Source organism: Ursus americanus, chromosome 27 (assembly GCF_024610735.1).
Source record: "Ursus americanus isolate L20-20 chromosome 27, mUrsAme1.1.p, whole genome shotgun sequence".
Taxonomy (NCBI): domain Eukaryota; kingdom Metazoa; phylum Chordata; class Mammalia; order Carnivora; family Ursidae; genus Ursus; species Ursus americanus.
Window position 1 is genome coordinate 27,424,858 of NC_142153.1, and position 144,179 is coordinate 27,569,036.

Sequence of the window (144,179 nt, forward strand, 5' to 3'; positions counted from 1 at the left end):
CCACTTGGTTGAGGATGAGAAATAGAGATTCCAAACTTCCTTCACATCTCCTCAGACAGCATGTTTCACACCTCGGACCGTGAGAGACACACCACTGTACTAAAAGGTGTGGGGTCACTTTCTCACGGTCACAACTAAAAATGGTGGCCGTCATTTTCGTTTTGTTCTTTGCTAGATACATCTGGAACAGGACTTCATTCTCCCATGAACCCTGAGAATCAAGGATTATCACACTGATGTTTACAGAGCTCACAAAAATCTTCTGAAAAATGGGAGTAATTGTCCTGCTTGGGGTAAACAGTGAGTGGGTGTAGTGGAAACTGACTTCAAATGCAGATCTGTCTTTAGTTGAACGTTTGTGCCTGTGACCCCTTAGACCGAATTTATTCACCCAGTGCACACTGGGAAAGCTGTCACAGTTACTAAGGTATTAAATTTCTTTCATATCAGATAGTAAACAGCTCCTGCCTGAGCATGGTGGTGAGCTCTGCTACCTTACCTTGCCAGTCCAGGGTCCTCCCCAGATCTAGCTACCCTTGGAGTAAGGGCTGGCTAGCAGGGGGCTCCAGATCCTTCCCACCCCGCCTTCCAGGGCCACTGCCATCAGAGTGATGGCTTAGTTTCATGATCCTTCTGTCATACTGACTTTTAAATAAGTTAAATACCTCCTCAGCTCTCAGTTCATGTGTTTATAAGAACATAGCTCTACTTTAAGTTCTATCCAAAGTGATACAGTTACTAACCTCCCTATGTTGTGTTTATGCAGAACCTAAAGCTTTCCAAGGACTGTGCCCAGTCAGGGTTACCAGTTATTACTAGTATTACTAGTGTTACGATTTGCAAGCAAAGAGAAAAAAGAAAAAGGATTTTGCAGTGAGTCAGTATTTCATCCTTGGTCCTTATCTCTTTGGTCAGGATCAAGTATTTTAACCCATGTATTCCAACTGCACGATTAATATAATTTTCTTGGTATTTTCATAGTCCTTATCACATATTGTCCTTTGCTTTTAGTTCCCAAATAACATCTTCCCTGGTGCATACTGACTTCGCATTTTAAGGTGGATTTTCTGAATGAATTTCTCCAATCTTTAGAAACCTTTTTTATAAAGTACAGATCATGTGCTTTTCAAAAGACAGGTGCCCTGCTGTGCTCGTTTTCGGCACTTGGCATAACGTCCTTCCATAAGGGTGCAATGAATACTTGGAACGTTTGTTTTCACCAATAACAGTATGGTAGGAGCTAATGAGGAGGATGCGTTGCATTGAGGGTAAGGAGATAAACAGTTCATTGTTAGTCTTCTAATACCTGACACCAACTGCATGTTGATGGTTTTCCTTCTCAAAGAGAAAATAAGATGATTTACAAGTGATCACAATTCACTTTGTCACTTCCTTGGCTGACGGTACAGTCTGTTGAGCCGGAGGTAATAATCTATAAAATGAGTCATACTTTGTGTTGCCAGTTCAGCTGGAGAGACAAATAGAGATTAGCTGCCTCTTTTCGTAGGTGTATTCTAAGGTGAGGGGGCTCCGTGCCCTGTGTTGTTTCTCCATTCTGTGCCCCCAACCGTGTACCCGAAAGTTAGCCATAAAATCTATTCAGAGTTGATGACCAGATTTTCCCAGCTTCTGAGAGTCTCAGTTTGTTGGCTTGTCAAATGGATTTGGGACCCTCTTTGTTGCTAATTGATGTAAAAATAAACTGTGGAGTAGTCCTTTTCCTAATTTCCCTTCTGGCAAAACAGCCAAAGAACATTTTAGGAGAGTCTTCTGAAATAGGACAGAATGAAGGTAGTTTGTTGTCGTGTTGATTGCACCTTTAATTCCAAAATACCATCTCCCTTTTGGCTAGTGTTCGAGTCCTCTTTGACATAGTTACCTTTTTGCTTTGTGTCAGGCCGTGAGAAGACATTCTTACGGGGCTTTGAACTTCCATCTTAGGATGGCTGCTGCTGGCTCCGCCGATGACAAGCTGGCCTGGCGCAGGGTGGTGGCTCTTCCCTGTAGGGGTGGCGGAGCTGTGTTGGGCAGCGGATCCCTTTAATGCTGTCTTCCAGGTCTACGTGGAAACAAAGTCTACATACTCTGTAAATCTGGAGAGAGATGGGTGAGTGGAAGTTATATTTCTATAGTCTTAGCATAAGCCCATTTAGATTCAGTTTCTTGAAGAATAAAGTACCAAAAACTTTTCTATTCTTCCAGGTTGAATCTTGACTTCTTAGTTGTGACTTAAGTGAATTTAGAATGGCCATGTACTTCACATTTTCTTTTTTTCTGAAAAAGTGTATTTTTTTAAAGATTTTATTTATTTATTTTAAAGAGAGATGGCAGTGGGGGGAGAAAGATAGCCTGTACACCGGGTGGTGGAGCAGAGGGAGAGAATCTCAAGCAGACTCCCTCCTGAACACAGAGCCCAATTTGGGACTCAGTCCCAGGACCCGTGAGATCATGACCTGAACTAAAATCAAGAGTCTGACACTTCACTGACTAAGCCACCCAGGTGCCCCTGAAAAAGTGTATTCTTGAACGATTAGCATGGATTTGAGATGGAATAGGTGCTAAGTAGGAAAACTGGCAAGATGGTAGGGCCTGGGAGGCTCTGTGCAGTCTTCTGACTCAGCCCTTTCCCCAGTGAGGCCCTACCATGTCCTCCTCCCCCAGCCAGCTCGAGTCCTAGCTGTAGTGTGTCTGTTCTGGGCGATGGTCCTCAGCATTGGACACCAGAGACAGATGGCACATTGTCCCTGCCTCCAAGGGACTTGCATTCTCCTAGGGGCATGTGGGGGCTGAGCTGGGGTAATGGGGGCCCAGCCACATGTTCACAGACGATCCCCAGAGGTCCGATCCAAGCTAGATTTGAAAAGCAAGAGGAATGTGTTCAATAAGTGAGAAGAAAAGGAAGACGAAGCCACATATCTGAAGATAAGGATGTGGAAGAGTTCTGATTTGACATCAGCTGAAGGCAGGAGGCCAGTTGGCAGGTCACAAGGAATGCTGAGGACTTCTGGAAAGCACAGCAATGGGGGTAGATAAGGAAATTTGGGCATTAGTGTAGAATCGCCTGGAAACTGGTGATATGCTGGATTGGGTAAGAGAATAAAAGAAATTGTGAAGGGAATGCAAACTGGGTAAAGGGTGATGTCATTCACAAGACTAGTTGGTCCTGTTTTGGACCAGATGAGTCCAAGAAGCCTGTGTGATAACCAGGTGGGGCTACGCAGTAGGCTCTTGGGTATGCAGGGGTGGAGTGCACGGAAGGGTTTTAGGCTGGACATACGCATTTGAGGGTTCTTTCAAGATTTTTTAAAATTTTTAATGGAGGTATAGTTGACATAATAAATTGGTTTCAGATGTACAACACAGTGATAGGACAATTATATACTTTATGAAAGGTTCACCGTAACAAGTGTATTACCATTTTACTGATGATATTCCCCGTGGTATACTTTTCACCTCCGTGACTTACTTATTTTGTAACTGGGACTTTGTGCTGCTTAATCCTTTTCACCCCTTTGGGTATTTAAAAAATGTGTTTCTCAGTATTGAGCAACCAGTTCATAGCCATTCAATACTTCAACCGATTTAAGGGACTAGTGTTGCCCCGCCTGTGCTCATGGGTATATTCACTCTGCCGAAATACAATGCTGGGAGGTCAAAAGGAAGGAGGACTTTTAATTTAGCTAGACTTCAAAAAAGGTGTTCTTTGCTTGCACACGTACACATGGGACCAACTGTCCCACTTTGCCTGGGACTGTGCTGACTTGAGCACTAAGTCCTGCCCCAGGGAAGCCCCTCAGTCCCTGGGACGCTGGGACTGCTGGTCACCAGCGGGGTGTGAAGTTGTGTTGCAAGTATATGTAGGTACAGCTGGGAGGTGCAGTGGAAGGACTGGGAGCACACTGTCGTCCTGTGTGACAAGCACTGGAGGAGCGGTGGTGACAAATGTGCCAGGGGAATTCAGGATCCCTCTGGCATCCCCCTCTTTCGTTTCGTCCTTTTGGTCCCCGTGCACTCTCTTGGCGAATCAGGAATCTGTCGTCAATTTATCTTTAACGTATTCTTCAGAGTTTTGTGAGAAACCACCAGTGAAGCCCCAGAAAGGAAATTTTAAACTGAAAATCATCACAATTTAACTAAAGTAAAAAGTATGTCCCACAACATCAGTGCTTCTCCATTTAATATGTGCCCCATCTGCTTGTTCTTGTCACCATTCTTACCAATTTGCCTTCGATTTTCAACAGGTCCTCAGGACTCAGGGACTTCCTGTTATTAATCCAATAGCATTTCTGGGACTTTGATTATCATGATATGCTGAAAGTTGAACAGCACACGTGGGTGTGTGTTTATGTATGCAATCAGATCATTGGCTATTTCACTAACTTCAACATCCGCGAGAATACCAAGATTTAGCTTGTCTTTCTGAAGAAAATGCACAATGTTCGTATCGTATTTAATCTAGCTCTCAAGAAGTTTTCATTTTTGTGGGCCTCCTTAAGAAGTTATCTCAAATATTTATTTTATTATCCACTTGCTGATATTTCATATTCTCTCACGGTGAGACCTGATGGAAAGAACTGAAGAATCAGATGTTGCAATTGTAAAGATGATGGTCTAACAGTGAAGCCGTAGTTAGGAGTGTAATGAGCAGACTTTGTAAGAACAGGGAGCCTGCTGCAATTTAATGACTGACATGTCCACACCTAAGATGTAACAGGCTGACCCCCTGAAATGTCCCCAGAGCCCTCCAGGCTACACACACACACACACACACACACACACACACACACACGGTCAACTCCTGCCTCTGAGTAGAATTCGTGTGTTACGATTGCTGTCAAAAGCTGCTGAAATAAGTCACTTAAATACAGTTGTTAAGATAAGTCATCCATAAGAAGCAATTTGTCCCAATCTGAAAATAAGATTACTTTAGATGGTATCAGTGATGTTCAGAGACCCTGAAATGAACCTCCTCGCTGATGCAGAGAGGGGCAGGAAGCCAGGTGTGAAGGAGGAGCCCAGCCATCTGCCCTGTCTCTCCTTTGCCTCAGGGACTGAACTGAATAAAACAGATTCACGGGATGTGCAAGAGGGGCCAGGCAGGGAACCCCCTGATGTTGGGAGCCCCGTGCTGTCTCAAGTCACTGAGGAAAGTGTATGAGATTGTAACCCAACTACAGTGAGTTCCCTCCCCGGGGAGTTATAGGTAGAAACTATGCCAGGGGGAGGGGTCACACAAGGAAATCTTTATTTGCAGCAAATAAGGAGTTCACAGGGAATCATTCCCAAAGCCATTACTCCCTGAAAAACAAAGTGGGCATGTTTTAAGCTAAGGGAGCATGCAGCATGAAAGATGTGGGGAACTTATGCCTGTTCATGGAAAAATGTGGAACATGCAAACTGAGTAAACATATATGTAACATGCATCCCATGTTCACTTTGGGGTGGAGACAACATCAGAAGAAAGCAACATTCAGCTCCTGATGTCAGGAGGTTCATTTAGGACAAGGGGAGCAGCTGTGGGCATGCTGCCAGAGCGGGTGTAAACTAGGTGGGGTCTGGGCTTGTGCTCTCGAGTAAGGAATGCTTGTTCCCAGGCAAGAACCATATCAGTTGACCTTGAGTCCAGGCTTCTGCAGAGAGAGTTAGTGGGTTTGTTAGTGGGGTCTGAAAAGTCACAGTGGCTGACTATGGAGAAGTAATTTTCTGAAAAACAAACTTTAAATTTTCTGCTAGTTCCAACCTCATTAATCGTTTGCGGCATGATTTTAAGGTCATCGTGGCCCCTTGTGCTCTATGTCCTGGCTCCCCCAGGAGAGGGCAGGTTTCTGACAGATTTTCATGAGAGAATATCAAACAATACATTCATTGATAGGTATCTACTTGGTGTGGAAAGAAAACTAAATCACATTAGATATGAAAGGGAAAGTATAAAAAACGGAATTATAGAATAAAAAAATAAAACTAATTATGATAAATTTGCCCCCTGTAAGATGCCTTTACAGGTCCTCTAATGTCCTGCTGATGAAGGCATTTCTATCATTTGAGGCCCTGTTCTCATAATTATATGTAACCCAAAAAGAGCTGGTCTGAAAGAACTCATATTTCATGTTTTCCAGTGGACTCAGTTCATTCAGAAATGTGTCCAGACAGCATCTCCACAAGAGGCCTCCTTTGTCCCGTTTGCTCTGAAATAAGTCTCCTTTTGTCTTGTTCTTTGTCTTTACTCTGTTGCTCAAATCTGTTATTTTCAGAATCTTGACAGCGAACTGGAGTTCCTGTCACATATACATGTGTGCGATATCTCTCTCCTCTACTATCGTATAAGCTCCATGAGGGTAGGGCTTCTGAATATTTGAATGACTGCTTTGTCTCCAGCATGCAAAAGAGTGATTTCTGGTGTTTAGTCCATGCTTGATAAGTATGTTCCATAATATTTGTGTTTGGTTAATCGAGCACTGAAGAACTCATTCTATTCCCCACCCCGCCTTTTTTTTTAAGATTTTATTTATTTATTTGTGTGTGTGAGAGAGAGAGAACACAAGCAGGGGGAGCAGCAGGCAGAGGGAGTAGCAAGCTCCCCGCTGAGTAAGGAGCCCGACGTGGGACTTGATCCCAGGACCCTGAGATCATGACCTGAGCCAAAAGCAGATGCTTAACCCACTGAGCCACTCAGGCATCCCTCAATTCCGCTTTTTACTTTTGTTACAAACAATTTAGCTCTTAATTTAGTGTCCCAATGAAACATATAATTTTACAATTTCTTTGTATACTTATATTGATTTTCCTCTGCATGGTTTTTTTAATCTTAACACAACCTGACTGGAAGATTGTTAAGTATATAGATATTTTAAGTCCAATACTAAGTTTCTACATATCTTTTATATTAACCAAAATCCAGAACATGGACATGAGCAGGTGCTGGTGAGGTCATGGAAGACCAGGAGCTCATTCATTCGGGTGGAAATGTAAAATGTATGGCCACTTTGGAGAATAGTTCGACAGTTTCTTACAAATCAAACACACTCTCATCATAGGATTCACCCGAAAGAGTTGAAAACGTGTGTCTGCAGAAGAACCTGCCCACCGAGGTTTGTAGCAGCTTCATTCCTCATCGCCCAAACTGGGATGTAACCACCAGGTTCTTTCATAGGTGAATGGATTAATAAACAGCGATATATCTAGACCATGGAATAATATTCGCGACTAAAAAGAAATGAGCAGAAAAGAAAACAAAGAAAAAAAAAAATGAGCTGCCCAGCCATTGAAAGACGTGGAGGAATCTTAAATGTATCCTACTCAACGGAAGAAGCCAGCCTGAAAAGAGTACATTCTGTGATTTCGACTCTAGGACATTCTGGAAAAGGGACACTCTAGAGACAGTGAGAGGATCATTAGTTGGCAGAGGTTGGGTAGGGGAAGGATGAATAAACTGAACACAGAGAATTTTTCAGGCGGCGATGATACGTTGTATTATTATAATGATGTACATGTCATTACACGTTTGTCAAAACCCGTGGGACGTACAACATCAAGAGAGAAACCTAAGGTGAAGTACGGCCATGCAAGTCCATCAGCTGTAACAGATGTACCGTCTGATGGGAGATGTTGATTTTGGGGGAGGCTGTGCAGGTGTGGGGGCCAGGGCAGGGGCGCTATGGAAAAGTTCTGTACCTTCCTCTCCATGTTGCCGTGAACCTAAAACTACTCTAAAAATAGTCTTTAAAAAAAGATGACTTACACACACAAATATTAATTTTCATGGGCTAGTGTTTTTTCCAGGCTCATACAGGAAAGAAGATCAATATTCTACCTGTATTCTTGCTGAGGCATTTGCCCGTGTGATTTTCCCCCAGCATCCTGCAATTTAACCATAACAGCCTTCTGTCCAAGCCTCTTAGGGCCAATTTAGTTCCCACTGCCCGTGTGAACTCTTTGCAAACAGAAGCAGTCTTTCCTCCCACAGTCCAGGCCCCTCACCACCTGTAGAATATGTTTCTGTTTCTCTTACAGGAAACAAAATGAAAATAGAACGCTTGCTTCAGTTGTGTGGGCAGGGGCCCTGCTTCCTGCTGGGTGTGTGCCCCTCATGGACAGACAGATGCTGTCTTTTTGCTTGAAGCTTGGAACTCACTTGGCATTCTCACATACAGAATTGTTTTGATTGCTGCCCATTTCTATTCCATGGTGTGTATGGAGACCATCAGGGGCTCAGGATTTGGAAGATCATTGAGTAAGAGGCACTGGTGTTGGCAGTTGAATTGTGGAGGAGAGGGAGCCTGGAGCCTCTGTCTGGACCTGGCGGAAACTAGATGTGAGGCCAAGGCTGCAGCAGGAGAGATGGGGAGGGGGGTCAGCCACAGAGGGATGTGGGGCGTGGGCAGAAGGTGAGGGAACTGACAGAGTTGAGCATCTTCTCTCCATTGGGCATGGTGCCTGGGTTTCTTACATATGTTGGGAAGTTGAGATTTCTAAGTAAAGAAACTGGGTAAAGGATGAAGTCATTGACTGAGACAGGGAATGTGGGAGGAAGAAGCTTGAAAGATGCTTTTATGTAACCGGGTGCAAACATAGTTGCGAACTTTAGAGCCGCTCTCGTTTCTTTCCCTCTGTGGGTCTGTGTATCTCCCTCCTTCCTCCCTCCCTCTCATCCTGTTCTCCTTATCCATCCCCACCTCAGGCCTCACAGTTGTGATTACCTCCATGCCTTATGCACCTTGCTTCAAGATGCCTTCTGGCTACAAGGATGACTCCCAACCACCCCTCTTAGGAGAATGGCCAAGTCATTAAATAAAGCACTCATTACCAGATTCCGCCAGACTCACAGACAGGCCAAAGAGAGAACAGGGCAAACAACTCAGGTCATGTTACACTCAGTGGTGATGGTTTCAACCACTGAATTGTAAGCAAAACTGGAACAATATTGGGAACTTGTATACACTTGTTTTAAATGTATCCGCTGAGTCCTTATTCTATAAAACATTACAGACATTCTGACAAGGTGTGTGTGTGAGGGGGTGCTGTTAAACACCCATGAGACACATGCCCATTTTAGTCTTTTTGCAACTCTTTCTAGTTGAATATTTCTGAATTTTCTTCTAGTAATTACAACTGCAGCCTGACAGTATATTTTCTCAGTAGACAGTTTAATAATGCCGAGAAAATGGAAATAAACTATTTGTGAAAAAACATACTTTTGTTTGTGTGATCTATCTTACAAACTATTTGCAGTGTCTGAATAGGCTTCATTAGTATGTGGCTTTCTTTTCTTGATTGTAAATCCCTTAGAAGCGTTTCAACCTCTTTAGAAAGAGGTTTGCAGTATCCTCACTGCAATTCTTAAGTCAAGAACCATAAATTAGGCGAAATGTACACAAATAATAAATACTATTGACTAAAATCCATTTATAGCTTGGAATCCAAAGAGAAAAAAGAAAACCAGTAATTTATCAGTGTGATTTAAATTACATAGATGGGATGTGTCTGCATTTGTATGTTTACTGGGCAAATAAGAAAATTGGACACCTATCAGAGAGAAGAAGGAGAAATTATCCTTTACGTTGTCCTAATGTCTGGTTTATATATCCTTCTGTCATTTGTCGATGACAACATTTAAAACTCTTAAACAGGGCTGTCAGTGTATCACTGATGAGAAAAATTCAAAGGGGAAATTAAGATGGAATGAGCTTTATGAATGTCGAAAATGATATATATTATCTTTCACATTCAGAGGACAAGTTAGATGTCAGTATAGGTGGGAAGTGGAATCCAAATATCAAAGATGCTGGATAAATTACTCTTCGCCAATCACTTCATTCTTCAGATGAATGATCCTTGGACTTTAAATTACAAAATACCTGACAGGGAAAATGTCAGCGATCTCAAGGAAATGTTTGCATGGTCAGAATGTGATAAGTGGAATTATATGCAAGCCTGGAAAACTTTTAAAAATTGGTGAGGTTCTTACGTGCTGTTGTCTGGAGCATTGATTAGTGGAAAATGATTCCAAAGTGAAAATATTTTCCGGTCCGGATTAGGGTACGTAGAGTCACTGAGGAAAGCAGGAAAGTGTCTCAGTGGCACATTTTACCATGTGTTCGTTCAGGCTGTGCAGAATGCTTTTGGTTGAAAATCCTCCTAGTTTGGTTAATAGAATGCACTCCCTTTTTGTAAGATATATTTGAAATGCTATATTAGATGGGCATTTTTGAGCCATTCACCTTAGTAAGGGTGAGCAAAATGTTTAAAACAGACATTATAGTTATGCACTCATTTTAGGATAATGCAAATTGTGAGACTGACAATAAAGAGGGGAGATCTGGAAGAGGTCGAGAAGAGACAGAAAAGGAGGAAGGTCCCCTTGGACAACTCAGTGCAGGGGTAATGCCTCAGGAAACCTCAAGCAGAAACACTTAACTAGGGGCGCCTGGGTGGCACAGCGGTTGGGCGTCTGCCTTTGGCTCAGGGCATGATCCTGGCGTTATGGGATCGGGTCCCACATTAGGCTTCTCCGCTATGAGCCTGCTTCTTCCTCTCCCAGCCCCCCTGCTTGTGTTCCCTGTCTCGCTGGCTGTCTCTATCTCTGTCAAATAAATAAATAAAATCTTTAAAAGAAAAAAAAAAAAGAAACACTTAACTATGCTTTTAAAAATTGTTATCACATGCCTCTGCCAAAGATTTCCACAGTACCTTTATGTCCAACATTATTTGTCTTTGAGACAATATTGTGAGTTTCATAATTGTCTTCATTTCTGTGAACCAAGTGCCTGAGACATGAAATGGTATATTAGCCAAGTGTTGTCTGTCATTTTTTTTTTTTACTTTTATCCCTCAGATCTTAGAAATGCTGTGATTTCTCAGTTGTATTTCCTTCTTCTCTTTTCTCAACTCTTAAAATGTATGCATAACTTCAAGAAAAATGCCTGAATCTTAATTTGGAGATTTAATTTTGATTCTGTTAATTTGTGGGTGCTCTTTCTCCTACAAGAGGTCACAGGAGAATTTGAAAACATCTCTTGCTTTTGAGTGAGCCTGTCTTCTTGAAATGAGCTTAGTATAAAGTCTTATGTAAAGGTATTTTTTTGTTGTTGTTGTTAACAGATCACTGGTATTGGAGGTATTATTCTGTTTTCTTATCTGCAATGTCAGGGATTTGGATTAGAACCTCTCCAAGGAATGTTCAGATCTTAGATTTACGGATTTTGTTTATCAGCTCTGAATAATATAATTCTACTCATCTCCTGAGGTCCAGATCAAATGTACCTATTTCATGATTCTCAATCATTCAAGAAGCTGAACCAAGTTCCTCTTTGCTCTGCACTTTTATGGCATGTGGAATACACGCTGTTCTAACAATCATCAACAGTGCCTCCGCCACTAGGTCGAAGTGACCCCATATAACCTGTTGCTGAGTGACTCTCGGGGCGGGGGGAAAGAACTTGACCTTGTATCTACATGGTTTCCCTTGTTCACAAAAATTGAAAACTAATATGGAATCCATAATTCATTAAAATTTTGTTTGTCATGCATCCTTCTAATTGTCCATTTAAAGTAAGAGTATCCTTTCCCAGAGAGACAGTGTTGTAACAAGTAGTGTTCTCTTCCCAGACAGGAAGCTGACAGAGGTTTCCTGGCTGCTTCTGAGCTCCCTATCTCTCCACTCCTTCTTTCCTCCTCTCCACTTAGGGCTGCTCTTTGGCCACCTCTTCTTCAATCCTAAAAACAGATGTTTGGGGGCGCCTAGGTGGCTCAGTCGTTAAGCGTCTACCTTGGGCTCAGGGTGTGATCCAGCATTCTGGGATCGAGCCCCACATCAGGCTCCTCTGCTGGGAGCCTGCTTCTTCCTCTCCCACTCCCCACTGCTTGTGTTCCCTCTCTCACTGGCTGTCTCTCTCTCTGTCAAATAAATAAATAAAATCTTTAAAAACAACAACAACAAAACACACACAAAAAAACAGATGTTTGTTGAAAACACAAAACTTCTTGTGTTTTATTATGTCTCTTTTGTGAAGTATGTACTCCAGTCCAAAGATCAAGGGTGCAAGAAATAGAACTTAAAACAAGCAAACAAACAAACACAAAACTTGTTTTCTTTAGTGAGCCCTGGACCCATCAGCCTGGTGGGACACTGTCACCTCCTGAGGTTCCTGAGAGTTTCCGTTATGTTAGGGCACTGCCAGGAAGAAGGTGGTGACATGTTTCCATAGCTGCCCGGACACTCAAGCACGTTTCTGTCTGTGGTCTTGCTGCCTACCCACTGGAAACAGTGTGGTGTCGTTGTTTCTGTGTTCCGTCCTCTGCCAGCCCTACCCTCGCTGGAGAGTATTTCTGTGCTGAAGATGTCAGTAAGTAAGAGTAGGCAATGAAATAAACTCCCCTAATATCAGTAAACTGTTTTCCATGTATTTGTATGGTTTATTGATGTGGATGGACACTATCGTAGGATACAAGATGCGACGTATCTCACCAAACAGAAATTCCCTAAAAGTGGTAGGGAAAAGGACTGAGGAACATTCTGTAGTAGTTTCAGGAACCTGAACTTCTGTGGATATTACTGCATCCAGCTCCACTGTGATCACGCAGTTCTTTAGTGAGGAACTTCAATACTGACATATTATTTTGAGTCATTGAAATCTACTTATATCATGCAGGCTATCCAAATGAAAACAAAGCCAATGAAGTATAAAATTGATTTTATGAAAGTGAAGACATTGGGTTTCCTAAGTGACTCACTGGAGAGTACAAATTTTGAAAGAGTAGCTAGTATGGGAAGAAACCGTATTAGGGAAATATTATCCAAACTATAGAATTGTTCAGCATTTTTTTTTGAAATGCAGCCTAATGGAAAAGACTTTATGTGGTTCTAAAGAGTACAGAAAATGTTTAATTTAATGAGTCAAATATGACTAAAAGAACGTCTTAGGTAATGACAGATGAAACCGTGACTAGCAAGCGAACAAGTGGAAAATCACATGTACACGATGAAGAAAAAGACCTAACGGGGATTGTGAATGTAAGAAAGAGGTGTCAGCTTCTTCGTTTTCTTCCAGCACCGTTGTCCAACCTCAAGGTACTATGATATCTATGATGTAGTCTTCGTGTTCTCTGTCCTAGTTCACAGAAGTGACACGTTAAACATGCATTCTCGCGTGAGTGTGTGAATAGGCAGTGGCTTTGATGTGGACACAGATTGTCCTTTTAACTCCTGAACACCAGATGCGGCAGAAGGGAAATCACATCTCTCTGTCACTGTGGAAATAAGATGGGTATTTTCAAGTTAACCAATTAATTAATGGTAAGTTAACTAATAGAATCCCTTATACTGTTTAAAGGTAAAACATCTTTACAGTCTTCAAAATATACACATAGTTTTGGATCATTTGGTTCTTCGAAACTACACACTAAAATGCCCTCTTTCAAAAGAACCTCTGCTTGGACCATCACTAACTGATGTTGAACTTGGTCTTTACCCTTGATGAGCAATACTTTTATTTATCATGTTGGCATTTTAGAATCAGATTGTATGTAGCTCAGTAGAATTCGGTCATTTCCAAAGGACTGGACCATCAGGATCAAAAGGATGGTTTCTCCAGATTCTCACAGTGCCAAATTGCATATTAATGCCTCTTTATCCTCGACGGAGCCAAGCAATGGACAGAAAGGAACAGACACACCTGACTTGGAGAACACGGAATTACCTCTGCAGGACCTGGGGCATTGAGGCTTGTCATGCGTTTACACCTGGAAGGATGAGGTGGTCATGAGCTCCTATCGATATCTGGAACAGGACTTTCTTAGCTGTATCTGGGGAAACTACACATTGCACATCCATCTTAACCCATTATTTCCTTTCATGCAACTGTGCTTTCAATAAGTCTGAGTCCTTGTTATTATCAACAGGGCAAAACAATAACAGTAATTCTATTGCTATTAACAATAACCGTATCTTACTGCTATTAATAATAACATTCATTGTACAGTATACTCAGCATTTCATGTCCATTATCTGACGTAATTCTTACAAAACCCCTGAGACAAGTGCATGCTGTTTCTCACTACTGAGTAAATTTATCTGCAATAACATGGCATGATCGTGCTTTACTGTGTGTGTTTTTTTTAAAGATTGATTCATTTTATTCATTTTTTTTAAAGATTGTATTTATTTGTCAGAGAGAGAGAGAGCATAAGCAGAGGGGCAGAGGGAGAGGGAGAAAGAGAATCTCAAGCAGACTCCACGCTGAGCATGGAGCCTTGATGTGGGGCTCAACTTCACAACCCTGAGATCATGACCTGAGCTGAAACCAAGGGTTGGATGCTTAACCGACTGAACCACCCAGGCACCTTGCACTTTACTGTTTTTATGCTTTGCTAGGGTCATTTTCTCCCATGTTATTTATCTAAACATTATCCATGTTTTAGAGCACTACCTAAAATCAGCATTACCTATGTTTTGAAGCTCTACCTGATTCTAAAATGTAGATCTGTCTCCTCCCAATCTCCCATCATGCTAATCTTTACTTATTCCATTTATAATTTCCACCTCATAATAGAGCTATTCAAGTCATATATATTGATGATTGATCTCATATATAATATGTATTATATATGGTAGGTATTTCATATATTTCATGTATTATAATACACGTAGACACACATACACACATGTGAAGTATAAAATACATATATATATAAACATTTCATGTAGAGAAGGCACATAAGTTAAATACTCTATGTCAGACATAGGAAGTTGGGTGAATTTTCATCTGTTAGCTCATTTATCCATCTGTATGTAGACACGATGACATCATCATTTAAAGTATTGGCTTGACATCACACGGTTCACACATGGGAGAGATCAGATTTGGTTATAGTTTGAGAAAACTATTCAGATTGGAATCACCTTTAGCTGACCACTGGAGATGCGAGGGTAGAATTGCATTAGCAAATGATATAATTGCTATTTCTTTGGACCGTGAGAACTGGATTGCTACTCCAATAAACCTTTGTACTGCCTAAGACTGTATGGCACGTCTTTGACTATGAAATCCTTCCTCCATTTGGCCACATATGATTGTGATTTTTGTGTGATATCTTATATTCTTGTCCTAATGTATGTAGCACATGAAGAAACATCTAGGTAAGATAAAAAGATAAACCATGATAACACTGTACACTGTGGTGAAATGATGAATAATTATTGTTGCAATTTATTGGAAGTGTGTTTTTATTGCCCTTCTTATAAAATAAATTTCACCATTTTAACAATCGAGGACAAAGGAGGCAAGAATATAAAATTGGGAAGACAGTCTCTTCCATAAATAGTGCTGGGGAAACTGAAGAGCCATATGCAGAAGAATGAAACTGGACCACTGTCTTACACCACACACAAAAATAAACTAAACACGGATTAAGGACCTACATGTGAAACCTGAAACCATAAAATTCCTAGAAGAAACAATGAATGGCTAGAATAAAAAAAAGATGAGAAATAACAAGTGTTGGCAAGGTTGCAGAGAAAAAAGGAGACCCTGCCCATTGTTGGTGGGATGTAAATCCATGCAGCCACTATGGAAAACAGTATGGAGATTCCTCAAGAAAATTAAAAATAGAAGTGTAGAATCCAGTAATTCCAATTCCACTCCTGGGTATATACCTGAAGAAAATGAAAACGCTAATTTGAAGAGATACATGCACCCCTATGTTTATTTTAGCATTTTTTCCACAAATTATGGGAGCAGCCCAGGTGTCCATCAGTGGATGAATGGATAAAGAAAATGTGCTCTCTATATACAATGGACTATTACTCAGCCATAAAAAATAATAAGATCTTGACATTTGTGACCACACGGATGGGCCTCGACAGTATTATGCCAAGTGAAGTAACACAGACATAGAAAGACAAATACCATGTGATGATTTCACTTGTATGTGGAATCAAAAAAATAAATGAAGAAACAAACAAAAAACCCCCCAGAAAAACAGAAACAGACTCATAAATACAGCATATAAACTAGTGGTTGTAGGTGAGGCTGGAAAAAAAGATGAAGGGGATTAAGAGTTATAAACTTCCACTCATAAAATAAATAAGTCATGGATATGAAAAGTATAGCACAGGGAATATAATAATTAGTCATTAATAGTTAATACTGTTTGGTGACAGATGGTGACTACACTTATCGAGTGAGCATGGAGTAATGTGTAGAGTTTTTGAGTCACTATGTTGTACATCTGAAATTTATAGACCATTGTATGTCAACTATACTCAAAAATAAAAAGTAAGACGATTCACTATTTTGATGAAAGCTGGTGTGCATGCATATCGATGGCAGACTTTATTAAAAATAAATAAACATTTTCTAGTAAATGCAAAACTTTTCAGTAAAATATCTATGCTGATGATCAGATACGAACCATTCCTAAGTTACACATCAATTACCAAACCAATATGGAACACCTATTATATACCAAGTAATGTGTTTGGCAAAGCTCATCTCCCTAATAATTCTAAAATGTAGATGGGACAGTAAATACTACCATTATATTGGCCATCCTTTCTTATTGTCCCTTTATATAACTGAGTAAAGGCAAATACCACTGCCAATTCTTTGTCCTAAATTAGAACCCAAACCTTAAAAATAGATGGTGATCTCCTAGGCTGGAGAGGTGCGAAGAGTGGGCATTACTTTGAAGATGTGTGTATAGCTTTAGATACGTTAGGTGGAGGGCCAACTCTCTACATTTATATGTTGATTGAATACTAATGTTAATTATTCCCTATGTATATCTCTGTGTGTGTGTGTGTGTGTGTACACACACACCACATTTTCTTTATCCATTGATCTATTGATGGACACTTCGATTGCTTCCATATTTTGGCTGTTGTAAATAATGTTGCTATAAACATAAGGGTTTATGTGTGTTTTTGAATTAGTGTATTCATATTCTCTGGGTAGAAACCTGGTAGTAGAATTACTGAATTGTAGGGTAGCTCTATTCGCAATTTTTTGAGGAAGCTCCATACTGTTTTCCAGAGTGACTGCACCAGTTTGCATTCCACCAACAGTGCAAGAGAGTTCCTTTGCCTCCACTTCCTCACCAACACTTGTTTCTTGTGTTTTTGATTTTAGCCGTTCTTACAGGTGTGAGGTGACATCTTTTTGTGGATTCGATTTGCATTTCCCTGATGATGAGTGATGTTGAGCATCTTTTCATGTGTCTGTTGGCCATCTGGATGTCTTCTTTGGATGCTCATGTCTTCTGCCCATTCTTTAATTGGATTAATTGGGATTTTTTTTGGTGTTGAATTGTGTAAGTTCTCTATATATTTTAGATACTAATCTCTTGCTGTGTGTTTCATTTGTAAATATTTTCTCTCTTTTGGTAGGTTATCTTTTTGCTTTGTTGGTTGTTTCCTTTACTATGCAGCAGCTTTTTATTTTGACGTAGTCCCAATAGTTTATTTTTGCTTTTGTTTTCCTTATTCACTCTTTTATTATTTATTTACTCTTCAGTATTTGCTTGGACACTGCTATTGGGCCAAACTGTGATATACCCCAAATTAGTGAAATAGATTGCAATGCAGTATCTGAATAAAATATTCCATTTCTTTCCTATACCTCAAACATTTTAATTCATATTCTTATCACCCTTGAAAATAGTTTATTTTAGTCAAAGAAAACTGTGAGTTCTCTGTGAGATAAATCAAATACCTAGGTAATGAAGAACTTTGGCGTTAACAAGAGCATTGTATATAAATTGTTTACATGAACTACATATTGATTGAAATTGTTTTTATGTCCCAGTCAACTTTTAGACATTGAAAGATTTTTATAATGCTATACTATATTCTACCTCTTGCAAAGACCTCATGTATTATTTATAACATCTGCTATCATTGATTTTATTCTAAGAAAATAATCTTAAATGTAGCATTTTTTTCTGAATAATCACATGATCAAGAGAAAATTATAAAAATAATGTATTTCTTAGAGCTTTAATTAGATATATTTATTTCAATTAATATTTTAAAATAATTTTGTTTTGAAAATATTACGGTCACATAATAAAGATTTCAAAAGGCAGAAACAAAAGAATACAATGAAATTCTCTTTCTTTATCCTGCCAAGCGACTATCTTTGTCTCTTCAAAGAAAATGACCACGGCTATTAAATTTTCTCCTGCATCTCCCCAAATTACGTATGCATGTGTGTCAGCAATGATATGGATGTGGGCATTTATATGTATGCACATTACATATACTATACACAAAATGTGTGGATATATGCTTATATAGAGAAAGGGGCAAACAGAGAATATTTGCCAAGATAGATTTTTTTGTGTGTAAACAGCAGGTTGAGGAAGTGTTTTACCTGTGGGGTGAGATGATAATTAGGTAGACGTGTGTTTGTGTGTGTGTATGTGTGCAGTCCTTTATGTCTTCATGTTATTTGTCTTATCAGTGTGAAAATACGTTATCATTTATTTAAGTTCCCCCCAGTTAACGGACTTTTAAGTTGGTTCCACATTTTGGTTATAGTAACAATGCTTTGATAGTATCGTGTATACATATATATGTGTGTATATATATTATATGTATGTATATGTGTGTATATATGTATGTGTACCTATATATACACATATAGATTGAGACATATATATATATAATATCAATATTATTTATAGTCAATTATATATGTATTTTGTCAATTTATATGTGTATATATAGGTCACATTTTTCAAATTATACTTTTGGTCAAAGGATTTTGGCATTTTAGATCTTGAATGATATATCTAAATTAGTTTTAAAAAAAAGTTATACAAAATTGCACTTCTGAAAGAATGAGTGTCTGCAATATTAACCCTGTGTTTTGAATGATCGACTATTGCTGTTTTACATATATTATGTTTACATTAAGATTTTTAATTCTTCTGAAAATAAAAATGCGCAGCAACGTTGAGGTTGATAATGTGTCTAGTACATCGTACTAATTCATTTACAGAAACTTGCAAGCATACACTGTTGACTGCTATTGTATTTGCTAAACCTTTTGGAGTTCTCCTGTGATTATACTGTCCTGTTATCTTTAAAAGATGGTATTTTTTCTGAGTTCCTTTGATTTCTGTACCTTGGATTCACTTCTCTTGTCCAAGTCAGCATTGGCGGGTCTAGGCTTCCTCATCAATAATATAAAACTGACTTGTATTCTCTTTTTGCTTTACTATTAAGAAGCGTTGAATTAAATTTGAGGCCTGCCTTTAGTAGATAGAAGCCTTCATGATATGCATTTCCACATAACCTTATTCTGGCTTGCCTCACGATACTGACCCCCCCCCTTTATTTTTACCTTGAAATAGGTGAATATATAAATATTCACAATGAAAGTATAGTTAAAATATATTCTTTTAAATACGTGTTTATATATACACACTTCATATATACACTTTCAAATATATATGTATGTAACTATCTTAGCTCAGTATTCAATGGTGAGAAGATAGAAAACTTAGAAAAAATGTTACAAAGAAGTCAAATGAAAAGAGTCACTGAACTATTAAAAGATTTTATTAAGTAATGAACTTATGCAAAACATTTTAACAAGACACAAGATTGTATAGTAATACACATTTTCCAATTTCCTTAATTTGATAAAAAACACATTGGACATGTTGATTGCTGTATTAATTTTGGCCTCAGTAAGAAGTTATTTCCAATTTTCCTCCACTTTTGGTTTAAGAAAAGTAATATACTTCAATTTAGTTTAAAAATGAAAATTTTATTAAGAAATTGGAGAAGAATTAGTAAAGCACTAAAGGGGATATAAGTGATTGATTTTGTGTTTAGTTGATTAATTGGTATGAACCATATAAAGGTAATGAAATTAGGGTGTCAACAGTGAGACCCATAGTAGCTAAGATCAATGAACAGAGCATCATATGTAGTTTAGTACTAAAATGTAATGGTACCCCAGATGCCCAAATGCTGATGAAGCATCCAGAACTGTATATTGATTTATTTATGGAAACTTTCAAGCATCTTATTGTCACTTATGCATATTTAAACTCCGTTAGAACAAGTATTTGCTATTTTAATGCTTTTAAGACAACACAATATAGTTTCAAATAATACATCCCTCTATTTCAAGAATTAGATCTTGAATAATAAAGCCTTTTTAATCCTTCAAGTGACTTGTGTATGAAGGCAGCTTACTTGAATGGTTTCATTTGTAGCCAAATATTTGCAGGTAATTTTAGGTAAGCTCAATCGAATATTACGGCCACGAGAGTTTGCATAAGTGGTTCAGTCTCCAGGAGTTCCAAGTAAATACTAAGTCCTCGATGGGATAATGTAGGTATAAAATGATATGAAGTTATTATGCACAAAGTCTCTCTGCAGGGCTCCCCAAACTCCTGTTGACTTAGAGATGGAAAAGTACAATACATGAATCAAGCTGGGGCTTTCTCATTGCCTCTTCCTGGAGCAGCTGCTGCAGAAGTGAGGCTTTGGTGTATCGCTGTCTTAGGTGGCGTGCATTCAGCATTATGTGAATGGGTTGAGTTTAAGTATCTACCAACGTCAGCTGTCTTTATTGTTAGGTAGCATCCCTCGGTAGGAAAGGGACAAGGAAGAAAAGTGTCCAGAGTCTGGAGAGTTGGTGCTGTCTGAGAAACTAAATCCATGAGCATTTACGCACACAACAGGTTCCCAAATTCTGAAGGAACTCCTCTCTAAAAAGTAAAGCTGGTTAGGCAAGACTATTTTAGGATGTTCTTGAAAATCTAACTATCGGAATATGTATGATTTTTTAAATTAGCAGTATCTAAATGAATAAGCACACTCATTTTTTTTTAATTGAGTGCAGCATGGTGTAATACAAAGAGATCCATTTAAAGGCCAGACGAGTTGGGTGTGATTACAAAGAGACTCTGGACTAATCCTTGCCCACAGTGAATGGGAGAGAAGTCATTTCAGTGTGTTTCTATGAGAATGGAAGAGAAAGTATATGGAAAATTCTTGGAAAATTAGCTTAAGGAGGTCCAATTTCCTGCCTAGCAGCTAGATTCTCACAGGAGGCTACTTGAGTTCTCTGCATAGTGGGTAGGCTGTGGGTGGACCTGCGCCATTTTGCGGGTGAGCCCACAGAATCTGCCATGGATGGTGATGGATTACCCTGCTCATTGGTGGCAGAGGCGAGAGCCAAATACATATCCTCCTCTCTCTGTCCCACAAACGCTGAACTCAGAAGCAGCCTTCGTGATCATATATAAAATAATACAGAATATCATAATAAGATATGCTAAGGCTCCTTCATACATTAGGTGAAAATAAAGAACTCCTTTGTGTAACCATGTGTCTCAGGCCGGGCAAACAAATACTGGTAAAATATAGAAAAAACATCCTTCAATTCTGTTTCAAGTATCTACGGACACCTGTAGTTCCTATGTAAACAAGATTGCAAATATACATACAGGGCTAGGTGAAAGAAATCTTGACAGGAGAAATTTCATCTTATTTCTTTCTTTGTGACCATGTTCCCAGTTTTCTGGATAATTTAGTCATTACCAGAAAATGTGGTTCAATTTCTGCACTGTTCACCTTCAGGGTTTCCAGAAATGCCTTAAAACTTAATTCCTTTTCAAAATCAACTTAGATTTTTCTCTCCAACCACACCCTCATTAGTCAGCTACTTGAAAGACAGATTAGTTTTCCCTATGATCTTATTTCAAAAATAGTTCTTCAGTTTGAGATCTTGAAACATCATTTTTTTTGTTGAGAGAGCAAAGTTATGCTTTGCTTTGTTTGATTGTGTTTGTCATTTCCAAAATAAAATGCCTACAAAATAAAATGCCTAACATTCTACAGGAAATCTCTGGACAGAAATGTACATTATTATTTTTTTTCATAACTAGCCATCCTATAGAATGCTGTGTGAGAGGACCTTGAGGAAAAGTCACTGGGCGCATGCTCTGGAGAACAGTGAACCGGGGCGGGGGGGGGGCACGGAAGGCTGGAGAGGGGTCCCGGGAGGCACGATCCCTGGGCATACTCAAGCCATTCTGTGCTGCTTATTTAATAAACCAGGCAGTTAACCTCTGTAATAAGGAGAGGTTGATGCTATCATTACACACGGACAAAACAAATCCTGATGCAAGGTGGATTCAAAAAATATTCCTATTCAAATAACTAATTTTCTACTACAGGAAGGGACTGCATAGGCAACCATAAACACCACCAACAGCCTGCTTCTGGAAAACAATGATGCCTTGAAATCGCCACCTCTCGGTTTCTGTGGCTTCTGTTCCTTATGCTGAAACGAACAATACATTCACCTCAGTGGGACATGTTAGTCTTAGTCTGCAAACTTGGAATTAGAAGTCTGCGAAGGGTTGCAATTTGACCTTCTATTTTAACGGAAACAAATTCATTATATTCTTTGTGGTAGAAAAACGTGGAATGGTGGGTGGGGATGTATGGGACTCAAGGCTAGGAACAGAGATTTGGGTTAAAATTCCAAACATTCTCCTCCAAATCTATATGTGTTTCATCCTTTACCTTGACCAAGGCTTCACAATTCCCAACACCTGTGAGATGCAGGGTGCCCACCGTCACACGCCGGCTCTGAGGGCTGGTCTGTCCGTGGGCACCGTTTCCTTGCTTCCTTTAGCTGATACAAGTGGGGTGCTTCCTTTAGCCCCCAGCCAAGACAGCCATTCACGCAGGCACATGCCCCACACAGACATACCGTGCCTGCCCACCCCAACATCTGGAGCCCCATCATCAGAAATCAGCCCCATGTGCTGTCTGCTGCCAAACCCGACTCTCCCCGCAGGAAAGCTAAGGCTAGATTTCACTAGCTACTTGGACGGGGCATGGAAGGGTCTTACAATTACTTTCCAGATATTGACATGTGAGGCTGAAGGCTCAGTGTTCCAAACAGAGGAGCACGAGAGGAGTGACCGAAATCCTCAAAAGTTGAAGGAGGTGGGTACTCAAGATTCCGTGATTTTCCCTGGAAGCCTGTGATGAGGCTCACAGAACATATAAACTCCAGACTACCTGGAAGGACTGTCACATTCTTGAAGCTGTATGTTTTGGTCTAATAATTGAAATAAGGCCTTGATGCTTCATCATCCTGCATCTTCTATGTCTCCTAGTAATACTCTCAAAATTAGGTGTGAGACAATTATATGTAAACGTGTAGGGAACACAAGGATGTTAGTGATAACAGATTTTTTTCCCAAGGTTTATTTTTCCAAAAATCAGAGTGGCCAGTGTATTTACGCATCAGTTTACCTTCTGTATTTGAGCCCTATTATCTCTTTTTAAACACTAATAATATTTCACTAACACTTTAAAAAACTCATTGGTCCTCCTTATTTGTAGCCTTTCCTATTAATCACATACTTTTGCCCAGAACTGGCATATATTATCTGGAAGGCTAATTAGAATCTATTCAACCGCACAGAGTTCTTCCATTTCTCCAGGAATAGATGAAAGTGTGGAAAAATAGAGGTGATTAGAATACATACATTTTTCTATGGGGAATAATTGGTTTTAACAAGTTGCCATGTTTTGGCTTGCAGAGGCACGCAAAGGAGGCTTGCAGTAATTTCTTGGAGGGATAGACCTGTTTCGTTCCCACCTTGGCGGTGGGGACAGCCTTGTGATGGTTGGGCCCCAGAGAGGTAGGGCTTGGTGGGGAGCGCAGGGGGCCGCAAGCAGGAGAGGGGCAAGGCTGTGTATGCGACATCCAGTCTGAGAAAGAAGAACCCAAGCGGCAGGCAGTGCGTGTTCACTCTGTACCTTTCCGACCGCAGCCGGCAAACCAGATGAGTCAGAATTCTTCCTTGTTCTTCTATTCATCAGCAGTGTTGGCTTTGCTTTGATGACTACATCGCGGATGGCTGCCTCCTTTCTCTGTGTTAATATATGGAGGGCCCGATTGCTTTTGTTCTGTGTGTGGGAGGTGTGGGGACACCAGCACCGCGGGCTCATGGGGATGATAGCTGAGTTGAGAAAGAGGGCTTCTGCTCTCAGATCTTCTCATCTGGGGTTCCTAGACCCAAACATTTAACTCCGTTGTCCTTGTTGGTTAAAACGGGAAGCCACTAACTCCGAGACATGGGGAGTGACATCCCTTCCTTGAGCCCATGGTCACAAACAGGCTCTGCAGGCATGTGAGTGTCCATCACATCTGCTTCCTGTCCTCCCAACTTCTGTGATATTGCCCAAGAAGTGTCACTTTGCTCTTGGGCTCTCAGCTTCTATCTACTGTGCCTTTTCCCAGGTCCGCTAAGTTTCTACCTCATGTGAGAGATAGGTGAGTGTAGGCAAAGTCCAAACTCCATCCGTACATTCATAAGGGTGCAGCGAATAGTCTTTTCCAATCAGAAGGTGGGAATTTTTCATGTTCACATATCAGGGGAATGACTAGGAAGTTTTAGTGCTGGGATAGATTTGGCTATAAGAAAAAGGAGACATATCCCTTTGCTTTTTATAAAGCCAAAGGAAGAGAATTGGCTTTATTAAATTTGCCTTCTGTGGTTTAAGCCTGTGTGCATGAGCAGGCCCTTCTGCAGCTGAGCTGTGGAAGGAGCTGGGTGCTGCACGGGGGTCCTGGAGTGCATCCTTCACCGGGAGGGACCATCCCCTCTAGTGGGACTTCCCAACCAGCGAGGTAACTTCACAGGGGAAGTATCAGTATCTTCCCTACTCTCTGTTTGCAGCTTGATTCTTTTACCATTGATGTTCCTAATGATATCATTTCAATAATATGATCATCTGTATGTATAGCATGCTGTTCTAATGAAGCTCAAATTACTGGTCGTCTCCCAGTCAGTAACCAGAGTTACTGCTTGGCTCAGTATTTCTTATGTCCCAATGACTCCAGTTTGAAATCCTTCATGTTCCCAGAGCTCAAAACACGGGCTCTAGAGTGACTCCCGATTTGAATCTTGGCTCTGGTCCTCACTCACTGTGTGGTCTTGGATAAATAATGGAATATGCCTGAGGTTTAATTTCCTCACCCACCCAACAGGACATTATTTTAAGTACCGCATGCAAGGGTGGCAAAGTCGGAACGGCGACAGTTAGTCAATGCTGGCCTCAGAGCTGGTGTGTGTGTTGTAACCCAATTCTAGAAAATCCACTCAGTGTGAGATCCTTCCTGACATATAATGATCACTTGTTTAGTGCCAGGGAAGGGAATTCTGCAACCAGTCCTTTGAGTACATGATTTTAGTCCTGCTGCTCTCTGAGCTCGGGCCGGAGCCACAGCTGCTGGCAAGAAATGGACAAGGGCCTTGTGACGTTACTCTTCTCTGATAAGCTACTTGATGAAATTTGGTGTGAAAGTTTCACTTTCCAAGGTTTTCAAAAATAATTACTAGTTCCTTGTTACTCATACAACAAGGGGTTTCTTTTCCGAGTAGCCAGTATTTCTCGATTCTAGTCCTGTGTCTGTTTTAGGTTGTGAGCTTTACCAAAACCCTGTAGGTATTTTTACAGAACACTGGGAGATATGTAAGAAGTGCAGATGTGTAGGTTATCTTTATGGTCTCTGAAAAAATACAGGGTTTATTTGAAATAATTCCCCTCTACACAATTGTTCCATAAGATTCAGATATTTAAACAGGATATATACACTTTATTATTTCCAGGACGGAAACAGCAAAGCTGATTTCCCTAGAACCTTCTCTTGTCTGTGTAGGTCATGAACTCAGGAAGCATGTGCTGTGTTTCTAGTATACACCAGACTCGTCAAAGACGATTCATTTCCAAATCATTAGAAGAAATTCTTCATGTCTGTGTCGGGAGGCACACACTCTTCCATTTCCCTCCTCTTTTCCTCCTTTCGGGTAGCTTCTGGCCGTCGTCCAGTCTCTCTACAGAGTGACAGCAGAAGGGTAGGAGAAAATGCTGGGACAGGGCCATTGTGTAGAGTCAGGAGTTCTAATGTCTCTCTCTCTCTCTCTCAATCTGTCTCTCAATTTTAAATGCAATGGATTCTGCCTAACAACTGGATTTGAATTTCAGTGTTACAGAGGTTAGGTTCACAATCAAGACTGAAATCTGAATTTCAAATTATTCTTTGTCAGATATCACAGTAAAATAAATAAACTTGCACATCCTTCTTCAGGTCCTTGAATGATTTTCTTAATATGATTGAGACTGGAGTAAACTCTAGGGGTGATTGCCTAATCCTTTCACTCGCCAACCAGGGACTCCTTTGGGGGCTCACCTCTTCTTTCACGACCACGAGCATTAAATATACTAACCCTCAGATGAGAAAACCAATCAGGAACTCCAGGAGGTATTCTAAAGTAGCACAGGGCTTATCTACAATCCTAACATGAAAAAGTGGCATATCTGGGGGAAAATAGATTGAAAAGATCTTGATAGAAAAATCCTACTAATGGGTGTTGCACTGGAAAGACAATTTATGGATCCTTATCACTCAGGTGGAAGTGACATTAACAGCTTAGAAGGGGCCAGAGCAGAGGAGGAGAGTGCTGGAGTAGAGTACTTACAGCCATATTTATGAGTGGGAAATGCTGTTACTATTTTCATGTTATTTATAAACGATGCTGTTTCTATTGTCATAATAGAGTCACATTGAGAGGATGTTCTTTCATGCTTGGGGGCAAAATCTGCTAAGATTTTTGTTTCCAGTAGTGTATTACAGACGCTGTAATTATGAAATAACTTTCTCAAAATAACTTGATGCATTGGTAGAAAAAGAGGATCAGTGGAATTAATTCTTGGCAAATTTGTTTAGAATGCAATCTGGGGAAAGTTTATTTTTTCCCAAGGCACTTTTATTAGAGTAGTGCTTGAGGAGAGAGTGAGCTCCCTCAGGAGCAAAGTTTTGTTTAGTGCGGTAAGGTAGAGCAAGCACCACGTCACCCTAACCGAATGAGAGCCCGCTCAGGATTCTGGAAAGAAGGAACCTACGGAGTAACCGTGATATGAGCAGGGGTGGGTGTGAAAATGAGAGGCTTTTTGATTTTTGATTTTTTTTTTTTTTTTTTTACAATTTTTTATGGCATAAACCTCTTCGGAAGGCAAGATGTAAGTTAAAGCAAATGCAGTGGTTTAACCGCTCTTTTTCTAAAATACTAGGCACCAAAACGAGAAATGTGATTTTAGACATTTTTTCCTCCAAAGCGTTTAACACTGCATGAGAAACCCCTGCCTCACTCCGGGGGGGGGGGGGGGGGAGGCGGAGCCTGCCTGACATAAATCATCTTGCCCTAGTGTTGGCAGACCAGGCGGGCGTGCAGGATGGAGTCGCACACCGGTTTGTTTTGTGGAACCAGAGCAATCAGTACCATCAACATCGTTTCCATGGTTTATTTATTTATTTTTAATTTCTTTATTCTTTGACTCTCTCTCTGATGGGAGAGAGTCATGGGCATACTTCCACAAGTGGGCTGCAGGCACCTCCTGGGAGCTCGGGGTAGCCGTGGGCCACAGTGAACATCCCCCCACCTTCCCGGAGCTCCTGTTGCTTTGGACTCATGGGGTCCAACCCGAGGGGGACCCAGTGCCGAGGCCACTCTTCTGCGTACTCGTCTGTTCCCACGTCCAGCCCATCTTCGTCTCCTTCATCAATGCCTACCTGGGCCTTCTGCAGTGAAATGAGTCCTACCCTTTTTCAACTCTCTGGTCCGACCTGGATTCTATAACTTAAGTTACAACAACCTCCTTATTTTTCCTCATTGCTTGAAGGAATTGGCAACAGGTCAAACTCAGCCACTGTTTATAAAACATTTTGAAGCGGGGAGATTGATGTTTCTTCATTCCCTAGAGCTGTATTTTGTATACGCGTGTATGTGTGTGGACACACACCCGTGTCTATATGTACACACACACAGGACTCTTGAAGAGCAACAAAACCAAAATTATCAGGATAAATTGGACAAAGTATTCTCATGATCAAGAAGACTACTAGAAATATCATGACGTTTTCAAAATAGAGTCAAATGTATTCATGTAAGAGAGATATCCTTTAAGAGAGCAATCTGTCTCTCGCACAGAACTTCTGAGAAAAAAGTTGAATATGCCTTATATCATGAGCTCTGTGTTAAAAGCCCTGTAAATTATATACACGTCACTTTTCATAGATGTGTGTGAAAAAAGCCCTGAAATTTCTGGAGTATGTATATTGTTTAAAGCAGCTTGACCATAGGCACGTTATTAAATAGATTATGGGGACAATTTCTAGCTTCTCGTAGAAAATACACTATTGCATATGTATATGCCCCTTCTTTCTTAGATATGTAGATATAAACACATATGTCCATTAAGCATATGAACTTTTTATGCCTGAAATTAGTAGGAAAAACTATTTCACAATAGCACCTGCAAGTCACTCAAGTATTCCTCCTGCGTTATCACTTCAAAGGCAGATAACAAGCTACCCAGAATGACTTAGTTCCTAGTAAGCACTAGACAATAGGAAAAGATGGCTTGACTGGTGGACAAGAGGCAGCTGTCTTACGACAGGGTGCCCTGATTTTCCTTTGTTAAAGTTGATTGCTCCTCTGGTTCTGTTGTGTGTATTACTCGTCTTTAAGTGAATGGACAGCAGGTGAACCCAGAGTCTCTTCTTAGGCTTTGTAAATGCAGGACTTTACAAAATGTTTTTGCCTCTGGACTCTTTTGGTCTACAAATAAGCACAATTTAGTATTCTTAGAAACTCAGTGTTGGGCTAAGATAGAGTAACAAAGCCAGAGGACCAGACAACTTTCTTCTTCCTGAGTCAACCAGACTCCGGGAGATGTGAGGAGAGCTTGTGAAGGGGAAGCGGGCGGTGCAGACATGCCATATCTGGGCTTGGAATCGTCGCATGTAAAAACAGGACTTGCCGCTCTAATTTCTTAATGACAGTAACAATACGTTGAACAATCAATTATAGAGCAGTAACAAGTAAGTAGCTTCTTCAACTATCTTTGCAGCTGGGCCAATCATACAACCTACCAAAGAGGCCAGAAAATTTTGAAAATCTTAAAGAAAGTAGAAGCTATTTAACTCAGTCTTTGACCAAGAAAGATGAAATAAACTGATGGTCCCTGAGTTTAAAATCCAACATTTTTTTTTTTAGCAATGGAATTACACAACAGCTTGAATGTGTATATTTATGGTCTGTATGTTATGACAAAATGTATAATTGAAATTGATACTGTGAGTGGATTTGTATATTTTATCCTAATTGTTAGAAATAAGTGGTATGTTGAATAGAACAGAAAAATAGGCATTATTTTGAAAGGCCAGAAGTTAAGATGTGACAATAATATGTAACTTCTTAAATTGGATTTTATAGTAATTTCTACATACAGTCCCTTTCCAAATGAGGACAGAAATTTTCATTTGGTAAAGTCTAGGTAGATTCCTCACTTCAGTGTGGACGTGTGTGCAGGTGCATGTGCCTGTGTGTGCCTGTGTGTGTGCGTGCGCGTGCACGTGTAGGAGTGGGTGGGTATGTTTGCAAATGGATGTGTGATAGGTGTGTGTGTGTGGGGGTGTGGTTGTGTGTGTATGTGTGTGAAGGGTGTAGGTGTAGGTGAGTGAGTGGCTGTGTCTGTGTGTGTGTATGCAGGTATGGTGCATGGATGTGTGTGGATGTGTGTGTAGAGTGGGAGGATGGCTGTGTTTGTGTGCATGTCTATGCAGGTGCAGGTCTGTGCGTGTGTGTGTGTGTGTGTGTGTGTAGGAGTGGGTGGGTATGTTTGCATATGGATGTGTGATGGTGTGTGTGTGTGTGTAGGAGTGGATGGGTATGTTTGCATATGGATGTGTGATGGTGTGTGTGTGTGTGTAGGAGTGGGTGGGTATGTTTGCATATGGATGTGTGATGGTGTGTGTGTGTGTGTGTGTAGGAGTGGGTGGGTATGTTTGCATATGGATGTGTGATGGTGTGTGTGTGTGTGTAGGAGTGGGTGGGTATGTTTGCATATGGATCTGTGATAGGTGTGTGTGGGTGGGTGTGTGGTTGTGTGTGGATGTGAATGGAGTGTGTAGGTGTAGGTGGGTGAGTGGGTGTGTCTTAGTATGTGTGTGCATGTAGGGTGGGTGTCTGTGCGTGGATGTGTGTGCAGGAGTGGGAGGATGGGTCTGTTTGTGTGCATGTGTGCAGGTGTGTGTGTGTGTGCATGTGTGTGTGTAATTCCATCTTTTCAAAATTTTACCTGCTTGCTTCTACCCTCTCTGGATGGTATCTCAATCCAAGGGTCTTGAATGACTCCACCGCCGCAAGAGTACCGGAGACCCCCAGTGCCTGCCTCCTGCTGACACCATCTGAGATGTAGCTTGTGTGGGTCTTTGTCAGGAGAACTAGACCTGCTCCCAGAGGCCGAGCTTCCACGTTAGCCACGTGCTCTCACACACTCAGGACCACGAAGGGCTCGCCTCTTACCTCTTGTAGATGGCAGTCTTCAGCTCACTCTTGCACTCTGATGTGTCATCAGAGAGGGACATAGCCTGCAGCTTTTGCACGCACGTCCCATGGCTCCCACTTGGTACCGACACGAGGGGCTCTTCACGATGGTGGCCGCCTCACAGGGCTCCCCCGGCAACAGAAATCAGTCTCTGTATGTTCTTCCGTCCACCTCAGTTCTCTCAGGGACATACTGATGTTCCAGATTGCTTCTTGCCACCCAAACTGTCCTCATCCCTAGACCAGGAATCCATTATCAAGTCTCTAAGGAAGGGGGAGTGGTGCCATATTTTTTCCGGTTAACTGTTTGCGGCATGAGCCTGAAGCCCTGACAATTTGAACAATAAATAGATGTTGATGCTCTGAGTTTCAAGAGTCTGTTCAGAGCCATGAACCTGATTCTTTGCTCCTTACGTTCAATGGTAACTACCTTCTGAAAAGAAGAGGGACCAATGGGGGAAAGTAGGAAAGTGGGGAGGAGAAAAGAAAGGAACATTTCAATGCTTTATCCCACTGGATAAGTCACCTTGAAATGACTAAGTGGCAAAACCACTGGCCTGGGAGGAGGATGAGCTCAGTCTTCAGCGTGGGCTCTGGCGCTGTGCGCATGGCTCTGGCCAAGTCGCTGAGTCTCTCTCGGCAACCTTTCTTTTCTCCATAAAATAAAAAGCTGAAATAACTGACACCTAATGTTATTTAACGCTACTTCCTACTTTAAAATTCTGCTCCAATAAAGAACACTTTCCTATATCTGCAACCAATCTTGGACAAATTCTAATGCATGACCTTGAATAACTTTCAGCAAATAATTAGTTAACTTCAAAGTCTATGCCTAGTAACTGGAGATACAAAACTATGGAATACACCGACAATGTGTTCTGTTTTCTTATTATTCAACATGAGGATACGTCACCTGGAAATTAATCCCAGTTTTTCTGCCACAGCTGTAGGTGACTGTGAGATTGTTATTTCTATTACAAAATTGTTCGTTTTATTTATAGGCAGTTTTATCACCTTATAATCACATGATCTTGTGATGATTTGGAAAACACGTTTTTCCCCCCAGTTTTAATGTATACATTCTTTTTTTTTTTTTAAGATTTTATTTATTTATTCGACAGAGATAGAGACAGCCGGCGAGAGAGGGAACACAAGCAGGGGGAGTGGGAGAGGAAGAAGCAGGCTCATAGCGGAGGAGCCTGATGTGGGGCTCGATCCCAGAACGCTGGGATCACGCCCTGAGCCGAAGGCAGACGCTTAACTGCTGTGCCACCCAGGCGCCCCTAATGTATACATTCTTAATTTGGGGCCTGTGTCTACCTGTCTGAGATCCTGCATTATTTTTTTTTAAACGCTAAAAATGAATTTATGGGGTTGTTGGAGAGCATCACGGATTTTGTATTTTGTTGAACATCGGTGGTTACGAAGAACTTCACGTATACCACCGTATCCCCACCATCAAATCTGGCTGCTGTGAGACTTCCATGTGGATTATTCTGATTTACTTCTAGAATATTCCATGTATTTTCTCATCTTTTACTCTAGACTAGAAGCTTCTTGAATGCCTAAAATGTGTTAATTCTGAGCACGACTTTTAGTAGATGTCCAGGAAAGATTTCAAATCAGTAAAGAATTCTCATTACCCATCATTATACTGCAAACTAAACATATAGTAATGTTCAGTCTCCAATAAAACACTTAGAGAGACACAAGTCTTAAAATAGTAATAATAACCACACAACAGATGGTTTTTTGAAAAACATGAAGCCTCATATTTTACTCCGTGACATGAAAACTATGCGAAGTACTAGTAATGGGACCAATGCTTGAGCATCATAGAGAGAGATTGATTCCTAAAATATCTAAGTTATTAGTTAATAGTGTAATTAACTGTTTTGTGGGGTCTTTACTTTTCTGCCTTGGATGCATTCAGGCCTTGGGCAGGGGCTGATCTGAGACTCTTTCTGAGGAAATTAATTTGATTGGTGAACCATTAGATACATTAATCTCTTAGATCATTACTAACTCCTAGGGTATGTTTCTAATCTCACTCCTCGTGTTAAGCCAAGCTTTTTTATAAGCTATATTATGAGGATATCCATACTGGCATATGGTATGAAATGTGATGTTATCAATTATAGAGTATTAATGTGATTTTGGCAACATTTGGCTTTGCAGCAATTTTCTTTAAAGCAATTACATTCACTGAGAAAAGATTTAAGTTAGGGATTTTTCCCCCTAATTTACTTAAAGCATTCACTTGACATTTTAACTAAACTGTAGTTTTAAAGATATTTGACATTTTAAAATCACAAACACTATAGATTATGCAGTATGTACAGTGTGTAATTTGGGAGTGAGCGTCTGTCTGATGGAGTCAGAACTTGCTCATTAATTTCTGGGAAATAAACTACACTCATACCAGTCATCTGTTTCTGTTTAGCTTTTCACTGAATCTGCTTCTTTTTCTTTTTTCTTTTTTTCTTCTTTAATACCATGTCCAGTATTCATGGAATCATGGGTATCAGTGATGTGAGTATCTTGAATGATAGCGGAGTGGAAATATTCTGAATCTATGTTGCATACAATTCATCCTAGTACTTTCTTGAGAGGTGGAAATGGAATGAACTTGTTCGATTTTGAGACTCATGTTTCTACCGAGTGAGCGTGCACCAAGCATGCAGTCCTGTGGCCACTTCCCTGTTCCTTGCTTTCCCCCACGTCCACTCACCTTCCCACGTATGCTCTGTTGTTTCCCCAGACTGCTGCATGTGAGATGTGATTCCTTTCTCCCGGTCCCAGAAAGTAGAGTAAATGAGATTCTGTAGGACACGAGGAATGGAACATCACTGGAAAAAGACACAGAGAGAAAGGCATATCTGGACCACTAGGGGCCACACTTTGTTTTTTACTGAGAATGAAATGGCTTTCTTGTTACTGTTCTCATTCTCCATTCCCTTTACTCTAATTATTCTCTTCTTCCTGCAAATGGTTGAATTAGGGTGTCAGAAACAAGCAAGCAAACAAAACCCTTAATGCTTTGAATAGGGATAATAGGGTTGTTTTCTCCAGGGGTGACCTTGGCATGAATGTTGGGGTAGACTCATGTTCTAGGTAAAACGGACCCTCTTCCAGCCCAGCCAGGGCCAGCTGCTGCCCAAGGTGGCCACAGTGCATAGTAAAGCACACTTACTCTCTTGAGGCAGAGTTAAGGCAGAAAAGATGCTGTATACAGTTGGACCCTATGTATTTCTGGCTTGATTTTCATTCCTTCTCAAAGTGGTTGAAACGTGTTATAGCTTCAATCTTCTGAAATGCCAGTATTCTGAGTCACAATGTATGAAGTAGAGGTAAGATGTTCATATGATGGCAGGTGACTGGGTGTGATGGAAACAGGGATGGGAAATCTGTTTTATTTTCTTTCTTGTTTGCTTTCATCAACTTACCATTTTATTAATCTCTGATTCCTTATAGCCAGAATTAAGGTAAAGATACCCGGTTGGCAACAAGACAAGAATTAGAAAGGATACAATTGTATGGAATCTGGAGTGAGGCTGGTCTACAAATTCACGTGTTGCTTGGTAAAGGCCAGAGATTTGGCTCTAAGTTTTGTTTTGTTTTGTTTTGTTTTGGGTTTTAGTCAACACTAAGGGAAATACTTGAACAGCTCCATGATTTCCGAGGTGTTAAAAAGAGACCAGTTGTTCCTAAAAACAGGTATTCCTCAGAGAAAGACAACAATGACATCAGTCGCCAATGACATTTCCATCATCTGGAAATGATGTAAGTGATGAAGTGAAGAGTGCTCTCAACAGCAAATGTGCAGAAAGATGGAAGACTGTGTGATTGGCCTAACATTCCTTGCTCACCAACATTCCTCAGCTGGTTTGCAGCGATTGAATCAGTGGGAGGAATGGCTATAAACATGGAAATCACATTTAGCTCTTGAATGTTCTTTCTGGTCAACTGGATCAACTCATCCTTTCCCCCTGCCTCAACCAATGTTGGATTCCATTCTTTTGTACTCAAATATGATTGTGTCTGTTCCATTTCAACTATTTGAAACAGATCCCAGGTATATATTTTATCTACAACTGTGCATGCTAAACTTTCCCAGACTCTCAAAAGGTAGTCATGTAACATTGTTTCTAGAACTCTTAGCATCGTGTTACTTTTTTTCTGAGCTAATACTGTTTAACTGCGTCCTTTCTAGGCTGGTGATGGGTAGTAAGGAGGGCACGTGTTGCATGGTGCACTGGGTGTTACATGCAACTAATGAATCATGGAATTTTACATCAAAAACCAGGGATGTACTGTATGGTGACTAACATAATATAATAAAAAATATTATTATAAAAAAATTATTACTTCAAAAAAATCACAATTCTTTATCAAACTCGTTAAAGAAAACACAAGTTTTTATTTAAAGTGCTACCACATTATGTGATATCTAAAGCTATGCTAATAACCATTTAAAATTTGTAAATGACCAAATGAAATGATCCTCAACGATTTTTGTTCTACTTAGTTTTAGAACGTGATGAGAGAACGTTTTGTTATTAAATACTGTTTTCTTGGTTTTTTACTAATTTGATTATCTTCATCTGTTAATATTTTCTTGACTGCTTCTCAGGCCCAAACCCTCCAATCTATTGTTTTATTAAACTGTGTAAGGTAATTATAGATTTCCATGCAGTTGGAAGAAATAACACAGGGAGGTTCTGGGTCCTCTTTACCCAGTTCCCACAAAGTCAACCCCTCGCAAAGCCGTCGTGCAATGACACCATAGAATATTGACGTGGAATCAGTGGAGATACAGGCCACTTTGCAGCCCCATGAGAATCCCTCATTTAATTCTTTTATAGCCACACGTGCTTCCCTTCTGCCCCTACCACCTCCTTAATGTCTGGCCACAAACACTCTGCTCCTGTTTTCGATAATATTGCCATTTCAAGAATGTTTTAAAAATGGGATCCTGTGGTCTGTAACCTTTAAGGGTTGACTTGTTTTCCACTAGGCATACGTTTCTGGTGATCCAGGAGGTGCGTGTCAATAGTTCATCCTCTTTATCACTGAATAGCAATATATGATATAGATGTGTCACAGTGTGAGAACCATTTACCTTCATTTCCAATTTTTTATTTCTTTTTTTAAAAATTGAAGTACAGTTGACATATACTGTTATATTAGTTTCAGGCATGCAACGCAGTGATTTGACAAGTCTATACATTAAGCTGTGCTCACCACGAGTGTAGCAACCGTCTGTCCCCAGACAGCGCTATTACAATACCATCAACTAGATTCTCTGTGCTGTGTCTTTCATCCCCATGACTGAGTCATTCCATCACTGAAAGCCTGTGCCTCCCACTCCCCTTCACCCCTTTTGCCCATCTTCCCTCTCCCCTCTCCTCTGACAACCACCTGTTTGTTGTCTGATTTCTGGGTCTGTTTCTATTTTTTGTGTGTTTCTTTGTTTTGTTCTTTAGATTTCACATATAAGTGAAATCATAATATATCTGTCTCTATCTGACTGAATTTTACTTAGCATTATACCCTCTAGGTCCATGAAGTTGTCAAAAATGGCAAAATTCATCCTTTTTACATAGTAATATGTCCTACTACTAATAGTCCATGGTATATGTGCATTGGGGTGTGTGTGTGTGTGTGTGTGTACCATTCCATTCCATGTATAAACAGACACCACACACACACACACACACACTCACACTCACACTCACACTCACATATATACACATCACATCTTCTTTATCCATCTATTGATGGACACTTGAGTTGCTTCCCTATCATGGCCCTTGTAAGTAATGCTGCAATAAACATAACATTATTAGTGTTTTGGTGTTCTTTGGGTAAATACCCAGTGGTAGAATTACTGCACCATATGGCATTTCTAGTTTAACTTTTTTGAGGAATCTCCACACTGTTTTCCACAGAGGCTGCACTAATTTACGTCCCCACCAACTGTGCATGAGGGTGCCTTTTCTCCGCATCCTCACCACCACTTGTTATTTCTTGTCTTTTTGAGTCTAGCTGTTCTGCCTGGTGTAAGGCAAAATCTCATTGTGGTTTTGGTTTGCGTTTCCCTGATGATTAGTGAATCTGAGCATCTTTTTGTGTCAGCCATCTGTATGTCATTTTTGGAAAAATGTCTCTTTAGTTCCTCTACTCATTTTTTAATTGGATTTTTTGGGTGTTAAGTTGTGTAAATCCTTTTTATATTTTGAATGTTAACTTCCCATGGAACATATGACTGACAAATATTTTCTCCCATTCAGTGGGTCACTTTTTCATTTTGCTGATGGTTTCTTTCACTGTGCAAAAGCTTTATATTTTGGTGCAGTCCCAATAGTTTATTTTTCCTTTTGTTTCTTTTGCCTCAGGAGACATATCTAGAAAAATGTTGCTATGGCCCGTGTCAGAGAGATTACTACCTATGTTTTTTTTCTAGGAGTTTTATGATTTCAAGTTTCACATTTAGATCTTTTATCCATTTTAAGCTTATGTTTGTGTGTGGTGTCGGAAAGTGGTCCAGTTTTATTCCTTTATATGTAGTTGTCCAATTTTCCCAGCACCATTGTTGAAGAAACTGTCTTTTCCCCAGGGTATATTCTTGCCTCCTTTGCTGAGGAGTAATTGGCCATATAATCATGGGTTTATTTCTGGGCTCTCTTCCCCATCCCATCTACCTATATGTGTATTTTTGTACCAGAACCACCCTGTTTTAATTATTATAGCTCTCAGTTTTTGACTATTGAGAATGAAACTGCTATAGACATTTGTGTGCAGGTTTTGTGTGACCATAAATCATTTCTCTGGGGTAAACGTCTAAGAGAGCAAGTGCTTGGTTGTTACATATTTAATTTTTTAAGAAACTGTCAAACTGTTTTCCAGAGTGGCTGTGCCCACTAACGACATATGAACAACCAGTTTTCCCCACATTCTCGCCATGTTTGGTATGGTCACTGTTTTTTTGTTTTAGCCGTTCTGCATGTGTATGTAGTGACATTTCTTTGTGGCTTTAATTTGCATTTCCCTAATGACTAATAATGTTGAGAATCTTTTCATGTACTTATTTGCCATCTCTATATCCTTTTACATGACATGACCCTTCATGTCTTTTGCCTGTTTTCTGACTGGATTGTTTTTTCTTTCACTGTTGAGTCTTTAATGTTCTTTGTATATTCTAGACTTATCCTTTGTCAGATATGTGGTTTGCAAATATTTCCTACCAGTGTGTAGCATGTCTTTTCATCCTCTCAGTGGGGTCTTCCATAAAAAAGTGTTTAATTTTTATGAAGTCTGATATGTCCATTTCCTTTTATAATTATGCTTTTGGTGTCCAGTTTAGGAATTCTTCAGCTAGTCCTCGATTTTCCTCTATGTTTTTTTCCTAAAATTTTTTTTATAGTTTTACATTTATGTCTATATTCCATATTGAGTTAATTATTCTATAGGGTTTAGATTTTGGTATAGGCTCATTTTTGTTGTTTTTCATGCTTGTGGACTTCCATTTGTTCCAGCATCAATGTCAAAGGTTATCTTTACTCCACTGAGTTGCCTTAGCACCTTGAAATCAGTTGGGCTTATTTATGTGGGTTTGTTTTTGGGTTCTCTGTTCTCATCCATTGATGTATGGATCTGTTAATTTGCCAGTACCACATGATCTTGATTACTGAATTTATAAAATAAGTCTTGCAAATGAGTAGCCTGATTTATTTTATTCTTTTTTGAAATTATTTAAACTATTCTATTGGGGCTTGAAGTCCTTTAATATTTATTTATTTGACAGGGAGAGGGAGAGAGAGTGAGCACATAAGCAGGGGGAGCAGCAGAGGGAGAGGGAGAAGCAGACTCCATGCTGAGCAGGGAGCCCCACGCAGGGCTCCATCCCAGGATCCTGAGATCGTGACCTGAGCCGAAAGCAGACACTTAACTGACTGAGCCATCCAGGTGCCCCAGGGCTTGAACGCTTTCTTCTAAAATATATTTTAGAAGAATCTTGCCCATATCTTCAAAAATTCTTGTTGGGATTTTGATAGAAACAATGTTAAACCTGTATATAAATTTGAGGAGAATTGATATCTTTATAGTATTGAGGTTTCCAAATTGTTAGCATGGTATATTTCTCCATTTATTTAGCTTCTTACTGGTTTCTTTCCTCAGCAGAGCACAGTTTCAAGGGTATAGTTTTCTACCTGTCTTGTTACAGCTAAGAATTTTTTTAAATGATTGTAAGTCGCATTGTAATTTTTAATTTTGGTGTCCATGTGTTCAATGCTAGTATGCAGAAATACAGTTGAATTTTGTATGTTCATTGTGTATCCTGTGTACTTGCTCATTTCAAGTATTAGTTCCAGGAGTTTTCTTATAGACTCCTTGGCATTATCTACGTAGATAATTGTTCATCTGCAAAGAGAGGCAATTTTCTTTCTTGCATCCTAATCCATATGCATTGGTTTTCTCTTCTTGGCTTACTGCTCTGGCTAGATCTTCCAGCACAATGTTGAATAAAAGTGGTGAGACCAGACATCCTTGCCTTGTTCTCAGTCTTAGGGGGAAGCATTCAGTCTTACACCATCAAATGTCATGTTAGCTGTAGGTTTTTTAAGATACCCGTTGTCAAGTTGGGGAAGTTTTCGTCTGTTCATATTTAGCTGGAAAGTTTTCTCATGATTGGATGTTTAAATATGTGCAGTGCTTTTTCCTACGTAGATTATCATGATCTAGCAATTTGTCATGATAGCAGATCATACTGATTGATTTTCAAATACTGAACCATATTTACATCCCTGGAATAAATACCACTTGGTCACGTTGAAGAATTCTTGTTATATATTACTGTTGTTTGCTCTTACTTTGTTAAAAATTTTCATATCCATATATATGAGAGCTATTATTGGTTCGTTGTTTTCTTTTCTTGCAAACTTTTTGTTGGGGTTTGGTATCAGGGTATCTGATCTTGGGCTGCCACAATGAAATACCACATACTGGGTGGCTTAAACTGCAGAGATCTATTTTCTCACAGTTCTGGAGGTTGGTTACCTGGTTATCAGGGGGCGGCATGATCAGGTTCGGTGAGGACTCTTCCTGGCTTGCAGACACCTGCCTTCTCACCATTGCTCATGTGGCCTCTGCTCAGTGAATGCATGTTGGGGGCCGGAGGGGAATCTCGTTCTCTTTCTGTTGCTCTTATGAAGCCACCAATCCTATCACATTAACACCTCACACTATGATCTTATTTCATCTTAATTATCTCCTAAAAGCCCTGTCTCCAAATACAGTTACATTAAGAGGTAGGGCTTCAATATATGAATTTTGGGGCAATAATTCAATCCATAGCACAGTTTAACTTTAGTGCCATCAAATACACAAGGAAGTTGCCGTTCCACTACTGTTTTCTGGAGGAGAGTCTGTAAAATTGAGGTTAATTTTTCAAATGTTTGGTAGATGTCTTAGTGCATTTGGGTAGATGGTTAAGTATATATAACAGAATAGCATAGATCAAGTGTCTTATAAACAACACAGATTTACCTCTCACAGTTCTTGAGGCAGAGAAGTCCAAGGTCATGGTGCCAGCTGATTTGGTGTCCGGTGTGAAGGCTTCCTGTTACATAGACAGCATCTTCTTACTGTCTTGCTCCTCATGTGCAGAAGGGGAAGAGGAATGTTCTGGAGTCTCTTTGATAAGGGTGCTAATCCCATTTATGGGGGCTGTGTCCTCATGATCAAATTTTCACCTGATGGCTCTACCTCCAAACATCATCACCTTGGGAGGTAGGTTTCAACATATGACCTTCGGGGACTCAAACATTCAGTTTATGCCAGTAGAATCCTGTAAAACCACCTGGACCTGGAGATTTCTTTCAGGGGAGTTTTAATAGTTTAATAGTTATTTAGTTACAGGGTTAATCAGATTTTCTATTTTGTATTCATTAAGTTGTGGTAGTGTGTGCTTTTTTAAAGAAGCAGCCTATTTCTTGTAAGTTATTAAATTTATATGTGCATTTTTTGTAGTTTTCCCGTATTATTTTATGTCTGTGGGGTCTGTAGTAATATTTGCTATTCTATTCCTGATACTAGGTATTTGTGTCTTCTACCTCCCCCCACTTTTTCTGTCAGTCTTGCTGGTTGTTTAATTTTGTTGATCTTTGCAAAGAATTAGCTTCTGTTTCATTGTTTTTTCTGTTGTTCTTTTGTTTTAAGCTTCTTTGATTTCTGCATTTATCTTATATTTCTTTTTTTTTTTTTTTAAAGATTTTATTTATTTATCCGACAGAGATAGAGACAGCCAGCGAGAGAGGGAACACAAGCAGGGGGAGTGGGAGAGGAAGAAGCAGGCTCCTAGCGGAGAAGCCTGATGTGGGGCTCGATCCCATAACGCCGGGATCACGCCCTGGGCCGAAGGCAGACGCTTAACCCCTTTGCCACCCAGGCGCCCCTATCTTATATTTCTTGTCTTCTCTTTGCTTTGGGTTTATTTTCCTCTTCCTTTTCTAAGTTCTTGAGATGGGAGTTTGGGTTGCTAATATGAGAATTCTCCTCTATTCTAATGTATATTTTCCCGATACTATTAACTTCTCTCTCAGCACTGCTTACCTGACTCCTCTAACTTGATATCTTGTCTTTTTCTTTACATTCATTTCAATGTATTTTTTTCTTCATTTTCCCTTGAGACTTCCCCTTTGATCCACAGATATTTAGAAGTGTGCCGTTTGGTGATTGGGGATTGTCCTCTCATTTTTCTCTTTTGAATTTCTAGTTTGATTCTGAAACCTACAGTAGCTAGAATTAGATATTCAATATATAGACTTCCTGGCAACCAGAATTTCTCTACAAGGAATGAATGTTCAAACTTATTCCTGTTGGAATCGGAGAGTTGTGTTCAGACTACACTAAATCACATATCTAGAGACAACCTACTTAATTAGCAAACTTTAGGTAACATATAAATTGATGAAGCATTTCTTTGACCTTTTGGAAAGCTGTTACTTTATAAAGCATTATGCATAAATTATATTATTATCCTAATTCACTCATTCAGACTGCTGACTTTATCATTAAAATTTCTAAATATATCTAAACCTAGTGATAGGAGAAAACATATGTAAGAATCCAAAAGACTTGTCTTGAAAACCAAACATTAAAATCAATTCATTTGACCTCTGCCCAAGGTAGTAATTGATTTTTGTTTATTATGATGTGACTAGTGTATGTTTTCAAGAAAGCTATGATTTATTTGGGGCAGATAATAAGAATAAGCACATTAACTGCAAGATGTGACAACCCACCGTCTAATAATTGAGGAGGACAATAATAAGTCACAGTACATGTAAAATCATATTTTTCCACGTAGCATGTATGAGGATGACTTTGCATTAAGTTTCATGTCCCCGGCTTCATGCAATGGTGTATTGCACAATTCCTTGAAGAAAGAATTTTCTCAAAAAATTGTTTGAATGAACTGTTACTCGAACATGCTTACTTTCAATTACGTGGCAACAACTTGAGTGTAGGTCACGTGACTGTTTAGTGACGTATCTCAAACATACCACAGTGAAAAAAGAAATACTCTGACTTCATCAAATAAGCTTGAATTACAAATTTATTTTTTTTCACTTTGTTTCTTTATTTTTATTTGTTTAGATTATCGGGATTCCAGCTGCCGTCCTCAGTCGTCAGCACGGGATCTATCCTCACGCTGTGGTTCACGACAGACTTTGCCGTGAGCGCTCAAGGCTTCAAAGCCCTGTATGAAGGTAGGACATTCCTGGGCTCTGGACACACATGCTGTCCAGACCATCTCCTACTTGCCACTCAGGATTAAAGACCTTAGTGCAAACACAAGCTGCTATTTCAGAGGTGGTTTGATGTTATAAACACTTGACTTTTGTGGAATATATTTATGATTACAGAACACTGTCTATTATAACTGCCGAACTTTCCAGGGCAAGCCATGTGTTTAAAATTTTGCTTTATGGGTGGTACTCTTTTTAGTTGGAGAAGTGGTTTTTCTTTTGACATGTGGTGGAGAAGTTTTGAAAATTTTGAATATAACAGCGCTGCTTTTCTGTGAAAAATTCACTTTTAACTCAGGAGTGTTTTAAGAATTTAATTCTTAAACTTTTTGCTGGACGGTAATCCTGTTAGTGCTTAAATAAAGAGAATTCCATGACAAGAGTTTTTCTTGTCAAAGCTGAAACTTTTAATTGAGAGGATTATTTTGGTTTTTCTGTTTGATCATTGCAAGGCATCGGGATTTTGTTTGTGTTTTCAGATTTTGTGCCTAGGGACCCTTTGGAGTCTTGATGTTGTTGAACTACTGTTGAACTTGGGGACAGAAATTTTAAAAAGATGAAAGAGAATCCAACCTTTGGGAGAGAAAGTAATAAAAACGAACCTTTCAGGAATTCAGTTTTAAGAAATTACCGGTAATTCTTTAAGTGTAAACGCTGAGGTGTGTCTGTTTTCGCCTTGTTTTTCAGAGATATTTAAGATTTTCTTTCCTGTGTAATCCAGAGACTATTATTTTTAATATAAGTACACTCCAGAGCCTGTGAATTGAAAATAGGCTGCAGGCAGGGGTATAAGCTTGTCCCTAGATTCACATCTGTTTACTTACTATTTGTTCTGGATTAAGTCACCTCTGCATGTGCTTTTGTTTGGAGATCTCAGTGCACTTGGGGGAAAAATCATTCTTTGTGGAAAGATAAAATCTAGTGTGCTTGTGCAGCCGAACTTGGCTACTATGCGGTTATCAGAAAACATAAGGGTAGAATGTCCTCTTCGCACAGGTGTATAGACAGGCCCATTTATCCTTTTATCCAGTGTTTCAGTTGGAATGATGTTTAAGATTGTTTACTCTTCTGACTCCAGTGTCTTTCAGGCCACTGTATTTATATATAAACCGACATCAGTATATTTAATATACTTAAAAGTGTGTAAGTCTATTACCAAATGGGAATAATTTAATCTTTGAGAGAAACAAGCTAATTTACGTTTAATAGGTGCTATTAGCTTTCAAATGTGCATATACCTACCACTTCCTACCCACACTAACTTCACATAATTTCTTTCTTGCTCAACATTACGAACGTGTTTCTAAGGCACCCTGTCCTAGCTTCCCGTGAAGCATAACTTGTCCAGTAAACATATCTGGTATTTGCCCTAATGGTTGATAATGCTTCCATATTTTAGAAACTGGCGATTTTCCTCTCCTTCCCGACAAAGTTGGTACTTGAATATTACATTTTGCTCAATTTCCTAAGATACATGTTGTGGAAACTCGGTTGATACTGAATGATTGCCAAATGAGAACTTCTGTTGACTCTTTCTAGCACTATTGTTGCTGGTATTACTGGTTGTCCTGATGGTACCTAACACACGGTTGGTGAGATTGTTTCTGTTGGAAAGAATATTTACTAGTTATTTTTAAAAATGAGGAGAAAATTAAGCAGGACCAGGAGTTAAGTTAAATGCGTATTTTAAAATCATTGATCTGTGGACATGCTCCTTTTGAAATTGATATTTTAAATAATGACATTATAATATAGCCTGATATTTACAAGCGATGCAAGTCTTTTTCTTGAATGGAAAAAAAAAAGATATGGCATTAAAAAGTGCTTTGTCAGCAAAGCCAAAATTGTATATAATATTTAGTATCTCTATTTACAAAATATTTCTCCATTAGCTGAAAGGTCTCCTGAGAAAATCAACATGTACCATCTGGAGGAATAAAGTTAATTGCAGTCTCGAAAGAGGATTAAGGACTAGAGAATTTATCCAGAAGAGAGTAAAGCTTTCACTGCAAGCACCAACTGATTTATCAATAGTCTAAGTTCCCACAGGGAAGTTAGATACAGCTATAGGCAATGTCACTGAAAAAAGTGAGATTTTATTAAAAATACTGCATAAAATATTCTAACATTACTGTTCAAATAAAATACAAAGCAGAACCGATGATAATAGGTGGAAAATCATGTATATTTTTTTGGGGGGAACCAGAACACTGAATCCTCTGGGGGACTCAGGTTTCCTTGCTTCCCACGAGTTTTTATTTTGATGACACGGTCTTCCAAGTAATTAATATAAGCCAAATAATATAATAAAATTCTAAAGTCTTATCCAAGACCTCTAAAGGAAATTTAATTTAGATATAAAACATTAGATCAGCTTGTTCAAAAAAATAATATTCTGTAGTCTTAAACTGGTACTGTTTTCCAGTTAAAATCAGATTTTATTTAATATTTCCAGATTGATGTTTAAATTTTTAATTTAAGTGCATTTGCTTAAATTGGAGAAAATGTTTCAAACTTTTAAAATCTGTCTAAACATAACCTTGATAACAAGCTTAATCCAGGCACCGAACTTTGTAGTTTTCTGGCAGTAATTTGGAAGAGGTGTTATTTACATGAATTATTATTCATGCATGGGAATATTATACTGCATAATGAGTATGAAAACAATAATTTAAAAATTCTAATTAATTCATTCAGTCATTGAATTTAACCCTGGAAATTAAATGGAAATATTTATAAATTTCACAGTAACATTGCTCATCTACAGTAATTGACTCCCTAAATATGAAAACCTTCAGGGTCTTAGTAACTTTATAGACTGTCAGTGAAATCAACATAGTCCAACGCAATAAAATTGAAGTTACCAATTTAATAGGTATTTTGTAACATTACATTTGCTAGGTTCATCACTGAACATTGTTCTTTATCATAAACCAAAGAATTTACATTTTTTTGGTAAATTTAAAACAGAATACATTGAGACTACATGTAATTTACCATGCATGACATGAATTACTATTAGACCTCCTATATTTGTCCAATATTGAAGTATTATGTATGCAAATAGCATTTATTTGTATATTTCTATTTGCCAACTTTATTTCACTAAAATTTCAATTACCAAAAAATAAATTGCTTTATTTCATCAAAATTATGTATGACTTAGGAAAAATATCATTTAGGAGATCAGAAAATTAACATGGCCTGTCAAGTCATGAGAAATATTATGTAATGACAAACATGCATGACAAGGCATGGCCATCACTTGACTTGAGGACAAGGAGAACAAATGAGTTTGGTAACATAAAAATCTAGACAATGTGCCCCAAAACCTGTCACTCTTTTTATTTTTTTTTCACTTTTTAAAAGGAGACACCTCTTTCTTTCTTCCTTTTTCTTTCTTTCTTCCCCTCCCTCCTTCCCTCCCTTCTTCCCTTCCTTCCTTCCTTCTTTCTTTTTTCTTTCTGTGATGCCTCTATTTCTAATGTTTTTTTCTTATTTGTGACAAAGTAAATTAAATTTTAGAAACACTGGCAAATATATCATGAAAACTCTTCAATCTGACATTTTAGTTATTTTGGTCTGAAGTCTGATTTATTTTTAAATGACTTTTCTTGCGTTAATGCACATCTTTGTTTTTGTTCTGGATATCATTCAAATGTTTCACAATTTCCTAATTTTTATTTGCTGATGTTTAGTCATTTTATTCTTGATTACATTTTTAAAAATGTAGTTTTCACAAATGATTTACTATAATAAATTTAGGTTGGTTTTTTAGATACTTTTGCAGTTGAAATAAGTTTTCTTGAACGTTGGTTGTATTTTTTATAATTCTGTATTTTCTGTGAGATAGAATTTTTATGTCTAATACCACTTACATTTGGGTAGAAAACAGCAACTCCGTGATTCAAATTAATGAGTCCAATGTGTATTCACTAGAATCAATAGTTTCCTTGTATAGAACATTCTTCAAAAGTGTAAGGCCAGTCCATCAGCTGGGAACCAAACTTTCTTTGAACAATTGGCAAAGGTTTTTTTTTTTTTCTTCTATGAGACAGCAGATGTTTTAAAGGAATCAGAATGAAAATCATACGCATATTTTGACATGGATATTTATATCTGGTGAGGTAGAAGGAAGGTTACACTGGATTCTTGTCTAAGGCAAAACTGATAAATGGTGGGAAACTATTCTTTTCAAGATTTCTTTAAAAATAGTTGCTGACATGGTAATTGAAAAGGGAATGTATTTAACAACAAATATAGATAGCCATATATTTTGATGCTGATTTCACAGACTCAGCTTTTCCCTCATCTTTCCAAGGTTCCATCTTAGAATATACGGGACTTCAATTTTATGTATGTAATATAAGAATCTGAGTGTCAGATCTATTTGAATGAAACAAATACTGGAGGTATAATGAGGAGGGATTTGACATGCTGAATAGTAAAAATTTGCTTGTGGCAGGAAATCGTGTTTCATACAAAACAGTTCATTAATTGGAATGAGAAAAACAATTGCCCATGAAGATAGTTTAAGAACCTCCCCTGTGTTATAAAATGCTCTTCTAAAGGAATTTTTCAGGTTTTTTTTATTTTTTATTTTTTTGTCTTTAAATTATTCATTCTATCAGTTATACCCTATGTTCTGCTTACTAAGATGTATGTATCTCTGTGGATAGATGATAGATACGGGATACATATGTGTGTGTAGGATGGTGTGGACTCCTGTGTACGTTTTCTTATTGAATTCTCACAAGATTCCTATAACTGAAATAAAGCTGCCTAATATTACCAGGTAGAGAAAGTGAGGTCATAACCTGCAGTAATTTAGCTGGCCAAGCCCTCATAGCTACAGAATTGTGAAAGCAGAGATTAAGTCCATCTCTTTCCCGGAGTTGTAATTCTTAACAACTCACCATGTAGCCTCTCATATACTTAACGTTTATTTGTGTGCGACATATGCAAACGCACACTCATGAATGTGTGCATTGATATGTGCGCACACACACACACACACACAGAATTACATTTTTGCATATATACATACACAAATACATTTGTTGTGTATGGACACACATAAGTATACACCAGAGAATGTGTATGTGGTTATGCAAATGGACACACAGATGTCCTCATTCATTCTTTCTCTCATTTATTTATTTAGCATTTCACTGAGCATCTCCCAGAGATCCAATGCTGAGCTAGGTGATAGTTATAGAAAGACAAGAAGGGGCGTGTTGGGTCTGAAGCCATAGTGACGGAGAAAACGTCCTCATTCAGGGGAACATAGAAAGTAATTGGTGTTTGACAAGGTCGGGCAAAGAAGGAAGGCCACCTGCCCTTGGCAGCCAGGTACAGGTCATTACAGAATTAATGCTTGGGCTCTATCTCAGAGACTGTGTTTAAAAAAACTCCTGTGGCTAATACCTTCCTTGTGTCAGGCGCTGAATAGAAGCTCTCCAGGGAGATAGGAATGGGGGATCTTTCTGAGTGAGGAAGAGTCATGTACAAGACTATGGAGAAAACCAATTACTGTGTTTAGGAATGCAGAAGCAAGGGGAGGTTGATGGAACACTGCCTGGAGGGGGAAATGCCGGGCCTCCGTTGTCCTCCGAGTTCACAGGGACCTGGAGCAAGGGCCCTCTACCCCCCTCACTCAAGGAGGTCGGGTTTACGTGGTTTCTTCTGTGCCATCCTGAAAGAAAAGGCTGAAAGAATTCCACTGGACTATTAAATAAACTGTAGCATTTATTCTGTGCTTCCATTTCACAATTTGTCACCTTTTGGCCCTTCAGTCATGACCATGGTGTCAGAAACCATGCAAGGAGAGGGAAGATGTGTATCCAGTAAGTTCCGAATTCCCACAGCACTTTGGCCTTCAGAGTGGCTGGCCTTTGGTACACCATCTCTCCTGCTCCGCTCTCTCTTTGTCATAGAGGACAGTACGGACTCCAAAGGAAAATTTGAGTCGACATATGTCACCACGTAAATATTCAAAACTATTTTTTGATAAGAAATCTACATTTGACCACAACTTAATTTCATCCACTATCCACCCCCCCCAATCCCTGAAAGGAAAACTGCTAGTGAGTGCCCCAATGAACTGATGTGAATTTGATTTTCCCTCTGGTTAACACATCCTCTCATCTAGAAGTTTCTAAAACAGCACTGGAATGATTTAAAGACAAAGAGATTAGGTAGTCCACAATGTGCTCAAACTGTTCATGTTTAAAAATTAATGGACTTAATACAGGCCATTAAATTAAGCTTGCGGGGACTTAAAATGGATTAATTTCATTTATTATACATTTACGTCATGGATGCAAACAGCCAACATTTTCATGTACTCCTTCGGTTTTCACTGGGGAGCAGGAGATCTTGGCTACAGTGCAGCCCTTTCATTCTGGGGTTCACCGAGTCAGTAACTCCCGGGCTGGGGTGGGGCTCTGGACCCACCATGTGTTTTTCGTTGGCTGAATATATTTGGCATTTCCCTCTGACACATCCCTCAAGCAGAATTTTCTTTCCTTTAACACGTGTGGCTCTGGACTTAGAAAGAGCAGCTAGATTATTACCCTTCAAGCTCAAAGCTTTACTTAGAATGTCAGCACTGATTTATTTCTCCCTTGAAGTGATTATCCAAACTCAACCTGAATTAAAGCGTGGGACAGGAACGGCCCACCTGGCCAGAGAGAAATCTTTCTGACTACGAATGGGGTAGCAAAGCTACTGCCGTTAGCTGTCCGCTAGCCGACCTTGAACGTTATCTTGGATTATAATAAGGACTGAGGCTAGAACAGATGGGAACTTCTAGAATCCCTCTCCGCCTATTTCAGTCGCGTGGGTGGGTAAAGGGAGGTAAAGACACACCTTTACCTTAGAGTGAGCAAAGCTGTTGGCTCTCCTAGCACACCTTGTCTGGGCTCACTCGCCAGTGCCTGGGTATCTTTTTTGTTCTCGATTTGCAGGGATTTTCAGCAGCAGCTGCAGGAGAACCTCTAAGCAAAGATTTTAGAACAGCACTGGAAAATAATTACTGCTGTTAGTAGTATCAGTACTAACACTTCCGAAGAGCAGAGGCCTAGAAGAAAGAGGCTTCCTTTCTGAAAGTATGTTAAGGCACTCAGATAATGGAGCAGAGAAAAACAGGTGCAGGCCTGCCCTAAAAAAATGAGTTTCACCAATGAGCAGGGTGTATAGAGAACCCAAGGCTATTGACGCACTTGAAGCAAGAAGAAAAGATAAGTGCCAGAGGCAAAGCCATGTCCGTCCAGCTCCCCCAGGAGGAATCCATGCTCCTGACGGGATCATGGAGTCTGAGAGTCCCTTGAGCAGCCATGTCCATGGGGGTGGGGACACAGGGATCCACGTGCATCTGTCTCTATCCTGTATCTCTGACTTTCTTAATTTGGGGGTCATGGATCATCTCAATTCCTACGAGGCTGTGAAATGACATGCACAATTTTCTGTGTGTGTTTTTCTGTGGGAAACATTTCCCAGGCTCCAGCAAGTTCTCAAGAGCTCCACAAGGAATGAAAAGGTCAGAATGACTTGTGTAGATGGGTGTTAAAGCTCTGCTCACCTGTGGCATCAAGTGTTCTTTTATCTGATTTCTATCACTTCTCTCATTTCTCTTGTTTTGACCGCACGTCTAAGCAAGAAGCTTTCAGGTTACGATGCGGTGTCACGTATAGGCCGAAAGTGAGAGAAGAAAGACTGTTATATTGGTGTGAGTAGTATAGTTCCTGTGAATTGCAATTTATTAATTTAACATTTTGATTTTATATACATTGGTTCTGTGAGCTTAATTAATGTGTATTTACCCCCAGAGAGATGAAATCCGCTCTCATGCATTAGAAAATCTAGTTTCTGATTCAGTAGGAGTAGATTACTATAAATTCATTAAAATAATACATTCTGCTGAGAGGCCTATGGAGAGAGACTGGGCCAGTCTTTTGCCTTGACAACACACACACGCACATGCGTGTGCGCGCACCTTTATTGTATCACTATGTACAATATTCCTTCGAGCGTCACTATAAGGAATTTTTTTTTCAAATTGCTCATACTATTAAAAAGATTCAGTTAGTTTTAATCCTGTATGTATTGATATAAAGGGATGCCCATAATATATGAAAGGAAAGAAAAGACAGTATAATCCCATTTTGGTGAGAAACGAGTTCTAAAGTACTTGCACAAGTGTGTCTTCGTGTGTGTGTGTGTCTGAGTATCCACGTAACATGTATATGCATTGCATACGCACATGTACGCTTGTGTGACTATTCAGGGAATTGTAGAATATTCAGGGAATTGTTAAAGCACATTACTTTGGGGAGGAATTGGAATGGGAGGAATTAGGAAGAATGATTGCTTGATTTTTCTCTGTATAGTTGCATCATTTAGCTTGTTGCAAGGAGCATTAAAAAATTAAATAATGAACATCCTAAAGGAAGCTGTTTCTGAAGAGGATGTGGAAATCAGTATTCTTAACTGGATCTCTGGCTCTCACCTTGAAGTTGAGTGAAAGGTTGAACCAGGTGATCAAAAGTTCTTCAGTATTATATGGTTTTCAAATGGCTGACTTACTGCCTTCGAAGGCCATCACTGCAGCTGAAATGTTTCCATCCTTTGAAAATAAAAGAAAACAATGCATGCTCACTAGAAGTCCACATACAGAAATAGTAGCCTGTCTAAAAGGGACATGATAAAAGGCAAACTAATTCCATAGAAAAGGCATCTTCCAGATCAGTATTTGGTAACAAAATAAGGATTGATTAATGTTTGTCCTTAGATGGAATTCCCAAACCATGAGTAATGTACTTGCATTTCTTAAAATATTTTCTCTTGATTAGAATTTATTTTACTCTTTGTACCCACTCATCTCCCAAGATTTTATATATATATATACGTATATATAAATATATATACGTATATATATATATACACATATGTATGTATATATATATATGTTTTTTTAAACCAATTTCTTGTGTCAAATTGCTTCGAGTTTGTAAGCATATATACACACAATATTTGGAAATAGACTTATCTCGGGTAATGTTTGAAAAATAAAAATTGATCATTATTTAAGATGAGCCTTTACAAACAAAAATGATGAGACACTGATTTTTGAATAGTCTCTCTTTTTTTGCTGCCATGGATCTGCAATGTGTGACTCAATACAATGGAAATCAGATGACCTCTCTCACCACTGAAAGACTGTCAACCACTGGCTAGCTATTATGTGGGTACTGGGGATGGAAAATATTAGGGGAAACTAATTATGTAAATGTCTACACTTAGATGAGGGCATGGATCCTGAGGTCTGGTGTGATCTAGTTTCCCAATCACTACAAGTGTGCCCCTCACAGGTGTTACAGAGGCATTGATTGCATCAGATTCCTCCTTGTAAGATGAAGAATGAACAGCACCTGCCTCAGAGAGTTGCTGGGAGACTTACAGAAAATTAGCTCCTGTGATGGTTTGGCTCAGTGTCTGGTTTGTAAAAATTTTAATCTATGCTTCTAGTTCTGCAGACTGGCATCGAAGATGCCCTCAGTAGGTGTGGTGTGTCATTATTTCATCAAATTGTGAATTATATAATATATAATATTAATATATTATATAATATATGTTATATATTATAATATAACATAATTTAATGCTTATTCCCTTCTCTCTTGCTAATATCCTCTTTGCCCTCCTATTCTTGGACACCTGTGTCTACCTCTATCCCACCTTCTCTCCACTTTAAGTCTCTTCATATTTTTTACATAGTGAAAAAAAATTGCCCGATGTTGATGATTTTATGTTTTTCTAAGCGAGAATGCAAAATGCCATTTTATCCCAGCTAAGGGGTTGGGTGGTACTTCTAGTTTTAGGACAAGCTTGGAAATTCCACATTGTGGTTAGAGTTACTTCTTAATTTTTCTCAAACCATAACCCTCGTATGTAGGTATTGTTGCTGTTGTTCTCTTGTGGATTTGTTCATTCTTTTAAAATAACAGGACTATAGAATAGAGATCATGGAGGAAAGGCAAAATTACATTTTTTTTTTTTTACAGTTGCTGATGATTATAATTGCTTAGTCTGAGGTAACAGAAGGAAAAGATGTGAAAGAATAAGGTTGATTTGGATTATGAAAAGAAAAAAACAAAACAAAACACAGGCATACATTGAAACCAGAAGGATCTAAGAATGCTGGAAAGGAACCTTAAGTATTAAAATTAGAACAAAAATATTATAATGTGATATATCAAAATCATTTTAGTTTTAAAGATAGAGAAACATCTCCCCTCGTCGGATCCTTTTGTGAAAGATATATATGTTACATTACATATTCTCAGTCTGTAGCTATGTGGAAAGCTTAGGCCTTAAACCATGCTTCACACTCTGATGTATGATGGAATAAACACCAAACATGCGTCCAAATGATAAAAACAGATACGAATGTTTATCTGCAGAGTTCTTAAACCTCTACCCGAGCTTCAGAATTCATTTCCATTTCTGACTTTGCATTTAGCATGTAAATTTATTACCATTTCTGATATTCTTGCTGCCTAAGGTTGACAGGTCACTGAATGTCAAACAGGCATCTGTGTTGCTAAAATCTAAGCATATTTTTCAAAGGTATGTTAGTCTAAAAAATTTCCTACCTTACTGGGCAGTTTCTTCATTTTAATTGCTTCCTTTAAATGTAGTCAGAAAATGGCGATCTACAGTCTCTTCTGAATAATAGATATGATGGCGACCTCTGTAGAGTTTGTATTTCAAGAGATGGTCCGTTATGAGTTTATTCTTAGCTTCAACCAAATGAGGCACTGATTCTATTGATTAACTTGAAATGGCATTGTATAGAATTGCCCTATGAGTTGGTCCATTTTCTATATTTTTAGAACAGTTCTAGATTTATAGAAAATCACTCATCTCTTATTATTTTAAATGCTCATGTCACCTTTCATTCCTTGGTGTTAATCAGAGGGGCGGAAACCAAAAGAGGAAATATCTTTGTATCCAAGCATTGATCAAAAGATTAAAATTCAGAGGTGAAATTAAGCTTACAAATCAAGAAAACGAGTAATTTTGTATTTGTGTTCTCCCAAATATTTTCTCTAAAAACCGATTATGGAATATCTTATACTGCTCAACTACCCATTTCATGACAGTAGAGGTTGAAATGCCCTTTCTAGACGGCCTCTGTGTTTGTTTTAACTAACTTCCTTGCAGACGTTCTTGACATTGGTTCTCACAAAATATAACCTTATGTTTCTTTCATCCTCGGGGAGAAAAAATATCATTTAATGAAAAAAAGAGTGGCCTGGGGCCTGTCAACTTGCAACTTTAATTTATACACATTCCATTAAGCTGCTGTAGTCATTTAATCAAAAGTATCTTCAAATTTTAAGTTTATTTTTTCGAATCAGACATCTCTTTTTCCTTAAATATGTTTTTAAATATTAGAATAATGGAATGGAAAGCTGCATTTGGGCAGAGAGGAGGGTGGGTGAGCAGACAGCTGGTGTGTGGGGGGCACTGCAATTTCCTCCTGCATTTCTGCCCAAGTGTAGGAGGGTAACAAATGGGAGATTTTGTGCAGGAATGAGATGCTGAACAATTTCAGCTTTGGATGCTTTAGCCGTCTTAACTCATAAAAATGAGATTTTAACATTCCACATCTTATTTTTCATTTTTGAAGACTTTCACACTTGCTCAAAACCTTCCCATATGGCACAATTCTGACATGTGTATCAAAATTTACGTATTTACTTGACTCTTTTTTGGAAGAGAAGTTCAGATGCATGAATCATAAGCACAGTGGTAATGAATTATTTTTATATTAAGTTCACCAAGTCAGAGGAACTAGCTGGAATGTGTTTATAATTAATCCTTATATGTTCATTACCAAAGTTCCTGAAAAATTAAGTGAAGTATCATTTCATTCGTAAACTACCCTATAAAATAAGTCAGTTTGTACTTACAGTGTAAACAATGAACAGAATATAGCATTACAATGAAATACAACATTACATACAGCACTGACATCGCACAACATACTTTAGGTGTGTTTTAACCACAGACAATGCAATTGTCCCAGTTTTCAACAACTTCAGTACAAGATGCCATCGAGCATGTTAAACCACAGTCACATTAACACTCTATAATTAAAAAAAAAAAGCCTTTATTGTACATTAAGTTTCATTTAATCCTTACAACTTTGTAAGTAATGACTTTGCCCCCAAAGAGTTACCCTGAGAGGTAAGGTAACGCTCCAAATGTGATATTGCTGTGCAGGGGCCGAGAAGAGCTAGAATTCCAGTGCGTTCGCTCTAAAGAGAACTGGAAAACTTCTCTGTAAAGGGCCAGATTGTATCTTCTCTTGGCTTCCCAGTGTGTCTGGTCTCTGTCTCTGCTCTGCTACAGTACGAAGGCAGCCCTACTCAATGGTTGCATGAATGAGTATGCTTATGTTCCAATAAAACTTTATTTACAAAGATAGGCGGCCATTGTGTAGGACCCCTGCCCAAAGCCAGAGCTCTTTCCTTCTCTCCGAAGCCTGGTAGTCTTTCCTGCTATGGTGGTTTGGCTTCATTATTTCACCCACCCTCTAAACGGGCAGTAGAAAAATCAGTGACCCTTACAAAGGGCTACCTGCGCAGGACAGGCTAGGCGTTCTGCTGTGACTGACAGGACAACCTTGTGAGTCCCCTGACTCAAACACCAGGGGACTCAGGGCTTTAGGAAATTATTTTGAAGTTGGCGATTAACGCGTTATTTGTTGATACTTTCCATAGAGCTTATTTACATTTTTGCTTTTGTATTTTGTGTGTGAGACCTGGCCAGTGCGAGTGTCTATATTTGCTGTAGTGTGTCCGGTGTCACTTCCCGTTTCCTCTCTGTGTGTACTTCCTTCTCAGAAGTTCCTGGGCCCATGGGCATGGCCCTTCGATTTCAACCCTAAAGGCACTCCTTAAACTTCTTCCTCTGAAACATGAGGTCAACTCCTCAGATCCCAACTTCCAACCCATCCAGGCCCAGCGGACAATTAGCAGGACATGTAGGAGAATGAGGGGGCTGTGAGGTATGATTTTTATGTGGTTGGGGGAAAACTTGAGTTTTAAAAATCATTTTCATAGAACATCTATCTGTCCTTTACATTTTCTGACATCTTGTCATTTTGAATGTGGTGAATGAACAACTGGAGGCCCAGTGGTGAATAGTTTCTAATGTTTAGACCTGTACCCTCTGAGGACACATGCGCAACGAAATTCTCTTGTGCCGTTTGGGAAGGGTTTGGAGCACTTTACAGTATAAAACTGTGCCAGTGGAAAAATCCTACTCAGCATAACTAAATTGTAATATGTGTACTATTATGCTCACTGCCATCTGACAGCTGTTTGGTTCCTCTGTGAAATGAATTAGTGCTGTCATTTTACTAATAGACCAAAAATAAAATTGCTGGCATTGTTTCCAGCAGCCAGTTCGAACAGAAGCCAGTCTGAATGAATTGCCCTCTCCCTGGTCACAGTCATGCCTGTTACAGGACAGGCTATCAGAACATAAGGCATTACTCAGAATATTAATTGAGGGAAGCAAAGCACTTCTCAGAGCGAGTAGTACTTAGGATTGGCTAAGAATAACCACGGCTGTTTCTAAACCACTGAGTGGGTCCCTTCGAAGGTGACTGTCAAGGCATGTGCTGCTCTGCTTGGAGGATTTGTCTGTGATCACTCACCAAACTCAAATACGTCTGAAGCATGTTTTATGCTTGTGCTAACCCTAAGGATGGTTTCGGAAAAACCACGTCCTATCTCTTGGAGCTTACGGAGGAGAAGGGTTATGCGTCTTGCACGGGGATGATACAATGTTACACAAAGCCACGGTTTTCTTTTTGACCATAAGCAACAACCACAAAAACCCTAATGTTTTAGCAGAATTCCAAACCCAGGTTGATTGTTTCATGGCACGTACAATTATTCACTGAACCTAAAACCTCGTTTTACTCTTTAGGACACACTGATATAGATGGGAATTAAAATCCCCGTTTTACAAGTGAGGAAGTGAAGCTAAGCAGTGTGTCCGTGCTCACACAGCTCGTGGGGGGCTGCTGCCAGACTTTAAAACCTACTGTTAGACAACTGAGAAGCAAAAAGATGCTGAGTCTAAAAATAGATGGCAAGCCCTTCAGTCTACTAAGGTAACTATAATTTCCCTTTCCACATCTTTTTCCCCCCAAGTTAAACATACCTAGTTCATGCAAAACCATGACTTTGAATAAATAATAGTCTACCACCCTCCTCTGAATAAAGCACATTGGGTAGATACGTCTTTTCTGAAGTGAGAGTACATCCCAGATGTTAGCTGGCCGATGGGGAGGATGGTGGTCGAGGATTCCCTTTTCTGAATAATGTGCCACCAGTGCCGCATTGATGGGACAAGTGCATGGTACAGCAGTCGTGCTGTATGGGCTCTGGAGTAGACCATCTGTGTTTGAGCTTCAATTTTATTGCTTTCTGTTGTGCCTTGGGCAAATTACTGAACCCCTTTGTGCCTGAGTTTCCACATTTTAAAACTGGGATGATGATAGAATTAATGGCTTCATAGGCCATGTGGAAGAATTGCATGGGTGATTTTTTAAAATATTTTTTAAAAAGATTTTATTTATTTGAGAGAGAGAAAACATGAGCATGGGGAGAGGCAGAAGCAGACTTCCTGCTGAGCAGGGAGCCCAAAGCAGGGCTCGAATCCAGGACCCTGGAATCATGACCTGAGCCAAAGGCAGATGCTTAACCATCTGAGCACCCAGGCCCCCCTGCATGGGTGAATTAAATGTAAGCTACTTAGCAGTGTGCCTGGTCCAGAGAGAGCACCAACCCTTGTTATCACTGCCTTAATGTGTAGTGATAGAAGGTTCTTGGTTTAGGTCCTGCTTATAGCTCTTTGAATTCAATTTATATTTAACAGTATTAACCATAATAATAATAAACATAATCCAAATAAATTTTAAACAGTAATAGAATAATATAAATAAAATATCAGTACTATGAGTACAATGTAAATGTAAATAGTATAATAGAAATGTTAATCATGAATTTAATGTAAATTCCTATCTTACTACTAACTAAAACTCAACTTGGTTTTAAATTTTTAATATTTAATGATAGGAAACCACACTTTTATAAACTTATATTCCCTGCTCCCACTTTCCTCATCTTGTATTTATATCTCGTCATTGAATACATGTCTGTGCTCTATAACCATTTTTGTGTAAACATGTTTCATGCAAAACACCTGCATGGGGTTTTAATAAGTTAGACTAAAAGTGAAATAGTTGGAAAATATGGTATGAAATAAAGTTAAACATGTTTCTTGGCAAGATGGTAAAGCTAAAGTTAAGGGTGGTAGTGAGAAAACATCCTTAATATTTTCATGATCATTTTGGGTTTCCAAGAGGAGCTTTTGTGAGCAGCGTTTCCGAAAGGTGATTGGACATCAAGTTAATTTTCACGGAGCACCTCATGAGGTTGGAAAAAAAAAATAGTGTTCTAAACCCTCCCCATTTCCTTCCCTAGTTTCCTGGGCAAACCCTGGGAACCCCAACCTTATTCAAACCCGTATCAACCACATCCATGCCACGTGACTACCCTGTTTTGATGCTCTCTGATAAATGTCACCTGGGCACAGTCAGGATGGCATCGGTCCAAGATGTGGGGCACCTGGTGTTGTTTTGCTTGCTCCCTCTGGTCTGCACATGGCGACTGTCACTGTGGAAGTCACTTCCCATCTACACGCTTCTTCCCTGGATTCTGCTCCAGAGCTGTTCACATGTTAAAGAGACCCTTTCTAGAGAATGTCTTAAGCAATGCACTCACTGGGTGGCTCTGTTAGTGGGGCTGGAGGAAGCCAGCAGTTTCAGGGCATAGCCTCTGCAGGTTCCTACATTCCGACTCCTGGCGAGACAGACCCTGCCCAGGTAATCGGGACTACGAGCGTTTCACTAGAGAGACAAAGTGAGGACAAAACTGCTCAGTGACATGTGGTTTGGGTCTCGTCACAGCAAATTATAAAATGATCATTTCAGGAAAGATACGGCATAAATAAAGACACTATAAGTAGTCGTTAAAATATGGTATGCATAATGAGAAAAAAGATTATAATTGTTACAGCAGTGTGACTAAAATATGAAAGAGGTCATTTACGTATATTAAGTGATAGAGGCTAATGAGTTAAAAATCTACTTCAATCACCCATGTCTGTATCATCATTTCGAAAAGAAAATTTAATTTCCTTCTTGTGATATACAAAGGGGAAAGATTTTCACATCAACACCTGTTTTTATTAATCCATTTTAGAGAAATGTAAAAACGCTATAAACGGGCATGAATTAGGTATATTCACTCAGAATGTGGAATATTGGGGCACCTGGGTGGCACAGTCGTTAAGCGTCTGCCTTCGGCTCAGGGCGTGATCCTGGCATTATGGGATCGAGCCCCACATCAGGTTCCTCTGCTATGAGCCTGCTTCTTCCTCTCCCACTCCCCCTGCTTGTGTTCCCTCTCTCGCTGGCTGTCTCTCTCTGTCAAATAAGTAAATAAAATCTTTAAAAAAAAAAGTGTGGAATATTGCATTGCTTAAACGGTGTTTACAGTACCTGAAGTAGAAAATTATGTTAAATTTAAGTTAGCGCTGCAGGTTACTTCTACACTGTCATCAGTGGCCAATAATAAAGTTGACAGAATAGAAACATACATTTATTATTTTGGGCCCTTCATAAAATTAATACATTTTGTTCTATAAATATGTACTGACAACCCACTATCTACTAGACATTTTCTAGGGCTTAGATACACTACCTTCAACAAAGAAGAACAAAGTCCTGGAGCTCATGGGTCTTAAGTCTAGTGGAGGGAGCCATATGATAAACAGATGTGCAATTGAAATATATAGTACATTACATGGTGTCCTGTGCTATGAAAAAGTGTACATCAGGGAAGGAGTATAGGGTTGTCAGCCTAGGGCAGTGCAATGTTAAATAAGGCGTTCAGCAAAGCTCTTCACTGGGAGAGAGGTGGAATGGAGTTCTGGGGGAATCCCATTCTGGAAAGCAGAAGGAACAGGTGAACAGCCCTGGGACAGAGTGTATATGGTTAATTCTGGATATGTTTTAGCATTGGGATCAGTGGGCTTTACTAATTGAATAAATATAAGATATGAGAAATGAGGAGTTAGTGATGACGCAAGTTTTGGAGGTGGAGAACATGTCCAAAGGATGACATTAGGGTTAATGACAGGTTGGGAGTGGGGATCAAGAGTTCATTTGTAGGCAGGGTGAATGAAAATGCCAATCATACATCCAAAGGCTGATATCATGAGGGAACTGGATCTATGCGAGGGATGTCAAGAGAGGGGAGCAGGATGGAAATGGAAATGTTGGAGTTGCCAGTCATAAGATGAGGTCATCAATGAGGAAGAAGACCATGAAGTGAGGACGTCATGGCACTACATCTTGGTTACTCCAGGGCTTGGACACCAGTGAGAGAAGGACCATTAAGTACAGATCACAGAGGAGCAGGCGAGAAACGTAAATGCAGGTGAGAACATGGGATGTTGGAGACAGTATCTGTGGTCGGTGTGACCAAACCTGTGACCGTGGGAGTAATTGATGATGGAGGATAGAAGGCCAGTTGGTCAGAGGAGAGGAGGCCGGGGACCCAGGAAAACCTGGGGATCGGAAGGACTATTTATGAGGATCGTGCAGCCGCCAAGAATCACATCAGGAACAGTGCGAGGAAATGTGACAGTGACCAGGTGCCAGGATTGTCAAGGAGCCAGGCTGCATGAAATGAGAGGGCTGGAGAGGGATGAATCAATTCAGTATGTAGAGTCTCAGCTCTAATAATCTGAAGATATAAGATGCAGAGCTGGGGATTTAGAGAGACCAGCTGGAAATGATAGGAGCCCCTCCCTGGGAACATGGTGGGAGTGCCTAAGACAACAGGTACCACCTGGAGGGATGGGAGCAAGCAGTGCCTCAAGAAAGTCAGCCCCAGCTTTAGTGAGAAGCTGAAGGGGGCATTCAAGAGTGGGGGGTTGGGGAGCAGTTCCATGGGTTTGGGATGAGAATAAATTGAGATGAGGGTTGGGGAAGTTGGGGAAGTTACTGGGTACCTTGGGGGACACAGTGAGGTAAGTCTAGACTCAAGGCTGATAAGCGTGACAGGACTCAAAGCCAGGGTGGAAGGAAGGGTGAAGGCTGGAAGTTTCTAGAAGTCTAGAGGCTCCCTTTGGGATGAGTAGGGGGCTGGTCAGGGCACAATCACCTTGAAATTATGTATGTATGTTTAAAAAATATTGTACACCTATATACTTTAAAATAATGTTATGGCCCAACATACTAACATTTGAAATCATTATGTTGTGAACAAACTGTAATGATATTTGTGGGTTCACATGGAGCACATTTAATTATATTTTAGTATAGATATTTTACAAATATTTTTTAAAAAATGCAAATGATGTATAATTAACATATAATGTTCTATTAGTTTCAGATATACAACAATATTGACTCAACAATTCCATACATTGCTCAGTGCTCACTGTGATAAGTATAGCCACCTTTTATCACCAGATGACGTTATTATAATATTACTGACTGTATTCCCTAGGCTGTACTTTTCATCTCCATGCCTTATTTGTTTTATAACTGGAAGTTTATACCTCTTAATCCCCTTATACAGATTTGAAATCATAGTACCTGCAAGATTTTAAATAAACATATAATGCCTAAATTCATAAAGCTGTTTCAAAAACCGTTTGGGGGCTTCTGGATGGCTCACCCGGTTAAGCATCTGACTTCAGCTCAGGTCATGATCTCAGGGTCTTGGGATGGAGCCCAGCATAGGGTTCTGCACTTAGCGAGGAGTCGGCTTCTCCCTCTTCCTCTCTCTCTGCCCCTCCCCGGTTCCTGTTCGCTCTCTCTCCCTCTCAAATAAATAAATCTTAAAAAATTTTTGGAAGATATTATAATTAGATGGAGAAATTTCTTGACCAAAATGGTAAATGAGCACCTACCCTTCCAGCTTCAGCGACAAGGTTTACATGGAGCTGATAATGATGTCTTATCTTTAAGGTGTTTTTGCTTTATAAAAAGTCATTTCCTTAACATCAAGTAGCTCATATAGCAAACTCAGTGATGTATTAACTTTCAGATTTTAATGTAATAAAAGTAAATTTCAGTTTAAGAATCATCTCTTATTAAAGTACTTTTGGAATATAAACCTTACAATATTACTGGAAATAAAGCCATGAGGCTAGTCTCCCACACCTGGTGTATACAGCACAAAAACTGGGCACGTGGTAAGCCCATGTTTGGTCCAGTTCTCCTGCTGTTAAATTAACACTGTACTTCAAATGACCTGATGATATTTGGAAACATTGACTCAAGACATTTTTTAAAAAAAGAAAAAAAAAGAAACACCACCCTCTATCAGAGCTCTTAGAAACAAAGCGTCCATTAAAAAATCTGAAATAGGGGCGCCTGGGTAGCGCAGTCGTTAAAGCATCTGCCTTCGGCTCAGGGTGTGATCCTGGCGTTCCGGGATCGAGCCCCACATCGGGCTCCTCCGCTGGGAGCCTGCTTCTTCCTCTCCCACTCCCCCTGCTTGTGTTCCCTCTCTCGCTGGCTGTCTCTGTCAAATAAATAAATAAAATCTTAAAATAAATAAATAAATAAATAAATAAATAAAAAATCTGAAATAAAAGGCAAATTAGTCTGAAGTGGCCTAAATTATGGGTTATATTAAATGTAAAGACTTCAAGACTGTGGGTCAGTCTGGACTCTGGCCACAGTATTCAATTCCACCAGCTCTGAGGGAAGCCTCTGCTGACGTGGCTGGCCCTCTGCCTTGCACAAAAGGCCCGGCAAGGGCAGTTTTTATTGACTTCAGTTGGACCTGCGCTGCTGCTGAATCCAAGAATTTACTGGAACAAGCGGGTAAATCTAGATCCCTGTGCACATGCATGTGAACAAGCACACAGACTCTAGAACCGCAGGCACATCGTGAGGATATAAACGCACCGCGTCGGGACGTGCCGACAAGTTCACAGCTCACACGTGAAACAGCCTTCGGTGGGACCCGGAACGGAGAAATCCAACTGGGTTGAGTCTTGCTTATTGGAATTCACAGGACCAGAGAGCCGTAGCTTCTTCCAACTTCACACACTTGTGCTTCTTTCCTTCCAAGTGGCTTTGTCTATGGCTTGTCCTAAATCTGTAATTAATTCCGTACCCATGGCTCTACTTTGCTCATATATAAATTACTATAGAACAGAGACCATGTTCTACTTTCATTGACTCATCTTTAAATCTCTATTTTGGCATGGTGATAGAATACATAAGTCATTTATGTATATGTCCATCTAACTCCACTAGATGGTGTGGAAAATCAATTTGGAAGAAAGGCTTACCAACGTGGTGCTGATGTCATGGTGTGGAGCTAAGGTGAGGGGTGAGGCGTAGGGCCAACTCCACTTCCCGTGAGACCTGATCAGGGTGACATTGATTATCTTGGTGAAATTTTAGCCCAGGGTCTTTCCCTCATCCTGATAACTTGGAAAACTTAACAGCCTACTGAAAGCAGATGAATTTTTTGAAGATAGACTCACCTTACAGAAGATCAGAGCCCGATATATAAAACACACATGCCAATCTGTGCCCTTACAATGCGACCTAGAATTGTCACAGGGTCTCAAACATTCATTTGTCCTTCATTAGTGGACAGTCACATGTGGGAAAGCTATATCATTTTTAACAAGATGGCCAAGAAGGGAGGCAATTTATTCTTTAACAGATATTTACTAAGTGTCTTTCTAAAGAAAGAAGAAAGGGTGGGAGATTGATGACATTTTGGCAGCAGAATTAAAGATCATGTATCCATGAAGAGCTCATCATTGACTAGATTACCATCTAAAAATAATATTTCCAGTGCAGTGGAGGATGAGAAGCAATGAGACAGGCACCAAAAACCAAATCCAACTAAAAATGTTTCCTCATGGGGGCAAATATCAGCAATCTCCACACGCCCAACCACTGTTCCAAAGGAAAGTTACCAGTAGCTGTGCCATAACTCCTGAAGTAAAGGTCTAGGCGGGGTCATGCTCTTGCCCCTTCAGTATTTCTAACTCTTTGCTGTGATGGTTTGTTTCCACTTGGGTAGCGTTACCATCATCTTCAATAGGCTGAGCACTGTTAGCATAAAGGGTCTGACATAATCCTCACTCTTACCTAGAAAGAGTTACCATTCAGCAGCTCGAGAGAAACATACAGGCAAACTGGAATTTGTGGTGATTAAGTAACCTCCCCGTTCCCACAGGACCAAGACATGGCAGAGCTGGGACTCAGGCTCCAAGGTTATGCACCTAAAGGCAAAGGTGTATGAAGCTGGAGCCTGGGTTTTGTAGCCTGGAGCATATAGAATATGGCGGGCTGTTTTTAAGAAAAAGAGTATAAAGTCATGATTATGAAATCAAATATTTGAGGAAAGTTGCAGCAAATTGCAAACTTTACAATGTGAATATGTGGCACAGACACAAAAACACATGCAGAAAAAGCAATATTTTTTGACTTCTTGATTCAACTGTACGGTGTTTATTTTTTTTTCCTGAAATTTCTGGTGGCATTATTCTTTGACCACCTCTGCGTGAAAGGATGTTTTAATGGTTTCATTAGAGATTGAGAGATAATTCAGAGTTGTTTTGTTGTTGTTGTTGTTGTTTCTCCCTAGGATGGGTGATCAGGTATAATTATTACTGATAGCTATAATGCAACCAGTCCTTCTGCTGGTTGATACTCTAGAGACACAGGAATTCTCACAGATTCTATCATATGTGATTCTCATCCAAAAAGAGAAAACAATTGCTGGTGCTTTCGGATTGTTTATGCTGCCCTATCAAGGATATTCTTGACAAGAGAAACATTCTGTTTTAACCAGGCATCAGGGAGACCCTCAGCTTATGTTTTACACACTTGATGACTAGAAGAATTTTCTACAAACATCTTGCATCATTTGTTTCAAAATTATTTCTCTTTGGCCACCTACATACTTCCAAAGAAGTTGTCTTTGCCCACGTGCATGCCCATACAACCCCAAATCTTCCACCTTTATGGCCAGAGGGCAAGGAAGTCAAACCCAAGAGGTAGGGGGAGTAATCCTGAAAGGCCTCCCTGAATGGTGGGGGTCTAGGGGGACATTAACACCACAGAGACATGACTGAAAACCACATAAACAGATCCCACCCAAACCTAACTCAATGGAATTCAGTTCACAAGAACTTCTCTGTAACTGGGACTCCGAAATAGCCTTGCCTAGGTCAGTGACGGGAAAGAAGACTTGCTGGAAGAAGGAGGGGGGTCAGGTTTCCAGCATCAGTGACTATGCCACCCCATTGCCAGCCCCTCCCAACGGCCTCAAAGAGACCCGTGCAAGGAGCAGCCCTGGGCTTAAACCCCAGGAGCTCCTTCCAAGTGTATTTCTGTGAGAATAAATTTAGCTTCAGACTACACTAGGCTGTGAGTAAAATTCAAATGGATAGAGCATAGCAAGGGGACATCATAACCTCTGTGGCGAGATCTCAGGCTGGACGAACATGAGGAAGGCTGGCCAGCAGGACTTGCAGTGTAGACAATCTCGTTTGTTCTGCTCCAGGAAACTGGACTTCTGCCAGAAGCCAGAGAAAGCCACCAATGTCATTGCCATTCCCTATGCTTCAGAGAAATCTCTTACATCCTAACCTCAACCTCTTTAGACACTGTCCACTTTGGAAGCTGTGCATTTTTGACAGTGTTTCCCATAATTGAGCACTTTGCTCTGTCAGGGCTGGTGGTGTCTTTGTCTTCCCAGGGCAGGACGGAAGCTCTCTGGTGAGCAATGGTGGTCCATTCATTGTTGATTTCATGCGGAAGGGTTACACACAGGAAAAGCAAATGGTCCGTAATGTGTTTTAAACACCGTACTGTCTCACGTTGGTTCCCTTATAGCCATTTTTTTTTTCCATCTCCCTAATGATACTATGGAGCTTTGGCTGTCTCTTCATTTGAGACAGGATGCTTTTAAAGGTCTGAGAATGGGAATGGCTACCAGGAAGTCAGCAGCTAGACTGTATCAGAAATGAGCTGGCTGCAATGCCTCTCAGGCTGGGTACGTTATTAGGTGCTCAGTAAATTATTTTGACTGACACATGAAGGAAGTGATTCCAGAAAACCCCCACCTCCAGAATGTGTTTTGTAGCTTTGTGAATGAATCTGTGAATGGGAGGCTTCTTCTTAATAAGAATGCCAGTTTCGATGACTTAAAGTCCCAAATTTCATGTACAAAGACTTTCAAGAGAAAGAAAAGCCCATACAAGGTGGATTCATAGGTGAAAGATCTGTGTTGACAGTACATTTGATAAATGAGAAATTCAGTAATCTGCTGGGATTCGTTTTGAGAATGACCGCTGAATGTTGCAGCAAGGAATTAGAAGGAGGGTACTTAAGGACGTCTAAAGCTTCTAGTCCTAAGTAGTCCTTAGGCTTCTGTGCAGAGACAGCTTCCTCCTGTCTGGAAGAGACAAGGATCACCCTGGGCACATGCACCTTGTGCCTTGCTGGGGTGTGGTTCACCGCAATGCAGGTCAGCCTCCTCCATCAGACCCATTTGGATATCGGTATCAGGACACCTCCTGCTAGAAATACATTGCCAGACGTGGTGTTAGAAGTGTGAAGGATTGCAAATCCCACACTTGATTGATACTGACACTATTACTGCTATTTGATATTTCTAGAGAGATGCCAAGTAGAAAATTACTAACAGTCTGTGTATAACCTAGCCAAAGGCTGTAAAAGTATATAAAAACCATCAAAGACTTTTAAGTAGATGTATGACAACCCTTTCAACCTGCTACAGAATGTTTTAAAGAGTAAGCTTAAAGTCGTGGCAATTTATAACATTGAAAGCCATTATAATATTGGATGGAAAGTTTCTTAACTACAAGAATATCCGTTGTTATATTTCATGGTTACAAATGTGTGATTAGCATGTAAGTTCTAGACAGGTGTCACTGTTAGAGGTTTTTCTTCGTCTGTGTATTCTGTGTTCTAAAAACATGTGTTTGTATATCTGATTAGAGTTATTATTTTGAAAACATATTAATATCTGTTCCCTTAATTTATATTGACATAATTCCTAGCATAATTTTAGGACAAGTGATGTATATGGTCCCTGTTTTATTGCAAAAAATAATGAGGCTTAGACGAGCAGTGTTTGCGCTCAAGGTTACACTGAAGGTCAGTGAACAACCTGAAACAGGACACATGTGCCTTAACTTCCAGATGAGCAAGGTTGTCTTTATAACAGTCTCCCTAATGTTTTCTTGTAGTTAATGAAATAATTTCTCTTTTTCACTTAAGATAATACATTTTTAGGCTTCCTGGACAGATAATCTTCAGGGGAATATGCTTCCATATTAATGATTCAAAAACAATAATTTGGTGCTTAAATAATTTTTACTCAGTTTTTGTGATAATTTGAATTCTCATTGCAGAGTAAACACCACACAAACTTTATTCTTACAGCACTCATTTACTTTAAATTTAGAATATACTGTCAGTATAAAAGTAGAAATTAAAAATATTTAGCACAGAGATAGTTTAAAAGAGAAATGGGTGATAGATGACATCATAGCTTAGTACCCACCCCTGTACAATTAGCATGCGCGACTCAACATTACTCACTTATAAATTTCCAAAAGGTAACCAGAAATATTTATTTGTAAATCAATGACATAACTGGGGTGTATTTCACCATTTTCCAAGTGACAAGATTGCAGAAGAATTCCTTTTGATTAGACTTATTTTTGATCTAGGTTCATTTTAAACAGCTACTTTTAATGTTCTTCTAGACGTGCTACTAATTAAAGACTGTTAATTTCCATCATGCTGCTGTTTTCTAAGTTAACGTATGTACCTGCTTTGAGGTTAAAGACACACACACACACACACACACACACACACACACACACGTAATTGAATTGTGTTTTCTTTTTCCACTTTGCATTTTGTTTCTTACAAATGCTTCCACAGCACCTGCATTTGCAATAGCTAATTTGCTTTGTACCGAGCGTCTTTATTGAGACATATTTCAGTGGTGTTTGTGTCTTCTGTGCACTTAGCACTGTTCCTGTTCCAGAGAAGGGGCTCTTCATCAAACATTCAGATAGAAGTATTAGTGGAATGGGGACAGCGTTTGTAATTTTCTCCTGAAATCTTAGCTCCTGTTAGATTTTATTCCAGATGGTTGGAGCTCCTGGGCAGGAAAAAAGTGTGGGGCTGGGGGCCAGGGGGAGAGGTAGGAGTGAGAGGTAAGAGGTTAGTGTGTAGGAGGTCAGCAGGATAAGCTTGGCATCATTGTTGAGCAAGAGAGAGGATGTTTTACTTTCTTTCCATTGTTGCTGAGCATTTCAGGAGCCTGGCTTGGTTAACATTGTTTCAAGATTTCTCTCTTAATCCTCCTGAAGACAGCCCCTTTAGACACTAAGGATAGCAAAGGGGCTGAGATCAAGCAGTTGGAGAAAGGTCCTTCTGTGCGGTAGTTTTGGGGAAGGAAAGTGGAGAGGAGAAAGAGACAGCCTGGAGAAGACACTCAGGCAGGTGTGTGACTTCCTCGGGGAGCTGGCGGGGGGGGGGAGGGGTTGCATCAAACAATCCTCATGGAAGACACTGTGTGGCACAGTTAAGGGCAACATGCCAATCAAGAGGGAGAGTCTGGCTTGCTTCCCCACATCCTCTCTTGCGTAAATTCTTGCACTGTGAATTAAGATTCAGTGGATCTGCCCTAGGAATGCTGTGATGGGGACAGAATGGCGCCACAGCCAAAGTGGGATGGGCTCTGTGGTCCAGGGGAAGCACAAAGGGCCTGGTGGACATTCACAGTGTTCTCAGGTCCATTCAGAAACCAAGGTGAAGCTGAGTCAGCAGGGAGATGCTAATGGATCTCAGCTTAGCAGAGAAAATATAGAACTGGGGATTGGCCATTAGCCAAAGCTGAGAGCAACAGTGGAGCCAGCCAAATGCCCAAGGGAGTAAGTCAGGAAAGGGAGAAATCCTGCTGCTCACACAGGATTTCCTACCCTCGGGGACACGTACAACTTCCCCACAGCTAGGCTACGTAGGGTCCAAAAGCTCCATTGGACCAAAGCAGCAAGTTTGGGCTGAATGAAGATCTGAAACCTCTCCAACTATACTCAGATCTAACCTGAGAAATAAGGGAATCTGAGCAATTTTCCTTTCACTGATCATGCAAAATCCTTTCTAAATGACCACATGGAACAAATATTTGTTTCCTAAGTGGGAGCGGGGTACCTTTTCTGATTAGTTCGTAATACATATTTGTAGATCTAATGGTACTTTACGTAGCTCTCCATGTAATACTAGTAGCGTCACTTGGAATCTTTATCTCCAGTGTTTTCTAAGGAGGTTGAGAAATTTGCTTTAGGGATAAGCAACTGCAGAACATTCGTCCTTCATTGGTGAGTTCCTTGAACACAGACATCCCACTTCGCTGCTTCATTACCTAGTGAACTGGCATTCACATAGTCCATGCTTAGCCCTTAGACATGGTATGCTACAATTTTGCTAAGAGATTTAAAATGGAAAGTTATGTTTCATATGTTTTGTAGTTGTTTTATATGGTGTATCTGGATGGACTGCTGAACGTCTCCTGTAATTCTACAACGGTTTCTGAATACCTTAGGAAAATACGGCATACGGAGAAGCCGACTCCATGTCTGAAGCTCATTGTCTTTCTAAGATGATTGACGTTATTGGGAAAAAGGGATTGGGGATTGTGTCTGAGGTCAGAAGTAGAGTTCCAACCCCTTGGTTAATTATATATACGGGAGGTTGAGTTGGTGTCGACATCTTGTCATCACTGATGTACTGAAACAATGACACTTTACCTACCTTGTCAACTGAAGAAGCTGACCAGAATGGTGTTTCTTTATTGTATGCTTACGTCATCGTATTCGAGTCAAATTGGCCCCCTGGATGGAGGAGGTTGGCTTACGTCTGGTGAGGTATTGCTGTGATCGCAATATAACCACACGTGGGATAGTTATAAAACTGCACTGCTGGTTCTACATATTTTCCTCTAAAATGGATGATTTCATAACCATAGGTGAATTTCTATTTCAAGTCTTTGGCCTTTCATTTTAGAAAAAAGATAATTTGCTTTCTCTGTCACCCTATGTTCTTCATCTCCCTGTCTCTTCTAAAGAATCTAATTAAAACCAGACTTCTTTTTTTTCTCATCACCTATTCTTTTCATATCAAAATGCACTGCAATTTTCTTGGAAGCACTTCTCACAAATTTTCACCTGGTTCCTCAGTTTTCCTTTGGCTCAACAATGTTTGATATCATTGAACACACAGTCTTCCAAAAAGTTTATAGTCTCTGGCTTCCTTTTATTGGGAGGAGTTTGAATATCATTGTATTTCTATGATTTGTTGTTGTTGTTGGCTTCTGCTTATGTTACAATTCCCTAAATATAGACAGCCCCCCCATCGCAAAAGCTGGATCCTCAGCCCTTTCTTCAAATGTCGATTATCACCTGTATGCAAATAATTCCTAATTTCACATCCCCCAATCCAAACGGCCACGTGTTATAGCTTCCTGTTTCTGCATAACAAATGAATTCAAGATTTAATACCTTACCAAAAAAAAAAAAAAAAAGGGCTACCTTCTGTTACAAATGCCATGGGTCAGTACGTGGACTCCATTTGCTGTCGGCTCCTCCGCTGGTCTTGGCATCACTCAAGCGGCTGCAGGCATGTAATGGGTCAAGTGGGACAGGGTTGGCTCGGGTGACCTCACTCGTGTGTTTAGGAGTTGGCGCTGATGGTTGACTCAATCTTTCTCTCTGCATGATCTTGACACCAGGTGTATGTCCTCATCTTCTTTATGGTGGCCTCAAGGTTCCAGGAGCCCTGAGCAGAAGCTGGTGGAAAGAAATGGTACCACTCCAATGACAGCAGACAGAGGCTATTTATTCAGAGTTTACTATGGCAAGGGAGCCAGTTACCGTCATTGTGTCTGGCAGACCCTTGGGGGATGGAAGGAAGTGGGAAAGCTGTAGAGTGGAGAAAAGGAAAGGCACTAGGTACGTTCTAACCGTAGGTTGTTGGCTCAGGGAACCTGGACGTGGAGTTGTGCTGCCTAGGAGAGAGGCATCCTGTGTGATTGGTGTGGGGAACAGAGTTGGCTTTCTCTGCTTGATAATGGGGTGAAAGCTGGAGCATGAGGATAGCAAGAGTGACAGTCATTTCCTGAGTCCCAGTCTTTCTGGGCCAATGGCTGCAGAGGTGGTGGTTGGTTTCCTGGACCAGCTGTGGTTAGGGTTCTGTCGTTATCTGTGATCGGTGATGGGTCATGTGTGTATTCAGTCTCTCAACATTCAAGGCTCTTGAGTCCAATCTCGGAAGCCCCATAATGTCACTTCTTTTGCATTCATTGGTAAAAGCAAGTCAGCAGGTCAGCTCGGTTCAAGGGACAAGAAGGAAATAGAGTACTTCTCAGTGGAAGGAGGGTTTCACTTAATCGCAAAGGCATGCAGAGACTGGAGGACAAGCATGCCCCAAACTAACCTGCCATGTCACTGGAACGCTTTTTTTTTTTTTTTTTTTCTTACTGTGATCATGACCGTTTTCTAGGTCTTACTGACTTGGAAATGCAGCGTTATTTTTGACTGTTGCTTGTCATTTTCTTGTTTTCAGTGAACCTCAGTGACTGATAGCTTGATTATTCTTCCCCTTTTTTTATATATGTGGTTTTTCTTTTTTACTATTTTCCATCAGTGCTGCATTAATCCAGGACTGAAATGAGACTTAATTATTATAATAGCTGTCTCTTCACATTGAAGCAACACGTGTTCACTGAGTTCCGCTGTATGTGATACAAGGTTGGCAAGATGAAAATCAAACCGTCAGGGAATCAGTGTTTTTAGCCTCTCAAACTTTAGCTCCTCCTCCAGCAACCATCAGTTCTTCACATTTGGTGATTGTGTCCAGGTTCATTTAACAATGCCCGACTCTCCCTCCAGCCCTAATGTGCAAGAACAGTAAATGGGAATCCCACCTTATTTTTCTTCAAAGAATATCAAAGCTACTTGGTTTATGACCAGTGCTCTTAAAACCCAAGCTTCACAGCAAAACTGCGTTCACAACTGTTAACGTTCTGAAGATTTTTGGCCTTTGCAAATGTATGACCTTCTCTTTCTCATCTGTGTTTCATATTTGTGGGAATCTCTCCATGTGTTAATCTTTAACACATCATGCATTAACTTCCAATCATGTTTGAATATCTATCCAGTCCATAGTATTCTCTGGATAACCCATCTCATTTTACCTTTCCTTTGCTTTGGTATATATTATATGTTATGTGTAAATATTGTATCGTGTATTTATCATATGCACACACAAATACTAATATCTGTGTATATATTCTTTCTTTTTTTGTATATATTATTTTCTGTTTAATATCTGCACTCCAGGAGAGACAGAAAATAATTTGAGTAATAAACAATCTGCAGAGTTTGTAAATGTTCTAAAGTCATATCAGGATAGAGATATTAAACAAGTACAAACTTTGTTAGAAGAGTCATAAGTGTGTTAAGAACATAAATTGTTGCATTAATAAAAATATGGTCGATGACTTCTCCACAAGCTAAGTGCATACAGAGTAAGAAAGAAAACATTGATGTTTCAGTGGAAAAAATAAATGAGAAAGTAAAAAAAAAAAAAAAGAAAAAATTATCAGAAAACAAGATGTTGATGCACATGATTCATTTCTGCTTTCAATCAAAATCACTGTTAATAAGTTAAACTGCACTGGGTGAAACAACAAAATGCAACTACTCCCTTAACAAGAGAGGCAGTGAAAAGAGGACGGCAAGGTAAGAATTACAAATAAAATCAAGGAGAATACACCGGCTTGAAGCAAGTAGGTGTAGAAATGCCCTAACATGACAACACACAACTTTAGCAAAATGCGTTAAGAGAGATGTAGGAGTTCACCAGGATGAAAAGATCAGTCTGCTGAATTATATAAACTTCATAAGCTTGTATTCACCTGACAACATAGCTTTGAAGTAGATAGAAAATATAAAGTGGAAACCGACAGAATTATAAGGATTGACAATTCTGATGTGAGACATTAAAATATCTATTATCAGAAACTTGTAAATAAAGCAGAAAACCTTATTCGAGTTAGAAGTCCTGAGTAACAATTAACTGTCTTGCTTTAATGAATGTTTTACTCAATATATAAAGAATACACATTACTTTCAAAAACATACATGGGACTTTTTAAAATGAAGTGCTCTTACAAAGGAAATGTCAACATCATCCTAGAAATTGATATCACACAGTCTCTGAAGTTCTCATTAAATTATAAATCATTAAAAATATACCCAAAACAAAAAAAAAGCAATTCCATACAGTCGAATATTAAGAACATTAGATTCTCATTCCACATTACCCCAAATAAATTCCAGGTGGGTTACAATCCCGAACATGAGGAATAAATTTAAATAATTCCTTAATTATTATAATATAATGATTATATTATATAAATGTGTTAAATATTTGTATTATATAATATATGTAATTTATTACATATAATTTAGTATATAATTATATATTATATACTTATACCTTAGGTGGGGAAAATTTGGGGGAAATGGAAACTAGTGGAATATCATACAATGAAGTTATAAAAATACAAATAAAAGAAAGATTGGAAAATTTGAGTAGTACATCGAAATTTTAAGAAAGAAGTCGGAAGATTATATGAAACAGATAATATGAAGAAGATAAAACATAGCCTCCGAGATTCTGTTTGCAACATGCAGTCATTTATATATAGTCCAATATATATAACACTAAGCAGCATTTTACACATATATGCACAGACACACACACACATGCATGCATGTATATATAATGTAGAGAACTACAAGTCAGTGAGAAAAAGAGAAAACAATCTAATATAAAAATGAGTAAAGAACAAGGCATAGGACAGGAAGCCTGACTAGTCAAAAACACGGCTAGCCTTCACAGACTCAGGAAATTCAAATTAAAAAGCAATGAGGTAACATTTAATTGACATTAAATTGGCAAGCTTTGACTAACTGTCTAAAAAATGGCATCCCAAATGTTTAGGACAATGTGTGGAAGTGGTAAGTCCCACATTGCTGATGGAAATGTAAATTAGTAGAGCAATTTGGAAAGCAGATTGGCACTGTTAAAGTTAAAAATATTTGTACCTGACAAACCAGTTATTATTATTCACACACGTTGTAAGACATGCACAAGATTGTTCATTCCGAACTATTCCAATAGTGGGAAATTGGAAACAGCCCACATGTCTGTCACTAGATACGTAAATTCTACAAAATTCGCGTATACACCATACTTCAGAGCGGTTAAGACAAAGTCATTGACTAGCTTTCAATGTTGAGTAGATTTCAAAAAACAAATGAGGATGTGGCAGAATAAGGTATATGTGACTATTTTCACAAATTTAAAATATTAATTTTATGAGTAAAATTATAAACACTTAGGATGTGTTTGCACCAAATTAACAATAGAGATGTAACTGCATCTTTACTGTTTTCAGGGAGGGAAGAAAATATGCTTTGAGTTGACTTGAAATAATTGTTTCTTAAAAAGTCATCTGATCCCTTTTGATCAAATATTCACATTTTAAATTTCTCCATTTGAGTGCATGAGTGATATGATGTCCTTCGCATTTTTCTATTAAATTTCTAAGAAAAAAACTAAGCAAATAATGTTTTTGTTGTTATCTTTGAACCATTTTCCTGTGCTTCCTTTGTTCTAATTCCAGGGACCTTATTTATTTATTTATTTATTTATTTATTTATTTATTTATATTTATTTGACCGAGAGAGAGAGAGCGAGAGAGAGCACAAGTAGGCAGAGCAACAGGCAGAGGGAGAGGGAGAAGCAGGCTCTCCACTGAGCAGGGAGCCCGACGCGGGCTTGATCCCGGGAAGCTGGGAGCATGAGCTGAGCCAAACGCAGCCGCCTAACCGACTGAGCCACCCAGGCGCCCCTCCAGGGACCTTACTGATTGTACTTTTCAAGTACTTCCTCCAGATAAGAGGGTGGGGAACACAACCAGATGAGGACCATAAGGATGAAATAGAGGTATATGATAGCATTGTTTGAATTCTTGTAGTTCTATATTCTTTGTTTATGCTCAGTGCATGGTATGAATGCAAGGACAGAGTGTGTCCATAGAAATAGTCTGGCCCCTCCAAAAAAGAAGTTGGCCAGTTGATGATGTTATTTTGTATCTTAGATCGATGAAATTTTTTACAATGGATGCATGTGTTTTAGTATTTATCACCTGTCCAGGCTTTCCCTGGAAACATTCCAGTGATGTAGGATAAGGGAGAAAAGAAGATGTAAACTAGGATATCTAAGCCGAGAGTGTTCTTTCCCAAACCTTTGACCTGTGGATCTGCATGTTCCGTGACAAAGAACAAGGGTGCATTAAAATCGGTGAGATGAGAGATTCTGGAATGGCTGTGCATTTTGGAAACTGTGATGACTTTGAACAAGCTGGGGTTAATGAGGAAAGACGGAAAGAGTCATCCTTGCTGCCTTCCAGACTTCACATGGTTCTCACGCCCAAGAGAAGTCAGGCTTGTGCTGTGCTGGTTCCAGAAGTAAAGGAAGGAAAAGGCATAAACATACCAAAGGCAGATTTTTGACCCATAAGCAGAAAGGACTCTTTAATCATTCAGTTGCGCATAGACCCTGGAGGCTTGGTGTGAATAGATTTGGACTTGGTATCTCTGACATGCCCTCCTATTGTCAGGTCCTAACCTTGTAATTTACCAGCATAAAATCCACGGCTGTTACTTGGGAGTCATGTTTTGTACTTCGTGTGATCCCGGTGGGTATGGTTTTGAATGACAGTGAAGAGTATTTGTTGACAGCTGTCATTCATGACTATACACACAAACCTACAACCTTCTGAAGCATCTGGAACTCTTGTTGTTAATTCTTGCAAGCTTTTGGATTATCATTTGAAATAAGTTGAATGAATATGCCCATTTTAACTGAAAAAGTACTGTCGCCTCTGGGCTGCCTCTTTGGGAAATTCCTTCGTTGCTGTAGCTTTTCATTTTAATTTATTATAACTATTTTTATATTAAATCCTTAAAGAATATTACTAAACATTTAATTTTTTTTACCTGATAAAAAATTTATTTTTTTAATAATATTTTTTTTATTATCACCATACAGTACATTGCTAGTTTTTGATGTAAATATTTAATTTTTTAAAAACCATCTTGGATTTGTAAGTCTCTTCTGCGTGTTGTAAAATAAAAGCTCACGTGGAAAAGATTTTCAGTGTGCAGTAGTGCAAATATGGTGCTAAAATAGGCACAATTTCCTGATTATGTTGATCAAGCACACTTTGACATTTGGCTCTGAATCACAACTTGACTATTGTAAAATATTTTGAATTATTATTTAGGAAAAACCAGAGAAAAATTTTGCATCACTGAATATAGGCTAATATAGGATTTATTACACATTTTTTAAAATCTCAGTATCAAACATCATAGTTAGTCAATTTTAAAATAATCCAATCCTACAGTTTGAGTAAGAGTTGAAATTTACATTATTTAAATTTGTTTAGACAAAGTGATTAACACCCTGATACCTCCTATCCACCAGATGGCATTCTGTTAGCTCATATTCCAAATTAAGAACTTCCCCTTCAGTCTGTTTTATGAAAAGCTCCAGTTTATTCTAAATCCAGCAATTGCCTTTTTAATTTTTTCAAACATTTTATTTTTTTTCTCTAGATATACCACCAGCATCTTAAATAGTCTATTTCAAATGAAGCCTATTACTGCTACTCCACTCATACAAATGATATAAGTCATCACACATTACTCTTCATGATTTTCTTTTTCTTTTAGTGATAGCACATGCCTGGAAGATTATTTTTGCCATTAATGATACCATCTGGGCTTTGAAATTTGGTGCTATCTTTTTTTCCTTAAATACCAAGACCCAGAAGATTCTTCTTTATTCCATCCTTTTCCTTCAGTCAAGCCTACTGTTTTTACCCTAATGAAAGCCTCCATTAACACTTTCTTCCTAACTATCTCACCATCTGTACCCTTATATGCAATGTAGTCTACAAAAAAGACCTGTCAGGGTAGTCTTCCCAAGACTAAACACCTTGTGTGATTTACCATGGTCTCTCTGCTTAAATGTAAACTATGTACCTGCCATATTAGGTCTTTCTCTACTCTGGGTCCTCTTTGCTCTTCCAGACTTGTCTATGAATTCTCCTATAGAGGTCAACAACCAATAGGATGAAGATTCTCTATTGGACATTGGGATGCAGGATGGATTTTGATGGAGAAGTAAAGAATGTCTGGTGCTGGGCATTGAGTGAAAGGAAGACAATGGCTAGTGCATTTCAAAACCTGGGCAAAAATCAAGATTCTCGTTGAGCCTGGAGAACAGCCAACATAATAAGGTTTTATAGTGAGGGCAGGATGGACTGATTTGCAGGGAATCAGCAGTGAGACCAGAAACGGAGGAATCGTTATGATCAAAGGACACAAAGGAAGAATCAGAGAAAATCAGCTGAAAGGAAAGAAGGTGTAGTGGAGTGGGGACTCTGAATTTCAGGAGGGATGGATATGTTTCGGGGTCATAGAAACCGGCTGCGAAATGGGTAAATGGCACTTCTGAGACCATTCTGTCCTTTGCCAGATGGGTAGGTTCAGGTGTAGCTGGGCACCCTGTTGATAATTTAGGGATAATGGGAGCACCCCTCCTTTTGAGCTAGAGCAAAGAAAATCACTCTGACCAATAACAGACACCTACCAAGGAGCTGAAGTGTCCCTGAGAACTTTTTTTTACTAAGTGCTATATAAACAGTACACTACTGAGAGCTATTTCCATAAAAGAATTCTTTTCCAGAGTGTAATATTAACGAACACTTAGGTGAGGATCTGCAATATACTTAGGAAGAGGTTTTCTTTTTAAAATTCTGTTAGTGTTAAAATTTTCAAGTTCCACTTTGGTAAATATTTGGAATGGTAACATTTGACTTTGGGGAAATTGGTGATTTATCTTTGTAAAGGAAATCATTTTAAGCACACATGCTTTGTTTCTCATTGGGTGTGGTTTTTACTAGGTTTCCCTCACTGTAATGATTTGGTTTCCCAATCTGGGATATTTCTGTGAACTTTGGAGTGTGGAGATGGCTCACATGCAGTGCAATCTGGCAAACATCTATTACACACTCATGTCAGGGGCCTCTGTTAGCACCTGAGGTTCATAAATGTTTCTGGTTCAAGCACTCTGCCAGAGTCATGGCATTTAGGTGCCCTGGGATAACATAGCAGAGGACAGAATACTCTATTTTTTTTAAGGATTTTATGTATTTATTTGAGATAGTGGGGGAGGGGGAGCAGAGGGAGAGAGAAAAGCAGACTCCACGCCAAGCACAGAGCCAGACCAGGGGCTGGATCTTATGACCCTGAGATAATGACCTGAGCCGAAATCAAGATTGGAATGTTATCTGACTGAGCCACCCAGGCATTCCTACTCTACTTTAAATGATATTAGGGAACTGTTGAATTCATGGTATTCAGGTAAGCTTCATGTGAATGAGGGCATGCATATCTCAAATGCAGCTCCAGACATTCTGAACCACACTCTCCATAAGTAAGTAAAAAGAACACTTTCAACATGAACTACTCTTCACTGACTTGGAGATTCTCCACATCTATGCCTGATTCTTTTCTCCCCTTTGGGAGGGGGCGTGTGCTCAGTAGGCTGTGGTGCTTAGAATCTGGTTCCGCCTCCTCTGTTAACATACCAGCTCAGTGCACCTGACCCTTGAACAACGTGGGGGTTAGAGGCACTGACCCTCGTGCAGCGGAAAATTCACAAATGGCTTTTGACTCCCCCAAAACTTAACTACAATGTACTAATAGCCTCCTGTTGACCAGAAGCCTTACTGATAACGTCAACGGTTAACACGTATTTTGTATGTTGCGTTATGCATATTATATATATTATATGCTGTGTTGTTACAATAAAGTAACCTGGAGAAAAACCTGTTAATAAGAAAAGCAAAGTGAAGAGAAATGCATTTACAGTACTGTATGTATCAAAAAAAAATCTGCACATAAATGGACCCATGCAGTTCAAACCTGCGTTGTTCAAGGGTCAAGGGTAATTTGAATTATATAGCCCTGCACATTGTCTGGAGTTAAGCTGAAATATTAAGAAACAAAGGAATCATCATGTTGTCAACATTAATACACATGGAAACAGAGAATAGAGGATGGTAGTGTTCTTTAATCGTGGAACAGCTGTTACTCCAGAATCCTGCTTACATGGGATCTACTATATTCTCATAGTCCACACCGAGGCCACTGATGGGCACCTAGATCCTGGGACCTCTCGGTTGTTTCTATAAGCCTTTATACATGCCATAGAGATGACACAGTGAGTGTGCACCTGCCCACCTATTCCCAGTGTGATCTTGAAGAGTCGAATAGTTCTGCACCTGGAGTTCCTCCTAAACAAAATGGGGGGGGGGGAGCGTTCCTTGAGATCATTTTAAAGCATCTGAAACTTAAGAGTGGCCAGTTTCTTCTTTGTGTTAGACACAGAAAGTCAATGGACCAACAGTGTGAAAGCATAAAAAATAGGAAATTCAAACCAATTTCATTTACATGATGTATGCTAAAAGCTGATGTGGAAATTAATTTTTTCTACACCTAAAAGCAATACCATATATCCTCCTTAAGATCTAATGGATATCGAAGTCTTTTACCATTTTCTCTCAAGGAATTTATACTCAAAGGTGTATTTCTTATAGCTCTTCTGTAGAACTTAAATGATGAACTGGGAGCAGAGAGCGTAGGTGTGAGTGGAGAGTTAAGGGTCTGGACTGTAGCCTAATGAGGTCAGCCCCAGGGTAGGTCAGTGTAATTCCACCGTACTTTCCGGAGAAAACTCAATATGCCTTAATGCCGTTAGGTCAGTAACCTTGATGTCTCTGGTAATGTTTGTTTAATGGAGTTGAACTTCTATTTGAAGGGAGATCTTTCATTTTGCCCAATGATATAATAGTACCACCTAAAAGCTACATGATTTACTTTGTCCAATATGTCTTTAGTTGACTGAAGTTTATTCTGTATTAATTATGCTGCCATCTGTCAGTGAGAACAGAAGTAGTCTGAAGTCCTGGTTTTGGTGTCAGATAAAAGAAATTCAAATCCCACCTATACCACCTTTTTTTAGGGGACCTCAAAAGACAAGTTCTCTTATTTCCTAGTCTCACCTAATAGAATATTTCTATACATATCTGCATCTCTTTCTTTCCCATAATGACCAGGAGTCTTGTACACTCTGTAAGAATGAAGCCAATGATTCAGTCAGGGTCTAGCAGGGAGAGACAGGGTAAGGCTGAGCCTTGGTGAAGCAGGAGATGGAAAACATGAGATGATCAGCCCACTAGAGAGAGACCAACCAGAAAAACCATCACCTTCAAGCCTGACGCCCATGCGTGACAGCATCAGCTTTGGGAATGTCAACGTGTTAACATCTTACACACCCACAGTGCAGTTATCAAAATGTTCATGTTGACACATTATTATTACCTAAATTCTGAGATTTCTCCCATTTTCCTGCATCACTTTTCAGTTCCAGGGTTCCATCAAGGTTCCAATGTGACAGTAAACCATCACTTCTCCTCGGTCCCTTCCAATTTGTGGCTTGTCCTCTGTCTTTCCTTGTCTTCTATGAACTTGACAGTTTTGAAGATTACTGATCACTTATCTTATAGAATGTCTCTCACTTTGGGTCTGTCTGATGTTTTCTCATAATTTGGTTGAGTTATATATTTTTGGCCAGAATACCACAGAAGTGATCAGTTTTTTCCACAGGCACGTGATGTCAATATGGCTTCTCACTGTTGAAGCTGATATCCACTACTTGGTTAGGGTGCGGCCTGGGGAGTGGCTCCACTGTGAAGTTACCATTGTGTCTCTTAAAACTTAATGAGCCTCTTGAGGGAGAGACTTTATTACCATCCACATAGCCTATTTGTCTGCAAACTTTTTTTTAACATTTTTTTTGACCAAAGGTATTTAAAACTTATTGAAGGTGTAAAGTTGAAAAAAGGAATAGTTATGTTGTTGCTATTGTTGTATATTACAAGAGAAGGAATGTTTGTGTGTGTGTGTGTGTGTGAGAGAGAGAGAGAGAGAGAGAGAGGAAGAGAGGGAATAATTCTCTCAGAAATTTCTTTAAGTCACACTATGTTTATTTTTATGTTTCAGATCAACTTAAATGCAAATGACAAAGCTAATTTCTTGGGGTTATATTACACCTGTGTTAATTCATTGTCTAATACTTAATTCACCACCTAGTAATTCATACTGACTAAAGACTTTGCATGGTTTACATAGCATAGAGATTTTAGAAAAATTTATTTTCAAACGTTACTAGAGAGCAAAGGGGAATTTTTTTTAAAAAAAACCTCCCGGTCAACACATAACACAGTTAATCTGTTGGACTCTGATTAGAATCACATAGCACCTAGAGCATACAGGATCATTGAAAATGTGCAACACACATGATATGCCATCGGTAAAATTGGGCTTAGAGCTGGTGAGCAGATGCATAGTGGGAGTTACAATTGCCTATAGTTTAGAGAGAATAAAAACAAGGGAGTTCCAAACGTATTTAAATATTGCTGAGAGCACCAGAATTCTACCATCATTTGCCATACTCAATATTGCGAGAGTCATGCATAGGTACTGTTCTCTTAAAGTATGACACAGAGTGGCTCATGAGCATTTGCTTACTTCATTAGGCACTAGCCACAATTATAGAAGTGTACCAATTAGGGCAAAAATATTCATTCACACAGAAAGATAATTTTGTAGAACTTAGATTTTAAAAGGTGCCAACCTGTAGTGCCATAGTTGCTGTGAGCAGCCTGAGAAATATTATAAATCCAAATTATGTAAGAGATGAAAAATTTTAAAAGCTTAGTAAAAATACATTTAAATATTTAGCTAAACAATAACCTTCTAAATGATTTCACCAAGCTCCTAGTTTTACAGAAGATAAAGCTGAGGCACTGAGAAATTACCTGGCTTATCCCCAAAGTTGCCTCTCAGTTACTGAATCAGCTCTATGTCAGGTTTTCCTGTGTCCGAGTGTGATCTTCAAGGACTTTAAGAATAAACCCAAGTCTGTTTGTTAGAGATGGGGGTTAACGCGCATATCACGTGGCAACACAAAACAGATCCCAAGTCGTTTAGGTACAGTCGTTAAAAGAGAAGTAAAAGAAGGCTGCAGCGTGGACGCTGCCCTCCTCTGCACATCCAGCCCCTGCCTTGTCCCCATGAGCCTCTCCGCCCTCCAGCTTCTGGGCTCTGGCAACACCACCTCCTCTCTTCCCTCCTTCTCACCCTACAGGTGAGAGCGGCTTTCTGTGGTTACTGATCTCTGATGAATTTTCTTCCCCCTTTACTCTCTCAGCTCATCCAAAAACATGTAAGCAATTCCATGAATTAAAATCCCACTGTTTAAAACTCATAAAATGCAAAATAAAAGGGAAATGGCTTTGCATCCAAATTCACAAGGATGTGGAATTAAGTACTTAAAGGCAATGGAACCAACGGTAAAGGAGAGAGCTCTGAAATGAATTATGTCCATCCCATTCATCACGGGACCCCGTAACTGTGTGCAGTTCCTCCTGCTTTGTGGGTGCTCAGGAACCATATGCTGGTTGAAGGGGGGATCATTAAATCAGTTGTATAAAAATCCCCTCTAGCAGCATGTGAGCGATCTTAACGTCAAGTAGGTGTAGAAGTGTGTGACACACAAGCTCTTACAAATGAGAAATGATGTAGATGGGTATGGACATCAGCATTCAGATCGAATGAGAAAAAACATCGTTGCTTATCAGACTTACTGAAAATATCTCAACATCATGAATAACAATACAAGTTACAATCAAGTTTGCAAAGATTTAGAGTTTTGTATGCTAAGGACCGTGTGTGGGTACCCTCACTGTTGGACACTGTCGGGGGTGGGGTGGGGATATAAATGGTTACAGCATTTTCAAACAGAAGAGAGCATTATCCATCATGCCCTGAAAAAGTATCAGACCACATGACACAATGGGGTAGCAACAACAAATAGGCAGATAAATAACAGAACGTAACATAAAAATGATTAGATATGTAACAGAGCAAATGGCACATTTGCATACAGAATTTTTTTAATGATGCTTCCACAGAGTCGGCAGAAAGTATGTTGAAGTAGGGGTTATGAATGACTATTAACAATAGGTATTTCAAGGAGATGGGATTATAGTTAATTTTTATTTCCTTCTTGAAAATCTTCTGACTTCCCAAATTTTCTGTAACAGCCACAGGTCTTTTTTTTTTTTTTCCCATCAGAGAAAATGATATCAGTATATTCATTGTCAGATGTGGAAAAATGACAGGAGCGATGGCTGACAAAGAGAGCCCACTGAAAATAAGTTATTTTGATATGATTGTTAAGTGTACTTTACATTACAGCCTAAAGTCAACAGCATATTTCCATTTCTTTTGATAAAGAAAAGCGCTCCGTAGTTAGGATGCATTAAATTATGCAAATGCGCCTCTGTAGCTTCAGAACAGATATCAAGACTGGAGCGCAGGCGTTTCCTACCACCGTGGAGCCGTCGCTGCTCTGACACCGTGCAGTAAACACCTCTGGGCTGCGGCCCCGCAAGTCCCTGCAGAGTTAGGAGCGAGCACGTGGGGCCGGGTCCAGAGGGCATTATGCCTGGTTCAGATTTGCAGTCGAGTTCCACCTATCTTTTCTTCAGATAACAGTGAATGCTATTTTGATTTTTTTAAAAAAAGAACATGAAATAGTTAAAAATGCAAGAAAGTGGCAGAGTGAGGCCAAATGGGCAATAAAGTTGCTCCGCTGGGGTTCTCTAGGATTCGAATCGGAGCCCATAGCGCCTGTCCAGACGTGCACAGAGAAGGCTTTATGATGAGGCATCGTCTCACATGACTGTGGAGTCTGAGAAGTCTGGTCTGCAAGCTAGAAGCCGGGGGGGCCTGGGGGCACAGCTCCAGTGCAAATGCAAAGTCTTGAAAAGCAGGAGCTCTGGCTCTGGGGCAGAAGATGGTCTCAGCTGGAGCTGAAAGAGTGAATTTCCCTGCCTTCCCCTTTCTGTCCCTTTCAGGCCCTCAGTGGGTTGGATGACGACCCCCTGCACTGGGGAGGGTCGTCTTTACTGTGTACAGACTCCGTTGCTGACACCTTCCAGAAACGGCCTCACAGACACATGCATCAGTAAGGTTTTATCAGCTCTTTGGGCCTCCCTTAGCCCGTCAAGCTGACCCGTAAACTCAGCCACCCCAGTAGTGACAGAGATAACGCATCACAGACAGTGCAGGGCCAGGGAGGGGACCCAGAGGGTTAAAATGGAGACACCTTGTCTTTACAGCTCTGCCCGTCACTTTTGCCTCCATCCCCTGGCTTCCAGTGTCATTCCTTCCTGTCCTTCCTCCTGTCCTGGCCCATGGCCACTCTTCCGTGTGGTTCAGCCAGTGACCTGCAGGCCTCTAGGGAAGCTGCCAGTTGGAGGCTAGTCCCAGTAAGATGTTGGCTACTGTGTTTTAGGATAACAAACGTTCATTCTAAAGGTCCCAGGGATTTGCCAGTCAAGGAGACTGGCTGAGGTGGTTACTAGAAGCACAGCAACAGTACAAGTTCATGCCTAGTATAATGAAAAAATAGCCAAAAATAGTGCCGTCTTTTCCTTTTGGAAGGGCCCCTGTTTGGACGATGAATAGCAGGATTACCCTCACCCTAGACCAGTGTGACCCATTGTTTGGAGGGATGACACTGTGTTTTCCTCAAATCACTGAGTGGGTAATTGCATATTCTTGATTTTCAAAAGACCAGCTGAACGGTCTGTCTCATATGCTTGTTCTTGAAGACTCTGCATATTCCTTTTCTTCATTATTTGACCTCATGTATAATTATATGTTAGGTACAGTTAAGGTTTTATGGCAACTCATGAGTCTTAGATCCCATTACCGTGTTTTTACCTGTCTGTGGCCGTTGATTCTGAACAAAGTCATCACACCTACCAGTAAACATGTCCCCAAATGTTACCCGCTCCCATCTATCCATAGCAGGCTGTGGATGGTCACAAATCTCTCTTAGTTTTGTGATGGTTCTCCAAGCTCCTCAGGCTGAAAACCTGAGACACATTGTTGATTCTTTTCTGGCTTCCTTCCCTTCCTCTCACCTTTGTCTCGGAATCACCCTGGGAAAGGCCCCACCTTTCATTCCTGCTGTAGCCAGGTTCCACTTCTTGAAGAAGAATCACTCTGAATCTTCCCCACTCTCTCTCGTTCTATCCCAAACACTGACGAGTGATCCTTTCCACTCTAACAGCCTTGTCCTCTAACCCCCTACTCAAAAAATGTCCAGGTGAAAACCAGCTTCCCTCACCTTGCTTTCAAGACTCTCTCTGTGTGTTTCTGTTTGTCTTTGGTGTTTCTTCTTATTTCCTAACAGCACGAGTCACTTCAATCGGGCTGACGAGACCACTTTTTTCTAGATTTTGTGTGGTCGTTCTCATCTTGGCCGTGCAAGCTTGGCAAGCTGGGTCCTTTTTGTTCTCTAAGAGAGATTATTTTCCATTTTCTCCACAAAGAGTTTTGGGGTTACTTGAGCCCAGGGTGACTTTTCTTCTTTGTTTTTCCTGATATCCTTCCATACCTATAATCTAACTGAGCTTTACACTAAAGTAGTTATTTCTGACTTGAATCTTTCGATATGTCTCTTGTTTTGGTTTGCTTTTTTCTTTCTCAACTAGAAAACACTCTGTATGTATATGCTGCAACACTGGTGATGTTGGGGTACCACTGTCAATTCTGTCATGTCTAGTCCCATATGTAGCTAATGGGGGGACCTCAAAGGAGAGGGGTAGGGGGACACTTGTCTAGCCAGTGGGTCAAGAAAGTGACAGATGCTAATGCTATGTTTCTATCATATGTGTACTTGATGATTGATTGTATTACTGATGTTTCAGTTCAACGTGGTCATGTTGTATCACTAAGAATGTTTTTTGGGTTTTCATCACAGTGTATTGGTTTTCTCTTAATAGTATTTTTCGAATCTATTCAGAAAAGATACCCAAGTCTTTTAAGTAAACACAAAAAGTGAGAGTTTCCTTCCTAATGGATCATTAATAGCTTCTGATTTAAAGGAAAAGAAAAAGTATTTGCATGTGTATATATAAATGAAATATCCCTCGGCTAGCCCTGTCTTCCAGGGTTCCTTGCCTACAACAAATCCATCAAAGAGGGAAAGGGCCTTAAGGGAAATCCTGCTAATAAGATGACACAACGTTCCCTCCCTGGAGGGAAAAAAAGAGGATAGAAGGGTTTCCTTCTAATTTAATTAAAGTGAAATCTTTTATTAAAATATCAAAGCTCCATAATATTTTTAGAAATCTTTGCTATGTTCATGAATCACTCTTGCACATAGGAAAATTAAATAAGATGAAATTAAATGATAATAGTTGAGTACTTAATAGAAATGAGCTGGCGATGCAGTAGTTCTGTAGGTTTTTTGAAATAAACTTATTTTTTAGAACAGTTCTCGATTTACAGAGAAATTTAGTATGAAGGTCTCATATACTCCCTGTTCATTTTCCTCTGTTATTAAGATCTTACATTGGGAATTAATAAACCAGCACCAATACACTATTATTAACTAAACGTCTTACTTTTTCTCCAATATTCTCCTTCTGTCCCAGGATCCCATCTAGGATGCTACATTATCTTTAGTCCCATGTCTCCTTCAGCTCCTCTTGGCTGTCAGTTTCTTAGACTGTCCACGTTTTCAGTGATCTTGACAGTTTTGAGGACAGTCAGGAATTTTGCAGAATGACCATCAGTTGGGATTTATCTGTTTTTCTTGTAATTGCTCAGGGGTAGAGGTTTGGGGGAGGAAAGTCTTGGAGGTAATGTGCCATTTTCATTATATTATGTGATCTCACTGACAATCTGATGGATCACTGTTGATGTTGACCTTGCATGCAAGAATATGCTATGCTTCAGATTAAAGGATAGTAATTCTTTGTTTTTCTGTGTTTTTATTTTTGTTTTTTGTTGGTTTTTTTGTTTTTGTTTTTTTTTTTTTTTTGCTATAATTGTGCCGCCTTAGATCTTTGGAAGCTCTTCCAATTGGCTTCTGTGTTGGTCGACATACCCCATTAACAAGGGTGTTCGGTTTGGTTCGGTTTGGTTGGTTTTGGACACTTCCTTACTTTCTGGTACTACAAATGCTTCGGAGTCATCTTGCATATGACTTCCCCCAATCCTAGAAACAGCCATTTCTCCAAGCGTCCTTGGTTCCTTTTATTGGAGAATGAAACCTGCACCTGGCCACTAGGTGTGCTATTGGAATTTTTTTAACTGACATTTATCCATTGCTAATAAATTGCGTTTACTAATTCATTGTGTGAAGATAAAATTGTTAAAGGCAGATGCAGTGATTACTTTTTGAGCTCAAAGTGGAAAACAGTTTATTGAATGTGAAGCATCACACATTCTTACTTAGCTTTTATTGCCATCAGAGACCATTCTCATGATATTCTTTATTCCATGGAATCAGTTAAATGAAATGCAAAGCAGATGTTATGTATTTTTACTTTAAACACGGTTTTACTTTTTTGCTTGAAATTATACCTTAATGGCTAATACTGAAACATAATTATCTCTTTGTAGATTTATAGAAGATTAGAGAAATTCAGTTAGGGAAATGCTAATTTCCAGCAAATGAACTTTGAGTTAAGGCAGAACTGGCTTTCCTTCTGTACCTTGGCCACTCCCTCTGCATTCACCACCAAACCTTGCCATGATCTAAACTGAGTCAAGTCCCATATAGGGGTTCAAATACCCTGTATCTGGTTTGGTAAGAACTCATACTGTTCACAGAGTCTCTGTCACTACAATTTATTTTTATCTCATTGGCTCCACTATTCTGAAGTTCTCACTTCCCTTTTTAACTGCACAATTCCCTTGGCTACAATTGCCTAGCAGTGTGCCAGCACGAGTTAGGAACCAATATTTGACCTACTATGCTCCTACAAAGATCTCAGACCTTTGAAAAATACACAACACACACGTACATACACATGTAATTTTGAAGGTCACCTAGTTGTAATTCTATGAACTTTAAGATATAAGAAAGAAAATAAACTCGTTTGAGCAATAAGATTTTTTTATGAAGAAGAAAAATCCATATTTCCAGTCCTTGAATGGAAAAAAACAAAAAGTGCATTGCTTTAAGCTATTTGCAATGAAGCTGTTTCTTGCCAAAGGGTGTATCTCCTGTCTAAACATTTGAGCATTATACTTACTGAGATTTTCCCCCTGCATGTCTTCTCCAATTTCTTCCATAAAAATCCAATGCTTAATTTCATTCAACAGATTAAAAAAAAGTTTAAAACAAAATATAACAAAAAGATTATCTTGAAACTTCATGTTTAAAACCTCAAAGAAAAAAGATTTGCACATCAGATAAAAACTACCATATGGATAGATTTTTAGAGCTCTGTCCTTAATGGAATCTAAGGGAAAAATAACCTGGATGGTGATTCCGAGAACAAACTGGACTATAAAGTATCAGTCTTATTATTGTTTTTAATTTATTTTTTTTTTTTTTAAGTATCAGTCTTGAATGTTGGAGTCAGTGATTCAAATCTGATCCTTCAGTCAAAAGCACTGTGGCAGAAGGGAGGGGCCAAGCCAGACTGGCCTTTGCCTTAGGTTTTAACTGTGACTGTGGGAAGCAAATGTCCACACTCTTCATTAGTGTTCAGAGTAAACCAGTCAAGGAGAGAGAGAGAGAAACTTACGTATCCACTTGATGTCTTCCATAGAAGAGGCAAGATGATTCATAGGGAATTCTGTTGCAGTGCCAGGCTGGGAAGACCTCCCCTAAGGCCAGCAGCTTTGTCTGGAAAGAGAGAATCAGGCCCATTAGAGAAGAGTTTCCCTCTTTTCTTCCACTCCCCCAGACCCTAGCCAGGCAGGTTTAAAAATTCTAAAACCAAACGTAGAGAAATGTGAAAAAAAAAAAAAAAAAACCCACAAAATAACTGATGTACAGTTTGATTACCTCAGCATTGCAATGAGCTGTGCAATTTTCAGGGGGTGCGTGTAATGTGGAATGTATTTGAATTTATAGCTTTTCTTGAAGTCGAGTTAAAGTGTGTAGTATGAGCATTAACAATATCCATGTATTTCCATCTACATACAAGGGTAAGGTATTTATTTTAAGCAAAATTATAGAATTAAAAATAAACGTATGAATATTCTATGTATAAGTTCATTTCCTGTTTCTAAAACCATCAAAAGTATTTGAGCTCTTTTTTTAACTTACCATAGCCACGGATTAAAAGGGAAAATGTCCACATAATTGAAAGAGAATATATTTAGTAAAATTTTACGGGAGTTCTGTTATAGCATAGGTGTTTTCAAGTAAAATCTAAACATTTTAAATCCCTTCACATGTTTTTGTTTGGTGCCTTGCTAATCATTTTAGCCAGAGACATTCTGTTTTGCTGCATTATTACCATGTTTTTTTTTTTTTTTTAAGCTGAGAAAATGCAGATTCTTATAGAAAGCAAGATAGGAGATTTCATTACTAAAAATGCATTCTCCAGAAAAAAATTTTGAAAAGCAAATTATATCTTCTATCAACTAGGGTGATGAAGATGACCATAGTAAGCAGGATCTAAAGAGGGGTGCATTATTTTCTCAGGTGAGATTTCTGGTTATTTTAAGGCAATGAATATGACCAAGTGGCCCTTAATGTTCCCCACATCTTGAATAAACTTGTAATCCTGAGTCCTTTCCCTACACTCTTTGAAATGTAAATCTTCTAAGAAGCCTCTTGGAGGTTTTACAGCTTTGGATCATCTTTTGAAGAACCTTGGAACCATCACTTTGAAATGTGACCATCAGTGGAGAAGGAGCCCCTGGCCTAGTCTCTGCAGGACGGGAGGTGTAGGGAGTAGGGCAGGCCTGGAATCGGTTATTTTTCTACCTTATTAGGTTTGCAAACCTTAGATGTGTCACGTCCCTCAGAGGGGACGTGAAGGGGGGAAGAAGAACGTGAGGTGATCAGATCCTCTCATTGGGGCAATGGAATATTAGAGAGAAAAAGCCTTTTTTGTATATGAAGCACAGTTGTAGAGGGGTTCCCAAATCTCGTGCACTGTCGGGGGGAATGTAAATTGGTCTGGCCACTATGGAAAACATAAAGGCTCCTCAAAACATTAAAGGTGAAACCACCATACGCTCCATCTATCCTCCTTCTGGGTGTATATCCAAAGGAAGTGAAAACAGGGTATCAAAGACTTATCTACATTCCCACTCCTGCATTATTCCTAACAGCCAAGAGACAGAGACAACCTACGTGCTCCTCAGGGGTAAAAGGATGAAGGTGTGGTACACATGCGTGTGCACACGCACATAAAGGATTATAATTCAGCCCTGAGAAAGAAGAAAATCCTGTCATTTGCCACAGCATGGAGGCACCTTGAGGGTATTAGGCTAAGTGACGTAAGTCAGAGAAGGACAAATACTGTTTAGGGGCTCACTTATATGTGTAATCTTAAAAAGCTGAGCTCATAGCAACAGAGAGTAGAATGGTCATTACCAGGGGCTGGGGGAGGGAGGGAGTGGGAAGATAGTGGCCAAAGGCTACAAACTTTCAGGTATAAGATGGATAAGTTCTGGGGATCTTATAGTAATAATAATATAGTGTAATATAATATAGTAATAATAATATTGTATTGTATACTGGAAAGTTGTTAAGAGAGTACATCTTACAAGTTCTCACCACAGAAATGGTAATTATGTGACAAGACGGAGGTGTTAGCTAGCTATGGGGTGCTCATTTCACAGCATAGAAATGTATCAAATCAACAGGTTGTATAGCTTGAACTCACACAATGTGGTATGTCAATGATATCTCAACGAAGCTATGAATAAGTCTTTAAAGAGACGCAGATATGCACACACACACACACACACACACTCACTCACTCTGCATAAACTGTTATGCTGTGAACCTGTGTTATTAAAATCCGCATCTGGGGGGAGGGTGATTAGGAAAAAAAATCTAAAAGGGCTCCTACTGTTATGCTGTGAACCTGTGTTATTAAAATCCGCATCGGGGGGGAGGGTGATTAGGAAAAAAAAATCTAAAAGGGCTCCTTCAGGGGTGATGATGAATAAAAATGATGGAGAAAGGTTGACTTGGGCCATCGGAAAGACCCACTAGATGACAAATGGGAGCAGCTTCTGGGTATGCCTCTGTTCTGTTTGAAACGCTCCCCTGATATTTGTTCTAGAAAGAGTACACTGAAGAATGACATTGTGATGCACTGAGGGCTGCTGCTAGGTAGGGAACACTGAATTTTGCCCTTTCTGTAAAAGGGGAAACAAACATTTACAATTACAGTTCTTTTTAAAAGTTTGCTACTGAGATGTTAGGTGTAATTTTCCATGTGCAGGTTAAGTTCTATGATCTCATCCTTTCTAACAGTTTCAGAAAGAATTCTTGGTATTTGAGCACTTAAAAACTATTTTTGTAACCATTGCGAGCCATGGATTTAAGTGGCCTCAATGCCAATATATTGGCAGGGGGAGAAATAGCCAATATTGGGGAATCAAACTGCAGAGCAATTCCCTTTCATTTTTAAATTTAACCAAAAGCCTATATGTATTTGTTTTATCTATTTCAAGTGAAAGTACATGCTTGGTGGCTTTCTTTCAGATGACAAGACTAAAGTTCTCAATAAAGAAAAACTGGTTACAAAATTATGTAACAAAGTGGCTTTGCTTTTGAAAATCTTATCAGCCTGTCAGCTATTCTGTAAGTTTTCTCTCCCCTCCCTGCCCCTCCCCTCCCTTCATCTGTAGTGGGTGGAGAGGATCCCAAGCCAGTGATAAAAGGAAGGGAAATTTATTGAGCCCCTTCTCTGTGCTACTCTGTACACGGGTGTATCATCTATTTTCCACAATAAATTCAAGATAGTGTTCTTTCTATTTTACAAATTGAAAAGCAAACAAATATAAGGTATTTTGAAATAAACAGTAATGTTCTTAGTTAGATTCCTTTTTAAAACTACTTTTCCTTCCTGAAGCCCAGCCTAACCCTTGGGTGTTGGTGGCTGCAGACCTGGCCTCTGCTGAGCAGAGCAGAAACGAAGTGCACGGACAGCAGGTGCATGGAGGCAGACGCAGGGCTGAATGTCCAGTGAAACACCCAGGGCCAACCGGTCCATTCTGAAAAAGGAGTCTCCTGCCTCTTTCTGATTACAATCCCCCATCTCACTTAAAAGAAAAGTCTTCATCAATAATATGGCTCATTTCCTTAAGGAATTTCTGCTTCATTCCCCTTTGAAATCCTGTAATCCGGCATTCCCCTGCTTGGCCCCATCTAACTATTCATTAGATCCCCTAATATCCTTTAAAAATATAGACTAAATGGACTTGTTCTTCACTATACTCATTTAAATGGAATTATCTTCTGTCTTAATTCTGTTTTTATAAAGTACTACTTGGAATTTTAATCTTGTCATTCTCTGTATTGATTAAATTATCTCAGATTTTCTTCGTGGGTTCCTTAAGGACTATATTTCAGTTCCTTGGCCTGTTCTTTCTTAGGAAAGAACTACAGGAAAACTTTTTAAAGGAAAAAAAAAAAAACAGAAAAGAGCAGAGCATAGAGTTAGGAGCACAGAATAAAGAACAGATGTTTTTGACTTGAATTCCATCCCTTTTTTAGATAATGGGACTATGGGCAGGGTGGCCAACATTCTGGACCTCAGCTTTCTCATCTGTGAGATAGAGGTGAGCGTAGTATCTATCTCGTCAGCATGTCCTAAGACTAAAATGAGTCAACATTTTGAAGTGCTTAGAAACAGTGTCTGGCACCCAGGAAGCACTATATATTAAATCAGTTAATAGGTCAAGTGCAGATGACCACAGTCACTGGATACGTCATTACTAAAGTTTTTTTTTTTTTTTTTTTGTAATATGCTTATCTTGTATTATTTCTGAACATGTAGTAATGGTTCTTTTCTAATTATGCCTTTTTTTCTTCCTGCTTTTTCTGGGTAACAGATATTACACTGAAAACATGTTTTCTGACTTAATCCTCACAGTTTCCTAGTGTCAGGTGATTTTGCCCACTCTACAAGTGGTCAGGTGGGGCTTGGAGTTATTAACTATTTCATCTTCCAGATGGTTGATGTCAGAAGAACTGAGATGTGAGGACATCTGTCAGATGCCAATAATCCACGTTTTCTTCTTGTTATGGCATTAATTTAAAAATATTTTTGTACAAAATGTACTCAATAAATATTATTCAAACACCCACTGTCAGCTAAGTACTCTTCAAATCCCAGGAGAGATACAGAATGATAAAAAAAATAAATAAAAATAAATAAAAAAGAATCTCCCACCCTCAGAAACCTAATTCTAATTTGAAGAGACCTGTCAATACTTCAGCAGTATTAAAAATAAAAGAGACTATAAACTTGGCAAACAATTTTGCAAGTAAGTGTATGATTAAGGACCAGGAGATTGGAGCAGGAAGTAAGAGCAATAAAGAAGAGCTTGTGACAGCAAGATCTTACAGAATTTAATAAAGTGTAATTATTTAATTTTAAAGATAATGTTGTAATAGAAGAGATTTGCAGTAATTTACCAGTAAGGTAGAGAAGTGGTGTTAATAACAAAAACAGCCAAATGAGCAAAGGCTAATTTGTGCTTTCTGTTATGGATATTCTTTGGAAATACCTATTAAAAAAAAAAAAAGCAGATTTGGGGGGGCAACTCTCTACTTCATCAGGGAATCAGCATTAGATGACCAGTCCATTTGCTGAAATATGATGAAGACATTTATTTACTAGGTGGCGTTCTCCATGATGTATGGTTTGTTCTCTTATATCCTCACACACAAAGCTACAAAGTATAGGCAGTTTATAGAAGAGGAAACCAAGCTTACAGAGAAGTTCAGTAGTTTGCCCAGATCCCACTTAGAAACTGTGAGAACTGACCTGAAGATGCTGGTAGGTAAGTGATAGGGATGGCAGTGAGATTTGCCCCATTAAACATCCTAACCACATGCGTCTCAAGTAGAGGAGAGCTCTTAGTCAAATGTGGATGTTAGAGCCCACTGTTAAAATTCCAGAACTGTTAGGATTGGGGGCTGTTGTGCTTGAACTATGTAGTCAGAGAAAGTGTTGGCTTCATACAATAGCAGAGCTAATGAGCTGATTGCAACGAACGGGTGCTTACTAGGCATCTTTTACCTGCTCACTGCATAGACCATTGCAATAGACAAGACTATGGAGTAGGGCCGGACCACTCCACCCACACTTGCAGATGCCGACACTAAAACCCGGAGTTCCAGCGGTTCACGTCAGAATCAATCCAAATATTGGTCTTGGGACTACCCCGTAAACACATGTGCACTGATGCTTGAATTAATTCAGTCTTTTACAACACCATGCAATGTCCAAAGACCAATGTTCTCTTCAGCACAGGGGGATTCTAGGTCTTCTATTCATGGGGTGGGGGAACCACTGCTACCTACCGAAGTGACTAAGGACCTCCCATGGAAGATGAGGGATTCCATCTTATCACTAAAGGGTAGCTTAGCTTTCAATTTCCAGAGAAAACAAGGGTAAGCAGAACGGTTTCTTTAGTTAGTATGCTGACGTAACTTTATTTTTCTTTTTTTATTAAGCCTTTAATTTTAATTCCAGTGTAGTTAACATACAGTGTAATATTAGTTTCAGGTGTACAATGCAATGATTGACCACTTCCATACACCCCGTGCTCATCAGGACATGTGCATGCCTTCATCCCCATCACCTGTTTCTCCCATCTCCTCATCCTGTGCCCTCTGGACCATCAGTTTGTTCTCTGTAGTTGAAGTCTGTTTCTTGGTTTCTCTCTCTTTTTCTCTTTGCTCATTTCGTTTGTTTCTAAAATTCCATATATAAGTGAGATCATAGGGTGTCTTTCTCTGACTAATTTATTTCACTTGGCATTATATTTTCTAGATCCATCCATGCCATTGCAAATGGCAAGATTTCATTCTTTTTAATGGCTGAGTAATATTTCTGTGTGTGTGTGTGTGTGTGTGTGTGTGTGTGTGTGTGTGTATAAATGCCACATCTTCTTTATTCATTTATCTATGGATGGACGCTTGAGCTGTTTCCATAATTTGGTTATTGTAAATAATGCTGCAATAAGCATAAGACTGCATGTAACCCTTTGAATTATTGTCTTTGTATTTTTTGGGTAAATATGCAATAGTGTGATTACTGGTTCACAGGGTAGTTCTATTTTTAACCTTCTGAGGAACTTCATACTATTTTCCACAGTGGCTGCACCAGTTTGCATTCCCACTGAGAGTGCAAGAGGGTTTCTTTTTATCCACATCCTCTCCAACACTTGTTGTTTCTTGTGTTGCTGATTTTAACCATTGTGACTGTTGTGAGGTGGTATCTTGTTGTAGTTTTGATTTATATTTCCCGGATGATGAGTGATGTTGAGTACCTTTTCATGTGTCCGTTGGCCGTCTGGATGTCTTCATCAGAGAAATGTCTGTTCATGTCTTCTGCTCATTTTTAATTGTATTGTTTGTTTTTTATTGGTGTTGGTTTTTTAATAAGTTCTTTATATATTTTGGATACAAATGTCTTATTGGATTTGTCATTTGCAAATATCTCCTCCCAATTGGTAGGAGCTGATGTAACTTTAACCCCACTGATAAAATTCCATTGAGAATTTTAGTTTTTGCACACACTGCACCTTACTGACCGTATAAAATAACAAGATGTATCCTGCATAGAAAGAAGCATTAGAGCCACATATGCCAAGTGCCCATCTATTGGATTAAATACCCTGAAAGAGTAGGAGCCTCAGAAGGTGGGACTTAATTTCTTTCTACAGATGATGAAACTCACATGGGGGTTTGTACTGAAGTGGACCTGGAAATCTGATTTCTTGACTGTTAACCCAGTATCCCTGCACCTATCAGTCAGTATTCCATGCTTACTGATGAATATTTCATTTGCATTCCATTTGTATTAACTTTGCAATGCATGCGTATATGTATATATGTTCTATGTAAATAGATGGATACGTGTGCATGCACATGTGTCTATTAAAAATTGTATGTTTGTGCAAAATACAGTAATATATTTTTTAAAAGTTCAGTATTTTGTATTTTCAGGTTTATTGGGATCATTGGTAAGAAACAAATATGCTTAAAAGTCCTCACAGCCTTGAAATAAAGGCACTTTTACTTGATTTATAACTTGTTTATCCTCACCTTGGCTAACAGAGCTGTATTGCAACTTAATTGCTTCTTGAAGTCACATACACTTAACTTGAGAATTATTTTAATGATTATACTACAAATATCTGACTCCTCATAACTAGAAAGAATATGTAAAAGAAAACAAGTCAGCAATAAAAGGAGTTCATAAATTATTGCATAGTGTATTTATATGCCCTATTAGTCTATTCTTTCCACCAAACTTTTTCTTTAAAGGACCAGACAGGAAATACTGTAGATTTTATGGGCTGTCCAGTCTCCACTGTGTCTTCTCAACACACGCAGCTGCGGACAACGCATACACGCATGAGTGCGACACTGCTCCAACCAGACTCTAAGCGGGCACGGTCACAGGTGAATTACATGTATTTTTCATGCATCATGTAATCATCTTCTTTTTCTTTCCAAACATTTAAAAGTGGAAAAACATTTTTAGCTTGTCAGCCTTACAGAATTAGGCAGCAGCCAGATGATGCCTGCTAGATCTGGTCCACGGCTCAACTTTGCAGACAGTGCTTAAAGCAAAAGTTTGATAAGATCCACGGTGACACCATTTGCTACTTGAGCTTATGCGACAACCCTCCAAAGATATCCATCCTCAAATGCAGCCAAGGGCTTTATTGGAAAATTTAAGAACAGATTTGACCCTTGAGCAGCTCAGCAATTAGGGCTTGCACAGTTTAGGTCTCCATGTCATTTTTGACTCCCCCAAAATTTAACTACTAGTAGCCTCCTGCTGACCAGAAGCCTTATCAATAATATAAGCCGTTGATTAACACACTTTTTGTCTGTTATATGTATTACATATTGTATTCTTACAAAGGAGAAATAATATGTTATTAAGAAAATCATAAGGAAGAGAAAATACATTTATAGTACTTATTGATATGGATTGTATTTATTGATAAAAATCCACATATAATTGGATGCCTGTAGTTCAAACCCATGTTGTTCAAGGGTCAATTATGTATTTAACATATGCATATTCATTTTTTCATTTTATATTCTATATAGAATATGCTCTATTATAAATAGAACAGAACAGAATAAATTCTATTTCTGTAATGTGTGTGCAACATATATTATGCATATGCATACCTATGTATTTATGCAAATGAAACAGCAGGTAATAATGCGCCTCTTGGAACAATAATCCCTTGAGTAGGGGAAGTAGGAGATGTTTGTTATGCATCTTAAAATTGAGTCCCATCCATGCATTATACCACTTCCAAGGCTATTATTAAATTCTTAAATATATCCTCTTTTATGCATATCAGAATTACATTAACTATCATTTTGTATTAAGATATGATAAATACCTAAATGGCCAACAGACACATGAAAAAATGTTCAAAATCATTAGCCATCAGGGAAATTCAAATCAAAACCACACTAAGATACCACCTTACGCCAGTTAGAATGGCAAAAATGGACAAGGCAAGAAACAACAATTGCTGGAGAGGATGTGGAGAAAGGGGATCCCTCCTACATTGTTGGTGGGAATGCAAGTTGGTACAACCACTCTGGAAAACAGTGTGGAGGTCCCTTAAGAAGTTAAAAATTGAGCTACCCTATGATCCAGCCATTGCACTACTGGGCATTTACCCCAAAGATACAGACGTAGTGAAGAGAAGGGCCATATGCACCCCAATGTTCATAGCAGCATTGTCCACAATAGCTAAATCGTGGAAGGAGCCGAGATGCCCTTCAACAGATGACTGGATTAAGAAGTTGTGGTCCACATATACAATGGAATATTACTCAGTGATCAGAAAGAACAAGTTCTCAACATTTGCTGCAACATGGACGGCACTGGAGGAGATAATGCTAAGTGAAATAAGTCAAGCAGAGAAAGACAATTATCATATGGTTTCTCTCATCTATAGAACATAAGAACTAGGAAGATCGGTAGGAGAAGAAAGGGATAAAGAAAGGGGGGTAATCAGAAGGGGGAATGAAGCATGAGAGACTATGGACTCTGAGAAACAAACTGAGGGCTTCAGAGGGGAGGGGGGTGGGGGAATGGGATAGACCGGTGATGGGTAGTAAGGAGGGCACGTATTGCATGGTGCACTGGGTATTATACACAACTAATGAATCATCGAACTTTACATCAAAAACCAGGGATGTACTGTATGGTGACTAACATAATAAAATAAAAAAATATATTATTATAAAAAAAAAGATACGATAAATACCTAAACTACATCATCATGCCTTTCTGTCTGGCAATACCATTTTGGTATTTCTTCTTTTGTCTCTCCCCATTCTCTTCTTCTTTCCTATTCTTGTTTTTTAATATACATATAAATATAAAAATACATATAAATATAAAAAAACTGAACCTGGCTATCTCTGGACCTCCAATGGAGTCTGACCACATGAAAAATTTTAGAAGCCTTACAATGAAGAAAACATAGTTATATTTAATCAGTATATCCGATATTCGTATGAATGTGCTTCCTTTTTTTTAAATCCAAGGAGCCTAACATCACACAGATCATGCTGGTTGACAGATTTTCTTTTCCATTTGCATGTTTTCACCTTACTGAAAAATAACAACGCAGAGTGGCCTTTGACAAAACCACTCCATGTTGCATGAGGGGTGGTGGAAGGGAAAGGCTCTGGATTGTCAAAATGCAAACTCTTACTATTCTAGATCTAGAATGAGTATCTGTTGTTTCAGATAATTTGGTTATTTGGTGAGATGCAGAGGGTCTAGTTCTGCTTCTCTGTGCATGGCTTCGGCAAGCCGTGTAATACGGGAGGAGTTTGAAGAGGAAGATGGCCAGATTTGATCTTCAAAGCTCATTTTAGCCGTAGGAGCCTCTAATTCTAACACTGTGATAGTATCTTCCAGTTGTAAACTTCTAACTACTTAAAACAAGATGCCATTACATGTGTGAGAATTTATACACCAAGTCCTATCCCTGATTATACACTGCGGTGAATTTGGACTTTTGGTTACCACTGCAGTTGTAAGTAGTACCCTTCCTTTCGAGCTGATCACGGTTGTCATTGGGTGGCGTCTGGATGGAATGATGCTATCACTTATTTTCTCGCTAAACACTCTAGATCTCATTTTTTTCTTCTTTAATTACTTTTATGGAGAACCTATTTTGTTAAATTATCGAATGACCCCCCCCCCCCGCATTTACTTTGGTTCTAATGAAAATGGGTTATAGCTCTTTTTTATGCTTTCCTGTATGTAAACACATGACAAAAATACACTGAATTTACTACTTTTATGGTTAGAGCATCATTCCTGTGTTATGTAGAGACCTGTGTTTATATATGTGAACATTAGTTTGCTGGGGGGGTCCCCCAAAAAACTAAATGTGGATTTGAGGGAATTATTGTGTCATATATGTATCTAATTTCCTCCATGAAGAGAATAACGTATGGGATAAATGTTCTCCTACTATGTGTTCTTCGTTGCCCTGGCCTCCAGTCAGAACGCGGACACCAGGTAGCCCGATCCTAGTAAAGTTAGGTAAACTTTATGTGCTTTCAGCTTTGGATCTGTTACAGGAATTCAAACCTCTGCCCCACTTATATCATGGGGGCTGTTATAAGGATAAGATCCAAAAGTGTTTCTAAACGTGAAAATCATAAATAAACATTGATGTCTTTCTTAGTAGACACGGTTCTCCCGTGTTCAAGAGGGTGTGAGGGTGAGTCATGGTAAAGCCTAGCCTCTATGTTTAGTGCTCATGCAGCCACAGGCTTTTTTTCTACAGCTTTCAGTGATTAAACATTCATGACTCTGATTTCCTCTCTGACATTCAAAGCCATATATTACAATTTTAGCTAAAGCAGATGTTGGTTTCTTGTGTCGCATGCCATTTCACTTGTTCTTTTGGGAGACTGTCTATTTTAACAGTTATGAAGTGAGTGGCTCAGTGAATATTAGAATGGATTTTCCAACCCCAAAAAGAGATAAAACGCTCAAAATATTCCTTGCCCTTAATACTCAATAGTTGGCTACTTAGGCATATAAAAACTGGCTCTAGAAGATTGGTGGTAACATAGAAACTTCAAGATGGGAAGCTTTGTAGATGCGATTTGAACCATGCTGCTTGGAACTTTGCTATTATTTTTTCAACTAAATTAAAAAAAAAATTCACCTTCGGGCAAGTTTATAGGTGAGTCAACAACAGTATGGGAGCAGTGTTACCGTGCATTAACGTATAGATGCGTAGACACTGGCATCCTTTGAAAAAAGCCAAAGGAATGTGCGAACAACTGCCCAGGTGTTGGGGAAAAGTGAAACGATGTATCATCATAGAGGACTGATGAAGGTCCCTAATATCCTCAAATGAACATTGTGTAAAAACAGCTTGCTGAACATGCTCTTTTCCCTGGCACCGTTGCTGTAACCAGATGAGCCGTAATTAAGTGTGGGTCACTGAGGAGAGAAACAGTGGTTTTAATGATCGAACCATTTATATGCCAGCAAATAAGTAAATCAAATGTGCAGTGTGAAGGGCAGAAAAGAAATCTATGTGAGCCCCCCAAAAGATCATGGCTGGTGAAGAAAATGCTTTTGTATTTCTGTTTTTGAATTTTGGGAAAAAGCAAATGAGGGTAATTTAAAGTCCGTTTTAGCTGTTTATCCAGCATCAGGGTGCAGCAAATCTCTTCAAGGCTTTGTTGCCCTTCCCCAGGACTCACACTTCAGAGAACATCCGCATTTTGTTATTTTTCCCCTTTCGCTTATTCAGCTCAAGCCCCCCCCCCACTTCTATAGAATTCAGAACAAATTTCAGTATGTAGTCTATGTATCTCATAACACAATGTTTCCTCACAAAGGAAGGAATCATCTTAAACTGCTAAAAACACATCCATGTTAGTGGACGCCATACTGAGTGTGTCTTTGCTTCCTAGTGGACCAACTCATGCATCTCAAAGCATCCTTCCACAGATTTTGTTCATGATCTGTCAGGTTTCTTAGAACGGTGAAATGTTATATGAAGAGTTCATCGTCAGTGGATGGATTTGACCTTTGTCAGTTAGAGAATCTAAATTATTTCTTATAAAACTTAACTGAAGTTGCTGTCTTTCTTTCATTGTAAATACTACCTAATATGACTCGGGAAATAGTGTCCTCAAGAAATTAATTCCTGTCTCCTTACTTTTGTATCCAGATACTTGCTAGCATCACCATAATTTATTCTGTAATTCCTCACGAACATTATTAAATATTTTGCCTAATTCTTTCTTGAACCATCTTCTAAGGAAGTTACGACGGGCAGGCCACACAAAACAAAGAGCACCAGGTACACCCTTATTTAAGTTAAGCTCATTTTATTTATTATTATTTTTTTAATAATATTTTTTTATTAAGTTAGTCACCATACAGTACATCCCTGGTTTTTGATGTAAAGTTCCATGATTCATTACTTGCGTATAACACCCAGTGCACCATGCAATACGTGCCCTCCTTACTACCCATCACCGGCCTATCCCTCATTTTAATCATTTTGAAATGGACACATCTGCTACATCAACATTTCATAATGTGGATCTCCCCGTGGTTCCCACCAAATCGGGTGAAATAAATCTCCGGGCCAAAGCACCATATTTTTATTCTTGACTGTAAAACTTGGAATTTAGAAGCTGTTACTAATAGCTTTTATAGAAAAATTGTAACGTTAATTTGATACCTTTCTTTAAGTGTCAATCTGGGCAAACAACATTTCCAATCTTTTCTTAGGTATATACAAAATCAGGGGATTACACACATGACTTCTATACTCCTTTCCAGGTGGCAAATTTTATATTTCTTGAAACTCAGAATGACCAAAAATATGTTTTTGGAAGTATTTCCTATTTTTTAATGCTTTTTGAGTTGGGGAGGAAAAAAAAGATTCCTAATGGAGTTCCTTGTGTTCTGTGTATCTACAGACGTACTGGTGTTTTCTGAATTATCTGAGATATTTATTTAATATCAAATTCTAATTCTGATGATAGTCTGAGAAATAATTTTATGATTCCCTTAATCATCTGGAAACTTTTCCTATACACATGAGGGCATTTGATGTCACATGCTTGTATTGTGCTCACAATTTCATTCACTGCAAGTGGGGATGGTTTATTTGTTTCTCACTGTAGGAGCCAAAGTGGGCCCCATAGGGAAATAATGCCTTGATCCCCCCCATTCCATGGGACAAGAGAAGGTTCCCAGTAGCGGGCGAGAGGGAAGGGTAAATGGAGAAGTTACAGTCACAGCAATAGATGGAACTTACATTCTTCATTAGAATCAGCTCCATGTTCAGGTTTCATCATTGGCGTTACTTTCTTGAAATCATCTTTTGTCACACAAAATCAAAGTTACTTTGAATGTTAGTGTGTTTACATGTTGGTTTGTGATTGACATGAGAGCCCCCCTCATCCTCCCTGGCCTGGCATGGGCTCTACCCCTCATCAGTCCCTGGGTTCCCCACGCCCAGGGGAGTGGCCGTCAGGATATCCACTGGGACCTATTTGATGAGATGCGTCTTTCCTCCTTCCTCCTAAAGACTACTTCCTCCTAAAGACTCAAGGCTCCTCTCGGAAGACAGCCACCCCCAGGAAATGTTTCCTGGAAACCTTCCCCCACCCCTTTATCACCCCCAGAATTAAGCGTCGTTCAGGATTTTCACACAAAACAGGCATTGAAAGCCAAATGACCCACCACTTTTAATGTTATGAATTTCACAGTTTAGTTTCTTTGAACACGTGTCCTAATCTATACATCAGGCACGGTCATATCCATGGAGCTGTATTCTTGATATTCTTGAAAGTTTTGGCCAACTAACACTTCTTAACACATTTCACACATTTGATAGAATACCCAGCTTATGTTACTGATTGAACATGAGCTCTGAGGGTGGGAAGGAGAGGGGAGGGCAAGAGGAGCAAGGGCATACACTAATTTTCCACTGAGCATTTTACACTGAGGAAAAATAATCTCTTATTAAGGGAAATATTTCGTAACATTCCCTTCTTGGGAACAGGCAGGGTGAGCCAGGAGGACTAGGAGTGGGGATGGACTTTGGTAAATTTTATTCACATCTTCTAGAAATCGTCTTTTTCTTAGAAGTAGCCAAAATAGAACTTTAATCCCTACCAACCAGAGAGGCAAGAAGTGTGTTATGAAAGAAAGAAGCATAACACACATGTCTTGGAGAAAGCAGGCATGTTTCAGGGCCGGCAGCCCTCACAGCATAGACAGCCTGGAACGCACGCCTTCTCACCTACACGCATAGGGACTGACTGACAGACAGGTTCTCCAAGTCTGAGGAAAGCAAAGTCCTTTTGCTAAAATGATTAGATGCAGAGAATAAGGAATAGAAGAAATCAGTGACCTATCACTGGATTTGGAGCAAATAAGACTGGCCCAGAAGAAGTTGGAGGAGACCCAGACGACGGGTACCCTTGCTAATAAATAAGGGTACACCTTTGTGATAACACTTAGCAATTAATTACCAGCTTAATGATTTTATAAATTCCATTACACTTGGCATTCCTTCGAGTTTAATTGCTTAACTCACCTCTTAAATTCCTTAGCCAATGCCTAGGTGTTTGCACACGGTAAGAGCTAAAGTAGTAGTTGAATAAATGTGGAGTGAAGACCTACATTGCCCCCCCCTCCCCCGTGCTGGCTGTGAGCTCGTTGCTGCGGCTCCATGAGCTCTGTCGTTCTGCTACCGTGTTGGCAGAGCGTAGGCCAGGAGGTAGTGCGAGTTGCTGAATCGGGGTTGGGTCGATGAAGCAGACCTGAATATATTCTAAGCTTTACCTTTCCTTCACAATGCTCTCTTGATCCTTCTCGATCTCCTGGTTTCAAAGTCCATGTGCCCATCAGGTGTTTCAGTCCGTTGGACCTAGGTAGGGCTCTGTCATCCGGGGCCAGCGGAGCGTCCCTTTGCATGAGACTTCCCTGCTGGGGCACACAGGTGCGCTGCTGGCATGCCCAATCGAGGATTCCCAGGGATAGAGCTCCGCACCGGTGCAGGGGTGATGAAGGGGGCTCAGACGAGATGGATGGAGCATCAGGAGTTCACGATATGGACTAGAATGCGGATTGCATTGAAATGAGCACCAAATAGCCACTCATTTGGCATTTATTGCGTTGCAGAGATTCTTATTTGAAATAAGCTAAAAGTAAGCCTCTCAAGTCAAGAAAAAGGCAGGGCTCCAGAGCTGAGGGACCAAAGCTATCACTTTGTATCCCTTAAGTCTACAGCATATGTTTGTTTTGTTAAATTTTGGTGTTCTAAAGGTCATCTTCCAACCTTTTCTCCAACACGAGAATGTTGGTGCCCTGCCTTCTCTTAAAGGTAACCCCCGCATAGTTAAAAAGTAACCTAAATACAGAAATAAAGTATGAGGCTAAAAAAAAAATTCTAACTTTAGAGAAATGGGCATCCTAATGCATGAAAGGTCCTGTAGGTTATTTTAGACATGTAAAATACATTATCTTGCAACTAAACATGATAGAAATTGGCTGCGTTTCAAAATCCATCATTCTTCTCAATTGGTTTAGCCCATGGAACTGTGCGTTTTCAGGGAGAAACAGTAGTTTGCTCAGCTTATTTGATTGCTCAATGTGGAGGCTTCCCTTGTCATTTATTAGGAAAAAAATCTTGAAATAATGGAAAGGGCTTGGAAAAGGAAAAACGAGGTAGATTGTTTCAGCCCCCCACTTTCTAACCGTGTGACCTTAGACTGTGTCTGGATGTGACTTCTCCTTATTAAATGAGGGTGGTGATATTTTCTCTGCTCAGCACAAGAGGATACTGTTAAGGAAAATGTAAAATACAGTATCTCGCATCTTATCAGGCTTGATTCTATCGTGTTCTTAGGCTCCTGCCTAAGGCATAGAAAACAGCTTTCTGTGGCTTTAAAACTCGTTTTAGAAAACCATGGATGTACACCAAACATCACAAAGATGATTAGTCAGTAAACAAGCCTTTCACATAGGCATTCGATGTAAGTCTCCGATTAGTTCTCTAGGAAAAGTCAGGTAATCTGCAGAAATGACACCAAAACGGCGTGTGTGCCATCTCCTCCTTTGGATCCAAACTGAATTCCAGTTTTCTTTACAGTTCAGCTCATTCCTCCTTTTATGCAAAATGTGAGCATTTCCTGAATGAATGTATCGAGTAAGTATCGAATAAGCAATAATGAAAGGCTTTGGCCTGTATGAGCAGTTGGATTCTTGCTGTTTCAAATGGTCTGTGCATGTGGTACGGTCCCCGTGCTCTCCCAGCGTGCAGCCTGGTTAACAGTGACTGTCCTGCCACAGGGAGGAAGGTGTGGGACTGAGAAACGCACACCGAGAGGAGATAAGTAAGAGAGCATGTTTGTTCATCGAGCGTGTTATTGATGGAACAGGGTGTTGGAAGAGTAAGAGAGTCACGGGTTGTCTTTGAAAGTCAGATTAGTAGTAGACTTACTATCATTGCAAGTCGCCATGTTCTTTAAAATAAAGGTCAGATCAATTCTCCAGTCATAATTAGCTACCCTTTTGTGGAAAGACACACCACGAAGGTATTTCATGTAGTGAGCAATCACAACGGACTGACTTTATGATTTCGATTTGTTTGTTTGTGTTACTATAGACTCTTTTCGATTTCTGTCAGCTCAAGTTTGCTCAGATATGTTTGGACTCAGTTCCTCAGTTAAAAACCAGGATTAGAAATATTACAATATGTGTGACCTATAAGCAAATGTGAAGTCTACCATTCTCTCGGGTCCAATGAAAGGAGTGATAATATTAATGGGGTTGATATGGCTATAACGTTACTTGAAGTGAATTGCTGATGCTGTCAGGCTTCCTGTGAGGTGTGGGTGTTGTTGACCTCTTACTCACCTTGTGGGGCCAGCTCCAGTGCGGTTCTTGGCCTGCAGCCCTCGATCTCTTTGCACAGGTCTGATCCTCTTCCTACCCGGTCCTGACCTCATCACAGTCATGCAGGACCTACAGTGTTTTCAAGTGACCCTGTGCATGTCTGCATCGCCCTCAGACACCACAAGCTAGATAATCAACAGCATTCATGATGGTTGGTCATTGTTTTGGACATGTATTTTACCAAATGTATAATACCTCATACAGAGGTCATCCAGTAATTTGTTAAAAAAAATAAAAAGATTCTCTCCATTAATACTTTCTATAGGCAATAAACCCATCATTCTCTGAGCCACTGGACTTGTGGATTTTGGAACATCTTGTAACTGATCACCCCTGCCCCCCTTCCGTCAGTACATAGGCAATGTGAGTGGTCCATGTTTAGCACTGTGAAGGGTGTTTCCTGTGTGTAAGGTCATCGGTGCCTCCACTTTATTTGTATGCCTCTTTTTTGATCAACTTTTATTTTCTTGTTTTAATTTGTTATCTTCTTGTCATGTGTGTACTTTGGCCTTAAATCTGTTGTTTTTTTTTTAAATAACAATAAAGGCATAGCAACTTTTGCTGTGACTTGATTTCATTTGAAATTACTAAAATTCAGTGCAATAAGACTTGGCAGTAGACACCTACTAGGCACTCAGAATTGAGTTACGTGCTGCAGGAGATACGGGAGGAGTTAATATTAATAGAAGAACCTTGCAGTTGCATACTGACAGGAAATTATACCCAAGCGAGCACTGCCTTTCCAACAAAGAGTAGAGAGCAGCTTGCTAACACCACCTTCTCTTTGGTCAGCTCTCACGATGGACAAAGGGGACGAATTTCTCTTTCTTCTATCTCAGAACAGCCTTTTAGTATAATTTCTCAATAGATTATAATTTCCATCTGTCTTAGAATTGTGGTTTTATTCTCCTATATAGATGCTGTGTATGACCTTGTGTCTATGTTTGGCTATAGATATTTAAATAATGCTACATATTTAAAAGAATGAAGTCTTGGAGAATTATACCAAAAATCCAAAGAGCAAAGAGTGCTGGGAACGTTGTTAGTTGTACCCTTGACTCTACACTGAAGTACTTTACATGTTCTTTGTCTTGTGTTGGGAGAGGTTCAAGGGGACTTTAGCTACTTAAAACCATACTTGAACACAGATCTACACTGTCAGTCCAAATGCTAAAATCGATAATCGTTCTTGCCTTGGAGATACAGGAACATATTAGAAATCAGAGAGTAATACAATGAAAAATTGCCTACAGTATCTTCCAGTCTAGAGAATCAGAGAAACACCAGAGCTGTGCTGGCTGGAGAGGGAGTGAGCGTCCACGTCCCTGCCTTAGGCATCCCCCTTTTCCAAGAGAGTTGGCCACCCCTAGACTAATCTTTGAGGTCTTTCTAACATGTGGATCTCCAGTGATAGTACTTGGAAGGTAGTATTTGAGAAAAAAACACTAAGGTCCAGTCAAATCTCATAATTCATTCAGGACAGTAGAGCTTTCAGAGATGCGGAGAAGAGTCCAGTCTTGACGTCCATCTCAGCTATTTCTACAATAGGACTTGCTGTTCTGGCTCTTCCTGGTGACCTGTGCTACTTGAAAGTGGCAAGAGCTTGGTGGCTCCTGGTATTTTTCCACACCTCATTATAAGGAATAAGACATAACCCACTGGAACACTGCTGGGAAGCAAATTAGAAAAATATTCCAACTGCAGTAGAGGATTTGTATTTCATTTGTATTCTCCTAAACTTCATTCTCAGTGAAGATCTAGGTAAAATCAATCAATCAGAAATGCACATGAGCAAAGAGCAGCAAGTTCCCTATAACTAGATTTTAATTAGGTTCAGGTAATGATTTCATGCACCTATTGTAGTGGAGATAGATAATATCTGGAGTCAGCAAACTTTAAAAAAACAAAAACAAAAACAGACACGTCCTGGGCTGTTCTGTCTCCATTGTGCTCACTCAACTTGGCTGTCGGGGCACGGACACAGTCATAGATGCTACATGACGAAGGAGCCTGGGTGGGTTGCAACAAAACCTTATTCATGGACACTCAAATTCAAATTTTGCGTATTTTTTCATGGATGACAAAATGCCACCATTCTTTTGATTTGTTGAGCTAAGAAAATTGTTATTAGCCCAGGAGCTATGCAGAAAAGATAGGCCAGCTTTGACCGGTGGGCTGTAGTTTCCTAACACTGGGGTCCTATCACTGGGCGAGAGGGTGGGCTGGAAAGCCTTCATGCTCTTCCTGACACTGCAGATTTCCAATTTCAGTGCTTGGAAGACCCCACGATCATGATCTGAGTTGAAGTCAGATGCTTAACTCACTGAGCCACCGAGGCAACCCCTAGGAAAACACTTCTTTTTTTTTTTTTTTTTTTAAGATTTTATTTATTTATGTGACAGAGAGACAGCGAGAGAGGGAACACAGCAGGGGAGTGGGAGAGGAAGAAGCACGCTCCCAGCGGAGGAGCCCGATGTGGGACTTGATCCCGGAACGCCGGGATCACGCCCTGAGCCGAAGGCAGACGCTTAACGACTGAGCTACCCAGGCACCCCTAGGAAAACACTTCTAAAAGATTCTCAAGAATGGTTTAAAGTACAGATACCCTATAGCATACACTACTGTATTTCTCTGGCTAATAAACGTACTAGTTCTGTACGTGTTACATGTGAATGATAATTAATTTTTATCTAGTTATTTTTGCCTCATGAAGGAAACCCATCTTTATTTTATTTTTAATATTTTTAATACTTCTGTACTCATTACTTTGATTCTTGAGTGTTTTTATTGATACATGTATCTTGAGGGATTAGCTCTTGTGTAACCCATACCTCAACAAGTTGTTTTTATATATGTATACTTGTAACAACCAGTTTAATGAAAATCGTGAAAAAATACACAGACATAGATCAAAATTTGGAATAAAAAACATCATTGAGAAAAATTTACACAGTTTTAAATGAAGTTTTTTCCTTAGTTCAAGAGAAGATAGTAAGCAGTCTTGCAGTTGGAGCTTATGGGAATATTTAGGAGGAAGGCAACAAATCTGGGAGATGGTGAACAAGAGAATGAACACAGGTACCAAATGATTGTGCTGGACATGCATTTGGGAAAATGGAAAGATGAGGACAGGGAATCTCTACGAAGAGAGTAAAAGATAAATCTAAAAGCATAGATACGAAAACCACAAAGAACAGATCAAGATAACATCTCTCCAATGACCTAGGAGTGTGTTTTTGAATAGCCTGAAAGCTATCCCAGTGCCTCTGGTGTTGGCAATAGCTGTAGCAGCATTAATTTCACACATGAAAAGCGCTTATTGGGATTTTTTACGATAGTTTTCTTGGCAGTGTTCAAAACTACATCATTCGTTATTATACTTAACCAGGGAGCACATGCTAAGATGTAGGAAATGGTGACCGTCATCCCCAGCGTAAGCAACATATGCCGAGGGGGATGTGTTTGTTACCACAAGAATTGCCACAGGTTGGTTGAGAGCAGAACAAAGGAAAAGAGGTGAAGACCAGGTCACTGGACACTGAGGGTGACGTGCTCCTTTGTAGAGGGCGGTGGCTTATCTTCCAGAGCCCGGTTCATTGGGGGTGTGTCGTCTAACTGCACTCAGTTCCCTCTCCGAAATACAGGGCATCGTTGTCTCTGGTCACAGGCAGTAACCTGTGACCTCATTCCCTCTCCTGGGAGATGAACTGACCCACTTTCCTTGGAAAGTGACCAGCAAATGGAGTCAGGCAGACACCTCTCCCAAGAATCCTCGAGAAGGGAGAGGTGCTCAGCGAACACTTGACTTCCCTTCTCTCCGCTGCCTTCTCTTGAGCAGACCTGGGGATGCCTTCGTTTATCATCAGTCGTGCTGACACTACGTAGCAGCTCAGAAGAGGGTCTGAGGGAGCCCATCCAGAATGCTGAGGAATGCCGTAGAGACATTGACAATAGCTCTGACCACACAGGCTGAAGCTTCAGGCTCAGTGTCCCTTGGCATTCAGTGCGATCTGAAAGTGTGGCACTTGATGCATTTGAAGGCACATCCCCGTGAAAAATACACCACGACGACAGAGTCGGTGACCAAGCACAGGCTGGACCGGCACCTAAACCCGTCCCCTGCTTAACCAGCAAGTGTATGCCATCCGTAATGACGCTAAAACAAAGAATTTAATAAAGGCTTTATGAAAGCATATTAAGAAGGTAAACATTTTTTTTTTCAGAGCAGTGAAACTATGATTTGTGAAACTTTATGCTGGCCTGAAAAGAAATATAATTTCTTCAGACGCCAGAAGCACTTTTTAGTTTAAGAAAAAAAAATGCATTGTCAGTATTACTTCATTGTATCTTGTCATGCAGGCTAATATTCAAGGCATGCCCTCTTGACCTTGTTTTTTTTTGGTTGTTTTTTGTTTGTTTTGGTTTGCACTTGTTTTTCAATATTTTTGATAAAGTGTTTGGAAAACAATACTTGCTCTCTGTTTCTATGCTAGCTGAAGCATCATCACTCCCTCAGGTGACATTACTTGATGCTTTCCCTATGGAGAGATGGGTCAACCCTCTTCTTGTCTTTTTCTGAGAAGGATAATTTGTTGTTTTCTTTATATATCAGATATCACGTTCAGATAAATGATGGAGCATCATTTCACTACGAATTGTAATGGATGGACATTTCAAAAACTACGTAGCGTGAGTTAAAACCACACAAATATCGTTGAGGAGAGATTAGTAATATGTCTCATAACTATCTTTCAAATAATCTGTTGAGGCAACTCTTCTGTCTGCATTATTGCAAACGTACACACACGCACTTCAGTACTGAGCTGTTGGCCACACCGTTGGCTGTTACGCATTGGGAGCCTCGAGGTACAGATCCACTTTCTCATCCCTTATGCCTGAGCTACATGGTGCTCGGAGCACGGCAAGGGCTCTGGTTTTGCTATTTGCTATTATTCTCATTAGGAAATAAGCATTAATAATTGTTATTGACTTTACATAGAAGGGAAAAATTCAACAGTCATTTTTCTGCAAAGATGAGGAAAAATAGGAAAGTGGTTAAGTTTTACTTGATTTTAAAATGTTCTTTTCAGATGGATACTAGACACCATTTCACTGTCCTACAGACATGAAAAATGAGACCTTCAGTCTCAAAGTCATTCAGGGTTTCTTTAGCTTTATGGCACAGCCCTAAACTACATTCTGCATACCTTTCCCATAACTTTATTTTTAAAAAATCATTACAGAAATGTTCCTTCAAAGGTAGTTGGTAGTTCCTCTTTCAGGGAGGACAGATTCCTCTCAGCATTGTTTTTACATTTTCTCAATCACTGTTGGAGATGTTGGTAATACCTTTCTGTCTAGGATATAAACCGTGAGTTGCCAACATTTGACTACCTTTTAAACCCAGAGGTTTACACAGAGAACCTGTGTAAACCTAGCGAACCTGTGTAAACCTAGCAGAAATCTCAAGGTCTAAACGTGGTAGCTGGGTCCTATTTCAGATCCTGAGCTGAGCAGGAAAGAAATACCTGAGTTGTCTTAGAAAAGTTCATTCCTGCACTGGCTGTTACATGCAATGAATCGTGGCACTAATGATGTACCGTATGGTGACTAACATAACATAATAAAAAAAAAAACCCAAAAAACAAAAACAAAAACAGAAGGATGGTTCACAGAGTTTTCATTTATTTCACAATATTTTTTTTCACGAGCTCCCTTTTCTGCCATTTTCTCTACTAACAATATCAACACTGGAGTCTTTGGATAGAATGTAATTTCACACTGAAATGGTATTGGCAATAATAGAAAATAATTATATGGATTTATGTTTTCATTAACACTTTTCAGTTTAAAATATGTGTTTATATAAATTACCTTTTTTGAACTATACAACATAGATGGGAGAGGATTTTTAAAATGGCAGTGTCCATCTACAAAGTGGGAGGACTGATGTTCATTCATTAAAAAGTATTGTGAGTTTCATAAGCTTCCCTCTGACTGTTAATCCGGGGGCTCCGATGTGACAGAAAGGAAGACAAAATGGAAAGGGGAATCCCTCATCCATGTGATTTGAAAGTCCTCCTAGAACTTAGTTGTATTAACTGGGAGCGACTGAGTCATGTGCAACAAACTAGCATGGGGCTACTAGCAGGTGTGAGATAAACCAAGCCCTTCTCTTCATGCACAGGGACCCCACGCACCTGGCACTTTCCCTTGGCTCCCATGACAACCAGGATGGAGCTGCCTTGGGCAGGACACACCCTCTCTGCTGTGTATATGATGACACTCTGCTCTCCCTTGCCAAGTCCTGTGGGGGCTCACTTGGGACCCCATCCTCAGGCCACCTGGCATCCATAGAAGGATGTTCTGGTGAAATGCCTGAGGCGGGGTGTAGATGTGTGGGAAGTGGAACAAATCTGATGTTCTTTCAGTGGATCATTCAATAAACTGGTACACTTAGTTTATTTCCTGTTTTAGTTTCTCTTTGATAAAACGATGCTTTTATACTCTGACAAAGCAAACTGAAAGCAAAACCATTTGCGTTTCACAATATATATTGCTTATTTCATGTCATGCCTGGTTTCACATTCTGTTACATGCTGGAGAATGATAAAATACCACCCCCGCCATGGACCCTGAGATCCCTTGTGACTTTGGGGACAACATAAGATGTTTAATATTCTTACCTGGTTGGGGGAAAGCTGGGCAGTCCAATCTACCCTCTCCTTTGGACATTTCCCCCTGACATTTGTCTTTCAGGGTGTGAAACTTACAGATCACAAGCAGGGTCCCCTGAACTGAAAGTAGAAAAAACAAAAAAAAAAAGGCTCATCATTTGTTTCTCTGTGTCAATGCACCTGATACATAGACGATCTTCAGTATGTAGGGCGGTCCTTTTCCTGCTTTTCCTGGGATGCCTTGGTAGGAAAAGATTGCCTTCCTCCTCTTCCTTTGAGATTCTTTCTTTCTAGCAATCCTCCAGCCTCACCACAAGGGACAATTTCTCCTAAAGCTAACTTTACCCCCATAGAAAGCTTTTTCTTTATTCCTGCCCAGCCAATTTACTTACCGATTTCATAGGCTACAAAGGGAGGGTGTCTGCATGGGCATTATTTTCTCATTTTTTTCTCAGTAGCTTTATGGGGAAGAGGTCGTTTGAGAGAAAAAAAAAATGATTTGCCAAATACCAAAAATCAGGATAACCTTTAAGCTCATTCTTGAACTTACATCTTCTGATTCAATCCTGTGCTTTTCTCACCAGTTTATTATCTGCTCTGGAGGTAGCTGGAATAGCTTTCAGCATTTGGGAAAGTCATTACTCTTTTTTTTTTATGTGTATCCAACACGTACGTGTGTGATAGTGACAATGCATTGCACACGGCTTTCTATGTATGTGGTACACACATAGTGTCTATAGAGCACATCTTTCTCTGAAGCTTGGCTTGTAGTTAAAAACACCCCTACACACACACACACACACACACACACACACCACACATACCCCATTACCCCCAGGTTTTTCATAAGGGAAGTAACATTGTCGACATAGTAGACTGGTTTAGTTGACATCCCTCTGCCTGTTAAATGTGTCTGAGTTACCACAGAAACATGGAGAGGTGGGCTCCTACTACTCAAATCCTCAGGATTTCTAGGATGCTCAAAATATTTATGTATTTGAGACCCATGGTGTCCATGCTGGAAATGGGGCCAATACTGCCTGTTAAGCTATGGCGCTATGTCCATAGGACAATACTCGGTTCTAATACAAAGTTTCAAAAAAAAAAAAAAAGAAGAAGAATCACAATATCGGGGGTTAGAAAATCATAAGACTATGGCTGCTGGATAAAACAACCTTTATAAATTCTACAGATGTGTTTGTTAAATCAACCAAAGAGATGCGTGGGAGCATCCCCAAATAGTCTCCAGAATATTCTTGACCATTATTAATCCACCCCAATATCTAATTTTAACTCATTTTTATACCGCGTTGACTCATCTTTATCTGTTTCCAGTTGTCTTGACAACATCGCCTTGCTTTGTTGAAACATTCTTCTAGAGCACATTATGAATTCCCAAATATTTTTCCACAAGTGAAATACTTGTTGGGTAAATAAGGCACCATGGAATATCAGCATTTCTTCTGAAAAGCACACTCTAGAAAAAAAAAAAAAAGTCATTCCTGACTTTGCTTCTTACAGAGGGTTGCATTCCTGATACACTAGTTAGTCAGTGCTTTGATTACAGAGGATACTGCTTGTCAGCCTTAATGATCTAGCCTTTTGCCCAATCATTTCCTGCTACATTTTCAGTTCAAGGCCTTCAGCACTAAATGTCTCTGTACGATAGGCGAACATTCATCTCTGAATTGCATGTCAATGACTTTTGCCTAGTGATATGATTGATTGGCTAATATATTTGCACCTGAAATATGCCTATATGACATACAACTTTGTTCTAAAAAATACTGGGAAGGCAGTTATGCAATTGCTAGTACCATGGAAACTTGCCTTCATTGCAGATTTGAATCCCCAAATATAGATGATCAACGCCTACCAATTCAAAATGCTTAGATAGGCCTTGTCACCTAGGCAACAGCGTATTGGAAATGAGATATCTGTAGTCTCTCAAATTTATTTCCCAAATTTTACCTTTTATGTAGTTTTAGAGCACAGATTTTAATGTTGAATATATAATTTTCTGAAAAATAAGATGCTTATGACAATCTTGAAATCTACCAGCTTGAAATAAGCCCTAGAAATAGAACCTAGAAATCTCCCCACTTGAGTTTCCCTTTGAATGGTAGGTAGTATTTCATAATAGTTAATAACAAACATAGTAGTCTAAGTAGAACCAACTCACTGAGACTCTAGAGGTGGGTAAGTAGAATAGTCAAGTTTCTTTCTATATGTAATTGCTCTTAGGTTTTATAGCAACTGTTAAGTCTTAAGACTGACATGGGCAGGGGCGCCTGGGTGGCTCAGTCGTTAAGCGTCTGCCTTCGGCTCAGGTCATGATCCCAGGGTCCTGGGATCGAGCCCCGCATCAAACTCCCTGCTCAATGGGAAGCCTGCTTCTCCCTCTCCCACTACTCCTGCTGGTGTTCCCTCTCTTGCTGTGTCTCTCTCTGTCAAATAAATAAAATCTTAAAAAAAAAAAAAAAAAAAAAGCCCGACATGGGCAATGCAAACAAGCATTAGAGTAGGTAGAACTTATCTCAAAGACTTTGCTAAAACTTCCCCCTTCAAACTGTTGGGACTATATCAAAATAAAAGCTTCTGCACAGCAAAGGGAAATAATCAATAAAACTAAAAGACAACCTTCCGAATGGGAGAAGATATTTGCAAATGACATATCCAATCAGAGATTAGTATCCAAAATATATAAATAACTTCTATAATTCAATGAAAACCCCCAAAATAATCCAATTATAAATGAGAAGACATGATTGACCTTTCTTCAGAGAAGACATCCAGATGGCCAAAAGACACATGGAAAAATGCTCAACAACACTCATCATCAGGGAAATGCACATGCAAACTACAATGAGATCTGATCTCACACCTGTCATAATGGCTAAAGTCAACAACACAAGAAAGAAGTGTTGGCAAGGATGTGGAGAAAAAGGAAACCACTTACACCATTGGTGGGAGTGCAAACTGGCACAGCCACTGTGGAAACAGTCTGAAGGTCCCTGAAAAAATTAAAAATAGAACTACCCTATGATCCAGTAATTCCTCTGTAATTACCCCAAAAATACAAAAACACTAATTCAAAAAAGATATATGTACCTGTATATTTATAGCAACATTATTTACAATAGCCAAAATATGGAAACAGTGCAGATGTCCATTGGTTGATAAAATGGATAAAGAAGAGGTGGTATATATACACAATGGAATATTATTCAGCCATAGAAAAGAGTGAAATCTTGCCATTTGCAACAACATGGATGGATCTAGAGATTATGAGAAAAGTGAAATGGCAGTCAGTGAAAGACAAATACCATATATGATTTCACTTATACATGGAATTTAAGAAACAAACAAAAATGAACAAAGAAAAAAAGAGACAGACGAAGAAACAGACTCTTACCTCTAGAGAACACACTGATGGTCAGCTGAGGGGAGGTGAGTGGGGGGATGGGGGAAATAGGTGATGGGGATTAAAAGCACACTTATCATAATAAGCACTAAGTAATGTATAGAATGTTGAATCACTATATTGTACACCTGAAACTAATGCATGTTGAACTACAATGGAATGAAGATAATAAAAAAATAAATTTAAACACATACAAAACTTTTCCCTTCAGACTTATCACCTCCTATTTTATTTTCCTTTGTACCGCCTTTCTGATCCAAAAAAGCAGAAAACAAATAAACAAACAACAAACAAAACCAATGACACCCTTGCCAAAAAAAGCTTATTCTACTCTCTCCCCTTTCCTTCTAAGTGAAATATGGAAGTTGTGTCACTTTTCTTTGAGGCTGGCACTGCATTTTCAAGGTGTTCTCATCCAAACTCTAAATTGCCTGGGATGAGGCTTTGGGCCACTGTGCCTGATGTAACAGATGTGGAAAAGAACTCTTGATGAGAGTTTGCTTTTGACCATTGGCTGGGCAACAAACTCCCCAGTGAAGCTGTGCATTCCTTGAGGGAAATAATTTATGAGTTTCTCTAGAGATTGTGAATTGTTTACCATTGGGTCCCCACTATCATGATCGAACATTGTTTAATGTATGTTGGATGACTCAATGGGGAAATTGTCCAAGAACAATCCTGATGCAAAACCAGTCATGCTGAGTTCTCCATACTGCTCTTGCTTCGCAGCTCCTATTCTGGTGTTGAGTCAGGTGGACTCTGATAATGAATTATATTAATTTAAAAAGTACACTGGATGTATACTAAGAGGTACATTGTAAACAAAAATATTAGCATATTGTAACAAAGTGAGAGTTTGTTTTCAAATCTGACCAACACAAAGAAACCACAAGGCTTTTAGTAAGAAGTTTTAAAAAATGGTACCATGACAACTTCTTGGTATTTCTTTTTTTTTTTTTTTTTTAAGATTTTATTTATTTATTTTAGAAAAAGAGGAGGGGCAGAGGGAGAGGGAGAGAGACAAGCAGACTCTGTGCTGAGTGTGGAGCCTGACTCTGGACTCGCTCTCAGGACCCTGAACTCATGACCTTGATTTCTTGACTCAGAAAGTCTTTGCTGCGTGTGTGTAACGGGCTCATTGTTCTCTTCTGGGGGCATATAAATCACATACGTGCTTGTGTTTCTCATTTTATTTTGGCTATCTTGAAGCTCAGGTCAGATTTATCCTGAAAGAATCTTGAAATCTTGAAGGAGATACCCCTGATCAAAAAATTTAAGGGTCACTTGTACCCCTGTGTTAATTCTCACCCTGTTCCTCATATCCTCCTCTTCTGATACCTTCGGCTCTCATTCTGTTCTCTCACCTACTCAAACCTGGGAAACATTTTGCCATTCACGTATAACATATTGAAGAATCTGATAACTGTTTCCCTACGTGAGCAGGTAATCACCGGCCAAGATGCCCCACCTATTCTCAGCACTATAAACTGAACAGCCAAACGTCATTTGGGAAATATTCTTTAGTCTTTAGACTACATCTGAAGTTTTATAAATTGAAACTTTTGTCACTCAGCTCCAGTATCTCATTCTGCTGCTGCTTTGTACAGCTGAGTCAAACACCAGGCTCTCATTTACATGAGACAGAGCCTCGGCTCAGATTAGCACAGGGCATGACAAGATAAAAAATAGATTCATTATTTGACCAGCTGATGGGCCTGCCAGTATAGCTTGTGAATTTAAATCACACAGTGGTAAGAATTGAAAGGGTTTGAAATAGTTATCAACCCTCTGCTTTTGTCTCTAGGCAAGACCATAACTCAATGTTTTTCCTATGGATTATTGCCCATGGTATTCTTGCAGATCTCACTGGAAGGAGATAAAGCCTGGCTCAGGAATTCGTTCCTATAGCTGATAACATTTGCAGTCAGAACGCTGCTCTGCCTGGGAGATGCGCTCTTTGCTGAGAAGTTGGCTCCTGGGCCACCAACACCCAAGGAGTGATTGCTGATAGCTTTGAAGCCCCAAGACTGCACCTTAATTGACCTGATTTTCTCTTTCACACTATCTCAAAGCATTTTCAAGCACGTACTGTGGCATCGGACCTCTTGTCAGGTATATGTTTACTGTCACATCTCAGCCTTCAATACAAGAAGCCCTTCTAAACCTTCCACAAGTTTTCATTTTGGAAAAAAATGAAGAAAGCCTAAACATTGAGAAGAATGCAAGAACTACTATGGCGTATAAAATAACACAAATATAATTTAACTTCCTTTTGGGATATTTAATATTTGGCTATGGATTAGGAGGAAAGACTCCAAGTTAAGAAATATATCTGGACCTAGGAGGCAGTTCTGTCTCTGACTCTACCATTAACACATTTTACAGTTGTCAAATTGATGGACCTAATTTGAACTTTTATTTAGTTGTTGTTTTTCCCATTTTAAATTTATCAGAGGCTTTATCAAACCCAGAAATTGTTGTTGTAAGGATAGGATAAACTGGAAGACCCGAGAGAACTTTCAAGATATAAAAACCTCATTTCCACGGCCCTGGGAGAAACCTCAACAATGTATTCACAGAGTTGCATGCCCTGGTATAATTCGCAAACGTAAGATGGCTTTTGTATTCTTGATCTAGAAGAGGGTGGCTGAATATGCCAAATGTAAAGTAAATATATAAAAATAACTATTCAATGTCCCATTCAAATATTGCATTTACCCAACAGTAATGCCATAGTCCAATTCAGTATTAGAAACCTGCAAGAGTTGTAATTAGATGTCTACACAATTTCTGTTATAATCTCTATCACTAGTACCTACATTCTGTAATCCTTTACTACCATGCTTTGGGATAAAAATCGTAGTAACTCTCAAATTAATCATAGACCAAAATTATACCATAAAACATGTATTGAAGAAAACAACATGATAGCTCCTTATTGAAGCCAAAGATTGACTTATATTTTCTCATTGAGTACTCAGAAGAGTTTTGTTTGGTGAAAACTATGATACTTTACAGTTGAGGAAACACATTGAAAGGGTAAGAAACAGACAGATGACCAATCGGTCAAGTATTTGAGTAGCTATGGGGTCAGTTCAAGACTAGAGAATGGGAGTACCCTTTGTTGACTTTCAAGGAATTTATGGAGGGTCGAGAAGTGTTGTGATGACCTCATTTACATTATTGATTGGAAATGCATTCAGTTGCATTTGATCTACAAGAACCACAACCCAGCGTGAAAGCTGTGTCCCTTGCCTGCTCTGCTTTAGTGTGAAATACTTGAGTATACCACTTTAAAAAAATGGGCAGACCTACTGAAAAAGGGTAAGAATGATTTGCCGTGAGTCAACGGAGTAGCTCAGAATGACACATGTCTATAATCCTTCATTTACTTTTTATAAAGATTCTGAGCTTGAAGAATCAATGGGGCTCATGTGTACCTCATAGCCCAGTTGATTGTTTAAAAATGATGTTACGGGCTGAGCGTGGATTATCATGGGAATGCATGCACATGTATGATAAAGGAAAACACAGACCCCTTACCGTTCTGTCAGCAAAAGACTCTGGATGTGAAACAGGAGGCTCAAATAGGACAGCGTTTTGAAACTAAATGGTCTATTGATCTGAGGAGAGGGGCAAAAAAAAAAAAAAAAAGTTGGCTGGAAGCATGCAACAATTGTCAGTTGCTGTGGTAACAGAGATAAACTTTGATCTTGATGGCAGAGAAAAATGTCAAGGAGAAAATAAGCATTTAGTTGCAGTGATTATTAACGTTTTATCAGGCCCTGGAGTTTTCTGCCTTCTGGGCAAACAGAGTAAGTCACCTCTTTTGAGGGAAACTGCTCAAGATGGAGGGACAGATAGCGTTATATGGGAAGTGCCTAAGTATATGGCCCGGTCTCCCACTCCAGGCTGGGAGCCCTACGCGTCCTGGGACAGGAATCAGGCTTGGAACACAATTTGTTGACAAAATTAGGTCGATCATTATAGATTTAGTAAACCGGATGGATAAACCATCATTTTTGCAAGAAAATGTACCAGATTGCTGGGGTTTTGTTCAGTTCAAATATTACAGCTTGGCATATTTCAGTATCACTATTATTTATGATGGAAATTAAGTAATTACATTCCCCATATTTTTTTTCTAGTTTTGATATTTTAAATATTTTCCCCAATTTTTTTTATTATGGTAAAAATACACATGAGATTTGTCATCTCAACCATTTTAAGTGTCTAGTTCAGTGGTATTAACTATATTTGTAGCGGGCAATCATCCCCACTGTCCATCTCTAGAACACTTTTTACCTTGTAAAGCTAGAGCTCCATATCCATTAGACACAAACTCCCCATTTGCTCCTTCCCCAGCCCCTGGCAACTGCCATTTCTGACTCTATGATTCTGACTATTCTAAATACCTCACAGAAGAATCATACAGGGGGCGCCTGGGTGGCTCAGTCGGTTAAGCACGAGACTCGTGATTTCGGCTCAGGTCATGATCTCAGGATTGTGAGGTTGAGCCCCACATAGCAGTGTGTGCTCAGTGGAGAGTCTGCTTAAGATTCTTTCTCTCCCTCTGCCTTTCTCTTTGTTCCTCTTAAAAAAAAAAAAAGTGGAATCATACAGTATTTGTCTTTTTGTGACTTGCTTATTTCACTTAGCATAGGGTCCTCCAGATTCATCCATGTTCTAGAATCTGTAAATCAGAATTTCCTTCCTCTCAAGACTGAATTATATTCCATTGTATGTACTTACCACATTTTGTTTATCTGTTCATCTGTTGGTGAGCCCTTGGGTTGCTTTAATGTTTTAGCTATTGTAAATAATGCTGTTATAAACATGAGTATGCAGATATCTCTCTGATATTCTGCTTTCAATTCCTTTGATTATATACCCAGAAGTGGAATTGCTGGATCACATGATAATTATATTTTTAATTTTTTGAGGAGCCACCATACTGTTATCAGAACTGCTGTACCATTTTGCAGTCCCACCAACGGTACACAAGGATTCTAGCTTCACCACGTTCTCACCAACACTTAATACTTTCTGATTTTTTTTTTGAGAGTAGTCACCCAACCGTTATGAGGTGGCATTTCATTATAGTTTTTTGTTGTGTTTTGTTTTTTTAAGGATTTTTGTTTCATTTATTTATTTGAGAGAGAGTATGTGTATGAGTGGGGGGAGGAAAAGCGAAGGGAGGTGATCTCAGGCAGACTGCGCACTGAGTGCAGAGCCCCACCCCACTCAGGGCTCAATCGCATGACCCTGAGATCATGATCTGAGCTGAAATCAAGAGAGACGTTTAACTAACTCAGCCACCCAGGTGCCCCTACAGTTTTAACTTGCATTTCCCTCATGATGAGTGATGTCAAGCATCTTTTCATGTGCCTATCGGACATTTCTCTTTCTTATTTGGAGAATATCTATCCAAATCTTTTTCATGTGAGAATATTTTTATTGTTATTGAATTTTCTGTATATTCTGGGTATTAATCCTTTGTCAGATATATAATTTAGAATTTTTTTCCATTCTATGGGTCACCTTTTTACTTTGTTGATATTTTCTTTGGTGCGTATATTCTTTTTTTTAAATTTCTATGAATTTCTTTTTTTTTCTTTGTTTTTTTTTTTTCTTTGCTTGCCTGTGTCTTTGCTGTCATATCCAAGAAATCTTGGCCAAATCTAATGTGGTAGAGGTCCTGTCCTATGTTTTCTTGTAAGAATTTTATACCTTTATGTCTCATATTTAGGGCTTTGATCCATTTCTAGTTAATTTTTATATATGGTGTTAAGTAAAGGCTGAACTTTTATTTTCTTCCTTTTTTTTTCCATGTTGTATACCCAGTTTTCCCAGCACCAGTTTTTGAAAAGATTGTCCTTTCCCACTGAATGTTCTTGGTACCCTGGTACCCAAAAATAATTATACATAAGAGTTTATCTCTGGGCTCTCTATTCTGTTCCATTGGTTTATGTGTCTGTCTTTATGCCAGTAGTATACTGTTTTGATTACTGTAGCTTTGTTTTACATTTTGAAACCAAGAAGCGTGAGTCCTATAGCTTTATTCTTTTCTTCCCATGCATTTTTTTCTTTTTAATTTTTTTTTTTTACAATTTAAATTCAGTTAACATATAATGTATTCTTGGTTTCCCATGTGTTTTTCCATATAGAGTTTATCATTGGAAATAAGCCTCAACCATATAGTTATCCCTACCTCCCATTAATGCATTTTGCAAGACCTGCCTTTGAGGTGGTGAATGTGCTCTTCTTGGCACAGCTCCGCCCACTGTGATCCCAGTGGCTAAGTTCCTCAGGAAGTAACTGGCCCCTAGAGAGAATACATGGCTTCCTCCCATATTTGGTATTAGCGGTGATGTGTATCATTGAGGAAAGAGGAGCAACATAAAGCGTGCACATGGACTTGCTTATTTGCCCTGCAGAGCTAACATTGAATGTATGTGTGTTCCTCATCTAAAATGAGTGCAATTTGTGCTGTGTCACTTAAGGCCTTCTAGAAAAAGGCACGTATTAACAAGTTCATTGAACACACTTACTGAGTCTCCGCCAGAGCACGTGTCAGGCGCCATGTAAATCGTCTGTGTCTACATCACCTAATGTGCAAACACGTATGAATGTCAAGGATGCTAACACTGACTGGCCCCTGCAGAGCCGCTTCATCAGGAGTCCACATGCTCAGATGTTTGTTTTACATACTTTTAACAATTTTGTTCTTCTTGCTCAGTTCCTCATTCTTCTGAGTAGCAATGGACTGCTAGCCCCTGACTGCAGGGGCTGTTTGAGATGGAAGGTATGGCCTCTGCCATAAAAATCATCTATTTTGGGGATTTAGGGAGCCCCTAGAGGACTTTGGACCTATAACCAGATAGATTCCTATAGTCCCTGCTCACTGAGTTATCCAGGGCAGACTGAAAATCTGGAGTGTGATTGTCCAGGAGAGATTTTAAGACGAGAAGTTAAAATTGAACAAGAGATTTTCACATCATTTCTCATGGGTTGGGGAACTGTTTTTGGAATTACTACGATTTACAAAGTAACTTAAATGAAGACAAGGAAGAAGCTTGGAAATCAGAACACACATTTCCAATTCTAACCTCACCGAATGCGAGACTGAGTACGTTCAGCACCTTCCATAAGACCAAACCCACAGTAGCCCCTCCACTGCCTCAGTTCCCTTCCCTGTATTTTATGGTTTTTTTCCCCTCAAATTTGTTCTTTGGCTCCTATGACTTTTTTTTTTTTTTTCCTAGCTGTGATAGCCTCTGTGGTCTTGCCTTTGAATCTGGGGCTCCTTCATCACATTTACTGGTCTTCAAGGAAGCCATGCGGTCTCTCCCCACCCCACCCCCGCCCCGATTTCCTAAGCTGGTGCTCTTACCTGGTTGGTGACATTTTCAAGCTTCCAGGAATTCTTGTATTCCAGAGTCCCAATAAATTCATCAATTTCAAAAAGTGGCACTGTTAAGTAATTTGTGCTATCTTTTTGATGAAAATGGTGCTGTCCTTGTATAATCAGAAGATCACTAAACCCAGGCTTGGCTATAGTAGAATCTTCTACACTATTGACATATCTATGCAAATAAAATATATTTTTCATGATAGGAATCGGGTAGTACAGAGTTTGGGTGCCTACAACTTCCCTGACCAAAGAGGGTACAAAGATTATATTAGTCAAGGTTCTCCTGAGAAATCGTGTGTATGTTATCATATATATTATATGTTATGTGCTTACATATAAAGAGTGAGAGGAAGAGATTGGAATAATTGGCTCATCCAATCTTGGGGGCTAAGGAGTTCAAAATCTATAAGGCAGGCCAGCAGGCAAGAAACTCAGGCAGCATCTCTGTGTTGAAATCTGGAGATAGAATTCTTTCTTTTTCAGAAAATCTCAGTCTTTGCTCTTAAGGCTTTCAACTCATTGGGTGAAGCCACTCACATTATGGGAGAGAATCTGCTTTACTGATAATCAGTGTTGATCACATCCACAGAAAACTTTACAGCAACATCTACACTAGAGTTCGACCAATCAACTGGCCACTGTAGCCCAGCTGTTGGACAAATACAATTAATTAACCATTGCCGAAGGTATAAAGATGATTCGGTCCTGGGAATGGTTCCTATTGTCTAATAGTAGAAAATATTCTTCAATAGATAATTAAGTATAATGAAAACATGTGCATGGATGAATATGAGAGTAAACAGATGGGTCGAGATGTGAAACTGAGATGCCTGAGGTATGTAAGCATTAGCCAGGGAGGTAAGGGCTGTGGTTAAGGATCTTGGGAATAGGAAGGTATGAATATTAATGAGATCAGTCCTGCAGTCTCTAAGGTGACAGATGATCCTTCTAGTCCTAATTGTAATATCAGTAATATCTAAATCGTTCTTAGCACTAACTAGAAGGCATAGTTCTAAGTACCTTGTTGTAAGCATTACCGAATTTGATGATCCAGAGGAAATTCTACTAGAATTTCCATTTGCAAATGAGGAGTCTTAGAACCAGGGAGGGCAGAGGGTAAGATGTACACTCAGGCAGTGTGATTCCAGAGGCTTCTCTCAGAGCAGGAGTCAAGGTTCCCTACATTCAGTCGGTGGACCAGATGTTGGAATCTCCAGATTTTAGGCAGTGGATTCTACAATTTTTTCCAGTTAGATGGTATTGGAGAAAAGGCCTTTCTGTCAACGGGTGTGTCCTCATGCACTTAGATTAGTGTCTTTTCACATTATTTGTAGTAATGACAGCAACAGCAGCAAGGGGAGCAATCACTAATGTACTCTGAATGCTCACTATGTGTTAAGGGCTGGTGTCCTCTATTTCCTGTTTGAAGTACTTCATACAATTGCAATAGTCTCGCGCAGAGTAGTACTACCCTAATTTCCTAGAGGATGAAACTGAGACTCACAGGGTTTGAGTATGTTATTCAAGCTTTATGCAACAGGAGTGTGAGGAGGCAGAAATTCAACCCCGGGAAATGTGTCCCTGGAGCCTGTGCTGGTGACTGAACTCTAAATTCTTGTGTATTATCTTTCCTAGAACTATATATTCAACAAAATCCGAGAAGCTCCTTTCAGACGGGGGCTTAGCTTTTGGCTTGGCTTTGACAGAAATGTGGCCGGGGTCATAAGGAACAACATCACTTCTGCCATGTTCAGAATCCCAAGTGAAATGGCCTCCTGCCTTGCAAAGGATTTTCTGGGGGTGTCCTTATTTCCATGTGTTACTAGACGTCACCTGCTACCTTCAAATCTTTTAAACGTAGTACTAGCCTGGGGGAAAAAAAATGTAGTACTTTTATGAAATGATCTTGACATTGAAAGTGGTCGCTGCATGCGGTGTGAGAAATACATTGAGGGGGCTAGTGTCTTTCATGTCACATTCACCTTGAAATCGCAGGTGTTAACGTAGAGCATTTTTTTTTACATCCTTATAAAGAAAAATGTGAAAGTACTGTGCTTTCCCCAACTCATTCCATTGTCTTTATTAAAAATACTTTGTGTAGGATGGTAGATGATTGGAGAAAAATCATTAGATCATATAAAAACGGTTTCCCTGAAATCTTCTTCATATTTCTATACACGAAACTTAATTTTGAACTTGGAAATTCACTATATACAATCAGAGGTATATATGAGTAATTCCTCACACTGAAACAGCACTTACTACTTCTTCATGTGCACAGAAACTAATATTCTTCCAGGATTAATGAATAACAAAAATCATGAGAAACATATGTGCGTCTGTGTATCTCAACATCTTTGCATATCATTGGGTGTCTGTGTGTGTTGTGTGGTGGGAAAGGGGAATGCTGGGAGAAAATAGCAGAAAACAGGAGAAGAAAGCACATTTTCCTGAGCTCAGTTGTGATGACGATAAACAGTCTGTTTTTAGCGATTCAGTCCTTACTCACTGGTGCCTGAAAAGAATCCATAATACCCACCTGCAGCATGGAGGGGATAGTTAATTTGAGTGCAGTGCTATTATCTTTTTTTAGCCATTTAGCTCTCCGAATACTGAAAAGGATTGCAATCGTGCCCCAGAGGACCTTGGAGAGCAGCCCTCTGGCTCATTGGTAGTGGACTCTGGGAATGGTGGCCAATAGCAATGCTCAGAGACCTCCACACCTGTTCACTCAAACCTCCCGATTATTTCTGTCCACTGACGCATTGTTACCAGAGCAACCTGACATTCTCGTGACAACTTTGGGGCAGGATTATTCACACATTTTGGCAAAACTGAAAATAGGCGATTCAGTGGAGCCAAACTGATCACGATAAAAAGCCTCAAGTATCAATAATTGTTTGTGGGTTTGAGGAAATCACTTAACATGTTTATTTCAGATGCACTGTGCATAAAATGACAGATGATACAGTCCTGTGCTGTGGCCATGAAGACTTTCAAAGATGGTCACGATGTAGGCCTATAAATAGTTAAGTTCTTAACGTATGTGTTAAGTACTTTTTAAAACAAATTTCCTGCATTATGAGGAGTGAGGATTAATTCTTTGCTTGGAAGAAAAATACTGAGTCAAATGTACAAGCCTCTCCGGGGAAGATTTGACACATGACTGGAGCTGCTTAATATTTAGAAAGATCATTTTGAAAACTTCAGGGAAAACAAGGAGCACTGAAATGACCTAAGCAGGGGGACTTGGGACAGCTACCTTTTAGCTTTATTGATTATGGCTGAGACTTCATAGCAAGAGAAAACCACAGGGGCCCCCAAAGGTTTGGCCTTGCTCTCTGCCCACTCCAAGATGTGCATTTAATCCAGCCCCCCTGTTCTGCCCAACTTCCAGTGAGATGTAAACATTAAGACATGTTTGAAAAACAAAATGCAAAATGCGTAAGAGACTTAGCAAGGTTCTTGTGACCAGAAACTGGGGTGCCTTTCCAAGAATCTGAAAACCAACAACCACTGGACAAAGTTTTACGTACCTTGCAACTAATACAGAGGAAAGCCTCTGGAGAAAAATCTTTTTTTTTTTTTTTTAAAGATTTTATTTATTTATGTGACAGAGAGACAGCCAGCGAGAGAGGGAACACAAGCAGGGGGAGTGGGAGAGGAAGAAGCAGGCTCCCAGCCGAGCAGCCTGATGTGGGACTCGATCCCAGAATGCCGGGATCATGCCCTGAGCCAAAGGCAGACGCTTAAGGACTGCGCTACCCAGGCGCCCCGTCTGGAGAAAAATCTTATTCCTAAGAGCAGTACATTTGCATAACATTAATTTTTTTGTTTGTTTTTGGTTTTGTTTTTTTTTTGCATAACATTTGTAGTTATTGATTGCAAAGATAGAGTCCTCCCTTGAAATAACACGTAGATGTCTGGAAAAGGGAAATGGTGAACAGCAGGATACAGCATGCAGCATGCCCCCTGCGGGCCACTGCGAGCGCTTTACTCAAGCTTGTGGCTCTCAGGGTGGGTGATCAGAGGGATTCATTGATGTTACAATAATCTTGTCAGCTCTTTTTAGGGAAGTTTTCTGATTCGTTTTTCTCAGGCACAGTATTTGTATGTGTGTGGGGGGGAGTTGTTTGGCATCACAACAGCTTAGATTGGGAAGAATATTATTTTTCATTTTTTCCTTCCTATATAGCTACATACTGGAGAGTAGAAAAGTAAATTATTAAACAATGAATAACCATCTATTCAGCACATAGTATGTGTAAGGTAATTGCTAAGAGCTATAGCAGATTAATAAAAGTAAGTAGGGTACGTGTCTTTATGTCTTGCATCTGGTGACACAAAGATTAACCCATGTGAAAGTGAGTCCAGCACAAGGCTTGAGCATAATAATGAGGCTTACAAGAGAAGCTGAAGTTCCTGCTAACCGTGAGGTAAGATAGGAACTGTGTCTGGAAAGATGAACAGAGTTTCAGAAAACAGATATGGTAGATTCCCATGGAGACACCTGGAAACAGATAAGTCACAAATTCACTTGGAGGTGTCTTCAATCTCCAGAAAGTTGAGTAAGGGGGTAGGAGTGTAGAACACACAAAGACATGGGAAGATTTAGAAGCAGGTAAAATATAATTAGATCTATGACCTATAAATTAATGCCTTCTAAATTCAAGATTATTACAAAAATGCTAAATCCAAGTTGTGGTGGCCCTTGAAATGACAGATCTAAGTATGTGGAGATTTGAAAAATTAAAATTTAAATATTTAAATATTCGCATAATTCAAATATTTAAATCATAATTATTTTTAATGCAGATAATAAATATCATCTATAACGCAGCATGGTTTGTAAGAGAGTGCCACAAGATATGTTGGGTTCTGCTGGACCAGATGTTGGTTAACACGAAACCTCATCAGATGGCTGTATTCCTGTCCTCTGGCTTCTACTGAATATTTTCTTGGATACCCTTCCTCGGAAAGTCTTCGCCCCAGCTTTATTGAGATAGAATTTACCTATGACATTGTATCAGTTTAAGGTGTCAGGCGTGAGGATTTGGTACGTGTCAGTGCAGACTGAGGAGGCGCCTAAAAGTCTTCCACGGATAAAAAGAACGTAAAGAAAACAAGCATTTTCCTTCAAAGATTGAGCCATGTGAATTTCTGTGTGTATTGTGTGTATCTTTCAGAGAACAGGGCCAAAATAATTTGTACTTCAGAGCCTGTACACTTAGCCCCTGTTAAGGGCTTGATGGAAACAATGTGTTTGATGTAAGGCAGCAGGAGAGGCTGTGCAGTCTGCAGACTTGACCTCTGTCCTGGGTCTGCCTGCTCTGTGATTTTTGTATATTACACTGTCATTCTCCAGGGGTTGGGTCAGCAGTCTTCACTTATGAAGGAAGACACGTATCTGAGGCTAAGAGGAATAACGACTAGACATAAATATTATAGTGAGATTCTGCCAAATTTGAGAATTCATTACTAAAAAAAAAATACAATTGCAAACTAAACGCTCTAGAATTTACACAAAGTCTAAGTGATAAGGGCATTTTGCAAGATTTAGTTACAATTATTCTAGCAAAAATTGCTTAAACTTCTAAAACCATGGTGGCATTATTCAAAGTTTCTTTAAAACAGAGAGAATGTTTTGTCAGAATTCCAACTTAAAACAAAAACAAAAACAAAAACAAAAACAACTCAGTAACTCTAATGAGACCACAACAGTGGCTTTCAGGCCTCCATGTAGCTTCAAAAACAGTTTCAAGTAGGAGGAGCATATGAATATACCACTTGAAGAGGAAAGGTCATTTTGTCTTTAACAAACTATAGATATTTCTAAACAAAGTGACTTAACTTAGAATAAAAATACAGGAACAACATTTTACATTTTTCATAGATCTGTCGACTTTTGCCTTCTATGTGAGAACAGAAATTTACAAAAAATAAGAAATTCCAACTTTTCAGAGAGTAGGAAAAATAAGAAGAAATTATGGTTCAAAATGTTATGAATGCTTAGAAAGAGAGAAGTCTGAGACCTCACATTGGCTTAACTGAGATATTGGAAGCTAGATTTCACAGATAGGGAGAGAATTGTTCTACATGACAAGGAATTTTTGTAGTAAGTGGGTGCAACACAAAAGAGAATGCATCGAATTTGAAAACCAGCATAGTTCCTGTCTTGTAATGTGACCTTGAGTAAGGCTTTGACATCACTGAGCATTTATTTCTTTGTGTATAAATGGACATGGGGATATTTACTTGCAGATTACTCATTACACGTTGCAAATAAAACCCACAATTCACTAGTAGAGTGCCTGGTGAATAGCGGATATACAGTAACCGCTGCTCAGTGGCTGTTTTTCTTTCCTGGGAGGATAAAATTTACCAGTAAATGTTACAGCAAGAGTTTTACTCAACATCTAGATCACAGTGAAAAAAAAAAATCAGGTCATGTGGAGGGCACAAAAAAATTATTAGAGGCACAAAATGAAAAGGGAGAATGAAAAGTTCTTTACAGAATGTTTCAATTTTCAAACCAAATTTTGCTTCATTTTATTTATTTTTTAAAGATTTATTTATCTACTTGAGAGGAGAAAGTGCACATGGGGGAGGGGCAGAAGGAGAGGGAGAGAGAGAACCTCAAGCAGACACTCTGCTGAGGGGAGAGCCCAACTCGGGGCTTGATCCCAGGACCCTGGGACCATAACTTGAGCCAAAATCAGGAGTTAGATGCCCAACCTGCTGAGCCACCCAGGCGTCCCAAAATTTTGCCTTATTTTAGACCTACAGAGATAATTTAGCAAGAGGAGAGTTGAATTTTGTCCTTGGATTAAAAAGGCAATATATTTAACTAATTTTCTTCAACTCTAGATTTCTTGCTATCATTTCTTTTATATTTTTGTTATCTGTGTCTAGACTCAAACACATTCTACAAACAGATTTTGGGTGAATTTTCGCCTTCTGATTTCCTAATGTCTTGGCATTGTGGATGACGGTGATGAGTGCTCGGTGGGAGGGCGAACACTGAAGCTAGGAAAGCAGCGCATCGCACGGGATGAACACAGGCAGCTCAGGGCACGGTTGGCTGCGAGGTACCAACAGACAGCAACCTGGAAGTCGCAAACAATGTCACTGATTGGGTGATGGCTCCGTGATTTGCACAATGAACTACGTCAGCAGAGGTTTTTTTTTTTTTTATATTCATTAACCTTCCTTTTAGCTTCCTGCCTATTTTTATTCTCTTTTCAAATTGTTCTCGCAAAGGAAGGAGACAAAAATGTAAGAAAAAAACTCTGAGAGAACAAATGACTATAAAATGGGAATTTGTACTGAAGACCAAAGAAGATGAAGTTTTATACCACTTTTAAAGACAAGTGATGTATCATTTCTAAGTTACGCACATAACAATGTAGGGCATTTCTATATTCTCTCAGGGCTGCTTATCAATGACAACAGATGCGGCAGGTGGATTCCCCATTCTTTCTTCATAGGACTATGCTGTATTCTGTCTCTTATTTGGGATTTTCTCCTCTGGTGGGGTCCGTGGTATTGACCTTCTCTGGCTTCCCCTCACTTCCCCTCTGTTTCCTTTATTGACTCCTTTCTCTCTGCCTGCACTTCAAAAGTAGACCCACTTTAAGGTTATGGCTCATAAGTCTCTTTCTTCTCCTTATATACAGTCCTTTGTAGACTAAATCTTTTCCAAACCTTCAACTAGGAACTTTTGGTCGAGGATGCTCAAAGCCAAACTTCTGTTTATGATTTATTTTCTGAATTCCACTCCTGCATGTTCAGCCTTCCACTAAATTCTATTAGACATTCCAGTGTTGCCCCATTTCATATTACCCAAAGTAAATGTTCCTTCTTCTTGGGTCCAGAGCTGTTCACGTCCTCTGTCTTTGAGCCATATTTAGCACAGCCTTTAATCCTGTGTTTTCTGTGGTTTCCTGTTGTTTTTATTGGGCAGCGAGACAGAAAACATTAGCGATGCTTCCAACTTTCACTTCTCCTTATGTTATGTCTCATTTCTTGCTGAGTTCTGTCTCTCTTCACAGGCGGTCCTTTCTCTCTCCACTTGCTGCTTCCCTGTGTCAGACATACACGTGTTCTGTAACTCAGGCAGCAGCTTCTTCATTGGTTTCTTATCTCTCTGTGTCCCAAGGAATCTGAGCACCTCCTCACACCTTCACACACAACTCTGATCATGCCCCACATCTCAAATAAAAAGCACCTGTATTTTCAAGGGCTTTCTCCCTGTTCCTTGCAGAGTCCGAATCTCCTATGATGCATGCAAACTACTTGCAGTTTTCTGTATTCCCAGTCCAGCGCTTCGCAAAGTGATGCCATTACACCAGTGACATCTGCATCAACAGAGAATTTGCTAGAAATCAAAATTCTCTGGGCTTACTCCTAACTTCCTGTTTTGAAACTCTAAGATTGGACCCGGCACTCTGTTTTAACTGCCCCTCTGGTAACACATGCAGGTCAACAAGCTTTGTTGTAGGCATCGCCGGCCTGCAGCTATCGTGTTGGTCCCATCAGGTGAAGGACATCTCTCCATGGTGGTTCAGGTGATCATAAACAGAAAAGGTTGCTCTAGCTAATAAAAACCTGTATACAACTCTGTTCCATCATATCCGGAATAAAGTCGAACACAGAGTAGCACTCTCGATTACACCCACTGTTTGGATTAAGTTTGTGTTTCTCTCAAGTCCTTCTCAGTTTCCTCAGCATCCTTAACTGGCCAGACGTGGAAGCTAAGAGGCATGTAATGGGAAGTCCAATTGAGTTTTCCTGGGGTTGGATTCTCTTTACAATCATGGAGGTCTACCCTACACGCTACTCTCTGGCCCCACAGATAAATGGTTGTTGTTTTGTCATTTTGGTGGGTTGAGAAAATATTCAAATGCTTTCATGTCTTCCTCCCTTCCATACTAATTCTTTCTTCACAGTTAGAAGTAACAACGTAAGTATTCTCCCAGTTGCCAAAGATATTGATCCCACGTAAACACATGAAAATCAATAGAGAGATGATAAGCACAGGGGGACTTGGAGGACTCACTGTTCTCATGTGAAGCAAGCTCCACTTATTCCCTGGCCTCCGCGGAATTGCTTCTGGGACAGATCACAGTGGCATTTGGAGGCGTGTGCCCCGGGCTTACCTCAGGTTCAGCCTCTGATTGCTCACCCCTGCTCTCCCTATGTGCACAGCCAGAGCCCTTTAGAAGGATGGAGCAGCATTCGGTGGGTCAGGCAGTGGAATCGTGTCCTGATAAGACTGCCCTCCTTTTGTTTAAGAAACCGTATCTCTAAAATTAACTCAGGACTGCAAATTTCTGAGGAGCCAAGGTTCTGTGATGTGTGGGTCCGAGATGTCCCCAGGCCCTTCTTTGCCAAGCTTGTGCTCTCTCCAAAATATAGCAGTGGACTCTCAGCCAGCAGTGTTCCAACTTTCATTACAGGTGATAAAGCCAAAATTAACCCAAAACCTTGATTCCTATATTGTCATATCTTGTGGATGACAGGATAGATAGAATTGTCCTTACATTCTCTGGGCTGGGTCTAACAGGCAGCATTATTCTGTGTTCTTCTGTATGGTTCCTAGGGCCGTAAGAGGGAACTAGCTCATTTTACTCCTCCCTTATTCATCTGTCCTTTGAAATTGCTCCCCAACAGTGGCCACTAGGATCCAATTCTTGGGAGAGGGGAAATTGAGGTGGAGAAGCACCCCTCTTTTAAGGCCATGTCATCTGTTTCCAAAAAGACTTCAGAAGAGGGGCTTTATTAGCTGTATTACACTAATAAACACTGGCTCTTAGCTTCCCTGCTGGGATGAAGGGTCTTTCTTCTTTCCTTCCTGGCATCTCATTGATTTAACGGCTGCTATTCACAGCCCTTCCTAGTACTGACCTCTATGATAGGGCTTATTCATTGGTGAGATGCACTATTAGTGAGGAAAAATAGAAGACGTTCTCCGAAGTCACACATCTCCAGTCCAGGGAACTACCTGAAGGTGCATCTCCTTGCACATCGCACAGACTCCCCTGTTGTGATGTCCCTTCTCCTCTCTCCACATGCCGGCTCATTGTTCAGCATTGCCAGCTGCATGTGAGCAGTTTAAGGAGAAGATTTGAGAGGAGGTCTAGTTGGGAAGGCGAAGGCTGTCCACTCTATGCTGAGCCTCTTGGAAGGCTGTAGAACAGCACAGTGGTCCTGGGCTGTTCAGGGAGTGGCCTGTGTCTGGAACCAAGGGAACCCTGGCAGCAAGAAGTGGTGTCCCCAGCTGTCCAGTCCCAGTGCCTGGGGCCAGAACACGTGCTCTCTCCAAGTGCGTGGCTCATTTCCTTCCTTTGAGACTCCGATGGTGTGCTTTCTTGGAAGAAGCTGCCCAGCAATCATTCCCTGAGCACGGGGGGCTCTGGCTTCCCACCTCTCTTAGCCCAGGAAGTTAAGCTAAAAGGAGGCTGTGTGGCAATGGGGAAGAGGAACATAAAGGAGCCGATTTCAAACATCTGCATCCTACTCTCTATCCCTCTACTTCACTCTACTTTATTTTATAATTTTCTTTTTCTTTCTCATAGATTCTGTTGCCTTTTGGCTTCTGTTCACTGTCCTTTCTCTTCCTTCTCCCAGTTTCTAGATCAACCACATAAATTCCCTGGAGCGTAGATGTGTGGCCCCAACCAGATCATCTCTCTAGGTGGGATTCTCACGTCCATATTTGTCTGGGGGGGTCCCTGGGCCTGCCAGAATGCTCACTTGGAGCAAGATGGTCTGACCTCTGTGTGGGACACCTTCCTGTCAAGGAGACAAGAATATGGCTGTGACATTGACTGCCTTGCTATCCAGGAAGAATTTATATGTGTATTTCTCAATTTTCATAATTTTAAGAGGCTTCATTACTATATAGACTATGACTATAATACAATAATTTTCTCCTTGCTGCAGAATATTTAAAGCAGAATTGACTTAAAATGACACTCGAATTCTCTTATCTTACATTGGTGGCCAAAAATCTTTAGAACTAGAAAGGCACGGTCAGTGTGAATATAACCCCTTTCATTGCAAAAAGGAAGAAACAGCTTCAGAACAATTCCCTAAATTTCTCTGCCTTCTCATTTCTTACCCACTTAAGTCTGTACATATATATTTTCAGGCTGGACAATATCCTTCCATTTCCAGGTTCTTACTGTGCTTTCAACCTGGTTGCCAACTCTTTGAAAAATAAGTAACATCCTGTAGACAGTGAGTATTATTAGATGTTCCTTGACCATGTCCAGCATTTCCCTGCTTCTGCACTTTTTGTGTATGTTGACATTTTGATCATCATCATCCCAGCTATTCTTCAGGGCCTAACTCACAGGCTGCATTTTTATACAACCTACCTTGAACCCACAACCTCACACAATTTTCCTTTATCTAATTCCCAAGAGTAATATGTTCTACAACTATTATGACACAAATTCTGCTGCATGCAGTCATCTTCCTGATAGATTCTCAGTTTATTGGCAACTGGGGGATTCTAATTCCTCTTTAAGCTTCCTGCAATGCTTGTTGCAAAATAGGGTCTCAGCTCACATATATGACATGCAACTGAATTTTGATCTTAAACTTGTGTTTAAAATGTTTTAAATACAGTATGCTTTAAAATGAAATAGTGTAGGAATGTACTAATCATATGAAGCTATAAAGAAATTCAGAAAAGAAGAAACTTTTGTCTACATTATTAAGAATGCAAATAATATAAAATAGATGGATGAAACAACCAGTATATTATGTTACATCTTTTTTTAAAGATTTATTTTGTTTATTTATAAGAGAGAGAGAGAGCGCACGTGTTGGAGGAGAGGCAGAGGGATAGGGAGAGAAGCAGACTCGCTGCTGAGCACAGAGCCGGAAGCAGGGCTGGATCCCATAGTGCTGAGATCATGACCTGAGCTGAAATCAAGAGTGGGACGCTTAACTGACTGAGCTACCCAGGCACCCTGATACTACAACTTTATTTAATGTATTCATTTCAGTGTATGGTGAAAACCACGTGTGAACTAGGCATCTTAAAAAATACGAACTAAATTAATAACATTAATTTCGCCTTCTGAGGATGATAAGGAATGTCTGTCTGTGGTATTTTTGTAGTTACAATGTGGGAAAATGTGGGAACCACATATTGATAATGTGGAAACGACGAAAGTCCAAAATAACCATAAGGACCACATATCATTTATTCATTATTTCTTATTGAATGTATGTGAAAGAATAGAATTACACTATGTAAATGTTTATCAACAAAGCCACTGATTTCCATCACTATTTTAACAAGAAAGATGGAGCTAGTCTTTCATGTTCATCACCACTAAACTATGCTGAGGAAGAGCATCAAGGGGAGTTTACTTAGCGCCTGTTATATACCAGACACACACATCCTCTCCTTTAGTCCTTAGAACATCCCTTGCCTTTGGGTTATTTGTCTAGATCATATGCATGGAGAAGTAAGAGGAGGTGAAGTTCTCAATGCCACATGGTCCCAAGGTGCTAGAAATGGGTTTTGAATAAAAACAATTTTCTAATTTCTAAGTCCATGTGTTTTGACTAATGAGGTGAGATGGGGGAGAAATTGTCCAGCCATTTCTGGAGGAAATATGAGAAAAGAGACTTGGTAAACTCTGAACATATCAACACCAAGAGTAAGAATAATAAGCTAGGGAAATTGAAGCATCCTTCACTGATTTATTTATGCATTTGGCAAACATTTTGGACACTGTGTTCCAGTTGAGGTGCTAGGTGTTAGGACACAGACATGTATGACACTGTTCCTGCCTTTGACTGGCACAGAAGAAAGACAGGCAAAATCTGGGGCAACATAAGGGAGTACAGTGGGTGTTAATGGAGTCTCTGTAAGACATAATGTGAGTACACAAGAGAAAATAATTTATAGAGGAACCTGTATATGGAGGTAATGCTTAACCTGGACCTTCAGAAGTGGGACATGCCTTACATTTGGAGGAAGCGGATGAGAAGGGAAAGACATTTTAAGCAGAAAAATAGATTTGTTGGTGTAAGTGATTCATTGATGGAAAACAAATTGTGTGACTATTAGAGGATGATGGTTATTTTATTGGTTTTATTTTTCTCCTCATTATGAGTCATATTTTCTTGCTTCTTTGCATGCCTGGTTATTTTTGCTTAGATGCCAGACATTGTGAATTTTACCTTTTCAGGTGCTGTATATTTTTGGATCTCTTTAACTAGTTAAAGCTTCATGCTTTGTTCTGATACACAGTTAAGTTACTTGCAAACAGTTGGATCCTTTTGAAATTGCTTTTAAACCCTAAGTGGGACAAGAGAAGTCTCTAGAACTATTTTTTTCCTTGTTACTGAGGCAATAACCTTCTGAGCACTTTACCCAGTGCTCCTATATTATGGGATTTTCCCACTCTGGCTCTGACAACAGAAACACCTGGCTCAGCGTGAACTCTGAGGGTAAAAATCCTCTGCTCTTTCTGGTTGCTCTTTCTCCAGCTTCAGCTCAGTGTCTGTCTTGCCTGGGGCAATTTTGTCCCAGGGTTATGCTGATGGTTCTCAGTTGGAAATCCTCTGTGCATCTCTCCCTGTGGCTGTCTCCTTTCTGTACTTTGCCGTGTAGTTCTAGCCTTTCGTCCCGCTCCACCCAATGTCAACCCTGTCTCCTCTCATCAGGGAAACTGCCAGAGCCTGCTTGGGTCCCCTTCCCCTGCCTGCTCTCTGCCAGCTTTTGCTGGGCAATACACAGGGCCATGATAGACTCACTTGTTTTTCTTCCCTCATGAATCAATGCACTGTATTACCTATAATTCAACATCCAAAAATGATTGTTTCCTATTCTTTTCTTTCTTTCTTTTTTTTTTTTAAGTTGTTTCAGGTTGGAGGGTAAGTCTGGTCCCTAGTACCCTATCGAACCATAATTAGAAATGTCTGTTATTTCCATTTTTGAAAGAAGATTATGTTGGCTGAGGCTCACATATAGATGATGGAAGCCAGAGGCAACATATTTCCATGAAACAGGTTTATTAAAAAGAAAAAGCAAGCATCAGAATATGTTAAGACTTTTGGGGGGCATTTAGAAGAAACTAGTGTTTAAAAGCAAGGTGGGAACTTTATTGATTGCAGCTGAAGAGAAACAAAATGGAATTATTATTGTCATGGTTTACATAACTTTTCAGCCAAGTCTATAATTGGAATCACTTGGGGAACTTTGCAAAAAATGTCAGTGTCCGGAGAGATTCTGAATTAATTGATCTGGAGTGTAGCCCGTGCTTCAGTAACTATTAATATATTCCTCATTTCATTATACTGTGCATCCATATATGAGATCCACTGATCAAACTGGAAGAGGTTTATTCGGTTCAGCAGTGAACACTTTGCATATCAAGGTGCTCTGATAAATTTAAGCCCTCAAGATGTTCACTGAATGGGTAACACAGGCATTGCTATCATGATTGCAATCTTGCTTTGTTTTTATCACAGAGAACAAAATTAAAAACCTGCCTCTGACTTTGCAGTCTTGCAGTTGAAAAAGTTTTAGAATTTACTTTCTTTCATTTTATTTATTTATTTATTTATTTATTTATTTATTTATTTATTTTCTCTTATTCCCAGCTTTATTGAGAAATAATTGGCATACATCACCGTGTAAGTTTCAGGTGTGCTGCATAATGGTTTTACACACATACATTGTGCAATGATTACCACAGTGGGTTTAATTAACATCCATCATCTCATAAAAATACAGTAAAGAGAAAAGAAAAAAATTTCTCCTTGGGACGAGAATTCTTAGGATCTATTCTCTTAACTACTTTCCTATATACCATCCAGTTGAGTTGACTGTAGTCATTGTGCTGTGCATGCCATGACTAGTACTTATTTATCTTATGACTGGAAGTTGGTACCTTTTGATCACCTTCCTCCAGTTACCCCTCCACTCACCCCCCGCCCCGGCCCCCCACCTCTAGGAACCACAAGTCTGATCTCTTTTTCCATGACTTTGGTCTTTTTTGGTTTGGGGGCAGGGAGGTTAAGATTCCACATAAAAGTGAGAATCATACAGTATTGGTCTTTCTCTGTCTGACCTATTTCACTCAGCATAATATTCGAATTTACCTTCCTTTAGAACAGAACTCTGACATCTTCTCTGTCAGTTGCACTATGACTTATGGGTAAAAGTTAGCTTTTCAAATAGTTTATAATTCACTTGCTTGTAAGGCCTATATCAATATGTGTTAACTATTGATTGACAGTCACAGCCAATACAGTGAAATGCACTGTTTGAGATTTCTGAAAAGTAATATTAAACCTTGAAAACCAGTGACAACAAAAACAGAGCTGGTAAGAATCTGGAGTTTAAAAGGCGTTTCATTTTTAATTACTTATAATTCAAGAAGGATAAGCATCTCAATCAAATTGTTTTTACTCTTATGCTTTAAACTAAAAGCTCTTTAAATGACTGTGTTAATTAATGATACTTATCTGCATTTTTTCTTGACTTTAGATCCCAAATGCTAGATTTATTCCATTACTTGCAAATGACCTGTCTCCCTCAATGCATTTTTTTGACCTATTATGTACACACACACACACACACACACACAGAGGATAGAGGCACAGATGGAAAGACAGACATGTGAGAGAGGAACTGGGAATCTAATGGCAAAGATCTTGGCTTTTGTTTGTGGAGATAAGAGAGTGAAATCTTTACTTATTTATGGAAAAATCTTAATTATCAAATATCATTTCCTTCTCAATTGAAAAAAAAGTTATTCCAATAGTTGTAATAATTATCATTGACATTCAAATTTGTGGAAGTGTAATAACATAGCTGAGTATTGTTATTACATAACTAATTACATAACTAAGTATTGTTATTACTCTTCCACAAGTTCGTTAGTCATTCAAATGTTAGCCATTCAAATGTTAATGTTACTTAGTTATTAATAGGTATCGATGTGACATAATGTCACTAGCAGTGTAGTTGGATAAAACTTTGGAATTGGTGCTTCTTTACAGGTAGGCACAACTAAGTTGTAAGCTCACAGGAGAAAAATTAACCCACCGTTGTGTATGTTGATAAATTAATTCTGACTTCCAGTTACGTATCCGCATATTTATTCAATAACTGCCGTAGCATGCCAAAAATATTAAATCCTGAACGGTGCGCTATGCCAGCATCTACCTGTATTTCCTCCGCATCACACTTGAAGGATGGAACGTACTGTCAGCTTCCCCAAAATGGTTTGATTTGGTGAAAAAGGCATTAAAAAAATGTTTAGTGAATGCCTAAAATATATCAGCTACTTTCCTATATAGAAGAACACTTGTGGGGGAAGTAGGCAGAAAAAAAGGGAAGATTTGAAAGTGTAAGACCTCCTAAGTGATACACATGTGTCTCGGCTGGGGTCGCACCTGTCACCCACCCACTGCCGCACTGTATCTTGACCCCTGCCAAGGATCACTGGTCCACATTTGCAGCTCTTTGGTACCTAAAACGGTCCCCACTCTTTCTCTCCCTCCTCCCCATCCCCTCCATGGCTCTGTCTTTATCTGTTTGTCTGCCTGTCTCCTTTTAAGTGACTGTCCTTTAACCTAGATGCTTTAATTCTGTCTCTGAAAAATGTAGAAACCGAGACAGCTAAGAAAACTCACTTTCCTCAGTGAGTGTGTGGTTCTGCGTACGGGATTTCGGCAGCTTACAGAAATGATGCTCTGGTAGAGGGCGGCCGAGATGTCCTTGCACGTGCTCTTGTCATCTTCTGAGCTTCCCCACATGAGTGAATGGGAAAAGCAGTACGTTGGAAAGTAAGGTGGGGTCCCTCTCCCTTCCCTCTGTCCAGCACGCCCAACTGACCAAGCCAGTCAGGTCACACAGACCCCTTCAGCTTCACTTATAAACTATGTAGAGTAGAAAAATACTGTTCTGCCTCTTGTAGTATTTTGGTGTGAAAATACGATCTCATGTGTTGAGAGAGCCTTATAAACTACAAGGTTAAGTAATGCCAAGGGACTTTGGGATTAGTCCTCAGCATGACGTTACTACAGTGTGTTCGACGTGTCGGAAAGCACGTGCAAGTGCTCACTTGTAGTCATATGTGTGTACATAAAATTTTTTCTTAAAGATGTTTTAACATAATACATAATTCACAAATAGTACAATTAAATTGCATGTTTTAATTAAATGCGCATGTGAAACTGATAGTGTCCCCAGGGGTGAAAATCATTTCTAATTTCTTGGAAGGGTACCCAAGGCATTAGCAAACCCATACTTCTTAGGTATTCAAGGAACTGATGATTAGCATGTATTTTAAGATATCTTAAAGGTATCTAAGATATCTACTTCCTAATGCAAAACTTTTATTTCTGTTAGTTTGCCTTTGAACGCTAGCCCTGTCAGGAGCATGTTGGAAGGTCTCCTGTGGCAGATGAGGACGTTGGCCATTTTGCCATTGACAATGTTTCTTTTTCCAGTTAGTCTATATACTTGGTAAATGGTCACTGCGAGTGTTATATGTTCTCCCCTGTTATGTTATGACTTCACTCTAACATGAGTTTAATCATAAAAAAGTATGAACAAGGGGAACCAGAAAATGAGATGTGCTTTAGCTTTTAGAGTTTATCCATGTTGGGAATTCTTCCAGTGTTGGATCCGTGTTGAATCCCCCTCTCAGGGCCCAGATAAGAAACATGATGTTTAACTGGGTATCTTTACTGCCAGTTGTCATCTCTTCCTCCTTTGTGCGGAACAGTGGTATCATGGAGGAGGCATGAATCAGATTGTGTCCATGAGCTCATTAGTGGCCAAAGCTGTTACTTCCTCTGCAGAGACAGGCAAGGGTCTGAATTCACCATATAGTTGTTAAGTGGTCAGGGAGAAAGACCACAGGGTACTGACAACTTAGTGCAAGAAAACTTAATTATTCCTTAGTTTTGCCTTAAGTAGAAACTTTAATTTGTTGGAGGTCCCTTTGGCAAGAAACATTGCTTTCCTGAAGTTCTAAATCTTTCATTTACTAACTAATAAATGAGATGTATTCATTAATTTGAGGTATAAAAAGGAAAAGAGAGCCTCTCCTGATCTTTGAATAGAATGTCTCTGAAGAGCCGTGAGAACCCAGCCTCGCTGCAGCCACAGCGCATGTGATGGTGGTGATCTGTCCCGCTTGGCAGGGCAGGGAGGACAGGAGAGGAAGTTCTCATCTTTTTCATTGGAGGTTCAATTAGTACTCAGAGATTCACTTCAAGAACTCTCCTGTGGAGGCTCATTACTGTAGCCTTTGTGAGCTATCAAACTGTTTAGTACTTGAACATATAGTCTATTACATTTTTTGTCTACATGGAGTTCATCTACCCAAGGAAAGCTAAATTTCTCAGTCAAAGGGTCTGTTAGTTTCTATTCTTCCACAAAAAAAAAAAAAAAAAAACCACACAGCTTGCAAGATAGAAAGAACACACTGACTTTGGTGCAGATAAAACCACTGGAAATTTCACCTCTACCTCTTGAGTTATATAACCTTGAGTTGGATTTCTGAAATTTTCTGAACTCCTAGTTCTCTTCTCTAAAATGAACTTTATCTCATCTCATCTGGGCTTGGGAAGATTAAGCGTGGTGATGTTTAAAAAGTGTCTGCTAGCCCACAGCAAATGTCCACAAAATAATTCCAAAAGTCTTCGCTTCCTCCTATAATAAATATTTTGTGATGTAACCTGTATCTTATTGTGTGTGTGTGTGTGTGTGTGTGTGTGTGTGTTTCCTTGAAGAGCTCCTTGGAGTCCTGCTTTGCTAACATTTTTTGAAGAGTAGATTTACATAATATCTGAGTCCTACCAGTCATATTCACACCAGATATACTTCTCAAAAGCAGAATCTAGGTGGGGTTCCATGACAGTGAGCTTGTTTGGTGCTGACATATTGGATTCCTACCTCTTTGAGACAGTCCCTTGAACGTACTAACTGGCTCCCTCTCTGTCCTTTCATAGGGCACCAGAGGAAAGTGGTTGAACATTTGGCAAAGTAGTTTTTCAAGGTTGTTAACCTTTTCCTGTTATTATCCCCTAGGTAAGAAAAAACCTGTCCATCCAGTAGGTTAGAAATTAATAGTCTGTTCCAGCTTTCTCACTGTCTAAGGGACCGTGAGGATGTTGCCTTTCTCCATTAGCTCCATGGCTATCTTGGGACTAGATTCTTGTGTAGTTTCTACTCCAGAAATTTATATGAAAGCATTCTTATTCTTTGATTTTCATCGCCCACCACCCATTCCTGGCATACCTTGCCTCCAGGTCAGGTTATGGGTGCCTCCCCTCTGTGTGCCATAATTATCCACACCAGTTTTTATCACTACACTCACCACATCTTGCCAACTGTTTTATCATATCTGTTGCCTTGTGACATAGCTGTGAGCTCCTGAGTTTCATTATCTTTTGGTCCTAACATTTTAAATAAAATTCGATTCATAAAAAAAAAAGCTCTAAATATGTTTCTGCAATTAAATGTAATTGATCTTGGGGAGCCTGGGTAGCTCAGTTGGTTAAGTGTCTGCCTTCAGCTCATGATCTCAGGGTCCTGGGATCCAGCCCCACATCGGGCTCCCTGCTAAGCAGGAGTCTGCTTCTCCCTCTGCCTCTGCCCTTCCTTCTGCTTGTGCTTTCTCTCCCTCTCAAAAAAAAAATCTTTAAAAATAATAAATGAAATTGATCTCTAAAGTATAAATCACTTAAAAAGGTGTGAGGTGTGTACATGTGTGTTAAAAGTGCCTATTTGAATATAAATCAATGATTTTTCTTTGAGCTCATCTAAGAAAAACGTGTTAATTGAAGTTTTAGAATTAATTTGGTGTACATTACACTTGTATTCTGCATGCAGGCTTTCATATGTTGATTTTGTTTTTGCTTTTATTTTCTTGAGGAAGTTTCCTCCCCTTCATAAGATTTGTCATATAATAAGAAAACATCACCAATGACATCACGTACCTATTACTTTCTGCTCACTAAATGTGAACTTCATCTATAGCTAAAAATTAGGGTATATAAACATCTTAGAGTGTATTAATATATTCTGTACATATATAAAGATATAGATATAGATATGAGAGTATATATCTTTGTATTCTCTATATGCCTACAGATACTATAGATATTTCTTCAATAAGTACACATAGAAAACATTTGTAAAAATAATAATAAAACATTTAAAAATATGATGCTTGTAACTAGACAGTTGATAACTCTCTATTTAAACTCCTGGAAATCATTGAAACAGTTTCTATAAAACTTATTTTTTAGTAGCTAAAAATGATAGAAATTTTAATATTCTCTCAATCTTTCACAGAAATACATTTCTTTCAAAATAGTCTTTTGGTTGAAATAAGCAAAGGTAAGATTTGATGCTAATTTATTCCTTTTGTAAGGCTGTGAATAGATGGAATCTCTTTGCCATGACTCACCTACTTTCTTCATGGTATAAATGTTCACATTCGTGTCATATTCTATGTTTGTTATGCCTCTCTTCACCTAAATTTTGTGGATTTATTCAAGGGCCTCATAGAGTTCTATTTTTTTCCCCAAACCCATCATGTTGATTTAATATCATTGAGAACTATGAAAAGTATGAAAAACTCGGGTGAGATGCAATTGTTGAGATTTTCATTCTGTCTTAACAAAGCAATTTAATTTAATATGGAACAAAGAAATCTCAAGTTGGTGAATATCAGATCAAATGAATGTATGCCATTCATCCCTCAAACACCTGCACACAGTTTTTTATAACTTTCCGAAATACCACAGGACAGTTATTGAGCATGATATAGTTTATTTGCGATGACTACCATGTGACAACCCTATTATGAGGACAGTCCATATTATTGTGGAGGACATTTTCCCTTCTATGCCCACCCGTAAAATTTTAAGCTCTAGTAACAGTGA